The 141,055-nt window shown below is 42.6% G+C and overlaps 4 protein-coding genes, 2 long non-coding RNA genes and 1 other non-coding gene across 23 annotated transcripts; all 7 read left to right on the plus strand.

Annotated features, from left to right (window-relative positions):
* The first annotated feature begins 248 nt into the window (after window positions 1-248).
* On the plus strand, window positions 249-8,975 carry PUS1 (pseudouridine synthase 1). 2 transcript variants are annotated; one of them, XM_072880265.1, is made up of 6 exons: window positions 249-318; window positions 924-1,148; window positions 2,660-2,797; window positions 3,513-3,615; window positions 3,885-4,582; window positions 6,995-8,975. In XM_072880265.1, the coding sequence occupies exons 2-6, from the start codon at window positions 933-935 to the stop codon at window positions 7,043-7,045; spliced, it is 1,206 nt and encodes a 401-aa protein (XP_072736366.1). In that variant the 5' UTR covers window positions 249-318; window positions 924-932; the 3' UTR covers window positions 7,046-8,975. The 2 variants fall into 2 exon arrangements, with proteins under 2 accessions (XP_072736366.1, XP_072736365.1); XM_072880264.1 differs by lacking the exon at window positions 249-318 and adding an exon at window positions 325-557.
* A 10,734-nt stretch (window positions 8,976-19,709) lies between these two features.
* LOC140659754 (uncharacterized) lies at window positions 19,710-22,438 on the plus strand. The gene is made up of 3 exons (XR_012045208.1): window positions 19,710-19,843; window positions 21,148-21,317; window positions 22,417-22,438. It is a non-coding gene; the product is annotated as an uncharacterized lncRNA (long non-coding RNA).
* A 128-nt stretch (window positions 22,439-22,566) lies between these two features.
* Window positions 22,567-33,926, plus strand: LOC140659719 (E1A-binding protein p400-like). The gene is made up of 18 exons (XM_072879670.1): window positions 22,567-22,578; window positions 23,458-23,595; window positions 24,144-24,346; window positions 24,448-24,620; window positions 25,631-25,827; window positions 26,658-26,769; window positions 27,201-27,353; window positions 28,123-28,206; window positions 28,578-28,706; window positions 29,158-29,202; window positions 29,328-29,481; window positions 29,997-30,238; window positions 30,401-30,571; window positions 31,033-31,169; window positions 31,646-31,724; window positions 32,240-32,359; window positions 32,897-33,072; window positions 33,388-33,926. Exons 3-18 carry the CDS (start codon window positions 24,226-24,228, stop codon window positions 33,455-33,457), a joined length of 2,163 nt encoding a protein of 720 aa, XP_072735771.1. The 5' UTR covers window positions 22,567-22,578; window positions 23,458-23,595; window positions 24,144-24,225; the 3' UTR covers window positions 33,458-33,926.
* LOC140660141 (small nucleolar RNA SNORA49) lies at window positions 25,016-25,154 on the plus strand. The gene has a single exon (XR_012045348.1). It is a non-coding gene; the product is annotated as a small nucleolar RNA SNORA49 (small nucleolar RNA).
* A 269-nt stretch (window positions 33,927-34,195) lies between the features above and the next one.
* Window positions 34,196-86,953, plus strand: LOC140659716 (E1A-binding protein p400-like). Of its 16 annotated transcripts, none has more exons than XM_072879652.1 (55): window positions 34,196-34,345; window positions 36,423-37,776; window positions 39,980-40,090; window positions 44,438-44,525; window positions 44,943-45,050; window positions 45,757-46,136; window positions 46,393-46,695; window positions 47,455-47,640; window positions 49,057-49,197; window positions 49,304-49,382; window positions 49,665-49,717; window positions 50,841-50,898; window positions 51,586-51,675; window positions 52,896-53,003; window positions 53,766-53,959; window positions 54,152-54,329; window positions 55,000-55,136; window positions 55,520-55,689; window positions 56,164-56,338; window positions 56,751-56,887; window positions 57,536-57,722; window positions 58,703-58,869; window positions 59,712-59,866; window positions 60,389-60,625; window positions 61,688-61,852; window positions 62,695-62,862; window positions 64,862-64,953; window positions 65,751-66,049; window positions 66,801-67,003; window positions 67,105-67,274; window positions 67,492-67,688; window positions 68,186-68,297; window positions 69,007-69,150; window positions 69,459-69,617; window positions 69,888-69,971; window positions 70,557-70,688; window positions 70,809-70,853; window positions 70,962-71,115; window positions 71,591-71,832; window positions 72,395-72,568; window positions 72,810-72,857; window positions 73,868-74,004; window positions 74,597-74,653; window positions 74,780-74,858; window positions 75,446-75,646; window positions 76,691-76,736; window positions 76,832-76,941; window positions 77,569-77,773; window positions 78,860-79,023; window positions 79,398-79,604; window positions 79,908-80,103; window positions 80,729-80,859; window positions 81,530-81,697; window positions 82,445-82,522; window positions 84,430-86,953. In XM_072879652.1, exons 2-55 carry the CDS (start codon window positions 36,454-36,456, stop codon window positions 84,700-84,702), a joined length of 9,405 nt encoding a protein of 3,134 aa, XP_072735753.1. In that variant the 5' UTR covers window positions 34,196-34,345; window positions 36,423-36,453; the 3' UTR covers window positions 84,703-86,953. The 16 variants fall into 16 exon arrangements, with proteins under 16 accessions (XP_072735753.1, XP_072735755.1, XP_072735757.1 ...); XM_072879654.1 differs by having other exon boundaries at window positions 81,530-81,691; XM_072879656.1 differs by having other exon boundaries at window positions 79,929-80,103.
* Window positions 86,954-87,150: 197 nt separating this feature from the next.
* NOC4L (nucleolar complex associated 4 homolog) lies at window positions 87,151-97,440 on the plus strand. Its single transcript, XM_072880330.1, has 15 exons — window positions 87,151-87,269; window positions 87,417-87,540; window positions 87,674-87,780; window positions 88,064-88,171; window positions 88,705-88,854; window positions 89,466-89,565; window positions 89,868-89,902; window positions 90,006-90,056; window positions 90,765-90,876; window positions 91,511-91,571; window positions 92,113-92,223; window positions 93,545-93,708; window positions 94,487-94,569; window positions 95,506-95,619; window positions 95,935-97,440. The coding sequence occupies exons 1-15, from the start codon at window positions 87,174-87,176 to the stop codon at window positions 96,049-96,051; spliced, it is 1,533 nt and encodes a 510-aa protein (XP_072736431.1). The 5' UTR covers window positions 87,151-87,173; the 3' UTR covers window positions 96,052-97,440.
* Window positions 97,441-101,051: 3,611 nt separating this feature from the next.
* On the plus strand, window positions 101,052-102,444 carry LOC140659973 (uncharacterized). The gene is made up of 3 exons (XR_012045288.1): window positions 101,052-101,416; window positions 101,761-101,934; window positions 102,008-102,444. It is a non-coding gene; the product is annotated as an uncharacterized lncRNA (long non-coding RNA).
* Window positions 102,445-141,055: the final 38,611 nt, after the last annotated feature.

The following is a 141,055-nucleotide window of genomic DNA, read 5'->3' on the forward strand; positions in this document are numbered from 1 at the left end:
CACCTGGCCATCCGTTTGTACAGCCCAGAGAGCGACCTGCTCCCCAGCCACACGCTCCGGGAAGGAGCAGCCTTGCTGTAAGCAGCCAGCAGGACCGGGCTGTGACCTGGTGGGGACGGCCTTGGTCCTGCCGTGACACGAATGGGCCGCCCCAAGGGCGGGAACCTCGGCCCCGCGCCCGGCCCGGCCCGCGCCGCCCCGCTCCCCTCAGCGCCGCCCCGCCCCTCAGCGCCTCCCTGTCCCCTCGCGGCCGCCGTAGGGCAGCACGTGGCTTTCTCGCGCCGCGGCCGCGCGGTGGCGTCGCTCCGCAGCGCCCGCGTAAGTGGCGGCGGCGGCGGCGGGAGGCGGCGGCGGGAGGCGGGGGGCCGGGGGCCGGGGCCGGGACAGAGGCCGGGGCCGAGGCCGAGGGCGGTCGCCCGCCCGCCCGCCTCTCCCGCCCGTCGCGGCCTGCGCCGGGGACGATGCTGCGGCTGCGGTGGGGGCTGAGGGTTGTGAGCTGCGGCCTTTCCGCCCCGGCGAGCACGGCGTGCGGCGGGCCCTGGCGCCGGCTGGGCAGCGTACGTACCCGCCGGGCCGCCGCGCTCTGCCGCTCGCGTTGGGGAGGTGGGAGAGGCCGGGTGGGCCGCGGGGGAACCGCCTGGGTTCGCTCTCTTCTCACCCAGCCGATCTTCCCAGCAGGCCCGCCGGGCTGCGGGCTGCCGTGTGGGCCAGGCTGTGCGGGCCCTGCTTCCCTTCTCCTTCAGCGAACGGTGGCAGCCTCGGGGGGGTGACACGGCCTGGGAGGGAGCAGGGGGTGGGCGCCATTCCTGCCTCCAGCTTGTTAAACAGCTCTGGGTGCCCCCCTCTGCTGCGCCGGGGGATGGAGCTGCCGCTTTTTGCCTCAGTTCCTTGCTGAGTCCTGTCTGCTGCTCTGTCCCTTGCAGGTTCTCACAATGGCCGAGGAGTTGAGAGCAGCGGTCGCCAGCCAGATGAAGAGGCTGAACAGCAGCAGTGAGGTGGTTGAAAGGCTAGAAGGAAATGGACATCAAAATAAAAGGTTGAAGAGAGATGCGGATGAGGACGATGCAGAGGATCAGAATAAAAAGTCACCCAAAAGGAAGATTGTGTTGTTGATGGCATATTCAGGGAAAGGCTACCATGGGATGCAAGTATGTGGCTTGGCAAAACAACGTGGCCTGCTTTTTTTTGAAGTCTGTTGGGTTTATAACTGTAGTCATAGTGACTGCGCAGGGAAGCAGTTGCAGCTTGAAAAGCTGAGGCAGGAACAGTGCATGCCTGGATTCAAATGGCTTGGTAGTAACTTGAATAAAAAAAGTCAGTGGTACCTCTCTGATATTTGGTGATTCTAGTGAGTCTGCCTTTAGTATAGAGCATCAGCAGAAGATCTTTCAAAAACTGCTGCAGACAAGGTTCTTGAGGAGGCTGAAAGCACGGGCACTGCAGTTCTGTCAAAACCTGAAGTGCTGTGTAGCGATCCTCTTCTGACCAGTGCTCCAGCTTCTGGCTGAAGCTTTACATTTCAAAACAGTTGGGCTACGTTTCTTTTAGGTTGGGCCTCAAGTTGTCTCACTACGTGCAGATTCCAGAGAACTGAGCTGCGTATTTGAATGAAACAAATTTGCCTCTATGTTGCCGCCTCCTGTACTTTTGAAAAGATTATCTGACTTGAAGATATTTTAAATTTTCCTTTTTTGATGCACTCTTAATGGGGCAGCTTGTAGCAGTTTAGAAACAGGAAAACTGTCGCAAGACTTCTGTGTTTGCGTGTGGAAGAAAAGGGATGTTGCTTTGTGATGGCACCAGCACTGGAGCAGGGCCCCAGCACCAGACCCGCCGGTGCAGGGGTGGTCTTGTGGCACACAGTATTGGCAGCAAGAGGATGATCTTGCTCCATCTGCTGCTCCTCTCAGCGTACTGCAAGCTCCATACGCACTATCGAGGCGTACTTTAAAAGCTCCACGGGATAATTGATAAGATTGCACATGGACAGGAAAGGGAGTCTCTCATGCTTATGCAACAAAGTAGATTTGTTCAACAGCAGTAAACCTTCTGCTTGTGGGCACATCCGTGTAAGCACCTGTTAGCTTTACTGCTCGCGTAATTGAATGGTACGTATCGAGGGTGCGTGCTTTGAAGCCTCACGCACAAGTGGAGTTGTGCATTTCTGTTATAGTCCATCTGTGTGTTGAGCGCAGAAGTCACTGGAGAAAACCATAGGCTGTGTTACACAACAGCTCAGGTGAACGGAGCAGAAGAACCCAATCTAATTTCGAGAAGCAGAATTTGCAGAGGGCAGGTTTGGAGCAGCAGCTGTTAACTTGTAGGCACTGGAACAGTGTGTCACTGGTGCTGTTTCATGCAGTTGAAGGAATCATCAGAAAACTCCATTGCAGAAGTATTGCACAGTGAAATTAGAAGTTACCCTTCACTGGCAATAACAGTAAAAGGTAAATCAGAATGTAGGTGTTTTATTAACATTGTCTGTATAAAATATAGTTAGTTTTTTTAGAGAATGGCAGTGCTTTTAGGGCTGTGAAGGGAAGGCTTTTAAAGAATTTCACGACAATGTTTGATTAACAAAATTTTTCAGTTACCAGCTTCAATTATCCAATTATTACTATTTGTTCTGTACTTATTTTTACTATATATCCTCTTGTAGAGAAACGTGGGATCTTCACAGTTCAAGACGATTGAAGATGACTTAGTATCTGCCCTTGTTCAGTCAGGCTGCATCCCAGAAAACCATGGGGAAGATATGAAGAAAATGTCTTTTCAGCGGTGTGCTCGAACAGATAAGGTACGTTGGTTAGGGCCTGTGCTCTCATAAACTCTGGCGTACCCCCACCAGTGCTACTGGGATTGACTGGAAAAGCGTTGTCTAGAGTGAGATCCAGTAGCACAGTGACTGTTGCTTGAAATTTCTCCTTTCATCCACTACAGAGCTTAAGTACAAGCAAACATTTAGAAAGCGCAGGATATTGATTAGATGGTGTTTGTAAAGCTGGTGCTTCCTACCTAAACTTTGTCTGTATTTCTGTCACATTCATCTGCTTCAGCCTCCCAACCTGCTGCTGCTGCTCCTCCTCGTTGCTGCTGCCTGGTTGATGCGGCGCTTGAGAGTTTAGCTGCATCTCGGTTGATTTTAAGCCTGCCACAGTGGGGTTCTAAGTCTGAACTGGAGTTCATGGCTGATCTTATGTATAAGTAATTTCTTTTCAGTTGATGCTTTACTTAATAGCAGTCAAATACAGTGAGATGTCATGGAAGGGAGTGCAATATTCTGCTATCTAAGATTGCGAAGGTGCTGTATGGCTATACAGCACCAGGAGGTCTTCCAGGAGTACTCTGACTTGGATTTCTGCTTGTGGCCTTGCCTTTGCCTCGCTTCAGCCTGGAATGACCAGTGAGAAAACTGAATAAACTTGTTCTTCAGCTATTTCAATTCTGCAAGTGCTATCCCAGAGCTTCCAAGGTACATAATTATGTGTTTGTGTGTTTTATGGTTTTTATAGGGTGTGTCTGCAGCTGGACAGATTGTGTCGCTAAAAGTCAGGCTAATAGATGACATCTTAGAAAAGATCAATAACCATCTTCCTTCTCACATCAGAATTCTGGGTAAGGATACTGGAATGGGCAGAGAAAATGTTTTCGAAGAGGAGCTTTCTCCTGCAGAAGGTCTCTCCCTTACCATTAGAATTTTACTCATAAGCAGTTTAGTTTTAACATGAATTCCTATGTTTCTGTTAGTTTGAAATTAGGGTTGTATAAAATAAGCCTATCTTTTGACTGTATTTTATTTTAAAAATATTCTTGTTGGTAGGAGGGAGATCACAATCAGGTTGTAACCTACTGATTCAAAAACCTCATGTCACTTTTAAAATAAGGTCTGAAGAGAGTCACTGGGGGATTCAACTCCAAGAACAAATGTGATGCCAGAACCTACTCTTACATGCTGCCGACATTTGCCTTTGCCCATAAAGATCATGATGTGCAAGAAGAGGTTTATCGACTGGACAAAGAGACCCTTGAAAAAGTCAATAAACTGCTTGCATGCTATAAAGGAACACACAACTTCCACAACTTCACATCTCAGAAGGGACCCAGGGACCCCAGTGCCAAGCGGTACATAATGGAGATGTACTGTGGAGAGCCATTTGTGAGGGAAAACATAGAATTTGCAGTGATCAAAGTGAAAGGTCAGAGTTTCATGATGCACCAAATAAGGAAGATGATTGGGCTGGTGATAGCTATTGTGAAAGGTTATGCTGCCGAGTCTATCATAGAGCGCAGCTGGGGAGAGGAGAAAGTAGATGTCCCCAAAGCTCCAGGACTTGGGCTGGTCTTGGAAAGAGTACACTTTGAAAAATACAACAGACGTTTTGGAAATGATGGGCTGCATGAGCCACTGGAGTGGACAGAGGAGGAGGAGAAGATTGCTCTTTTCAAAGAGCAGTATATCTATCCTACCATTATCAACACGGAAAAGGAAGAGAAATCCATGGTGAACTGGCTAAACACCCTCTCCATTCATGACTTCAACTCTTCTGTTGTTGGGATGCAAGCTAACAACAAAAATTCAAAGGTAACGATTGAAGCCATTATTTTATCAAATGGAAGCTGTCAAGTTGAAGTAGCTCTTCCCTTACTAACATTTTTGTTTTCCATGAATATGCCGTGGAAGACGACAGTCATCTGGAGTATGAAATGTTTGTTATCTTTTCCATCTTTGTGTACTTGATGATAGTGGAATGAACTACACAAAATGTTATTTTTGCAGGGTTTTGCATGGAGCAGTTGAGGCAGGGAGGAAGGAATGCTTTAAAGCAGAGGCCAATTTGCAGACTCATAAACTGGCAACAGAAATTGTGGACACATCACCAGCCTTTGCTATTGTGAAGCTGTTTGAGACACTAGTTTTCAGGTTGACAATTTCCCTTTAAATACCTGCTGGCTCTTTGTATTCACTGATTTTGGGCTAATTCTCATTTTGTGTAATGCCCTTTTCATGAGATAAGGTTTGGAATCGGGGAAATTTAGGACCAGCTTTTTTAAGTAAATCTACCATGAGCTCAGAATGGGTCATCAGACCAACTCCTACTGAGTAAAATGACACACTGTGAAATCTGATTTCTGACAACAGGAACTGCTGTCAGTTGGCAATAAAACAAAAGTGTAGAATACATTTTTAACCAAAATAAAATTTCAGTTTTAAGTTAAAGAATTTTTTTTTCTGGTTGAGATGTAGAATAGCCTCATAAGAAAAGAGTGGAAAGATGTTTGGGACGTGCTAGAAGTAGGTTGGAAACCGCATGAGGAATCTTGAGTCATGCTCACAAAGTATTTCTTTAAATTGACAACCACTGGAGTGACCTAAAATACAACAGTGCTTGATTGGACAAGTCCCTGATCAACCTGATCTAACTTTGAAGCAAGCCTTGCTTGAGTGGGACGTTGGACTTGATGACCTAAAGATATCTTACAGTTCTGTATGTAATTCAAGTTTTCTTGGTCACAGGGCTGGCAAATCCTTGAAGGACGAATGATGGGCAGGGCTAAAAATTCTGTGTAGTGCAACTTGGAAGAAAATAATTATCTTTTTTCATTTAATGGAGTCTTTAAAATTAGCTTTAGTTTGTGTAGATAATAATCCTGCTCTAAAGAATGTTAGGCTTAATCCTGTCTCTGCTATTTTTTGTTTGAGTAGGAGAAAGAGTTTCACCATATAAAATAAAATTTACGGCCTCGTTGAATAGTGCAAGCAAGATACCAGAAATTTCTCAGGGTTATTTTTGTACTTGTGGTAATTGTTTTTCTGAAGTGTCGTGCTGTGTGAGGACATTTGTGACAGGAGGTTATGACAAATGCCACATTAGTTTGGTTAAATGGGACCCAAAGAGACCGTGTGGTGCAGAGAGTCTCACCTAGCTCAGGGGTCTTGATGATAATGCTGATGGGACGTACTGCTGACAGGTTCAAAATCACTGACGTATTGCTAGCAGGAGGCAGGTCTGCTTGCTTTAGATAAACTCCACCAAATACAGCTTTGGCATCGTAGTTAGCACAAAGCTGTCTGGAGAAGGATAAATAAGGGATGATATGACAGACTCCTTTGAGATTTTGCAGGCTGTTTGCACTTCAGTGAGCTGCGGTTGCTGTTACGAAGGCAACCGTCTAAGTCTCTCAGAATTTGTTTTGTAGTAGGATATTAAATTGTCAATGTAAAATTCATAGGATTTGGGGGTTTATATGTTTTCAGCAAGTGGTGGTGAGGAAAAAAAGGAGTAACTACAGGCATATTGTCATGTTAGCCTTTCTTTATAAAATCCTTTGATGCCAATCATAGCAGTCAAAATACTTGCTTCAAAAAATTATGTAATCCCCCCAAATTTACCGCACCGTATTGACTTACTCCTGAAGGAGTGGCTTCCAGTTAAGAACTCAGACTTCAGTTTCCTTCTAAGTTGCTAACATTTGTAGTATTTCCCTAATACTGACTTTGTTTTTAAACAAGTATTAGTGAGCCCTTGCATATCTCTAATACAGTTTGGACATAAATTCTCTGCAGCAGACAAAACAAAATTCTCACATCTGGCTTTAGACAATGTAACAAACTTAACTTTTGAGGGACTGGCATGAAAAAAGCACTTGTTAACTTGTCTCCCTTGCATTTATTTTAAACATCAACATTTCATGCTATTTCCCCACTTTAAGTTTCCCACATACTGCAGGTTGTAATCATGCAGTTGTAGATATAAATGAGAAGAGATTTCTTCTGCTGGTGAGTGTAACACAATGTACAATTTATTTTGCTACAAGAAAAGAATCATTTACCATCACAGAAGTTTGTTACAATAGATGGGTCTAAGGCATGAAGTTGGGATCTAGCCCTGTTTTCTTAGACTTTTGGAGAAGTTTAAAATCAATGTCTTTGATTTAGGTCAGTCTCTAGATGTGAATGAAATACTGACAAACCATTTTCTATTTTACTTTATAGAACAGCAGCGATCTTGAAGGCAGTGATGGTTGTGATGATGATTCTGACTGAGCCAGTAAGTGGCTGGACGTGGGACCCTTACTGCTTGGAATTCCCTTTGTCTACAAAAAAGTGGCCTTTCTAAATCCAAGAATCCAGTAAAGCAGGGGTTTGTGTGCTTGCAGAACAAGAACCGGATGCCCAGGAGAAACTGGGTGGGGAAAACAGTGCAGTAGAAAAAGTGAAAGAGGCTTTTTATACCACTGACTGATTAGCCTGACTGATATACTTGAAAATAGTGTAACGTAAAAGAAGCTTTCTAAAAGAATCTTGTCATGCAGGATATCTTAATTGCTATTTGAATCATGTTTTTTATTATATGTTTACCTGGAAAATGGTATTTGAATATGTATAATCTCTACATAAAGATGGGGCAAACATTTTAATATACTCTCTTTTTGGTTATTATATCATGAAGTTATGACTCCATGACTTTTGATTTTTTTTTTTTAATTTATTATTTTCTTCACCTTTACTTAACCTGATCTCTAAACACCATTAAACTTTTATTTTCCATGTCATCCGTGCCTTTCCTGTGGAATAACATTGCATTGGTTAGGAACTCATTATCATGCTGAATGCTGTGAATTCTTTTGGTATTGAAACAAATTTTCTGTCTTTTCTAAAGCTTTGCAAGTCTAAAAGAAATTATTCCTTACTCAGTGAGAGGTCTTAATTTTGGAACATGGACTGAACTGTGTATTTCAAGACGAGACCTTTTCTTTGGGAGATGTCATCCTCCCAGTATTGCCCGTGTGCTTGGGCAGACTCAGGAACATAGATCCGCAGCTACGTGTGTAGTTGAGCCTTTACTGCCTGAGGTGTCGTTTCACAGACCTGTAGTTGAGACGTGAGGAGAAGATGTGAATCAGTTGTTAGGACTGCAATTCAAGGTGTGCAGCCATGAACATTCTAGCGTTGCCTGTGGTGCATCATGAAATGTGTTGCTGCTGGTTTAGTATTTCTGGTCTTAGTGGAAACTGTCTAGACATTTGCTAGATTTGGGGTTGAATCAATTTAGCATGCGTGAAAGGCATGGTGCTGACTTCCTCTGGGCTTTAATCAAGTCTGCCTTCACTCTGTGTGTGAACTCGTAATTCCCATCAAGCTGCTCAGAACAGAGGAATGTGTGCAATGATACAGGAAGCACATCTGAGGACTGTCTTCCTTTGGGAATCAGTTTTAATTTTCTGTGTTTTGGGGATCTGCATACTCTGGAGTTCTTGCTCTCCTTTCCCCAACTGTGGTTTGACTTCTGGTTCTTGTTTCCAACTCTCCACGGAGGTGGTGGAAGAAAAAACAAGTAAAGGCAGCAGCCTTCCTGCCCTTCCTGCTTGTAGAACACTTTTGGAAGGAGTGGAACAAGACTCTCCAAGCATTCGGGTGTTGGTACGAGTGCTTGATACGCTTCCCTAGCTGGGTCTGTAGGGAGACTTGCTTTGTAATACGGTGGTTACTGAGTATGAGGAGGCAGCTCTTTGCTCCTTCATTCAGTGGTTTCTGGCCAAAGCCTCTGATTTTATGGCTCCTTCTGGAATTAGTTGGGGGTTTTTTTGTTTGTTTGTTTGGTTTTTTTCCCCAGAGCGCAGGTGTCCCTTAAAAAAGGGATTTGCTTTGTTTATTTCGTCTGGGTTTTAATTAGTGCTTTCGATTTTATTGTGAAGGCGTTGCTCTATTTTATCAGAGCGAGTGTGTAAAAGTGTTCTGGAGAGGGACTCTACCTAGGTAATTTTCATTTATATCCCTTGCTTTTGTTCATACTATTGACCTAATCTGCATTAGTCTTCTATCCAAAGCTCTATCTTTCTATCCCTTTCAATCTGAAAAAAAACCCCCTTTATTTGCTTATAATAAAGGCCCCAAAACTGACATGCATCTCAGTTGAAATCAACGAGAATTTCTATTTATAGCTTTCAGAGAAAACAAAATAATAATAATAATAAAAAAGGGTATTTCTTACTTCTTGGTATGTGTGCTGTTTTATTTCATGGGGATTATTAATTTGGTATTTCAGCCCCCGTTTCAGTGCAGGAGCTGAATAAAAAAAAAAAATACAGAGGTAGTTTAAATTCTAAAACGGACTCTTTGAAAGGGCGCAACACTAAGGTGCGTTACGGGGAAGAAAATACTCGGCCGGAGCGCGGGGCTGGATGCGAAGGCCGCTGTGGAGGGCACGGACAGCCCGGCCGCGGAAGGCCCGCAGCGGCCCTCGGACGCCTCAGCCCGGACGGCCCTGGCAGGTGCCTGCACTGGGGCGCGGTGCCCCGCTGGTGGCCCTTCGTGGCGCCCTGGCATGGGGCCTGCCGGCCGCCCGAGGGGAAGCGCTGTATTTCCAGGGAAAAGGAGATCCCTTGCCGCTGCCTGAGCTCCACTTGCCGCTGCGCTGCAGGAGCCGGCCTGCCCGCCCCAGCGCCACCCGGGCTTCGCGCATGCGCGCAGCTCACCCCCTCTCTTTGCGGGTGGGGGGTGCTCCCCCTCCCCCCAGGTGAGAGGGGAACGGTATCGCTTAGCGCCCGGCGGGGCGGGGCCGGCTGAGGGGGCGGGGCCGGCTGAGGGGGCGGGGCGAGGGGCGGCTGCCGGCGTGGCCGCGGCCGCGAGGGGGCGCTGCGGTCGCTGTGCCTCGCGGAGCGCTGCGCGGCGGGGCGGGCCCGGCGGGGCCCGGCGGCCCAGGTGTGTGCGGGGCGGCGGCGGTGCGGGGGAACGGGGCACCGAGTGGGGTCAGAGGCGGGCGCCCGGCGGGGCCCGGCGGCCCAGGTGTGTGGCGGTGCCGTGGCGGTGCGGGGGAACGGGGCACCGAGTGGGGTCAGAGGTGGGCGAGGGCTGGGGGCGGCGGAGAGGTCGGGGTCGCGCGGGCGCTCTGAGGCAGCTGAGGGCGGGCTCTCCCGCCTCGGTGTGCGCACCCAGATGCCGCGCCAGGGCTGCTGAGCTGGGCGTTAGAGTCTGTTTTTCTCTTTCGTGGAAGATGGAGGGCGTGAAGTAAACTGCCTCCTTCCTCCCTCGGGTACCGCAGCCCCTCCGTGGCCGTCAGTCAGGAGCCGTGCAGCGGCGGGCGCTGCATTGCAGCCGGTTGGAAAGTTCCTGACAGGAGAGCTGCAGGTGACGCTACCCGCCCCGCCCGGCACCGACGGGTTTCAGGTGCATCTTGCAGCAGAGGGGGTTTAATAATGCATTGCCCTTGTACCTTCAGATAACTTTATCTTTGCATTCAAGCTTCTTCACAGCCTGGCCAGTAGTGCTGCAGACGTTATCCCATTTTGAAGGCAGCATTCAAACCCCGCTTGGGTTTGTATTAATGCCATATGTGGCTGTAATGTACTTGTAGGATAAATCATTCTGCCCCTCAAACAGCAGCGCTTTATGAAATGAGAGGTCTGGGAATTGCATGAGTGACGCCAGGCATCACCCTGTTGTTACAGCTTCCATCGTCTCCAGTGCGTGACCGTGTACGAGAGCACCAGCCTCGCTCAGTCTCCACGCTGTAGTGCTGGTCATCGTGAGTCCGTGTGTTGGGGAAAGCCTGAAGCGCCTGTTGACTATCCTGTGTCGTCGTGCTGCAGGAATTGTCTGTGTCTGACTGCTAGAAATAAAGTAACTGGATAAATCTACTGTAATGATAAAGAATTCAAGTGGTTAAATTGAGCTAAAAGGTCAATGACCATTGAGATGAACTCTCTTATAAAAGTTGGGCAGGAAGCAATTCTGTGACCATAAAAATAATGTCATAGCAAAAAAAGGAGGATGTAAAAGTGAAATCAAAGGTAAATGTGAATAGGGCTTTGGAGGTGGTAGACCAATGCACCATTTTATTGATAATGAGATACTTTATTAGGTTAGCTTCATTTTAGTTCCAAAATAGTACTTCACATAGAGACTCATAATTAGTTTTTATAACAGTTTAAAAAAAATGTCGCAACCTTTAAAATAACGCTGGTACCTCTCATACGTATATTAATGATTTGTGATAAAGTATTTATGACCAAATGTAAGTTTTAAGCTTTGTAATTAAAGATAATTGCTTTAATGAGATTTTCTGTAATTGTAACATTATATCGAATACCAATTATCATACGATTTAAAAACCCTCTGGAGAAAATCTTAGAAATCTTAGTGAGCGCTGCACATCTCATTTTCCATGCATTGGGCTTAAATTTGTACCCTCTGTGCCTAATTTGTTGTTTTCTTTAATTGATGTTGTTGCATGAAATTTTTCCTTTTTGGTCATTTGATACCCTGATAGAGATTGGTTGCCTAGCTATCACCTCTCTGTAGGATGTTGTTAAAAAAAGATCTTCATGTTGTCAGGTTAAAGAGCAGATAAGTACCTTCTAGACTAGCATGCTGATTGATTTGCATCTTCATAGCTTTTAGGTATGCAGTTGTATGTAGTATCGTAGAAAGTTGATTTGACCAACTACGTAACAGTCTGTATTGCCACTTTCTTTGGCTTTTTTTGATATTCCACTATTTTAACTACTGAAATTGCAATTTTTAAAAGTTTCTCTGCAGGTGGAATGCCTCCTGTTCCTCAAGTGGCTCAACAGATTAGCCAGGAGCAAAGCCAACAGCAAAATGGACCAAACTGGTCAAGTTTGCATAGTTCCTTACCTGCTCCACACGGCAGGAACCCGGCTTTTCTTCAGCAGGTACAACCAGCAGGCTGTGATAAGAAGCACATGCTTTTGGTCCCAACTCCAGTTCCTGTACAGCAACAGGTATCAGATTTGCATAGTATATTGTATGTGGCTTTGAACGGCTGGTTTTTGTCTTTGTTTGTATTGTAATTGCTGTTGTCGTCTATTCTCCACCATTAAATAGTCTGCCTGAATACTGGGAAGAGAGTATCCTCAGAGCGGTAACATCTGTCTTGTTAAGAAAGTCTAGACGAGATTAATTTTTGGCACTTTACCGCTATTTTCTCTGGAAATTTTACTTCTGTGAAGAACATATCTGTTCATTTATGTCATTTGTGATGGCTACCCAACTCTCAGTTTAAATATTCTTGTGCTGGATTTTCGCTTTCATTGAATCAAATTAATTTCATGCTTCAAAGTAAATTTCAAACGTGTGTGGAAGGTTGCAGGTAAGTAAGTTACAAGGTGCAGCAAGAGGGAACAGCGTGCTGACCTCTCACTGTGTTCTGGCAGTGTTGTCCTTTGTGTTTTGTATTGAGACTTCGTGGATGACAGAATTTATTACTCCAGCCTGGGGAGAAAGGAGCGAATAGTTTCAGTAGATTTTGCAAAAGACTTTACCAAGCACTAATAATTTGCTTTAGAGAGCTGCTGTATAGCACAGCTGGGTATAAATCTTTCTTTACAGTAAAACTTTGTCTTAATTTAAATTTAGAATGCTCTGTGGATAGCTGTGTCTCTCTTTTGGTTTTAATTGGTGGTGTAGATATGCCATATGATTTTTCTTGCATAAAGAAAAGGAATGAGGAGGAATCAGGCAGATTCTCTAGCAAAGTAGAATTTGTTCTCGTAATGAAATCCTAAAAGGAGATGTAATTAAGCAGAATCAACTATTTTAACATTTTATGCAGCATATTTAGAACAAGAGGGGAAAAAATCACAATGAGAATTTGTGCTGCTTGTGCTTACTTGCCAGCAGTTGCAGGACACTTAACGTGTTAATAAAAATGCCATAAACTAAATGTATTTTTATATGAACTTTTTAGGGAATTCTGTCCATCTGCCATTTGGCAGGGCATTTCAATTCTGTGAAAATTCTCACTGAATCAGCCCTGCTCTTCTGATGAGACATAGAGGTACTATATTTTAGGAGGAAAAAATGAAATTCTAAAGACTGAGTACCACTGCATCCCAAATTTCTCTACTGATTTTACATAATACCGCTGCATCACAAAGTCCTTCAGAGACTTTACATAAATCTGCACAAGATGTGTTATTCATTATCTTTTAATAAAGTGCAACTTCAAACAGCGTAGAATGTTTCCAAGGACTGAATAATCATTTTGATTGGTTATTCATGTAACATTTTTCACAGCGTCTCTGTCTTGTTTTTGTGTTGTGCAGTAGGAAACATAAGTTTAATTATGTTTACTTGAAGGAAAATGAGATTCTGCAGCAGATAACAGCACTGAGGAAAGAAGGTTTATGGTCTCTGAAGCGTCTACCCAAACTCCAAGAGGCCCCACGGCACAAATCACACCATGATTACCTTTTGGAAGAAATGCAGTGGATGGCAACTGATTTTGTTCAAGAAAGAAGATGGAAGATGATAACTGCCAAGAGAGTAATGTGAATTTGATATTTTCAACCTGAGAAGGGGGGAAGAATAGGCAGCATTTTCATGGTTAGGACGTGATCGCTGAGGGTGTGTGAGTTTTGGTTTGCCTCTCCACTGTGTTTTTAAAGTTTGGGCAGTACTCCTAAAGGGATTGCATTTTTTTTTTTCTTTAGAAATATGCTTGTTAGATGGAACATGGTGAAAACTTAAAATAATTTTACGGTTTTATTCAGCTGATTTTAAGTGTGGCTCGTCATCACGAGGATGTGATACTTCATAAGGAAACATGCAAGAAAAGAGAAGAGAAGCATCTGAGGGCTGTTGCTGCTTTTACTGCTAGAGAAATTGAACGTTTCTGGTCCACCATTAAACAGGTAAATGTAAAAAAATGAAAAAAAAAAATCTAAAGACGTACTGAATAAAAACCTATTGGACCATAACAGTGAGAATCTTACAACTGAGCTTTGCTCAGCCCAAGTGGTGAATATTATCTGTTGGTAAAGATAGCTTCATGTTATGGTTGCATGAGTAATTTCAGGCCTTATATGTCACGAAGGAGAGTGCTTCACTAATCCTGGTCAGTGCAGTTGGCTCGCTGCAGACTTTTAAGTTTTGATGTAAGTTATTCTTGGGTAGCTCTCGCTTATTATGTGGATGACTTCTATGCATGGTCAGTTTTGTACACACTGTTTTTTTCTCTGAGGGCTCTGCATTGTAGCCATGTCTGATGCCTGTCTTACTGTTGAAGAAATGTGAAGTAATTCGTAGCTGTATTTGAGGCTAAGTGCGTTCATGTTTGTCATTTCCTTCTGCTCTTTTTCCCTCCACTCTCTCTCGATTTTAGGTGGTAGATTTAAAACTGCAAGTGGAGTTAGAAGAGAGGAGGAAGAAAGCATTAAACTCACAGAACATCTCAAAAAAAGGTAATAAGAACCTAGGACTTTTTTTTTTTTATGACCTTTTTTTTTCTTTTGCATACTAGTAGTAGCAGTAGTATAAAATAAAAATAAATGTTTACGAGCTAGTATTTTGGTCTTAGTTTTGAGTCATAAATATCTCCTTTCTCTGGCTCGCTAACTTCCTGTAGCTTACTAAAGCTTTGATAAATGCCCTGTAAAGGCTTTTTGTTGCTGAGCTCTTGTTTGTATTAGGGTTTAGTTTTATGTCCCTTGGGGGCCATGCATGAGACTGAATTCACTAAAACTATCATGTGTGCACCTGGGTCCCACTGCCGTCTGCCCTTGTTTATGTAGTCAAGTTTGACAAACTTACAGTATTCTTCTAGTGTAGAATTATTGTGTTCTTTAGACCCTGGATTAGCTGCAAATGGCATCAAATCTGCTAATGAATTATTCATCTCAGATATGGCAGCACCATGATTTTTATTATTTTGTGCAGAAATAAGAGACTCTTTGAATAAGAAAGAGAGCCTTCAGAAGGAAGTGGTACTTCCAGATCTTCTCACATCTACTGTAAAGAAATACATGGGAGATTTAGCAGATGCAGCTGCTGCTGCAGAAGCGTTGTTACCCAAAGGCAGTGCTCAAATCACAAGAGCAGTAAAAAGTGATACTCCGTCTTTGTGGTGCGGCACTCTTAGGGAGTATCAGAAGACTGGACTAGAGTGGTTGGCAAAGCTGTATCAGATGAATCTCAATGGCATTCTGGCTGATGAAGCTGGACTTGGAAAAACAGTGCAAGTTGTTGCTTTTTTTGCACACCTGGCATGTAATGAAGGTATGAAATATTCTAGATCTTTTATTTTGTAAATCTATATTTTTAACAGTTCATTAGTGAATGTGTTTTCAGTAAAAGAAAAAAAAAGAATTGCTTTTAATATGTATAATTTAAAGAAATGTACCTGGAATAAATTTTATAAAAAAGGATACACAACTCCTTTCATTGTTAGTGCATGTGTATGTTGTTTGTATATACACAATTGCCTTTTCTTGTAAGTTCTGAAGTGGTATGCAGTCATTTCCAGTCACGCTGTACCTTTTATCTCTATAGGTAATTGGGGTCCTATTCTTGTTGTTTCACCAAACTTAAATGTGTTGAAGTGGGAGATTGAACTGAAACGCTGGTGTCCTGCTTTGAAAGTTCGTCTGTATCTTGGGAACCCAGGAGAACTTCTTTTAAAAAGACAGGTATTGTGGAACGTTGTTTCATCTACATGTGTGCTGGGTAACATAAGCATTACACAGAAAGAAAGTATCAGCCTGAGTCCTGGTTACACCATTGTGGTTAAAAACTTTAGTATAGTGATATCACAACCTAGTTCTTTTCTCTTTTGTTATGTAGCATATTGGAAGAATGAAGATATTTCCTCTTTTCATGAATTCTAGTTCATAAGCAGAGTTTGGTATTTACCAATAAAATCTGCTTTGATGACCAGCAATGTCTGGCTAGCCTTCTTGTGTATGTACTTACTGGCATGATGTCCCTTTGAATGGATATTTTTGACTAGTACCTAATCTCTGTATGGAGAAACTCACCTCTTTGCTCCAGTGACTTGTACCTCACTATTTGCAGAAGTTTATTAAGAAAATGTGTTGAATTTAGCCATTTTTTGGATGAGAAATTGATGCGTAATCCAGAAGAAGCAACAGGAAGTTTGGTGTGTATTTTGTAGCTTAGAAGCCATGTATGTGTTTTCAGCCTTCAAAACTTCACTAAACTTATTTGCAAAATATGCTGCTGCTTTTTTTTTTCCCCTCTAATTTTTGTATTTTCAACTTCCATAGTTACAAGGAACTTCTTGGGTTCCTCCATTAATGCTTTTACAACATACAACTTTTATCCCTCCTTTTGGGATGATGTGTCTTTTCCAGTTACTTTTCAATTTCTTTCCTTATTGGAGTCCTTCATATAATCTTAGATTTACTAGCAATTTTTCACTTCTCTCTCAAGTTTGTAGAATTGGGCCATATAAATCATGTAGTAACTGTTTCTTGCCTTGTGATCTGAGCAGGGCAGAAGAAAATTAACGAAATTGCCATAGCTTTGAGCATATTTATTCCTTTAGTTCTGTGAATTTTCCTTTAGTTCTTGCAATTTTGTTTCTTGTGTTTCTGATTTTTTATTTGCCTTTGAAAGTAAATATTAGGATGTTAATTCACACATTTGACAGCTTCTGCAATCAAGTCCATAATAATTTTGATACTTCCGGGTAGAATTTACCTAAAGATTGACACATACGAATCTTAGAGATTAGAATTTATCCATTAAGTATGAAGACTATTGATAACCTGTAACAACAAGTATAAGTATTCTGAAACATGTCCAAACTCTTCAAGGAACAATTTAAAAATGTCTAAGGAAAGATGGCTTTTCATTGCCACTTGTTTTTGGATTGCTGGGAAACTTGGCCTACTGTGTTTTGTAGGAAAAGTTTTTTCTTCTTTAAAAACCCAGTTTCTGTTAAGGACATTTTACATAATGTTTCAGACATCACAACCAGAGAGTTAAACTGAGCATTCTCTTCCCTTTTTGGATTTTGAAAGCTTTGAAGAACTGCACTGAGATAAAGTGCAAGATAATCTATTTTAATCCCAGAAGAGGAAACACTTAATAATCTTTGCTCTGAAAGCCATCCAAAAAGCCTTTGGGATTTTTGTGGTTTTATGTTGCAGGAATGGACTGACCCCAACAACTTTAATGTATGTATTGCCTCCTGCAAGCAATTATTTGAAGACTGTGAAGCATTCATGAGCGTACAATGGAGGTACCTAGTTTTGGATGAGAGGCAGAATGGTAATAATCTGACAGAGAAGCACTGGGATGCAATATTCAATCTCCAGAGGTCTGAAGCATTCATTCAAATTTTTCTTTTTGCTTTTGTCTGTCAGTTACTTTCTGAAATAACTTCAGCGCTTATAACTGCAGGTTTTAAAAATTTTCTTGCTGTGATGTAATTTAAGTTATGAAATAGATCTTACCTTAATTGTTATCTGCATTGTTCACAGTCATCATCGTTTACTCTTGATGGATACGCTTCTGCCTACTGCCTTAAAAGATCTGTGGGCCATTGCCTGTTTCCTGATTCCAGGGATTTCCCAATCCTATCTGGATTTTACGAAGGTAGCATCTGTGGAGGGGAATGAAGATCATTACCAGAGAGTTGCAGTGAGAGTGCAGAGAGTACGTCTCCCTTGAGGATAGTGTCTTAATACTAGTATCTCTTTCTCTGAGGAAATACAATTAGGAAATTATTGTTTTGTATTCTTTTAGGCAGTGCAGTCATTTATTTTGCGGAGGTCCAAAATTCATGTTGAGAAGCAGTTACCAAGGAAATATGAGCATGTGATTACATGTACTCTTTCTAATCGGCAGAAGTCAATGTATAAGGACATCTTGTCTCAACCAAGGTACATCTGTCAAGTAGTCCTTAATTGTTCATTCATCATTAAAGTTAGGAACCATTCCAGTTACAATAAGAGAGCTTGTTTGCTAGTGTGTTATTTCTAAGTGAGTCATGAGCAAACCTAAAGATTAAAGCACATTGGCATAATCATAGTGCTGTGCAGGCTAATCATGTTCTACACTTAGTGGTAATTGCATTCAACCATTTCTTCATTCTGTGTTTGTTTATTTAGATCTAGTTGTTTTATGAGGTGAAAAGAAGCGTAAATAAACAGTATTTGCAGATTATGGGACAAACTGTATACAAGACAAAATACTTATGTTAGACAATTGACCATGTGTCACAGTTTTTATCTAAATTTAGGAACTGAATATCCTAGGTTATATGTTACATTGCTTTTCTGATATGTCTAGTTTGTGTTTTCCAGTGAATTTGATAATTTAAAGTGATATTTATTCAGGTGTTAAAGAAAAAGGCCTTAATATTGACAATATGTGTTTCATATATTATCTGATGTCATTCATATATTATCTGACATCATTTCCATTTGAAATAGAGTGGTTTGAGAAATTCAGGGTTATGATAATTCGAGTTTTAAAATCAGAATATATTCTATGAATTATTAAAAGTTTGTGTGAAAGTGAGAGAAGCTGGAGGAATGGAAAACTGCATTTTTAAACTCATACTTTGCTAGGTTTGATAACTTGGTATTATCAGATCTATTCAGAAAAACAATTTGAGTGTGCAGAAAGACCTAAGCTCCTAAAAAGCACTGTTTCTTAAAGATAATTTAAATTATATTTTCATTTTAAATAACAGAACTCAAGAATGTCTTAGAAGTGGGCACTTTGTCAGTATCCTCCATATTCTGATGCAGCTGCTAAGGGTGTGTAACCATCCTGATCTGATAAGTTCCCGGCTTCCAAGTTCTTCCTTTGTATTAGACACGCTGGAGTTTACAACTGCTTCTCTAGTGCTGAATGCATTAGGATGGGATCTTTGGAAGGTGAGTAGGGAAGTAATTCTCTTGTGCTTGACTTGATTTGACTGGGAGAGCAGGTGGCTTAGGACATAAAATTTCTTACACATAATTCAAATTCCAATTAAATTTCAGAATCTGAATTGCTAATTCATTTATTTTTAGAAGCAACTGCTAAGACTATAAATAATAACTGCTGACTTTATGGTAGCACTGAATTTAGTAGGTATGCTGTGAATTTGCTGTCCTTGTCAAAGAAGGTCAGACTATTTTGCAACATTATTTGGTTTTGCTTAAAGTTCCCAATTAACCGAAACTGATGGGCCTTGGAATCAAGGGAAAGGTGCTGCTCTTGTCCTGTCCTGAGGAGCAGTAAGGGCATAGTTAAGCTGTGTACAGCTCTGGAGATGAGAAGCTGTCTCAGATTCCACAGTTTAGTTTTAACTATAGTCTGTTTGTTAAAGTTATATTACAAGGGATTTCATCCTTTTTTTTTCCTAGTGATTTCAGCAAGACTAGAGGCTTAAGAAAGACTGGACAAAGCTAAAACAGTAGCATTATGCATCCTGGGGAATTCAAATAGTTACTCCTTTAAGGCTGTTGGAAAAATGATTTTGGGGTGGGGGGACAGGGTGAGTGTCAAAGGCTTGTGAAGGAAGTAGGGTTACTGTATCAAGGTGGGAATGAATGAGTCTGGAATGACAGTTCTGCAAAGACAAATGTTTTAATTACAAGCATGGAATTAACTGCAGAGCTTGTAATTTGAGGATGCTGTCCTGTGTTTGACTCTTGGTAACATGAGCGTAATGCTCTATTTTCTTGGCGTAGGTTGCTCAAACCTTTTAAAGTAACGGCAGCTGCTCTCTGCAAAATCACGTGACGCTTGGCTCCTCCACGTTTTGGTTTAATTCTGGCATCAGCTGTGAGCTTTTTAATCATTCTCAGATAATGTGGTATTATTACTAGTATTATTTTTTTTACTGCAACTGAATGGTAGTAGAATATTTCTTTAGGGTTTTCTTTTTCTTTTTTGGTTTTTTTTTTAATAACTTAAGCATGCAGACTGGTCTCTCTTTGATGTGATTGGGATGGAAAACCAAATGACTTGCTATGAAGCACAAATACTGCCAAAACTGAAGGTAACTAGGAAGCTTATTGAAGAGATCTACTGTTCTGGTTCGTCACCCAGACTTGAGCCGATAAAGCTCAAACCAAATAGGTATGCAGTGTTTTGTTTATTTATTTATTTATTTTAAGTAACAGGTGAAAATGAGTGATATTTGTGAGGGCCGAGAGGGTTCATTCAGAAGCATTTGGTTTTCTTGCTATCTTCTGTTTCCAAACTGATCACTGCTGAAGACTGTCTGCCAGTCTTCTGAGGGAAAGCAGGCTGCTTTTCACCACTTAACAGTTCTTTTCATTTATGAAGGCTCAGTTGTGATCTTTCCTGCCAAACTCAATAGAGTTGAAGTCTGTTGTGTTTTTGATCAAAGAGTGGAAGTGACTTCTGCAGTAGAGTTTCCTAAGCAGAATAATTAAATCTTGTCCTTCTAGTTAATTTTAAGTCTAAGATGTGCTTGCAAAGCACTTAAAGAAATCTTGGGGGCAGGGGGGGGAAGAAGGGAAGAAAAAAAGGTGTTCTGTTAAATTTTGACCTTTCATTTTTGCTATTGACTCTTCTCTCTGAAGAGCAGTTGGGAGGGTTCATTTCTGAGTCTTGGAGCAAATGTAATTCTGCTGTAGAGCAATGTAGACTTAAACATTTTACAATAAATTAACCTGATAAGAGCAGAGTATGGTTACTGAAGCCCAAGACAGCTTGTGTAACACGCGGCTGTAACAGGTGACAAGGAGGATGTCCTGCACTAGATCTATTAGGCAGTTCTGCCAGAAGGGAGCTTTGTCAGCTAATGAAATCTAAGAATTGGAAGCAATAGCTAAAATATATATGTAAAGCAGAAAAAGAACTAATTCTTTTACTGTTTAGACATCTTTTAGTTTCCCTGAAGTAGTATACACGAAACAGTTATTGTGAAGTCAGCTTTTACAATTGCAGTATGTTTTTAAAACCAGACTGCCTGATGATGCACGGAAGTAGAGATCCCCTGCTTTTTGGACTTACATTGCACCTAGCCGTAGTTAAGACTTTGCTCCATTAAGAAGTTGGGTCCTTATTAGCAACTTTTGGGAAGTTTTCTTGCTGTCTCCGGACTCCAAAGATGATTAAGGAATATGGGAGATCTGTCATGCTTGTACCCCTCCACGTAATCTTTCAGAGAAGACTGGAGCCTCAGAGTATTTGGTGTACTTGCATTTTACAGTGTATTGTGTTTCTTCTGCATGTTGAGAGAAGCAGGATCCTTCTTGCTGTATGCTCTGCAGCTGGGTACCTCTTCTAGCTCAGATTATTGACTAAAAACAACTATTTGCTTTTTAACTTGATTTTGTACTAGGAAGAAGGGATTAACAACTTCCTCATGTATGTTTTTTATATGTGCAGAAAGACGATTTGTTAATTTTTAGGTTATTTACACCAGCGCAGTATGGACAGAAGCCCGAAGGTAGGACTAGAGACTTCTCAAGGTCTCAGTTGCAGCAGACAGTGGACACAGCAACAGTTATGGCAGATCATCATGAGAAAATACAAAGACGACAACCCCTTGCCATGTTTTCAGAAAATCGGTGTAGGAAAGGTGTGTTGTACATATAATAATCCATTGCTTTCTGGTTTGCTGTCTTTTTTTAAAATATTGCTTGAATTTGGGGGAGAAACGGGATTGTACTGAATGCATTTGTGCATTACATATTTGAATATCAAGTTCCATTAGCAGTTTTCTAACAGGAATTCCCTCACAAAATCAAAACAAAATTCCTTATTATCTATCTGTCTGTCTTTTATAAACAGAGTGATACTGTTGTGCAAACACTGGACATTTTGCTGGCAGTTGTGTTGGTCTCCAGGTATATCATCTTAATGAAACTCTCTCTTCAGACCTGACCTGCAGTGTGTGAGGCAGCTTTTCACACATGTCATTCTTAACTGACTGAGCAGATTTAGTCATCGTCACTGTCCCATTCTCTGGGTCTCTGCTGAGCCACTACTAAAGGTCATTATTAACTAGGTCTTTTTTATGTGATACAGCCCTTTGGAACAGACCATTTTCAGATGGTTGGGAATGTAGTGCAGTATTTCAAGCACCCTCTTTTTCAGGCCTTTTCTAAATTCTCTACGTAGTGATTTCAGCTGGGTACAGTATAAGTTTTTGCATGGTTGAATGGGAAGCATTCAGTATGAAGGGAGACTGAAAATTATATCTGATAATTATTCTTTTGTGGTCTTAACTGTTCTAAGAACTTCTTTCATTGCTACAAATGAATTGTGCAGGAAAAGACCTCTGATTCTGTGGTTGTCTTCCCCCAAAACTGTGCTTAAAATATACCTGTGCAGACTCCTGAAGCCCTTGCAAAGTTTGTACATTGTGAAATCAAATCAGTACCCATGTGAAATACCAGTCAAACTGTATCTAGGAAATAATCCTTTTTTTTTTTATAGGTCTACCAGTGGTACTGAGGGGAAGAATATTTCATGTGTAGTTTAAGAACACACAGTATTAGAGGCAGACCTAGTCCATTTGCAGTTAAGTGCAACCCAAGAGTTATGCCTGGAGTAAAACTGCCCTTCATTGGAAATAGGACACACTATATGCATGGGATAAGCATTCAAATTCTGCAGTGTACAGTGAGGAAATTCTTATTTTTAAACCTTGTACCTTTTTTGTCTTCTCTTAACAGCCAGCAAGATAGTACTTGGCCCAGTGGCTTCCACAGCTGGAGCACAAGAGAGAATTGCTCAGTCAGAGAAGCCTGTAACATTACAGTTTAGAGGGAAAACATTTACTTTGTCTTACAGGCAATTCTGTCAGCTTATTGGTAGACAGTCTCTGAAGCATCAAGGTAAGGTGCTACATGATTCAATTCACATCTTTCTCTTTTTTTTTCTCTCTCTTTTTCTTTTTAACTTTTTAACTATTCAGAAATCAAAATTCTAGAAGCTACAATATCCTCATATTGTAATATCATGTGTCTGTGAAATTAAATTATTTTTCTTCATTAAAATATTTTTCTTGTCTTGCTGCTTTCCTGGAAAAATGAATTTATTAATGCGACAGTGGATGACTTGAGTACTAAATCTAAATCAGTATCTACACTTCTGTGTCCAACTCAGGTACTATGCTAACTCTTTATATGATAGAGTATATACTTGATCATGAACAATGTCTAGTTGCCAAGATTCATGTGTGCATATCTATTCACTGAAATAGTCAAAGCTTTAATATTTAAAGCATGTAGAATATTGTAATTGACTAGTCTCATCCATCTGTACTAGTGGACTCTCCAATGGTGGTTTGAAAGTCCCATTATATTTTTGCTAGTAGGCATAGAGTAGGAAAGCAGATTTTTCATTAAAATACCAAACCTAACATCTGTCCTTGTATCACAAATACTATTCTAATCGTCAGCTTTTCTCCTGCTCACATCTCCTTTCATAGGCATTCATAGAACTCTCGCATTACCTAAATTATCTTTTATTTTCAACTTTCTTTTGCATAAATTTCTTTTTTGCATAAGCTTTATCTGGTCAAAATACATTCAGAGAAGAATTTTGAATTTAAAGGGTATCATAGAAGGAAAAAGACAACTAAAGGAACACCTGGACAAAATATATTTTGGGAATGAGCGCCGTTGTTCCAGAACCCCCCTGTATGGCAGAGACTTGTTGGAAATTTGCTCTTGGATCAGTGAAAGAAAAATCTCTCATCATTGTTCTGCCAGGATTAACAAATGGTGCTGGGCTGGCTTTGCAAATTGCCTTCCATATTCAAGTACTTCAGAGGGTTTAAAGGATCCATTGCAAGAACTCATTCTGACATTGAAGCAGCAACAGATCGCCCAGAAGGATGTTGTTACCAGGTAATTGAGAGAAATCCATTTGCAGTTTTTGCACAAATTTGGTGGGTGTATACTACCATCCAAAACAGGGTATTTGTGTAAAGTACTGTAAAATCCTAAAAGTGATAAATGAGTTGCCTTGTTTTATCCTTATTGCAGGCTAAATTCCTTTATGCAGAGCCTGTTTGCATCCCTGATGTATAATTTTAGATCATTCTAAGATTTTAAAACTCTTAATAGTTCCATGGCAATTGTTATTAGTTATATAACAACTCTATTTTGACATATATTGTATTTTTTGTGTGAATACTTACAAAAAAGTAGGAGTTGTAAATGAGCTTATCTTGGTAACTTTACGGATAGTGGTAATTACCTCTTGTCTTGTTCTGATCTTGAGTGTTTTTGCATTTACTTGATGTTAACATAAAACTTCATCTACTGATTTACTTTCAATTACCTTTAGCCAGGTCCCTTATGCTTCCATGCAGACATCTTTATTACTGTTTTTGAGTAGTTAATAGCCCAAGCTGTTAAAAATTAGTATATTAAAGCTTTGGTTTGTTTTACAGAGATCTGTGCGTATTGCCAGCTGTTGCTGTTGCTACTCCGCGTTTGTACGTAGCAAATCCTCCTCATACATATACCCATGAAATGAAGGTCTTGAAGTTTAATCTAAAGGAACAGATGCTTCCCTACTTCCATTCAATGCAACAGATAGCAAGGCCTCGTTTTCTACAGTTTCCAGATCCCCGACTGGTGCAGCGTGATTCAGGTATTAAAAAACCACCACCACCTGTTAGAACTGTGTGAATGTGCTTTCCCTAATTTTTGAATGCTACCTGCAGAACCTTCAAGTTCTTATTTCATAAACAGGCAAGATGGAAGCTCTGGCTGTCTTGCTTCGGAAGCTGAAAGCAAGAGGACATCGTGTGTTGATTTTGACGCAGATGATTCCAGTGCTTGATATACTGGAGCTTTTCTTGAACTTCCATTTTCTCACACACATAAGAGTTAAAGAGAGTGGTGCTCACAGTTGGCATTATCTGGTAAGAGGACCTCTTACTGATGGTAATAGTGAATAGATGCTCACAGTGGGAGGGAAAATGCTAAAGGGAAGTCTAATACATTTGCAAAATTAATTTGTGTAATTTCATTAGTTATTTAAGCAATTATGTGTGTAGCTGTAGCACAAAATATGTAATTATATATGAAATATGTCAGTCATATTACTATTTGATGAGGCATCCAAGGTATTTCCAAGAGGTATGTCACTAGTTGTCCTACATTTATGAGTAATTTGTGCTTGAAATACAGACGTTTTATTTCACAATAGTGTTTCGAATAATTGCTTTTGCTTTCATTATCTGTAGCTATCTACACTGTTAGTACTTTAAGTGTAGTTGTTAGTACTTTAAGTGTAGTTGCTGTTTTTCTGTTGGCGCTTCCTCAGCCTTACTCCAGGGGCTTTTGTTTTTTGTAGAGTGCCCTGGCATTGCCTGAGGATAGATTGAAAGTATGCTCATTTCCCTCCCCAGTAAGATTCTCAGTATCCTCTGGGGCCTACAATTTGAGCAAACATTAACAATATAGTTAAGTTATTCTTTTCTTATTTTTTATTTCAAATTGCATTGTTATGCTTTCTGTCAGATGCAGGGTAAAACATAAGGGAATACTTTGCCTTAAAGCAACACAAGGCAGCACAATAGAAGGGATTCAATTTAGTCAATAGACAAGAAAAATGATGAAGCATGCTCAGAATGTGATAACCCACTCAGGTGTGCTTAGTCATAGGACATAATGCGACTACTGTAATACATCTTCAGATTTTTATCTGGTTAACTGCACCATAAATTAATAGTTTTAATGGTACACAAATTAATTTTGAACGGTGTAGATCTGTAATGTGGGCAGTCAAATAGCTTAAAATGTTAGCAAGCTTAATGTAGGTTGGGGAAGTAATAAGAAAGCAATTTTTTTGATCTTCTGTAAAAATGTTTAGAGATTTATGCTTTATTAATGTGAATTTGTAATTAAGTTGCTTGTCTCCCCATTTTAGGAATCCATAAAAAACTTCAATGAAGACAAGCGATTCTTCTGTGCTATTCTTTCTTCCCACACTCCTTCCACAGGTGTCAGCCATGTAGATGCTGACACTGTTGTCTTCTATGACACTAATTTAGATCCGGTGATGGATACAAAAGCCAAAGAATGGTGTCATAAAATTGCAAGAGACAGAGATATTCACGTATACAGGTGACTTTTATGCTAAGAAATAGTGTAGGTGTTTTAAAATCACAAATAGAGGGAAGATGTTTTTAGGTGAAACTAGAATTTTTGGTTGAAGTTGTCCTTTAGTTTGTCATTTGGTCTTTTAAGATCCCTTTAAAGATTGGATCAGTCAGACATACTTCTTCCCTTCAGACTAAAGGGAAAATGGAAACCCTGTCCTGTCCTTTCCCTTACTGTATCCTCTCTTCCTGTCTTTCCCTCCCACTTTCATCTTGTAAGCCATCTGGATTTCTGTGTTGGGACAGTCAAAACGAACTTTAATATCTGTAGGTGTTTCCTGCTCTTGATAAACAATAAATGTCTTTCTTGATGGTCTATCCTTGGATTTCAAATCCACTAGATGTTCATGTAGTTCTAAGATGTATTTGAAAGCTTCTGTCAAGTGACTGTTTCTTTTTCTGGAAGGATGTGCTGAGAGCAGGGGGAGCTCTTGCCCACTTTACACCACTGGCCAAGTACGCATGGGTGGTGTCTGTTAGCAAATACCCTGCTATGGTAAGGATTTTTTAAAAATCCAGTTGTATAGAAGGCAATACTGTTTATTGTTCATTTGGTAAATAAGAACTTAAAAGAACCTGGTGTTTTGAAAACATGAAATCAGATGTAAAAAGAAAGCTTTCCTCTTAGAAACTAAAAAAGAATACAAAACTTCCTATGAAAATACCCGATGGACTCTAAACGAGTGTTGGTGCTCACTGCCATAGGCAAGGAATGTTAGACATGAAACAGTTGAGTTTCAGGAAGTGTCACTGTTTTCTAGGGAAGAGTATTTAATGAGTTTCTTTGTTTTACAGGCTTGTAAGTGGTAATTCTGTTGAAGAGAGGCTGTTGAAAAAAGGTATTAAACATTTGATTCAAGAAGTGGCTGCTCAAGGAGATGATTGTTCAACAGACTTTTTAACTCAGGTACTGTAATGTTAAAAATGTGAGCAGTTCTTCAATGATATGTAAAAAAATAAGTGCTTTACTAGATCAAAGTCAGAATTTTAAACATCATCTAGTTTTGTATTTCTTGTTTGGGGGCCAGTGGTTGTAAAGAGACTTGTCTGGGGGCCAGTGGTATGTGATCACAGTTAAAATCAGTAAAAATCCTGAATTGTTAGCTCGTATAGAAAACGAGAAGATAAAAATATCTAGAAAGAAAACTGTGTTTGTTCCAGTAATAATTTTACACTATTTTTGCTATTGTTTTAATAAAATGAAAACAACTTCTTCTGCAGCAAAAGGTGTCAGATATGTCTGTAATCTGACTTTTCTAAACTCAATTTTAGGATGATTAAATAACTTTTGACATCATACATTGTCTTATCGAATACTTGAAAACATGTTTCCATAAGGTTCTTTGCTCTGAATATGGAAAAGAGGATTCCAGAAAGTTTACAGAAGAGACACGATCCGAGATAAGAGATGGCATAGATTCAGAGTTGTATGATTCAAGAAATACCATGGTTCCTTCACAGTTAGAACAGCTGGTTAACTTTGTGGATGAGGTATGACGATTTATCTTGTTTTATGTAAAACTTCAGAAATATTTGCAATTTACTTTCCTGTGCAACAATCAAATGGCTTTCATAAAGTACCTTATTTCCACTCCATTTACATGAAACTCTTCTGTGCAAACTTAAATATTGAAACAATCCTGGGAGGTAATCTGAGCTTGTTGATAGATCTGTTCATGTAGTGAAACATTTAAGTCACCAATTGTTCTCCTGAGGATTGTGAAGCCATTGGACTAAATTGTATCTTGTGATACAAAACTGTTTTTTACAGTCCTGTGCTTTGCCAGATACTTGTGTTTTTTCCTAAAGTCTTTGGATCTCTTTCTTCTTAACCATGAAATGACTATTCTTAGCATTCCCTAAGTTCTGTCAGATTCTGATTGTCTCCTTTTCCCTTTGGCGACTTGTGCAGAACCCAAGTAGCAGCCTGCTTACTAATAACCAGTCAAGAGTGTGCATAGTAACTCGGATGGTTTGGTTTGTTTTTTTTTTTTCAGTTAGGAAAATGGGAGCCAGTAGTTGGAGCCTATTCTCAGTGATACTGGTGGGACGTGAGCAGACTAGCGAGGGACCAGAATATCAGATTTTTGGTCCTTAGGTCTTTTTTCTCCCTTAATTATGGTGCCATTATTTGCAACTGAAATAAATACATTTATTGGTGGGGGTGTTTTTCTGCTTGTTTTTAAATCACTGGTTGATTCTGTGTTTCTAATTCAAGAGCTAAATAACTAGCAATGTGTCAAAATGTTTTTCTGAACAGCTTAAGCCAATTGAAAAGTATGCGTTGAATTTCTTGGAATTGTTTCATACTTTGAATGATCAAAAAAGCCAGAGAGTCACCAAGGTAAGCAACTATATTTCATTTTCTGAGTAATTAATGAAAGCAAAATAGAAAACCCCAACTGTTGTCAGATTTTATTTTTTGTTTGTTTATTTGCATTTTTGTTTGTTTTTTTGTTTATGAGCACTGAAATTTTGCTCGAAATGATGGTGGTCTAAGAACACATTGGTTCCTAATTAACAGGTAGACATATTTCCCTTTCTCTTTACTGGTATGAGGGCCTCACCCAAGAATGAAAACTCAGTTTAACTAACTTTGCTATGACTGTTAGCCTATAAAAGGTGAGACTCAAATCAGTGGCAATTTACTGCTGTTAGCATATTTATTGTGAAAAGTGGTAATATTTTGAATTGTACAAATTTTCTTCCTAAAAGGAGTTAAAAACTGCAAATATAAAATGGGAATATCAGCATGCCAAGGAGCTGGAAAAGGCAGAAGACAAGTTTCAGCAGGAAGTGAAAGAGGAACTTTTAACCTATACCAGACAAGATGCTTATAACACGGTAACATCAAGGGATCTCCAAGTCCCTGCTTTTCGAAGAATTTGCATATTGGACTATGAACCATATATTTAAGTATGTCTGTTGGGTTTGTATTGCACTGGGCTTGTGCCCTTGCACAAGTATTGTACTCTTGAAATTGAAGCTGTCACTCTGTGGACAGTTTTAATTCTGTAGAGTAGCAAGTTGCTGTTTTAGCAGGACTGTCAGTGTGTAGGTTGACTTGGAATCGCACAGTTATGTATCAAGGCAATAATAACTGATGGAAGAGACTGAGAAAAATATGCTGCCTTTTGAAAATTAAGATTAATTCCTTAAAATATATTTTTTTTATAACTTTTTAACTATAGTTATTGCAATCATGCTTATGTTTCTAAATGCCAGGTAACCTAAATGCTGGGTTTTGGGCTGGATGATGTATTGAGGTATCAAAAATTTCTTGTTTCTCACACAGGAATTTGTCTGTGAAGGCCCAGATGGAGAAATAGAAATAATGCCTGTAAGTCAGTAGCCCTTATTTCATCTGAAGGAAACCTTACCTAAAATACTTTAATTAGTGGCAAACTATGGATTGTTTGTTGTTGTTCCTGATGTTTTGTGGTTTGTGGTTTTTTTTTTTTTAAGCTTTGGACTCCCCCTGTTGTACCTGAGAATCATGATGATGTCTACACTGATTCTGTTATGTGTCTGATGTATAGTAGTACCCCGATTCCAGAGTCTGAGCTTCCACCTCTGTTTGTCAGGAACGCGCGTAAGCGGCAGAGAACAGATCTGTCTTGTAAGTTGGATTCAAAATTGCATGGGAAGGTGCGGTAGTGTTTTTGTGTGAAACAATATGAAAACTCTTTTGCAAGAATATCTTTAAGTTCGTGCTTACAAATTTAGACAAGCATGTACCATTATCTCTGTTAAGCTTCATATCACTCAGACAAATGATTGAATGTAGAGTGAGAGCAGAGGGAGCGCACTCTGAAAACTTGCTGTTGTCCTTATGAATTAGAAATAGAAATACGGGTGATTTAAAAGAGCGTAAGTAAAGCAATGAGACTCCTGTGCGTGCATTTGATCTGTTTTTAAGCTTATTTTCTTAGTGAAGCGAGCAGCTATTTAAAAATGACTGACCAAGTTAAATACTGTACTAGGGGACCATAGGTTGAAGGTACCTGCATTCAGAAAAGTACTGCAAAAGACTTATCATTAGTCAGATGATTTGCAGCAATCAGTTTTCTCTCATGATCTTGTTGCACAAAGTTCCTTTCTCACTGGAGATAACAACTTTGTCCTGTCAATTAGCTTCAGGTGAGAGAAAGAAGCATTGCCGTAGAAGGATGGTTGTTCCTCCGCCTTCACTTTTCAATCAAGTGACTCCAAGAATACTGAAAACACGACAGAAGAGCAAAGCTCAGAAGAGCCTCCTCTTGGTAAAACAGCAAACCTATTTTGCAAGACCTTTGTCAGCTCTCATCAAGTCAGCGGCTGACACTGGGCAAGATAGTCCTGCATGGCTAATTGTTGAAGACTTGGCACTGTTAAAAGTAAGTTGGTACTTTGTTTTTATTGACTTCAAAAACTCTTTACTTGGAAGTTTATTACAGCATCCATAGACCTTGATTAATAAAGGATTATACCTGCTCGTGCACACAAGAAAAGCATTTAATTGAAACATTACACTGGTTTGATTTCTCTCTGCCTCCTAGGCGGTGAAACAGTTACGGGCACTTCCTTTAAACCCTGCTATTGTGTCACCAGCACAGCCAGCAAACTGGGACTTTGTCAGCGATGTCGTTAACTCTTGTAACTATGTTTATCGCTCCCCAAAGCAATGCCAAAATCATTACATAAAAGCATTTGCAGGTCCAGAAGGACAGGTGAGTTTAAGTTGAAATGTGCATTACATTGTGAAGACTTGGGGTTTTTTTGTTTTTTGTTTTTTTTTAAAATCCTCATTGCTGTTAGTGGACTACACGAGTGTTTAGTAAGCAGAATCATAACCATATTTTAGAATTTTGAATAGCTTGGTATAAAGCAAATGCTAGTAAATACCTTCCCCTGTCAGTATGACTACTATACGTTATATTTATTATCGTTTCCATACACTTAAGAATATGAATTTCCCCAGTGCTGTGACAATGATATGACCTTGGATGTATCACTTGGCACTATCAGTATATTAAAAATAAGGAAGGGGAGCTATTTATTTTAACTTTTATTTAAGTGGCAGGATATGAATAGTCTTCAGTCAAGGCTATTGTAAACGATGATTTTTGAGACAGGGCACTTGTGAATACTTATTTTTGGTACCTAAGCCTTCAATTTCTATTTATTCCAGAATATAGGTGGTTATCCTCTTCGTGTTAGACAAGCCTATGCTAAGGACCAGAATTCTGAGCGTACTCAAATCTACATGAATCACTTTGAGTTGATGATAATGACTGCTAGAAAAAGAAGTTCCTCAAATAGGTTTCTGTAAGTTTACTTCTACTGTCAATGATGTTTCTCAGATCTAGCATTTAAACAGTTTGGGGGCCTGATTGGTGAAATTTTCTTCTCTTCAGCACAAATGTATTTCACAGTGGCATTTCTCATCAGAGGTGCTGTGATGGCTTTCAGCCTTAAGTTAAAATAGTGCATATACCATCAAAGAATCAAACCGGTGCTTGGGCTGATGTAAAGAAAAGCTTGAAGTGCTTCAGTATTGCTCCATGTGATGTACCAGGAGGGTCAGCCCAGGCTTTCCTCAGCTCTTTCCTCAGGTCTAACAATGTAGCTGTCATATTTCTAGGTAAAGAAGTGGCTGGAGTTCCCTGCTAATCCTTAGCTTTGTCAAACCTTAATTGCAAAGTCCTCTCACAGAATTTTAGAATTCTTTCTGTTAAAATGTCATTAATATTAAAATAGATGCATAAAATTAAGTTAGCTTAAGCTATTTCATTTACTTCCAGTGCAGATGACTATGACAATTTACTACCGATGTCTGAAGTTGTTTCCATCTGTGCAGAGCCTGTGACGATGCAGGAAAAGGTCCGTTCAGTTTTTCCACGTGAATTCCATTCTGTACATTCTTTTCAATAACTTTTCAATTCTTTTCAGTTTCAAATACTTTTTAATTACCTTTTCCTGTAAAAACAATGGGAAAGGCTGGGAATAAGGAAAAATTACCAGGGTTTTTGGAAGACTGAAAATTGTTCAGTATGGGTTTTGACTGCCTAATCCCCTTTATCAGTGCATCAAAGCTATCAGCTATCAGTTGTCCATTCCAGATCTATTCCCTTACTGTATTGTGGTTGTCTCATCTTTTGGCATTTTAGCCATGTCAGAAGCAGGCAACCATGATACAGAACAACTTTTTGTCAAGTCAGAATTTTCTGTCGCAATTATTGGTATAGACAACTAGGAATTCACTTCAGGATAAATCTTTACATGACTTCATGGCAACGGTCATGCTTTTGTTCTGTTCAGAATTAAAACAATTAAAAGGAAACCTCCTGCTGTGATTTCTGCCCCCCCCCGCCCTTCCTCTACTTCTGCTGTCATAGGCATTGACTGAAGAACAAATAGCTCCACGACTGCAGGAGCAACAGCCTAGGCAGAAGCAAGGAGAGGAACAAACAGTGGAGCAAATCCAAATCCAGCGTCAACCACAGGGGGAAACGCAGGTGAGAAACAAAAAACACGATTGCCACGTGGTATGTGAATTCACTTCACGCCAGCAGTTGCAGGCAGAGAAATACGTCCCTCCCGGCTAAATGAATCTGTGAGCCCAGATTCATGTGCACTTATGGCATCTGTTTTGACTTCGCTGAGGCTGTGTGTAGGACTCTCAGGAAATCTGGAGAATTGGGACGTTGAGTAGCAGGAGCATTTCGTTTTATCTGAGCTCAGGTGAATGGACTTAAATGTTACCAAAAATACAGTCTTGTTGTTCAAGGATGTATTCAAAGAATCATTGTAGACAAGCTCCTTCTTAAAGATACAGAATTTTGGGCTCCATCCCAGATTTTATGATGCTGAAAAAGGAATTCCATATATAGAGAGGAACAAATGTCATTTCATGGTACTGACATAATTGGACTTGTCCAATGTATTTATCTCCCTCATTGGAAGAATTTCTTAAAACTTCACACCCCCTTTTGTGATCACTTTAGAACACCTGTAAATGTTAAAACCACAAGTTCATTTTGTGACACTTTCAGGCTTCGGGACGTACGCTCACTCCAGCCGTGGTGTCCGTGGTACCCGCCATCCCAGCGCAGCTGGAGCCCACGACACCCCGCCAGTTTTTTCAAGCAGAAGCATTTGACAGCATCAGTTGGAACCATCGCTCTGATGACAACTGTGCAGATGCTTTTGGTGGCTCCGCTTATATCAGGTAGCCTTCTACTTTTTATTTTCAGTTCGCATTTTGCTATTGAAAATAAATCCTCAAATCTTTATTAAATAGCATTGCTCACTTTAAAATTTATTCACAATAAGTGAAAATAATGGGAGGATAGTCTTTCAGTAACTCTTTAGAAAACAGTATATCCCTAGATGCTGTACTACTTAAGTGTAATTAATTTTAATTACATAGAATTTTAAACACTGTCATCTTTGTATACTGTCACTTATTTTCAGCTTTAGCTTAGACAGTTTTCTCGCTATACTTTTAGCTAGTAACCAATATTCATCTAATATTTAATTTTAGATTTCATCACAAAAAGTTCCAGGAACCAGGTCCCGCTCATCAGACCACAGTGACTTCTTTGCACAGATGAAGTCAGTGTAGAAGTCACCCCGATGGCGGACCGCAGGCCCCTGCCAACCTCCGGAAAGCAAAGTGCGTGCAGCCTGGACTCGGCGTACGCGACATCCTCGGTAGCTGATGTTAAAGTAGCGAAACGTCTGCTTTGTAGATGAGAAGGGGATGTCATTCTTTAGCAGGTAGAAGTTGTATCTTCTTTATTGCTAAACTATTGCCCTGTGTTTTTGGGCAGTACTTTATTGTAATCTAGAGCAGCGCTAGGTTACTACTTTTTTTTTCTTCTTCTTCCCTTTGCATCGCACGATTTTATTGCCCCTGCTCCAGGTACGCGGTGTCCAGTTCGTCCTGTAGGTAGGCAAGTTTTCCTTGTGGGTTTTTACACTACATCTTGAAGAAAACCCTCGGCACCGTTACCTGCCCAGACTGAACTTACTCTTTGACCGGCTGTTGCACCCCCGCGCCTGCGCTACAATAAAAGTCAATTTTCCGTCCTGTCCCCGAGTCTGGTTCCTGCGCGCCCCGTGCCCGCGCTCCCGCCCGGGGCAGGGCTCCCCGTCCCGACGCGCAGCCAGGGCCGCAGGAGCCCGCGGGCGCCGGCCTCGCCGCCTCCCGCCCTCCCGGCGGCCTCCGCCCTCCCGCCCTGCCCGGCGGCGAGCGCGGCGCGGGGCCCGGCCGGCCGCTCGGGCGGCGGGACGGCGGCGCGCAGGCGCAGGCGCTGGCGGCGGCGCAGGCGCAGAGCGCGCTCCGGACGGCGGGGCGGCGGCGCAGGCGCCGGGAGCGGAGCGAGGCGCAGGAGGCGCGGTTTGTCTCCTGCCGGCGCTGGTAGCGGCTGCCGCTCCGGCCGCCCCCCGCCCCCGCTTCCTGTGAGGAGCGAATGGAAAGTCTGGCCCCGGCGCCCGCGGTAAGTGGGGCCCGCGGGGCCCGGGGGGGCCCTGGGGGGGGGGCGCCCGGGCCCCGCTCCTCCCCGCCTCGCCGGCCCCGCAGGCCTCGGGCCCGAGGCCCGGCGGCACCGGTCCTGGCGGCGGGGGCGGCCGCGGAGGAACGGGCCTTCCCCGCGCCGCCGCACGGCTCTGGGGCGGGGGGGCGCCGGGGGCGGGCAGGGCCGGCCGCGTCCCGCCGAGGTGGGGGGGGGAGGGGGGGAGTGGCGGCGGCGCTTCTCGGGGCGCTGCCCCTGCGGGGGGGCGCCCGCGCGGGCCTCGGCGGGGAAGCCCCGCGCGAACTTCGGGCGCCGGCCCGCGGCGGGGCTGGGCGCTCGCCCTGGGCCCGGGCCGCCGCCTGGGCCGTTCGCGTACTTCAGTGTTCGCACACAAAAGGCGATCCCCGCTCCCCGGGCGGGCAGAGGCCGGCGGCGGCGGCAGCAGCGTGCTGGTGACGCTTCCTTATCAGCGTGTAATTAATTAAGTGTTTTCACTTGGGCCGTAAATGTTAGCGAGGTATCGGTAATTAGAATAATAAGACCTTGTTACTGGCGATAGGTGATATCATTTGCATCTTAATTATTTGGTATCCGTGCTATGAAAGAGTCACAATACCACGAAGTGTTGCAGTATTACTAAATCTTTTGGAAAAGGTGCCTGTAAGGAGTGGAATGTTTTTTTCCCTTCCCGCTCTGCTGAGGGATTTCCCTCAGATTTGAGCTTCGCGGAGCGGGAGGGAGGAAACCTGCCGAGAGCTGTGTTTTAGTCCCCGGGCAGGCTGCGCTCCGCCGTGCCTCCCCGCCGTGTGCGGTCCGGTACTCCGGAGCAGCCCCTCTCCTCTTCTGCAGCCTCCTGTCGCTAGCACGCCTCTGACCTGACACCGCTCCTCGGCTTCCTCGCCTTCCCGGGAAGCCCTCTCTTTCCCGGGGGCGAGGAAGGGAATATCTCCGTCCCCAGGGCTTGAGCGGGTTGGTGCAGATAGCCCAGCACAGGGCAGCGGATGAGCTGCGTTGTGTTTCCCTGCCCGAGCAACAGACGCCGAGCGGGGCGGTCAGTCAGCCGCTGCATCGCCTACCTTTCCAGTAGTGCTGCTGCCTGTCGCCACTTGTAACCGACTTGAGAGTTAGGAGCGAAGACGAATGGCAGCACACTTGTCTGTGTGTGTGGCCTGAGATACCAAAACCGAAGCTGTTGTTTTCAAAATATGAGAGAGATTTTTTTTTGGGGGGGGGGGAAGATCAGGTTTCATTTTCCTTTTGCTCCTACTACTATGTGACACCCAGCACTGAACCTACCTGTCAGTGCATGTCAGTGGAATTTTTTTTTTGTCAATGATTGAAATACAAAACCAGAATGTTTTTGGATTTCGGGATAGCTTGGCTCAATAGACAGCATTTTAAATGAAAAGCAGATTTGGATTCATTTTCATCTCTTTAAGGGGTTAGTGTTGTGAAGGAAAGAGAAGGCAGAGTTAAGTATCAGGTACAATACTTTTTCAAACATCTAGATGATTTGACAGGGAGATTTTTCATGACACGTTTTTTCTTCAGGAGCTAGAACAATAAAGTTGAATAGCCTGTGTCCATTTTTGTTTAGTTATTGTCGAGGAAACATACCGTAGATTTTAAGCAACTGTTATGTTATCGACAACATCGTATTAAGTGTTAAAAGCACTGAAGCATTGGGAATAACCATGTTTCAAAAAAGAGTAGATACTTTTGATATTGGAGACTGTTGATTCTTTAAGTTCCACAGAAAGGAAAAAAATATTTTTTAAAAACTATTTGAAGTTATTCTAACTAGCTGAGAGGAACGTATCATTTGTAAAACTATTCAATAGCACTTTGTTAGCTAGAGAAATGTACGAGGGATTTAAGCGAGCTTTTGTGGTGATGAAAATTTTAGATAATTTGACTGATGACATAAAACATTTTAAGTAACTGCAAAGACAGGGTAACAGAGTTCTTACTGTAAGGTAGTCTTTCGAATAGTCACAAAATAGTTTCAGTGACAGAAATATTTTTACCTTCCCTGAATTTCTGTTTTTGTGTATTTCTTTAGAGTAAACTGTAAAAAACCTAGAACAGTGAGAATGCACCATGGTAATGGTCCTCAGAATGCTCAGCGCCAGCTCCAGAGGTCCAGGTCCTTCACGGGCAGTGAGGGAGAAGAGCAACAGGCAAATTTACCCCAGTCCCCTGCAGCTTCTTTTGCACCTTCTGCAAGTCCATCTGCACCCCAGTCCCCCAGTTACCAAATACAGCAATTTATAATGAGTCGAAGTCCAGTAGCTGGGCAGAATGTGAACATCACGCTGCAAAACGTTGGACCGGTGGCTTCAGGAAACCAGCAGATAACGCTTACCCCATTGCCAATTCCAAACCCAACATCACCGAGTTTTCAGTTCAGTCCTCAGCAGAGGCGGTTTGAGCATGGATCCCCATCGTATATTCAAGTTACGTCACCGCTGCCTCAACAAGTTCAGTCTCAAAGCCCTACACAGCCTAACCCTGTGCCGGTGCAAACGTTACCGAATGTTCGGGCAGGCACTCCAGGCCCTGGCTTGGGTATGTGCAGCCAGAGCCCTACTAGAGGATTTGTAGATGCTAGCGTGCTTGTGAGACAAATCAGCTTGAGTCCTTCAAATGGTGGACACTTTGTGTATCAAGAAGGACCGGGAATTGCACAAATTGCTCAAGGAGCTGCCGCACAAGTACAGCTTCCGTCCTCCGGGACCCCTGCTACGGTAAGGGAACGCAGGCTTTCACAACCTCATTCTCAGTCTGGTGGCACCATTCATCATCTCGGTCCTCAAAGTCCTGTAGCTAGCGGAGCAAATATGCAGTCTTTGACTAGCCCAGGCCATATTACGACGACCAGCTTGCCACCCCAAATCAGCAATATTATCCAAGGGCAACTTATGCAACAGCAGCAGCAAGTGCTTCAGGGACAGCAGCTGGGTAGACCCATCGGATATGACAGGACTTCTGGTGGATTGATAGCAGGAGTTGGAGGACCTAGTGCATTTGGAATGACATCACCACCTCCTCCCACAAGTCCTTCACGGGCCACTGTACCACAGGGGCTGTCGAGTCTTCCTCTTACTCCTACAGTTAATACAGCAGTGAAAAAACAACCCAAAAAATTGGAGGAGATTCCTCCTGCCAACCAAGAGACTGCTCAAATGAGAAAACAATGTTTGGATCATCACCACAAGCAGATGGAAATTCTTAAGGAAACTTTTAAGGAATGTTTGATTGAACTGTTTTTCCTGCAACATCTTCAAGGGAATATGATGGACTTCTTAGCTTTTAAGAAGAAACATTGTGTTCCACTGCAAGCATACCTGAGGCAAAATGACTTGGATCTGGAGGAGGAAGAAGAGGAAGAACAATCTGAGGTCATCAATGATGAGGTAAGAAATCTGTTGGTTAATGGCTTGGAACAAAATCCTAGATGAAGTTGTGGCACCTGGATTGTGAAGTATTAGAGAATGTGACAGTACCTGAAAAATCATTTTTACTTGATGAAGTACGGCATTTTTTCTTTAAATAGTTGGTCTGAGAGAATGCAGTTCTGCTGGGTAGTGTGATTCGACAGGTTGGTTTGAGCGTGCCGTTAGATGTATGTATTTAAAAGAAAAGAACAGAGAGGTAAAAGGAGCTTTCACTGTCCTAGTTAGTATGTAAGCCAACACGCAAATAAAGATGGCATTGGTGTGGAAGCTGTTTTAAGCTATCAGAATGAGTATGAGTAGGAATCATAGATTAAATTTCACTTATGCAAACCAAAAAAGAATAAGCAAAATGTCTTGTAAGAGGTTAACCTTTATTTGATTCGTGTGACTTCTAACCATAGGTGGCACTGAAGTTCAGCGTTGCTGTGGCCAACAAAAAATCTGAAGTTATTTCATTACTCAGAGAGAACATGTGAATCGTAATGTGTGTGGGTCCATAGTAATGAATCAGGTTACTTAAGCTATCTTAGAGCCCCGTGCATGTATTGCTCTCTAAATGATTAAAAAATAGCACTTACGGACTGGACAGTAACAAGTTAACTTTGTTACTTACGCAAAGGTTTAAAATTACTAACTTGAATTCACTGTTTCTTGATGGCAAAGGACTTGAAATAAGCTTGCCGCAGACAGATGCTGTGCGACTTTTCCTGCACGTCTGTGCCCATTTGTGTGGCTCTGGACCGGCAGCACTCCCGCGGGTGCTGGAGCAGTGCCTGTCTTGTGCGGCACCTACCTGCAAGCCTACATGGCAAGTGCTTGCAACAGGGTAGATATAACCGATGCCACTGCATCGCCTGGCACTCACAAATACCTTTTAAAATTTGTAAAAATATATACGGGTATATAGTTGCCAGTTTGTAAAGAACCAACCCAAACCTGTTATGTAAAGAAACTCATATTGCTTTGCAATAGATGTTAGAAATGAGTGTCTTCAGTGAAAATTAGTGACTCTCTTAGGTGTGAATCATTAGTGATCATATCTTCAGTTGGAATTTGTGGGAAATTTTAACAGTATAACAGCTGAAGTTAAATTTGTTTATTGTTTTGTGGTCTAAACTTCTTGACTAGGAAGAATATATTTCTGCTTGTGATAGTTATTGATAATTTTGAAGGAATCATTTCTTTCTAAATATAGTAACATAAAAGCTAGCCTGTTATTGTAATTTATTGACAAGGGATATTCAGTATTTTTTTTCGCCTGGTTTGTATTTTGTCAGACTGTTTAGGTGTTCTTGTTGGGTTGTGTGTTTGTCAGCTGGAGTACCAGGTATTTTTAACTGCAATACGTGCATTTTGAGAGCTCTTTGGCGGCTGTGAATTGTATAGGTTCATTGAAGTCAGTGGAGCTACTACAATTTACGTCCGTTGAGGCTCTACCCCTCGGTCTTTCGGGTTTGGAGTTTGCTGTACTTCACTGCCTTCTTGTGTTGGATGTCTTTTGTTTGTGAAAGCTGCTTGTCCCTTTAACTGCTGGAGAATTTTGCAAAGTGCAACAGCAAAAGTCTTTACGTGTTTTCAAATGATGAATCCTTTTGAAAGATTAAGACATCTTTTGAGTATGTTCTTTCTTTGTATTTTTTTGTCTTCTTCTCTTTTATTTCCCCCTCCCCCCTCTTTATCACTTTCTGCTAAAGCAACGCACTTCATCCCTTGCCTGGAAAGGTTGATCACTTTGGGAATTCAAGGGGAGAGCGAATGGTGGCTGTGCTCATTGCTTAAATAAATGTTGGAGCTCTCTTAAGTTCAAACTGTCTGTCATGCTAATTTGTTGTCTGTTAGGAGCAGCAATCATTAAATTTAAAACACACTTTTATGTTAGCTGGATTTAAGAAAAGGTTTCCAGTGATGAGAAGTCACTATAAATAGTCAAGGCCATACTCTGTTCCGCTATTAAAAGCGAGACAGAACTCTTCAAAAACAGCCTGCATTCAAACCTAGCCATGCTGATGGTCGTTTAGTTATAATCCCCTCTTCAGTGAGGTACCATCAGTACAAAATGAGTGTGTTGAACAGTACAAAAAAAAAAAAAAAAAAGAAGAAAAACTTTTAAAAAGAAAATGATTCTCCCTTCTTTTTTTTTTTCCCAAAATATTTCTCTCAGGTAAAGGTTGTGACAGGAAAGGATGGGCAGACTGGTACTCCTGTCGCTATAGCAACCCAGCTTCCTCCAAATGTTTCTGCTGCTTTTTCATCCCAGCAGCAACCATTTCAGGTACTTTTCAATGGTTCTAAAATGTAGTTTCATCCCAGATTTTTTTTCTTCATTCAGATTTGATATTTCTTAGATGAATTAGAATTTTCCCAAGAGCCCATCCCTTATCATCTAAATGAAACAAAAAAACCCCTTTGCAATCTTCAGATGCATCAGTATTAATGAAGCCTTGAGGAAGTTAAATCTTTGTCTCCAGGTTGCTGGCTTATTTCATTAACTTTCAGCTTGAATGTTTTCACTTTGGTTTGTTTGTCTTTTGTTTCCCTAATGCATTTGGTTCATTTGTGCATTCTGCATAGTGATAATATGGATTCTTTTGTCTGTGGCACTGTAATTGTGGATTTCTCCTAAATTTCTTTTCTTTTTTTCCTTATCTATTAAGGTTTTGAGTATGGCTACAGAAGGTTTTGGATTTGCCTCCCCTGAAATGTTTTAAACAGCAATAATAACCCTCTGACACATTTTTTTAAAACAACTAACCACTTTCCGTTAGCTCTACCATAAATGTTGGGAAGAAGAAACTGAAGTGCCTATTTTTTATTATATAAGTCCTTTTTTACGTTTTTTTTTTCCTTTTTTTTGTACAAGGAATACAAATGTGATAATCAGTTAAAATTTTTGTGGATCAGTAATGGTGCAACTTTTAAATTCAGGCTAGTACGGGTTTATGCAGCTGCCTTCAAATCTGTGCTACCCAGTCATCATTGCTTGTACCTGAGAAGTAATATACCCTAATTCCTTTCCAACTACAATATTTGCCTTTTAGCTCAATTATATACACTTGAATAGCAGGTGTTAGAGGGTGAATTACTCTGCTGTACCATGGAAGCTGTACAGTCTGCACTGCCTTCATCTAGGTTTTGGAAAAAGGAGAGTTAAATGAATTGTAAAATGGGTTGTATTCCTCTGTCTGAGAAATGGGATGTTCACTGTGGTATTTTACAAATGAGTTGCATAGTTAAGGGGCTTGCACTGAGAGCTCTGTGTTATGGCCAATACTGACATGTCTTGGAAGTCTCCTTAGGTAGTCAGGCTTCATCTAAGCTGTTTAAAATATGTAATACTGTATTAGGTTATTTATTACAGTGATTAGGGTTATCCTCAAGCTATAGCTACAGCAGTCATGAAGTACTTTTGAAAGTATTACACCATTTCAGACCTGTTTCAGAGAAACTAGCAGGTACATGCTAAAAGCATACAAAACTCTCTGTGTAATTGCCATAATACCTTTTAGCACAAACTGTTAACAGAGAGTATCATCTCTTCCCATCTGTCTTTCTCTTTGTAACTGTTTATAGAGAAATAATGTGTCCCGATCAGCATCATCATTCAAATTTGCGTGCATAAGTGCACCACTCAGAATGATTATTGTGGGCGTGCCGCATAATCATGACCTCTGGAGAACTACATTATTTTAATTAAAGTTAGGACAGTTTTAGTCTAATATTAGTGGTATGTGACTGCAATTTATAAAGATGTAACATCTTTGCTCTTTGAAGCGTCTGGCCTAAATTACGTGGTGATAATGCAGACAGCTGGGAGGCGTACTCTTAAGAAAATGTCAGTCAAAAATCCTAAAGTAGAGATGCGGCCTGAAACTGAGTATGCAATCATCCAGAGTAAGAGTAGGTGAAATAAAGGGCATCTGAAGGAGAGTTTGGAGAACATACTTTCTTAAACTGATGTCCCAGAAAGCATTTGATGCAAACAGGACATAAGCTGAATGTGTTAATTAATCCGGTAGCACTGTAGAAAGTAAGTTCTTGTGACTTATTTTGAAAATTTTGTAAATGCCGAAGTGCACGATGCTCTGCCAGACACTGGCCGTTGGACTTGAAATATGCTGCATGTCTGCCTTGTGAGAAGACAAACGTTTGAAAACTTAATCCATATTGAGTGTGATACGACAGTGAACCATGACCATTAGGGATGAATATGAGTCAGAGATTCTTAAAACCAAAATTCACATCTTAAGGCTATAGCTGTAGTGCTAGAGTGGCCACAAATGCCGTCACAGCAGCAAAGAGATTAAACGTTATTAATTCATAGCTATTGGTAGAATCTGAGTGGCAGGAGATATATTCAGCTCAAAAAGGAGTATTTGAAAGCATTGAAGATGTAGGGTTGTGACGGCTATGGTTTATTTCAATATAGACTGGTGTTTACTTCCTTAGGCTTAATTTATATTGGTAGAATTTCTATTAAAAAACAGAGAAGAAAAGACCTGTGAATAAACTAGAAGATTCTTTTTGGGAAATTACTGTCTTTGCTATGTTGTCATAATAAATTTTCACAATATTTGCAAACCCTTGCTGTACATCGATATGGCAGAGGCTCTCACCAATAGCAAATTACACTTAGAGAACTTTAATGTTAAATTAGCTCATTTTCCAGGACATAGAGGCATACATAAAGTCCATCTTTGTATTTTCTGATAGAATCTCTTAAGCCCTTTCTTTGGACCCTTATTTTTTTCTTATAATAAGTTTCATAGTAGAATGTTGGGTATAGCATGGGTATAGTCATATAGCACTGGTGGACATTAATAAATAGTTGCCAGTCATGGTGAGGGCCCAAAGAGCATGGAAATGCTCACATACCTAAACTTGTTGGTTTCAATAATCCTGTATGTAAGTCTGGGTTGTGGTTTAGCCCCAGTCGGCAACTAAACCCCACCCAGCCTCTCGTTCACCCTCCCCCCCCGCCCCGGTGGGATAGGGGAGAGAATCAGAAGAGCATAAGTAAGAAAACTCGTTGGTTGAGATAAGAACAGTTTAATAATTGGGGGAAAAAAATAGTAATAATAAATTGTAAGGAAAAGGAAAACAACAAGAGAGCGCGAGAGGAACAAGACTCAGGAAAAAAAAAGTGATGCAACCGCTCACCACCCGCTGACCGATGCCCAGCCAGTCCCTGAGCAGCCATCGCTGCCCCGGCCAACTCCCCCCAGTTTCTATACTGGGCATGACGCCCTATGGTATGGAATAGCCCTGTGGCCAGCTGGGGTCAGCTCTCCTGGCTGTGCCCCCTCCCAACTTGTGCACCCAGCAGAGCAGGGGAAGCTGAAAAGCCCTTGACCAGTGTCAGCACTGCTCAGCAACAGCTAAACCATCAGCGTGTTATCAGCTTTATTCTCATGCTAAATCCAAACCACAGCACCATGCCAGCTACTAGGAAGAAAATTAACTCTATCCCAGCTGAAACCAGGACAGTCTGCCATCTGAGTTTGGTGCTGAAAGGATTATCTAGGATATATTCTCTGCCATCATTGCCAATATTAATTGTAGTAATTTTAAAATAAAGTTTTCATGCACTGTCTAATCCTACTGAATCGAACCCTTGTGATTTCTTTTCCATCTCAATATCAATAGTGCTCTTCCAGGCTTGTTAATTCATAGTTGTGTGGTGCTTATCTTCAGAGAAAATGTCTAGTAATTTCTGATGAGCTCCGATGTCACATTAGCCTTATGGCAACTCTCCTCATCGAGTTTCTTCATGGTACTCATTTTGCCAGCTGTGCAAACGAGTACAAGTCTGGCATCTGGAAAACTGGAATTGGAACTTGTGTAGCTTGGCTGAGATTCTTTTATTCCATCTTCTGAGTCTTAGCAGTTTTCCTGACATATTTCAAGGCTAACTCTCATGGAGCTCTGTCCTGAGTGTGACAGTGGTGAAGACTCAAGTAAGCTTAAACTGCCTTCAGGATGAGAGTTAATTTGTGTGTTACTGATGTTTCACACGGAGTGAAAAGGGTTAGTTTTCACAAATGTATTGACTCTTATTTCTTAGTTTTGTGTCTTGTTAGTTATGATACAGTTTATGCATACATTCTCTTTCCTCATCTAATTTCCCTTCTAATTAATCCTGTAATGAAGTCACAATGTTTACTTTTTGTCATGTCAGCTTTTTATTGCAGCTATATACTATATGAATATGTCATTTTGACTTCGTTGCAGCATTATGCAAATGATGAAGGGTAATACATTAATGAAAATTTCCATTTATTTTAAAAAAAAGAAATAAAAAATACTGGGCAAGTTTGTTTTTTACATATCCCATTTTCCTGGGTTTGGTATCACTTTTTAAAAAATGTAGACGTGTATTATATATAACCAACTTCATCAGTTTAGTTACAGTTTTAAAATTTAAACTCAATGAAGAATATCTGTGCATTATGGACATGTAAAGCGTTATAGCAGATATTGAACGAGTCGTGTTTTCTTTGTTGTACAACTGTTCTGAAGGATTTGTTCTGTGCTAGCCTCTTTAGATCTGTTTGTCAGTTACCTCTTGGTGTTAGACTATCTACAGATTGAACTTTTGTGATTTGTTTTCTTTTTCCAATAGCAAACGCATACAGGGACTCCAGTAACAGCGACTGTGAACACCATAGAAATTGAAGCTTTTAAGAGACAGCAGGCACTTGCACCAGCAGGTATGTTCCACAGACAGAATATCACTTTGGTTCTTTTTTTTTTCCAAACAGTTGATGGAGCCCACTGTTCTGTAACTCTTGAAATACAGTTTTGCCTCACCTTGGGAATTGCCAGATCCTTAGGACTATCTATTGTGAATGGTGTTGTGTGAAGAGTGTGCTCCACTCACAATATATAGGACTGGATTTGGCAGGCATGGAGACATTGTTAGGTTGATTGTTCTGGCTAAGAAGATTGGAGATGGCCAACTTGAAGTTAGAGGGACTCTGCCCTTGGAGCATGTTTTTCATAAATGCTACACATGTATAGTAGCCGTACCTTTCTGAGCTGATGTTGGAATCATGTGTAGTAGTTTGCTTTGTAAAACTGAACCCATTCCATTATACCATGCCATAAATGGAATTTGAATATCACAGATTCGTCTAAGAGACCACGAATTGAAGTGGGCCGTCATGGGATGGTTTTTCAGCACCCGGGTGTGGCTTCAGGAGTTCCTCTTCAACAGCTAATGCCAACGGCACAAGGTACTGTGTCACCACATGCCAATTGCACATTAATTTAACAAGGAGATGTTAGTGATGGGACTAGAAACTTGGGCTTCCGGCCTTCCAAGATCCTAGTCCCACCACACACTTCTCCATGTAAATTAATACTTGGTATGCAATGCCTGGTTTGTTTAAGGAGCTGAGTGACGGGCTCCAAAGGTGCATGTTGGCATGGAAATACGTCACAGGTGCTGATGCAAAACGGTTAATCTGAGAATTCTGGAACTGAGCCAATGATTTATGAAAAGGAAACCTCCTAATTTGCAACATCATCACAAATTTTTATTCATTAGTCATGCCAAGCTTTAGGATATGTGTTAAGGTGAATGTGTTAAGAACTAAATATTATTTAGACTTGACACTGTTATTTTAGGTTAAATTCCATTAGCTCACCAGTCCATTTTTTTTTTAAGTATAAGAAATTCAGAAGACATATAATTACATGTTTTTTTTATAGTTGCTGTGCTCCAAATTTTAGTTGCAGTCCTGTGCATGAAATACTTTGTTGTTTATTGTAATGGTGATTTTTTTTTTTTGTGATTGTGATGTGGTATTTTCAAGTGATGGTGTCTTGTGGCAAAGTAAGTAACAAATTAGTCTATTTGCAGTTGATTTCCTCTTTATATCAGTAAAGAGCATTGGATGTTTTAATTTCATCTGTGTTGTGTTTCCTCTTGCTTTGTAGGTGGAATGCCTCCCACTCCTCAAACCGTACAGCTGACTGGACAGAAACAGAGTCAACAACAGTACGACCCATCTAAAGGCCCTCCTGTGCAGAACGCAGCAAGTCTGCATACACCTCCGCCGCAGCTGCCAGGGAGACTGCAACCTGCGAATGTCCCCATGACGTCTCTCCCAGCTGCGCTGCAGCTTTCACAGCAGCAACCACAGATAGTGGAATCTCCAGCTCAGCCTCAGATTCAGGTGAAGATCCAGCCTCAAAGCGTACCCCTGACTTCCGCTCCACTTCCAGCACCGCTTCAACAGCAGGTGCCACCAGCAATCCATGTGCAAGGACAGACACCAAACCAAGTGTCACAGCCACAAACTACAATACAGCAGCAGGTATGTGAATTTTATTGGGGTGAAAATATGTTTGTTTCAATGCCCAGTAAAATCTAAGAACATTATCTTCTTGAAAATATATGAAATATGTTGATGTTTTTTAATTCCACTGGACACTTAAATCCTTTCCTTATAAAAATGCAGGTGTAAATTTTTTATGAAATTAAATTTAAGTCTGCATTATGTTCTGCTGTAGTGTAGACTAAGACGGTATTGAATGCTAAACTCATCACTAACAAATGTGTTTCTTGGGCAGACTGTGACTCTGACACGATCATCTGCAGATCCTGCGCAGACTTCTCAGCGTCTTACGGCCAATACACTACCGCCTACCTCATCTGTTGTGCCAGCAACTATCTCAGGCTCAACACCGCCTTCTACGTATCCCGTACAAACAAACAGGACCTCCCCAGCAACTAACAAGTCCCTGTCTCCAATTGCATCAAAACCCCCAGGCTTAGCAGTAGCAGCAGCACCTAAAACACAAAGTCCAGCTCAGAATGCAGCAGTATTACCCCAGGACAACTCTCAAGACAAGCTTGCTGAGCAAGTAAAGCTGGTAAGATATTCTGTTCTTCCGCAAAACTTACGAACAGTTAACACACAAATAACAATTAACACGAGTGATGTGTTTGACTTATGAAAATGGGCTATTTTTCGGGGGAGTGGGGTGTTTTTTATTTTATTTTTCTTTGAGTCTGCTTTACATACTGAGTTTTGCTTTTATGGGCATTCAGAGAAGGTGAAGAAGACTTACTGGTCTTCATACTGTTGTTGCGTTCTTTCTCTTTCTATTAAATTGATTGTATCTACTCATTCAGGGTGACTGCAACCTCACTTATTTTTACAGCTAACTGGAGATGTTGTTTTGCTTATTTAACAGGAACATCACAGAGAGCTTGTTTTTTCACCAAATCAAGCAATATTAATAATGAAGTTATATTTATCTTCTTTGGATAAATACATCTGCCATTTCAATTTATTAAAAAAAAAAAAAAAGTATTATTTGATTGCAGTTTGCAATCAAACTTGTTTTTTGTGCTGCCCAGCAAACCTTCTTTGTCCTGTTATTTAACAAAGTACCTGTTGTAATACAGGTTGAAGTACTGAGTCTCTTCATGCATAAGTTGAATTTAGTCCGGTAATTTTTTCACTGATGCAGTGTTCAGACTTGGTTTTTGTAATGCACGTGTCATGCTGTTACACCTTTTTTTTGCCTTCGGTTATTTTGATGGAGTGGGAGTAATTATTTTTCTATTTGGCTATGGCTTAGGTGCATTCTGCAGCTTCATTGTAACTGTATGTACTTCTTTTTAAGGAAAATCAAATCCATCAGCGAATAGCAGAACTGAGAAAGGAAGGTTTATGGTCCCTGAGGCGACTGCCTAAACTCCAAGAGGCTCCAAGACCAAAATCTCACTGGGATTATTTGCTGGAAGAAATGCAGTGGATGGCAACTGATTTTGCCCAAGAGAGAAAGTGGAAGATGGCAACTGCTAAGAAGGTACTTGAAAAACATTTTTTTGACTCAGAACAATCAGTCTTGTATCACTGAGCTTGGTACCAAAGCTATTTAAAGGTTCTTTTTCTATAGACAGAAGTGATGGGAATATAAGGCACCGATTTTTACTTAAATGAGAAGCCATGCTGTCAGCTTTGGATATTCTAGCATTTGAAACAGACTAGATAATTGTATTGATTGTGGATGCAAATAATAGTTTTGGATTTTGTGGATTTTATTCCTCTGGAAATCAAATAGCTTGTTTAGGGGACCCAGTCAATATGTTGACTGTGTCATATTTAAAAAGTACGGTTATTGTGCCTATCTCACAAACCAGTTATTCCCTCTCAATGAAGAGTAAATATAGAATTTTGTAAATAACTTCCATTGGGTGTGGTTGTCTGTCTAATTCTTCTTTCTTAATCTCAGAAAAAGATGAAGGAGAAACCATGGAGTTCTAAGGACAGCAGTGGAAACATGGTAGAGAACTGTTTCCATAGGGGACGAGAGCAGCACAGTGGGAATAACTAAGTCAGTGATGGAATGAAAATTGGGGTGGTGTGAGATACAATATGTAAAATCTGTTTATTTACAATAAGCAAGAGTTTTCTATGGATTTTAGCAATGTAGCACCTTCTTTTGATACATTTATGACCAGTTTGGGATAATGAAGAGAGCAACTGAAGGCCATTAGTTTAAGTTGCCATGTTGTTTTCTATTGTATATTCTGAAATGATGGAAACCCAGAACTCTTCCTTACAAGCAAAGTATTGAAATAGGTGTATCATTTTGTAAAATGAAGATCTACATTTTGAATATAATTTAAATCTGGATTTGAAGCACTTGCTCCATTTGTGGCCAATGGTAGGTTTTTAAGAATAGGAGAAACAGGAAGGGCAAATATGAAATGATCCTTCCCCTGGCAGTATGCTTCAAACTTCTGGAAATCAACGTTTTAGGGACCTTCTGAGCTAAAGGTCGCAGTCAAGTCAGTCTTTAACAGCCACTGACTGATCTTTCACTCATGTATGTACACTCTTTTTGAACTCATTTTACCTTTGGTCTCTGACGTTTTGTGGTGTGATTTCTATGAGTTCATATGTGCTGTCTGAAAACAAGTCATCTTTTGTGTGTTTGCTGCTAATTTCAGTAGATTTTTTCCTAATTTTTGTGTTGAGAGAGAGTAGTGAATGCAGACTTTTCTACTTGATTGCTTGGTTATCGTTCTTGTATTTTCTTTTTTCCTTTGAGTTTCGTATCTGTTGTTTTACTGGCATGGTAAGAATTAGAAATATTGGAGGTAAGTGCTATGTGTGTAAAGCTATGGTCAACGTCTGGCTGCTGATAACCACTATAATCTTAAGAAACATGATGTGTATTTTGAGGTAACCTCATTCAGGATCTCTCATGGTATTTTAGATGGTAAGAACTGTGGCTCGTTATCATGAAGAAAAGAAACTTAATGAAGAGCGAGCTAAAAGGGAAGAACAAAACAAACTAAGGCGAATTGCTGCATCAATTGCTAGAGAAATAGAATACTTCTGGTCTAACATTGAACAGGTAAGATACCGACTTATTAATACTTGTGCAAGTCATACTGTTTTTTTCATCTCAGTAACTTATTTATAAAATTTAAGTGCTTTATTAGACTTCACTTACATTTCAGGTTGTTGAAATAAAACTACAAATTGAATTTCAAGAGAAAAGGAAAAAAGCTTTGAATTTAAAGAGAATTTCAAGGAAAGGTAATTGTATTGCATTTCATAAGAAATCCAGTATAAATTCTGATGCTACTGTTTTACATCCTTTCACTCAGTGAGGTTTAATCTTGTTGGTGATAGAGTTGTAAGATGCTAACAATAGGTTGTGAACAGATCTGAACTATGAGTTACGGGGTTTTTTTATGCTTTTGTGCTAGATTTCGTTAATATTTCTTGTGTTTTATGTTGGATGCATTTAAAAGTTCATGTAAGAAACATAAAATTACTAAGTGACTAATGCATACATGAAGTATAATAATTTTCCAGGTAAGGATACAAAACCTGCAGAAGACCTTTTGTTGGAAAAAGGAAGTGAAATGGTAAGTCTTTCTGTTTCTTAAAACCCGTCAAATTAGTTTAAATATGACTACCTGTGTGAAAAAGTTTTGATAAATGTGAAATGTTTTCCTTAAATACACGGCGATGATAAACACATTTCTGTGTAGTTACTGACAACTGAACATATTGTCATAAGCACAAATACCATTTTTTCTGGTTATGAACGACAACTTTTAACGGGGAAGTGGATTGTGGTTGATGCATGTCTTTTAAAGGAAGAATTCATACTTACTCAATGGCTTTGGATCAGTCATTCTAAGATTGCAAGACCAAAAAAATGTACAAATTAATTGCCAGACTTTGTTTTGGGCAGGAGTTTCATCTGCTGTAACCAGGGGTAAACTTTGTGGGGCATGAAAGCATGTTTTCAGCTGTTCAGCTGTGGTTTATCGGCTGAGAGATGTAGGTATATGTTACAGAATGGATCAAACTGAATGAAAAATATCTTTTGCCCTAGACAAAATGTATACTAGGACTCCTTGGCTACATCTGTGCCATTGGAAAAAAAATGAGCGAGGCCCTGTTCTGAGGCCCTGAGCCATCTGGCATGGCACAGCTGATGCCCACTTGCTGAAATGCTCCCCTTTCACCAAGCAGAATGCCTGCATCTGAATTTCCTGTTAGGAACAAGCTTTAGCATGTGTTTGCAGCCAAACTGTGGCCTAGCACTGTCTGTGGGTGTTAATTTGCACAGGCTAAACCATGCTACAGAGTATGCTGGACAGCTGAGAGTGAGCAATTGTAGGCCTGTGCGATATCCCTTTTTTATTGACTAGTGAAAACTTAGTCCTTGATCCCAACCTGGGTAAAAGTTTTGTGCCTCAATAATGTTTTTAAGGGAAAGAGTACTATGGCTCTGTGCCACAACTGGACCTGAGTCATTTGAACCACAAACACTTGAAGTGGCTGATTGCACACTACCTTCAATACAGAAGCAGAGTATCTGTGTTTGTGTGACCAAGAAAGTGCTAATAGGTGTTAGGTGTCTATTAGTGAATGCTGTTGTGATTGCAAGGCACTTGTTGCTTTCTTTAAAAAAACAAACAAAAAACCTCCCTAACTTTGTTTTCTATGATTTTACATATTTTAATTATTTAATGCTAGGGTTCTTCATCATCTGGAAGGAAAAGAAAGGCAAGCACATCTTTGACTGATGAGGAAGGTAAGTCACTTTTCAAAATTGCGCATCTATACTGTAGTACATAAGTTGTATGTTAAAACCCTGGAACCACAGGTTTTCAGTCTGTTACTGCATGGATGCAATGCTTTTCACAAACCAAATACCAGCCCTCATCTGTTTCTTAGAGAGATTAGATAGTCAATTAGATAGTAAATTTTCCTTAAAAGAGCTTCTGTGAAAATTTGAAAATAAAATTTTCCCTGAAAACACACTGCTATCATTGTTGGTAGATTTTAATTCTTTCTGTCCTCATTCCTTCGTTTCTTAAACCTTACTAGTGGTCTTAAACCTCTTTTGAGGATTTCAGACTGAATAACCCATCTACTGTAGTTCCTTTCTTGTGATGACATCTGTGTCATGTTTCTGACAAAGAAAATCCTCAGTTTAAAGCTACAGAATAACCTGTCTCTGGTGACCATTGTCAACCAACACTTAAGAGTTCAAGACTGCCTTTTGTCCTGAGGCAGAAGTGCTTCTCTCCTTTTCACTTATCTTTTAAGTTCTATGTGTAGTTGCTCTCAGATTTTCTTGTTTTCCATACATCTCATTCTTTTTGAATCCTGCTAACTTATATTATTCTATGCTAGTACACTTCAGAGGATATAATTACAAGCTTCGTGAATTATTGCATAATTTGAATGCCAAGATTAACATTTGGTTTTATTGTAGTTGAAGATGAAGAAGAAACTATTGAAGAACAAGAAGCTAAAGAAGGAAACATAAACCATCAAACTGAATTGTCTAATCTAGCCAAAGAAGGTAGGCGTCTGGCTTGATTCCTGTCTGTGGTGGGCTCTCAAACAACAGGTGACAACATGCAGCAGTTACTGTATTTGTAGGTAGGGTTATAGATGAGAAGTTGAATGCATTCAGATGTTTAGTCATGTAACCCGTATTTATTTTTTTCTGTTTGGAAAGTTGTAGCGGTTAGTTTATGGGATGATGATGGACATCTGCACTTTATAAAGCAGTCCATATACTTAACTAGTTATCACACAAGGTAGCCTGAGAAAAAGTATTTCTCTACTGAAGTACTGCATTTCTTTAAAGCCTCACACCAAAAGACTCTCAACCTAAGTACTAGGAATGCGTGATATATACTTAAAACCAGAAGTGTATCAGATTGAGCATGAACATTTTATCAGCTGTCTTGAGTATCTCAGAAGGGTTTTGTGACCCACCTGATAAGTCGAAAGGGCCCTGAAGTGCTGATCTTGGGGGGTATAAATACTTGAAGACAAGGGGCTTTTAGGGACAATGCTCTGGCTAGCAGCTCTCTTTTGTTAGCAACATAACAATAACTGCTATGCTGAGCTTGATGTATGCAAAGTATCCCATAGGGATCACTTATCATGGTAAAAACCTTGCTGATTTTGAGAGGCAAGCTTCCCGTTAAGCTAAACCTGCCTAGCAATTAATATGCAGTTTCCAAATCCGTTTGTTTGGTCTGTTTGGCAGCTTAGTAGCTGCAGCCAGCTGGCCAGTTGGAGGGATTATAACTCTTGGCCAGTTAGCCAAGTTCCTAATGAGGATGTTTCCTGATTGATTGGCCACCACCAGCATGCACGTTCCTGCTTCAACAGATCAGACAAGGGATCATGGAGATACTGTTTAGCAGGGTTGAGGTACAGCTCAGTTTTGAAACTCTGAAGTCTTGAATTGTCTTTCGACCACTCGCCTGGATTTGATGCCCCTACCTCCCCAACCGGTGGTTTACTGTCAGGTTGTATGGTGGGTTTGTAACATAGTAAAAAGCCAGCTGGGTGAACAAACTGTTTGGTGTAATGCCAAGTGTTCTCCGTAATTGAGGTTACTAAATAAATATTGCCATCATCGCCCTAATAATTACCTCTTCAGTTAACTTCTGATTAGAGAACTGGCTTTATAGAATTGTGAAGAATGTAATGAGATTAAAACCAATGGTGTTGATTGTTGTAAGTTTTGATATTTTTAAACTTACATCCTTTAATGCCCTTCAGCTGAATTGCCTCTGGAAGATTTACTAAAGATGTATGAAGGTGCCTTTGCAGAAAATTTTCACTGGCCCCAGCCGAAGCCTGACAGTGAAGAGGATAGCAGTGAGGAAGGTAAATTACTTTTTGTAAACAAAAAGTTGTACTGACTTACAAGGTGAAGTAAATTCATTGCCTCTTCAGGTCTCTGTTAAAAGATATTTTATACTAGGGGAAAACAAATACTGAGTGAATTACATTTAAAATGTTTTTTATTTTGTAACTGAAGAAGAATGTTATATACAAGAATGCATGGAAAGTACAGTCACTTTCTTGCTAAGCATTTGGAATGATCATTAGAAAAATTAAATTTATTCCTGTAATTACTAAATTTTTTTGGATAATGGTCTGTGAAGAATTTATTCCTTTTTTTTTTTTTATTTCTCAGTTTATGAAAAGAGGGTAGTGTTTGCCTATCTTAAAGTCAAGATGTGTGAGATTCTCAGGAACAGTAGTGAGCCATAGAAGAGCCTCTCTACACTGAATTAAACAGCACTCTTCATAGCTAGCTATTATTACACAGTTGCCATCTGGTCTGTATTGGAGTGATGATAGAATTACGTATTTGAGGATAGGTAGTATGAGAGGACCTCCCTAGAAGTTGTGAAAAGCTAATGGTCATGTTAGCCTAGCTAGTGTGAACATCCAGAACACGTACGTGATCCTGAGCTTAGGCTATTTTCATTTTAGCTTGCCTAGCTTGAAAATCATAGAATTGTTTTGAAAAGTTAGCTGCCTCCTTTTAGACCCCTGTCTGAATTCTAGCCATCTCAATTCCTTTGTGTAACTGATACTTAAGTTAATTTTAAATGCCAATGTAATTTTTCTCTCTCATAGAAATGGAAGACCATATCTCTGATAGGGAAAGTCCTCAGAAAGAAGTTGTCCTCATAGACTCCCTTCTCAGCATTGACCAGTACAAGGGTATAGACAGATCAAGTCCTCCAAAGAAGCATATGCGAGACATATCAGAAGTTGCTGCAGCAGCAGAAATGCTGTTACCTAAAGGCAGCTCTAGGATAACAACAGCGGTAAGCCTTTCTATTTTCTGATACTGTGTGTGCTTGCTTTTACATAAAGAATGCTTTTTTCATGATTTCACAGATTTTAGCAACAAATTACAATAAATATTTTCTAGTTCTTGAACTACAGAATGGTTATTCTTTATGACATGCTCTGTGAATTTAACTCAGAAAAAAAGTATCAAATCATTCCCATTACAGGTAAAATACAATACTCCATCGCTACTGTATGGGCCTCTCAGAGAATATCAAAAGATTGGGCTGGATTGGTTGGCAAAGCTGTACAGGAAGAATCTCAACGGCATTCTGGCAGATGAGGCTGGGCTTGGAAAAACAGTACAAATTATTGCCTTTTTTGCCCACTTGGCTTGTAATGAAGGTAAGTTCATTTGCCTAACAGTTTTGGACAGGTACTGGGCCAGCATTATCCTTGTGAATTGTAGCCTAGGGTCACATTTTTTTCTGCTGAACTGTATCAGACTTTAGTTAATGCACAGAGTAAGATTATGTCAGAAAAACTTTCTTAGATTGTGTGACATAGGGGTGCCTTCATATCAAGTATACTGTTTGATCCATCTGCTGTTACCTTCTAGGTGATAGAATTCTTCTAAAGCCTAGTATGTTAGGATAAAAAAGCCTTACAAATTGTTTAATGAGCAGATGGCCACAGATAGTTAAATTCAAGGAGTAAATATGAACAGTTGGACAAGTGTGTCTTGTATATAATCTCAGATATTACTAATAGTGTTGCTGTGGTCAGGATCATTTAGGAATGTAAGTAAGGCAAAGCTTGTTGTGGAGGTAGTATCTCTTATTCAAGCAGTTGATGTAGCTGAGGGAAAAGTAGATATTAGGTGCACAAGGGGTACTTGAGGTCTGAAAGATAATAAATAGATTAGGCATTAAAATACCTCTGTTTGTTGTTATTGGATCTCACTTTTAATGATGAATTTAGTGCACTGCACTTAAAAAATCAAGGGAGAATATAAACCACATGAATTGTCAGTGGTCTCTTTCTACTGTTAATTGCTATGTTTCCCCCTCTGTAGGTAATTGGGGCCCTCACCTTGTTGTTGTACGGAGCTGTAACATACTGAAATGGGAGCTGGAATTGAAACGCTGGTGCCCAGGGTTGAAAATACTTCTCTACTTTGGCAGCCAAAGGGAACTTAGGGCAAAAAGACAGGTACTGTATTTTGCAACTCTTACACTGTTGTATTTAGCATTTTAGATGGCAAAACTTTTCCTTTAGCGTGCATTTATCTGTATGTTCCTTCCATCCTAATGCGCTATGAGAAGTTTTTAACACTACAAGTTGGTTTACAAAGAGTTTCACACCTAACAGTGCTAGATTTTCAAAGGCATTTTTGGAACTTCCTTGGGATTGAGCAGTACATGCAATACTTAACATGCTTTCTGAACTGCCTATAACTCAAAGACCAAGACTGTCTTTTAGAATGCTTTGGGTCATAGCATCTTTCTGCTCTTAGTGAAGAAATAGCTGGTTGTAAGATACTTGAGGGTTCTGCCATAACTTTTCTGTCTCATCCTCTCTTTCCTTTTCCGTAGGAATGGACAGAACCCAACAGCTTCAATGTGTGTATCACTTCCTACAAACAGCTGTTCAAAGGCCACCCAGCATTTATGAAAATGCGATGGAAATACTTAATAGTAGATGAGATGCAACAAATAAAGAACATGACTGAGAAACACTGGGAGGCACTTTTCAATCTCCGCAGGTATGGAGCAGAGAATTGTTCTCCTGTTGGCAGTGGGTTTTTTTCTTCTTCATGTCACACAGTTCTCTCTTTAACAGAAAACTGATAAAAAATCTCTGGATTTGGTCTGCCCAAATTCCTGCGCAGCCTGCGCCTACAGACATGCTTTTAGGTGAAACAATCAGGATTCAGAGACATGCTCAGGATCTTTTTGTTGCCACTGTCATAACACTAATTCTTCTTTGCTGATACCTGTGCTCCCAAACAGATCTCCTTGTATGTTCTGGTACTTTGCAACGAGGAAGCTAGTTTGGTGGTATATTCAAGATTAAAGAGATAATTTATCCTAGATTTAATTTTATTAATGCTACTATTTCTTCAGTGTATCTGACGAGCCTAAAGCTACAGTAAACAGTGTTTGAATATCGGTGTCATTTTCATAATGATGCTAGCTAAATGCTGTATCAGTTAAAAATCTTCTTTCATTATTCACAGCCAGCATCGTTTGCTTCTGATAGACACTCCTTTGCATAACACATTGATGGAGTTGTGGACCATGGTACATTTTCTGATTCCGGGAATTTCCAGACCTTATCTAGATTTTCCAGTAAAAGCAGCTAATGAGGAGAACCAGGATTATTGCCATAAACTGGTCATCAGGTTACACAGAGTATGTTGTCATTTTTTCCTATCTGTCCTACTACAGTAGTTAAGCTGTTGGGGGGCAAAAAAAAAAAAAGGAAGAAAGGAAAAGATATGGTTCACCTCAAAATTTCTGGCCTTTCTTAACACTTTGTTCAGCTCAGACAGAAAGTCCTGCTGAAAGCAGGGGTTTCTGCTACCAGAGTAGTATGGAGATTTCTTTTAAAAAATAATACGAGGCTCAGATTTTGAAGCGTGACATGCAGAAATTAAAGAACAAATGAATGCCTATACAAGTGTGTGCATAGCAATATGATTATATATGGCATATGAGGTTTATCACATCAAATGTGTTAGGTGCGAATAGGTTCAGCTTTCTGTTGTAAAACTGCGTCTTTGAAGTGAGAATTTTTTTTTCCCTCAATTATGAAATGTTTCAGATGATTCAGCCATTTATTTTGCGAAGATCAAAGAGAGATGTTGAAAAGCAGCTAACAAAGAAATATGAACACGTGCTAAAGTGTCGTCTTTCTAGTCGACAAAAGGCTATGTATGAAGATGTCATATTACAACCAGGGTAAGGAGTTAAAACAGTAAATAAAAAAGACTGTCATTTTTGGTGCTTAAGCACGATGATAAATGATTGTCATGGTTGGAAGTGTTTTAGTTTTTTCCTGAAATTGAATTCTGAATTGAATTTTCTGAAATTTTGAATTCTGAATAGAATGTGATTACATTGTAAACTAAAATTACAGGCAAGTGATGCTATGGGCCTAATGAAAAACATGCATTTACCTCTGGAACCTAAGAATCAAGTTGTAATGGTCAGGTTTGCTGCTGTTTTGTCTTTAATGAGTGGTTCTTTATTTCTTAAAGCCCAAAGCTTTAAGTTTCTCCTCCCACTCACCCATTTACCTGTGCTGTGATATCAAGTGGTTATTGATAGGTGCAGGGATGAAACAGAAACAAAGCAGGTAGAGGATAGGGAGCTGGTTCGGTCGTAGTTGACTGTAAGATAGCACTGGTCTTTTAAGTTTTCTGTTTCCAAATTTACATTTGGTACAGTGCTACTTAAAATGCTCTAGAAAGAGCTAGGTAAAATCTAAGCTTGTTTTAAGACTTCTGCATAACATACTGCATTGCACATTCTCATCTTGCTGATTTAGGGCCATCTCCATAAAAGCTGTACTTAAATTAATGTATTCCTGTATAAATTATTTGGTAGAACCCAAGAAGCCCTCAAAAGTGGACACTTCATCAGTGTCCTGCATGTCCTGATGCAGCTGCAACGGATTTGTAATCACCCTGATCTGATAAACCCCCGGCTTTCAAGTACCTCTTATGTATCAGAAACACTGGAATACAGAACTGCATCTCTTGTACTGAGTGCCCTAGAAAGGGATATTTGGAAGGTGAGTAGAAAAGTAAACTGTTTTTTTCTCTCTTTGTGCCGTTGTGGAATTTCACTACTTAATATTGTTTTCTTATACATCATGAGTCTACCTGAAGTTTATAAATAGAAGGAATTCACTATTCCATAGCTGTGCCCACCAAGCGCGTACTTGCTGCATCTCTTTTTTGTAAAAGTAGTTTGAGCTTTTCAAGTGGTTTGTAGTCAGTACTTTTTCATGAGCTACTTGGTCAAAGAGAAATTAGCTTTGCTTTCATCATACTCATGTTTGCAGGAATTTTCTGACACTGAAAACACTCTGGGTAGCACAATGCTTATTTACGGCATTCTGTAATTTTCTTTCTGCTTTCAAGTAGCTAAAGGAGAGCAAGACTTACTCTCTTTCACGTGAGAGTAAACACTCTGATTCAGATTCAATGACTAAATTAGTACGCTTCTTTCAATCCATTTGAAGTACCACTATTTGTGTTATCATTAAAGAAATGAGCCCCTCTTTGAGATAATCAAAGGAAATAATTGCATTAGAAGTATAAGTAATGGAGCAGATGAGATGATCTTTTTGGTCGATCTTACTTCCACCCTTTGTATTTTCCTACTCCTAAATTATATGGATGCCTTTATAGTTTGGCTTTGAGCTCGACAGTTAACAAACACCTTCTAGGAGTTCTACTTAATTCTTTGGAAATTATGGTATATGAATATGGTATATTGTTAAATGTGACTTGCTTTGATTTCCGTAACTGGCTAATTAAATTCTTTTTCTACCGATGCTGATGTTTAAAATGGGACTATCAGCTTAAGGTATATTTCCAAGGTTTCTAGACCGTTTTGGCTAATAATTAATAGTTTACTTTTTAAACTTACAGCATTTATTTCAAGTTAAAAAGTAAAATATAGAAAGTGAATTCAGCATAGAACATAGAGAGGACTTAACTGTTCGGGTCATCACATAAAATAAACCTTATTTTACAATGTCTCTAGGAATCAGACCTGTCTCTCTTTGATCTCATTGGAATGGAAAACAAAATGACTCATTATGAAGCGCAAATGTTGCCGAAACAAAAGGTTACTAGAAAGTTGATTGAAGAAATCTACAGCTCCCCTCCACCACCGGCTAGGCCCAACCCAGTGAAGCTCAAACCAAGCAGGTATGTACAACTGCCCTCCTTTTAAGCTAGATTTACAGGAGGAAAATGTAGTTCTGTTGCTATGTTTACAGAGTTCTGTCTGCATCTCTGGTAACGTGATTCACACAAAACCTCAGACTTGACTTTGCATTTTATTATTCTGTTGCTTTCTTGTTTACCCTTGAAATCAGGGATTCTATTTTAATAGTTTTTTGAGGTGTACAATTCCATTTGAAGTTTGTTTATGGGTTTCCCATAGTTTTTACTTCACCAGTAGATGAATTTTAGTCTTGGGGTCCTCGTTTATGGCAAGGGGGTGTTGTTTTGCAGAATTAGCAGGGAAATAATTCTTCAAGACTAAGCTGGGCCTACAGTGTTAGCTGTGCTTGCAGTGTTATAAAAGACGTATGAAGTTTTATAGCAGTAAATTTTTTAAGAGTATTTGTCTCCTAGTGAAGTAGTGATCTCAAAGTAATGTGGAACTGTTTTTCTGATGCAAAGGAGCTGCCTGATGACCTGCCGGCATGTTGATGTCTCTCTGGAAATGATACAAGAGCCCCATTCTTTTTTCAGATATTGGGCTAGACTGTTTAAGCTGTTTGCTGTAATTCTGATGCATCCTGCTTTAAACTGAATGCATGGCAATGCAAGTTTTCTTCTTTCTTGGACTTAGCAAAATGACCTTATAGAATGTCCACACGTGAAGTTCGCTGAAGTGATGAGTCTTGCCAGCTTCAGCCATCTGCGAGAAAGAGATTAGCATCTGATGTGATCAGTTTATACTTTCCTTGGGTGATAGAGTTTATTTTTAAAGGCCAAACTGTGGTCTTCCTATAGACTCTGACTTTTCATGTTCTTTTCAGGTTGTTTCAGCCCGTTCAGTACGGTCAGAAACCTGAGGGCAGGACTGTAGTTTTCCCAAGCACTCAAGTACAGCGCACGGTGACCACAGCGACGGTAACTCAACAGGGACAAGTACGAGGAAGATCACCCATAGCTACGGTGTCTTCAAATCAAGGTAAGAGAGTTAGCGCTAGGCTGGTTACCCTGAACCTATGCATAGACGATACAAGTTAGTCTGTTAATAGAACTCCTTTTCCCTCTAGTTTAATGGTCTAGAATACTAATGGCTTAAAAATACCAACAGACTAATTGCCAGTAAATTTCCCCACTAGTTTCTACAGTACGATCTGCCAGTATAATGCAAAACTAAGCTTTGTGTAACCTAACTGTTAGCGTATGGAGTAAATATGGCACAGTTGGTATTTAGACCCTGATCACGTGTAATGTTCTGTCAAAGACGGGAATTTACAGTGCTTTTGTGTATTTATTTAACCTTTAAACGATGCTTTCCAAATATATAATGTTGTAAAAATAGGCTGGAGTAATAGGTGTAGATAGATATCCCAGTCTGTAAGGACAAGCCGTTCCTGTAGCCGTTTTAATATCCTGTTGGAAGGTTTCTTTTTAATGCAGGTTGTTTAAAAGAGTGGAGTTAAAACCTCTAACAGCTTGCACAAACAACCCTTATTGATTGCAGCCGCAGCAGCACAGTTTCAGACAACTCAGGCTTCCACCAGTGCTCCAAGACACCAGCCCGCAGCGACCTTCACCACAGCAACTAGCACAGCCAACCCTGTGAAACCGCGGGGCCAGACCTCTGCGCAGGCCTCTCAGCTAGGCCAGGCCCAGCCACAGGCCCCCTCGCACACCATCCAACAGAGTGTGCTGCCTCAGAGGCTGGTACTGACCTCTCAGGCCCAGGCACGGTTGCCTAGTAAGTGGCCTCCCCTTTCAAGGTTTCTCCCACCTTTGTACTACAATGAGGTTAAGTTACTAGGCACCCTAAAATGTGTACAGAATCGTTGTTTTTTTTTCACTCTTCTGATTAGCCTTGCTCAGTACGTTGCTTATGACCAAGGAAAATCGAAAATTGGATAAGAAACAATAGAATTGCTGTGGACATACATTAGCGGTGTCAACTTAATCTCCTATTTCTGCATGTTTCTTCTGCTGGCAAGACTTCCTTCAGACCAAATGTTTTAGCTCTATCCTAATTATTCCTTTCATATTAAACACTAATCCATCTGCTAAAGGCCTCTCTCGCAGAGAGGAACGTCGCAACTGTTAGGCAGAGAAAAGCGATGAGGCTTTGCTTTAAGGTTGTATGTGCACTGCCTATTAGCATGTGTATAGAGTACTGAGCACTGATGTATTAATTTTGTCTCTGGGGTAATGCACTGCCTTTACAAAAGCTGAATTTTCACACCAATATTTTCTCAATATCATAAAACTTAATGCTTAAATGCCTCTAACCTTTCTGCATTTAAATCACAAAAAGCTTGGTCCTTGTCACTTTAAGCTTTTTGGTTTGTCTAAGTGCAGATTGCTTATTATAAATCATGTTTCATCAGCAAATTTCAGGGCATTTCAAATGTGCATTTACAGGGCCACATGTGTGAATATTTTTGCCTCTTCCTTAAACCTTCGTTTGTGCTCTTGAAAAGGCAGTGAATATCACTTTAATGTCTATACTCGTTCTGTTACAAAGTGTCACATGAGTTTTCAGGTAGCTCTTCATTTTTTTTGCTAATGAAAGTGATAACTTCTAAAATGTTATGTTCTTACCCTTTAAACAATCCGCTTTTTTCCAGTTTGTCCAACAAATATAGAAAGCAATACCTGCTTAACTTTTATATGACACTTTTGATGCACTAAGTATAATTATGCATGGAAGGCGCTTCAGCACCAGTTTACTAACCAAAACTTAGAATTGTGAATATTGAACAACCCGCCTCCTGCTTTGGTTTTTTTTAATGCCTGTTTCCCTCCTTAACAGGTGGTGAGGTAGTAAAAATAGCCCAGCTGGCTTCTATAGCAGGAGCACAAGGCAGAATCGCCCAGCCAGAGACCCCTGTAACACTGCAGTTCCAAGGGAACAAGTTCACTTTATCACATAGTCAACTTCGCCAGCTCACTGCAGGGCAACCCTTGCAGTTACAAGGTACTTACTTCAAAACAGGGAGTTTTCCATTATTTAGAATGCTCGTTTTTTGATATGGACAGCACGTTCCTTGTTGCTATATGGTAAGGAGATTTTTCCATCCCTATAGCTTGTACTGTTCTGCTTTACCTTTTTTCTGTGTGAGACAGGGATAACAAGGTAGCTCCGTTTTGAAAAATAAATGCCTATCAAAGGAAAGACATGGTTACTTTCTTTTTCTGTGTTGTATTTCAAGATTTTATTATCGAATTTGTTTTCACATGTATGGAATACAGCTAAAGTAAGGTGAGGCATTATTTCAGATAAACTCCCCGATGAGCAGAAACAGACAAAACTGAGGATGTTCTTTGTTTGTTCTGAAGTGGTGTAAATAATACTTCAAGATTGGTGTGCCTCTGAATTTTGACCCAACTGTTACCCTGGCCTGAATGCTACAATATATTTTGCCCTCAAAATTCCCTTGCTGGTGGTATGTGTGTTGCCAAATTCAGGAGAACCTGGAAATCTTGATTCTCTGTGGCCAACAAAAAAATAGAGGGAACGCTAAGTGAGGATTTTTTTGGTTGATTGGATTTCATCCGAATTCCATATAAAATACCTAGATTTAAAATGATACCCCAGCAACATGGATCGCCTCGTTAACTATGAAGACTTAAGTGTTTTTCTCCTATTGGATATTACGGAACTTTAAATCAGATTGGTGTAATGAACTTGTCTGGGAAAATTTAACATAGTTTAAAACAGTAATGATCAGTTTGTAACAGTAATATCTTTTGCTAGAGAACACTCTCTATTCTTTTCCGCTCTATCCAGCCTAATTTTTTAAAAATCTTCCATTGCAGGAAGTGTTCTTCAGATTGTTTCAGCACCCGGTCAGCAGTATTTGAGACCTCAGGGTCCGGTTGTCATGCAGACGGTTTCACAAGCAGGGACTGTTCAGAATGCTCTGAACGCTTTAGGAAACCAGCATCAAGCAGGTGTCCCAACTTCCACAGCAGTGACACAGCAAGGTAGGTTTTCTAGCCTGAAGAAATGTCTCTGTCTAAACATTCAATTTCTAAAATCACATTGCTATATAACTCGAAATTGTTAGCGATCATAATTCTTTAAGTTGAGTTCAGAAGCAGGTAAACTATGAGGCAAATTCTTCTGATTTGTGTGTGATGTGTACTGGAGTTTTACATAATTTTTTAGTACAAACTTGGGAGAGCTTGAAACTGTATTAAATATATAGATTTTTTTTTTACCAGTTGTGTCTTAGGTCAGATTTTTGTGGGAAGAAGTGAGTTTGAAATACTTTGTTACTTTTTTTCAAAGAAAGATCAGGTTGATTATTTTTTTATACTGACAGAGAATGTCCAGCAATTCTCTCCATTTTTCCACATTGATTTTTGCTTTTATCTAATTTTCTTTGCTTCTCTATCTAATCAAGCTACTGTTTTCCCTTTCCCTCTGCAAATACTACTTCAGTGTTTGGTGCCTTGCTGCAAATGTGATCAGTTCCTTGCTTAAAAACACAACCAAGATGTTGATCAAAAAACAATAGAGAAATTGGTGTCTAGGATGCATTTACAACAAAACAGCAGGTTTGTTAAATGTTGATAAATGCAACGTTAGGAGTTTGTTCCCTGGAAATGGCCATCTGCTGTAATTTTCTCTGGATATAAACCAATCCCTCAAAACAGACTGTTTACTGCTCCTTTTTGATGTATTAATGTGCCCTTGAAGTTCATATTTTGACTTTCTGAAGAGTAAACATCTCGTCATAAAAAGGGGAGAGGAAGCTTCAACAGCCTCCCAGTTGTTGGGAGGTAAAGGATTTCTGTCATAGTTTGCAAGATCTGTGGCTCAAATGTTTCACCCTCCAGCTCTGATTACATTACAGGTACTCCTAATATGGCCACAGTTCAGAATGAAAATTTAATGTAAGATTTCTACAAAAACTCGTGCATCTTACTACTCTCATGATGGTAAAAAGAGAGCTCCGTTAAAAGCAATAATAACTAAAGTACTGTTTCCAACTGATAAAAGAAAACATTATTTTTGTTGTTCATCTTTGGAGGAAGATGTAAAGCATATTGAAAATACTTATTTTGACTTTCTGAATTTTGGATAAAATGCCAAATAAATTCCATTGCGTGGGTGATTGGAAATTATAATTGCTGGGCTCATGTGTAGCTGTGTAGTAAAATCAGATTTATACTGGCTATCTGTATTAGCTTGTTTGTAATAAAAATGTGGAAAGGCAAAGCTTAAACCTCTGCATACTCCTTGGAGTCTGTTATTCTTAATGTAAGGGCTAGCACCTGCTTATTAACTTGAATGCAATTCTTCATGGGTGTATTGACTCGCCACTAAATACAGTTTCACAGGGACTAGTGGAGGGTTGTGGTGCTTTTCTAGTACAAATAATCAGTGCTGACGAGCAATGCATTCTGGCTGAGATAGAAACCTATATATCCTATCAAGAAAATAACTGCTACGCAGTGTCTGTAGTCTGCTAGTACATGAAGGGTAGTATGGTAGTTTTGATTAGTTTACTTGTATGTAATGTTCTCATAGTTTAGTTAGCTGTCTGGGAAAACATCTGCTAGCAGTTGAATTCACACGAATGCTACTGTGAGATTCCATCATATAGCTTTATCAATTTGTAGATACACTGAATTCATATGTTTCCTGAAAAATCTTAGATGATTAGTTTAAGATAAATTAGAACAATCTTTTCCTGATTTAGAGTATAACTAAAATTCCATTTTAGTTATTATTCATTGTTTCTAGAGTAAAATTCCATTGATCTATCTTGGACTTTTGTGAAAACAGTTGGTGTAAACATCTGTCAGATACGTGATGTGTAACAAAGTACAAATTTGGTATACCTGATGGACATTTAGACTAAAAATTTGTCTGCAATTATGATGTGTTACAGCTATGAAATGTCTGCTTATTGAAAATAATAAATGAAACCAATCTTCAGAAGAATAAATATATAAACACAAGGTTTATCCTCAGTTTGTATTCCAGGTAGAACTGCAGTTACTAATTTGTCATCTGGTGACATGGGAGCAGCGTTAAAACCAGCACCTACACATGGACAATTGCAGGTACTTAATTTTTATTTTCTTATGGGAACACAACTTTTCAGGATTGATACTAAGTCCATGTAATAGTTGGAAGCTATAATTTACAAAGCTGGAATTAATTAGGAACTTTGACGATTACAGATTAGGTAAAAACCCCAACTTTTGTCAGTGTTTCAGGTTGACAGATATGATGCATTTTCATCTATAATCCATAGTTTAAAATAAATTCTGGTTATCAAAGCAGCTGACAGCTTTCTTGTGCTGTGATAGCAGACAGGTTCTTACAACTGTAATATATCGTAATTATGTAGTAATGCATAAATAAAGGAATCATAAGATTTTCTGTGTGTTTTAAACACAAAGGCAATTGGGCAAATTTTTATAGATTTCTAATCTTAACAAGTTTTTAGAAAGGGCACTCAAGCAACCTATAAAGCATAGGGAAACATCAAGTGTGTGTTAACATGTGGAAGAACCTGCACCTTATCAATATTAACGTGTTAAATGAAATGTCCCAAATATGAATGATTAATTTTGTTTTATTTCCAAAACTATGAAAATGTACTTTAAAAAGCCAAGAGGATACTAAACTAAGATAGAATTGACTCTTTATTATGAATTGAATTTAGCTGTAGTCTTCAAATTTTGTCTGAAATTTATAACTTTTGTGATTGGTCTAAGTAGTTGTTATAATCTAGGATGTTGGTGGTATAAAGCACACAGTACTCTGATCCTGATAGCTTCATTCTAAAGAAACTCAAATTCCTAAGTGATTGTGATGAGCAGCAAATGTTTTTTTCCAACTTTTCTTGGCAAAGGAAACATATGAAGAAAAGAACCGGCTTTTGAAGGAGCGCCTGGACAGAATATTTTCTGGCAATGAGCGCCGTTGCTCACGGGCCCCAATGTATGGCAGAGACTTGCTGAGTGTCTGTTCTTTGACTGGTGAAAGAAAGCCCTCTCAGCTGCCTTCCAGTGAAGACAACAGTTGGAGGTGGGCTGGCTTTGTGAACTGTTGCCTTTCTTCAAGTGCCTCGGGAGGCCCAAGTAACCCTTTGCAAGAAATGATCCTGACTTTGGTTCAGCAACAAGAGTCTCTAAAGGATGTTGTTAACAGGTAATGTGTGATTCTGCCTTGTAAGCCTTTACCACATTTAGTTATTTCTTAAACACTCCTTTTCAAAAAAGCTTTAAAACCTTGTTTCTGTTCTTGAGCTTGTTTGGTTTAGACTGATTTATTTAGCAGTAAATGATGTGCAGTATGAACATAAAAATAACAGTTGCGTCTGTTTCTCTTAGGATCTTTATAGTAAGAGTTTTCAGTGCCTCATTCCTATTTGCAAGCCTAAATTCAGCTGACCATACTTCAGCTTACATTCTTATGCTTTGGATTTACTTCTGATTAAGTACCTCTTGGAGCCAACCAGCAAAAGTTGAGACAGAGACGCAGGCAGAAGATAGTTTAGCTAAAGCTGACATTTAGTGGATTGTGCGCAGAGCAGTAGCTGCAGTTTTCTAGAAACGTGAAATGCAACTAGAAGAACTCAGACTTTTTTGAATTGCTTTTAGTAAGTTTGGTATGATGGGTGTGTCTGTGTTTGAGCTCCAGTGACTGAATACAGCGGTCACAGTGCAAACACCTTAGCAGAAGCTATCATCAAAGCAGACGAAACAAAACAAAAAGATAAAAGGAGATAGAGAATATTAACACTTTGAAGGTATGCAGCCCTTACTAAGTCACTTTAACAAAGTGGTTAGATAATAGTGTAAAATTCCATGGTTGTCAGGCTGAAAATTATTGCTGCAGGTGATCGTTTTGTATGTAACCTTTTAAACTGGTATATCCCTTGTTTTGATGCTTTTCACAGGGCTCTCTTCGTATTGCCAGCTGCCGTTGCTGCTCCCCCATGTTTGTATGTGGCAAATCCTCCCCCTTCATATAGTCACAGATTGAAACTCCTTAAGCACAGTCTTAAGCAGAAGGCAGCTCCACACTTGCATCAGTTGCAACAGATTACAACTCCTCACTTGCTACAGTTCCCTGACCTCCGGCTAGTGCAGTATGACTCAGGTAAAGGAAGACATTTGGTGATAATATTTCAGTAATTTCCTGTTTCACAGGAATGGAATTTCTATATAAAACCATTATTGGTTTTCTTGTTTGAAATACAGGAAAATTAGAAGCTCTTGCTGTCTTGCTTCAAAAGTTGAAATCCGAAGGGCGCCGTGTGCTGATTTTGTCGCAGATGATTCTGATGTTGGACATACTGGAATTGTTCCTGAATTTCCATTTCCTCACATTTGTGAGGATTGATGAATATGCTAACCATGAACAACGGCAGGTAAGTTTGCCCTAACTGTTGTCCACTGGTACAGCAATATGTGGTGCTCGGGCTTTTATATGCTACGGCAGGGGAAGGAAATTTGCCTTGTTTCTTACTAATTTTGAAACACTGGACTTGTTTTTGTCTGTTTTTTATTAGGCTCTAGTGAATTCAGTTTGTTATTTTATTTTGGTGTATGGTTTATTTACTCCTTGCTTTTATTCCGTTTATGTAGGAGCTGATGAAAATTTTCAACAGAGACAAGCGCATTTTCTGTGCCATCCTTTCCTCTCACAGTCGTTCCACTGGAGTCAATCTTGTTGAGGCAGACACCGTTGTGTTCTATGACAATGATCTAAACCCAGTGATGGATGCAAAAGCTCAGGAATGGTGTGACAGAATTGGGAGATGTAAAGACATCCATATATACAGGTGATGGTTACAGATCAATGACCGCTCTTTAACATGCTTTAATGTAAGGTTAATGCAGATAGTGCTACTCTGTATGATCTGAAATAAAGTGGAAACAGTGTTGAAAACTTCGTCTCACTTCAATAAAAAAGATGCCAGGTTATCACATGAAAATGTGGTCTTTCTTAAGACCAAATGTAATGAATGAATCGTACCTGCATGGTTTTTGTCTGTGAGTTTACATGGAATTTTTAAAGTGAGGCCTTTCTTGATTTTTTTTTTTTTTTAAAGTACACTGATTGTTAAAAGGAAGCTTTAAAGTAGAGATAGTAGTATGTGTGTTTTTCTGGGCCTGTAACCAGAACTAAAAAAGAAAACCCACAAATCACCACATTTTAAGAGTTCAGTGTTATTCTCTAAGGGCAATTTCTCTTTCTGTTTTTGAAAGCTGTTTTGGAAATGACTTACCAGATTTCTATTATTTTCTTTTTCTTTTTTCTTTTTTTCTTTTTTTTTAGGCTTGTCAGTGGTAATTCTGTGGAAGAGAAGCTTTTGAAAAATGGCACAAAGGACTTGATCAGAGAAGTAGCTGCTCAGGGAAATGACTATTCAATGGCCTTTTTAACACAGGTAATTTAATATTCAAAATACATTCAAACACCTGTGTTGCAGTGTTTAGTAAGTTCAAACATCTGTGTTGGAGTGTTTAATAACAGTTTAGTAGAAATGTGTTTGGGCTAGAATTGATAGGTAAGCATATTAGATTTCATGATTGTTTGAACTCTAGGTGTTAGGGCCCCATTCTCTCAAATACTGTCCATCTGCTTTTATTCCGTTACTTGCATAATGATGCAGAGGCATCACCTATGTGACTTAATATATTCTGGTTTCTTGCACCCTTCTGCAAAATTCTGCAGAGCTTGTAAGGATGAAGGTTTCAACAACTTTAAAAATGTGAAATACAGCGTTTGGGTATCTAGTGAGATAGGGTCTCAATTGCTGCTCTGAAGATGCAGAAGACAGTGCTGCATTGATGAAGCTAGTCCACCCCCTTCTGGCACTCCCAGTGTGGTGGTGCAGGATGAGACTGTGTATTTCTGACTTTCCTATGACTGAGCTGTTAACACTTTATTCTACTCTGTAGTCCTACAGGAGAAAGTTACAGAAGAGAAAATGGGTGATTTTCCAGAAAGAATAGATAGAGGTTTATTTTTTCTTTAGTCAGTCCATAGTTTATAAGGTCACTTGAACCTGAGCTAATTCAAAGTTACATAAAAAAAATAGAATGGTCCCAAAAGCTGAATGTACTTCTCTTTTTGTTTTTCTTCTACTTACCAAGCAAACGATTCAGGAATTGTTTGAGGTTCATTCTCCCATGGAGGATTCTGGATTTAGAGTGAAAGCAGAAGAGTTTGTAGTACTTTCTCAAGAGCCATCTCCGGCAGAAAATATTTCACCTAAAGTGGCAAGACCGTTCATAGAGGTAATAATTAAGACATACATTAAAAATACAGCTGTGCAACATTAGTATTAAACAGCTGCCTTATCTTTTTTTATTTGGGTAAATTCTGTCAATCTTTTTTCCTGGTAGTTTTATGTTGTTTTGTCATTTTCCTTGTAACAAAACTTCCAAAAGCCCACAGTTGAGTTGTATACTTTCTGGGGACTGTTTCTCTTGCCTCAGCAGAGACTTATTCCAGAAATTTGTGTTGGATTTCAGTGAACTTCTTACGGGGTTTCTTTCCATATTTTTGAAGTCTTCATTATTTTTAAAATATGTCTTTCTGAAAGGCCCTCAACAGTATTGAGCAAGAGGATGAGGAGTCAAATGATCATGTACAAGAAATAGGACCCGAGTCAAGCATTGAACCTTTAATCTCGGAGCTCTGCGAGACAAAATACAATGAAGAGCCCTCACAGCTGCAGGAGTTAGTTGCTGTTGTGGATCAGGTACCATGACTTGCCATGAATATTTGGTTAAAAAGTAATGTTTAGTTCAAATATTTAAATTTCTTTGCAGTCTGGCCTTAAAGCAACTTTGTTGTCTATGGGATTGATACTCCCATTAAATGGATGGGAGATCTCCTACTGACTTAAGATGTTAAGCCATCAGAGAGGGAGATTAGTTTTAAGGAGAGCTTTGATACACTCTCCTTCAGTTAACATTTCTTTTATTATCCTCAATACTAACTTTTTTTTTCCTTTGATACGTTGTCTCAGCTGACTCCAATTGAGAAGTATGCTTTGAATTATTTAGAGCTCTTCCATGTTTCAGTTGATGAGAATGAGCCACGGCTGAATGAGGTAAAAAACCAGATCTTTCTTTTCTATGTTGTTCTGTCACAGTCTGTACAAGCAGGGTTATATTTTCAATGTGAAGTGGAAGTTTCTCCAAGGACATGGAATATAGCGTAGGCACTTCTGTGATCTTCTCTTGTTATACTTTATGAACACCGGAATGCCTTACAGAGAGCTTATTATTTTGGGATTCTCTTGGTTTAAGCAGTTCTTAATTTCTTTTTTATAAAATGGGAATGACATTCTTCAGCACAGCTCAGCAAATATTTGTTGTACTCCATTGATAGTGGGGGAAAAAATTTCATTAATTTCAGTGAGCCTGCTTATTTGGGTAAAGGAGCTGTGTTCTGGTTGTCTTGGTTGTTTAGCTGAAATTTGGAGTTTGCTTTATGTTGGTTTAAAGACCCTCATCAGAGACCAAAAAATCTCTTCTAAATGATGGTGCAAGTATCTGTTAAGAAATTCCTGTAAGCTTTCTGTGCCTGAAAATGTCAAAGTTCAAGGAGTTTGTCCATAAAAGTACAAATTGGTAACTTTTAATCCAGTGTCTGTTACTGCATAAAGTTTATAAGGAGTCTGACTTTCATTTAGATGGAATTGAAAACTGCAAAGAAAGCATGGGAAGTCCAGCATATGAAGGAGTTAAAGGAGAAAGAGCAAAAAATGCTTTGGGAGGATGAAGAGGAACTTCTAACTTACACTCGGGAGGATGCATACAACAAAGTAATTCCTGATTAGTCTTGTTTTTCTTAATAGTGTATTTCTTAACAGTTACTCTGAGAATACCTTTTCCCTCAGGGTTCAGTTGAATCATTTGAATTGCGTTCTCTTTTTGCTGTGTAGGAATATGTCTATGAAGGTCCAGATGGACAAACCGAAATAATGCCAGTAAGTGAAAGTAACACCAGGCAGCCTAAACAGGCTTTTTATTTTTTTGAAACATAAAGATCAGCGGAGAGTTAATACTGTAGTAACTACACATTTTGTTCTGTGCAGCTTTGGACTCCTCCCACTCCACCTCAGGATGACAATGATATCTACATAGATTCTGTTATGTGCCTGATGTATGATACCACTCCTATTCCAGAATCAAAGTTGCCTCCAGTGTATGTCAGGAAGGAACGTAAACGACACAAAACAGATCCATCTGGTAAGTGTTTGTTCAAAACTGTTCTGAGATTTATTCCAGAAGTTAAAAAAAAAAATCAGGGGATTTTTCATACCTCCTACATGTCTGGTCCAGTAAAGATCAAATTTGCAGGTTTGAAGAAATGAAAATTCTTGTCTCATTGTGGTCTTGAAGTAATAGAATCACTGGAAGCCCCAGTTCTTACAGTGTGTCTTTCTATTTAGACATACAGGTGTTCTTAAAGGACAATTTTAGAAAACAGGCATTTTACTATGTGAGTTAGGAGAAGGCTGATCTTAGTTTATACCAGGCTCTGATTAGTTACTGACAGTACGCTTTTAAGAGGCAGTGGGGAGTACTCTGTACACATGTAGGAGCATTTTGCGGCTATAAGTAGCAGAGAAGTCAAAGAATGGTAGTAACTATTTACCAATAATGTTTTTGGGTTTTTTTTTGTTTGTTTGTTTGTTTGTTTGTTTGTTTTTTTTTCCCTTAGCTGCAGGTAGGAAGAAAAAGCAACGTCATGGAGAGACAGTTATTCCACCTCGTTCACTTTTTGATCGAGCAACTCCAGGAATGTTGAAAATGCGCCGAGAGGGCAAAGAGCAAAAGAAAAACATCTTGTTGAAACAACAAACACAGTTTGCAAAGCCTTTGCCAACTCTTGTCAAACCAGCTGCTGAGGCTGGACAGGATAATCCAGAGTGGTTGATCAGTGAAGACTGGGCACTTCTGCAGGTCAGATCATACCTGCGCTTTCTGCTGTTATTATTTATTGTGGTTTTGCTTCTGATTTCCGAAATGACTCTTTCTGCGCTTTATCGCTTCAAGGTCGTTTCTAATTCTTAATGGCTAGTTTGGCATTTTGCTGACATAACTCAGAACAGATCGCCTATCATTTCTGTTCCTCTAAGGGGAAATTAAAGGTTAAACTACAAAATGCATGATTAAGTCCTATTTTTGTTGTAGAGACCACTTACTATTACATTCCAGATTAGTTGTGCTGGCTGGACATAGGGTAATGCAGCTAAGGTTCTCCCCACATTTGAGAAGAGAGCAGCACTTGAACGGCAGCTCTCTCTTCGTCTTATACCAATCTCCAAGTGTTTTCTTGCACATCAGTCTGCATAATAGCAATTTATGCTTATTTATTCTCTGTGAACGTAGGTGAACCCATAGCCTGAGCCCTAAGCTATCTGTATCCTTGTAGTAATGGTGTGTGGACACATGCAGATAAGGGTAGGTTTGGAAGATTGGAATGATTTGTCATCTGAAGCTTTTGTACCTTTATCTGTTGTAGGCAGTGAAGCAGCTGCTGGAGCTTCCTTTAAATCTTGCTGTTGTATCGCCAGCACACACTCCCAATTGGGACCTTGTTAGTGATGTTGTTAACTCATGCAGCAGAGTCTATCGCTCACCAAAACAATGCCGAAACAGATACGAAAATGTCATTATTCCAAGGGAAGAAGGAAAGGTGAGTTTACATAGAATGATGCGTCTTTTTTACCTTAAGTTTGTAGAGCTTTTTTTCCTTATCTCCGTAAACACTTGTTTTTTGTTAAATGTTTCAACAGTGTAAATAAATAACTTTTAAAAGATTATAAAGTTATCCTCATCAGGATTTCCACTTATTTTATGTGATTTCTTTGAAAAGAAAAAGCACCTGAACAAAATCTTCCACAAAAGATCATCTAACTTTCCTTCTTATTTTACAGCTAATGTACGAAGCTAATCCTAAAAAGAAGACAAAAAGTATTTATAAGGTGTGCATTGGTATTCTTTCAAAATCAAATCTAGACACTGTGGTATTTAGCAGCAATGGAGGTGGGCAGATAATTCATATGAGATCCATGTTGAGTGTTACTTGAGTTCTGAAACATCAATTAAAATTCCAAATTTATTTTTCCTTTCTTTGTTGATACAGTGGATTGACACCAGACTTCAGCTTTTGGATTTGATAGATAAATTTTAAATCATGCAAGAAGTTTGTGATTTCACTTAAACTGTAGTGGCTATTTTTCCATCTAACAACCACCACATAACTTATCCTGATTATTATGATGGTACTTAAGATCTGTAAGAATGTACTTCGTGCTAGAGTCTAAGTGGATTACAAATATATAGTGAATTTAATGCTTGAAGCACCTTTTAGTAAATGAGGATGATAGTACGCTACAGAAACAAAAATAAATTCCATGATTATAAACAACTTCTTCCAAACCATACAGCAATTTAGTGACAGAACTGGGTGGAGAATCTAGAACTTCTGACTAGTCCCATTCTCTGACTAATAAGCAGGTTTGTCCCTGACTGGCAGCTTCTACTTAGGAGAAGCCAAATGTTAGAATGGCATGGTGTGTTGGATGTTAACATAGCTTTGTTGGGAGAGCAGTGCAGTGATGGTTTTGTTATGTGTGCGCTATGCATAACTATAAACTAATGGGCTCTTGGTTTGGGTACTGAATTAAACTTGCAAAATCTAAACTAAAGCAAAGATTCTTTTTCAAATTAGAGTTTGCCATTTTGTATGTCCCCAAGTGCTGATGCCAGTGTGACCGTGAGAACTGCTCCTTATTTTGTTCTTTCTTTATATATTTCCCATAGAGTTTTGTGTAACAGTAGGTTATCAGTGACACGAGGCAGAAACCAGTCTGTGATAGATATGTTGGAGTACGTTTTTAAGTAATCTACAAGCGCACCATGTGTTTATACATAGACAAAACGCCACGTGGCTGTGTTCGCAATTGAAAGTTGGTTTGTTTTCATTTTTTAGACTAAAAACAGTCGTCCACTTCGTACCAATCAGATCTATGCTCAAGATGAGGGTGCAACCCACACGCAACTTTATACTAATCATTTTGAGATGATGAAAATGATTGCAGGGAAAAGAAGTCCACCTATCAAACCTCTGTAAGTTTAACTGGGATCATTCGATCTCCCCGTCACCACAGATCTCCTAGAGACTGTGTTCTGAATTGCTCTTGCAACTGAGAGTTGTTTTACACTCTGTTTCAAACTGCTGTTTTGTTTCTCTGTTCTTGATCTCTTTCCTTGCATCCTGACCTTCTGTTACTGGAATACCTTCATATTTCATGTGTTTGGGTTAGCTTTTACTCACTGCATGAATTTGTTTTGCATGATTAAAATTATGATTAAAATTAAAATCTCATGCAACTGAGAGCAGAAGAGCACTCAGTTGGTTTTTTTTTACCCTCCTTTATAAACTGCACTTTCTATTTGCCTGAACTGGAAACATTTTGATGTCTGTGCTGTTTAGTAGTACATCGTTTTCTATGTGTATTTCTGCAGTAACTTTTTCTGTATTCATTTAATATTTACTCTGAGTCTTTCTTAGAATGTCTATCTGTATGCAGGCTCCAGTACTGGTGGGAATATCATGAAAACTTCACCAAACCTGCGGTGTCATCCACTAAAACGTGAAATTAAATATTGTTTTTAAGTTTTTTTCTGTCTCCAGTAATACAGTTTTGCTCAATTTCAGACTTGGCATGAATCCTTTCCAGAAGAATCCAAAGCATGCATCAGTGCTTGCAGAAAGGTGAGCACTCTCTGTCTTAAAGGAGTTATGAATTACATAAAAGTGCTTTTTTTCTCTTCTTTTTTAACTTTCAGTTATTGATTTTTCAGTTATTGATTGTGTGCTTTGTTTTATCATTGTTTCTAGTGGAATCAACTATGATAAGCCACTTCCTCCAATTCAAGTTGCCTCCCTCCGAGCAGAACGTATTGCAAAAGAGAAAAAGGTACGGTCTCCATCTCAGCTTTATGTATGACTACAGTAATTAAAAAAATTAGACAACAGAGGAAGTATGAGAAAAGCTGCCTCCTGGGAGAAGTTTGGCGGTACAGTAGATGTGATGGGCAGCTGCAAATTGTTCATGTACTAGGGTTTAGATATCCAGGGTCCAAAGTGGGACCTTTGCTTGGGCCTGTATGTCTCACTCATACTCATTGTTTAGCAGCATCTTCTTGCAAAACATACTAAAAACATGTAAAAATCTTGTTTTATTCTTGACCATTCTGTAGCCTCCTTTCTTATATTATTCAGAAAGAGATACTTGTCCTTGCTTGTCAATGGTAAATTGCTTGTTGTGCTATGCTCTAAGCCATATAACCATGAATACAGCTTGTAGTTTGAAACTAGTTAGGTCATGTAACTTGGAGTTAGAGAGTTACAGTGAAGACAGATCTGTATGCTCTCTCTGCACACACATATATATTACATGCTTAGAATTAAAGGGGTTTTGTTTTGTTTTGTTTTTTAAAAATACATCCTGATTGTTACGTGCACTGTTTTGAAGACTATCAAGCTCACGCTTTGATTTCCTAGGCTTTGGCTGAACAGCAGAGGGCACAGCAACAGACAGGTCCACAGCCTCAGCAGCAGCAAGCTGGCCAGCAGCAAGCTCAGCAACCAGCTGTACAGCAAGCACAAGCCCAACCTCAGCCGCAGGCTCAGGCACAGGTAGTTCAGCAGCCACAGGCAGTAGTGCAGACTGCAGTAACTACTGTGGCCAACACAGCAGTATTGGTAAGAAAGGGAGGGCTTGGTGCTTCTGATGTAGTAACTTCAGTTCTTCTGTGTGTACCATATTTGCGTGTTCTATTTTCTCTGGAAAGTGAGAATTTTAGGTCAGTGTAGTGAGATGAAAACTCTTTCTTTCTTTCCTTTTTTCCCCCTGAGTATGCTGGGTATCTTCTTTTTTGCTCATTTATTAAGACTGTGTTCGTACCATTATAGCAATAGGTCTTGGCATTCTGAGGTGGAAAAACACCATATCCTTTGCAAAGATTTTTTGCCTTTTTCAGTTTAGACTTTACTTTAATCAAAGTCTGAGCAATACATTTACACAGTCATCGAACAGGGTTATACAGAGAACTCGGACAATAAAGAGAATGTAGCTGTAAGAGCTACTCTGTTAAGGTAGCTTTAAAACCAAACCTTTATTAACCTTTGCAAGGCAAGTGGAATGTTGCATCCTGCAGGACCTATCATGGTTGGTTTATTGCAAATCTGTGCAAAGTTTTCATGGCTTCCTTAAATCTAGAGTCTGTTTTAATGAGCCTGATGACAGGTCTGGGGCTTTTGTTTTTAGAGCTAATCCAGTTTGCATACTAATGTGTGCAGGCAGTGGTGATTTTGTTTTGCTTGTTGAAGGGTAAGAATACTACAGCTTTTAGAGAAAGAGACAGAGGATGGGTTCTGACCCATAAGTATTGCTGTGTATCTACTGCTCAGTGATGTTTATGTGTAAGTGGTTGTCTGTGGCGTGCCAGAGTAATGTATTGCTCCTTTCTTCTGCGAACAAGGATGTCAAATGACCAGTATTTACCGAACATTTGACTGGTCTCCAGTTGCTCATTAGTGTGGCAGAATCCTAATACATACATCAGTTGTTGTTGATATGTAAAATGAATGAACAACTGCAGAAGTAGCTGTGTATTTTGTTGCATTTTTCATATTTTGTCACTTCTGGAATACAGCATTGTGTTAAACAGCATAGTAGCGTAAGAGCTATATTCAGTTTTCTTTTATTGTTTTTCTGAACTGTTACCTCAATTGTCTTCTAAATAGGCGGGCACCATCAAAACAGCAGTTACGGGGACAAGTATACAAACCGGTAAGAAGACTTTATAATTAGAGATGCATTGGAGATGATAGGACATTTGGATTTTCATTTTTAGAATCTTACATTTAATCCTGGCTTACTTTCAGCTACGGTGAGTGGAAATGTCATAGTGAATACTGTTGCTGGAGTCCCTGCTGCTACCTTTCAGCCCATCAATAAACGTCTGGCTTCACCTGTTATACCTGGAACATTGACTGTGAGTAGATCGCATCAGTAGTTGTGTCCCTGGACTGATCTTGGTTGCATGTTTTATCAGCATATGTGTTTTCTTCTTTAGCTTTCCATGTTATCAGAACTTCTGCTTCTTGCAAATTCCATGTGCATCATGTGCTTCTGTATCAAACCCCTCTCCCTTACCAAAATATCAGAACACACTGGAACAGTTTTATCAGAAAAAAGCGCCTAATAGGTACTACTGTTAAAAATAGTTCGTAAACAAGTGCTGTCGTAGGCAACGTATTATGTCATTATCATTTCCAGCCTGTAACTGTTTTGTGCTTTGTTAATGATGATCTTTATTTTAATGGTTTAAGACTATGGAAGATAAAGCAAAAAATTGAAAGGTAGTAAAATCAAATTTCTGTAATGTAGTTAAGGGTTTGGTGATCAGCCTGGGTGAAAAAGATTTAACCAGATGCTAATTATGAGACATATCCAAATAGCAGATGTGTTAGATTTGGAAGATTTGGACCTTCTTTGCTTTTGCAGTGCTTTTGCATTTTTGATGTTTGTTTCTAGAATTGTATAGTCCATTTCCATAAGGTTCCATAGCTTTATATGAGGTATGGAAACTGTGAGAAATAATGACTGTGTTCCTTTTCAGACTTCGGGAGGCACTGCAACTGCACAAGTGGTACATACCCAGCAGCGAACTGCGGCAGCACCTGCTGCTTCCACAGAACTGGTGACCATAGCATCTACCCAGGGAGTTCGTGCAGTGACATCAGTGACAGCATCAGCAGTAGTAACTACAAACTTAACACCCGTGCAGACCCAGACAAGATCTTTGGTGACTCAAGTTACACCAGGTAATAATTGTGTGTTTAGGGATTTTTTCCAAGGGTACATAAAGGGCCCCAGAATTTCCGTAGGTTGCTTGACCACCATAGCCCCACAATATTGAAAGTCTGGATTTGTTGGCAGCACAATTAAACGGTGCTATGATTTTTAACTTGCTTTATTGTTGGTGCTCAGATTACATTTTTCTCCAGTATTTCTGGATAAAGTGTTGCAGTAGAGAGCTGCTTGGCCCCTAGGCATTATGATTAAAAAAGATTATTAATAATCTAGCAGTAAAATTGTCCTGGTTTTGGCTGGCATAGAGTTGATTTTCTTCCTAGTAGCTGGTACAGTGCTGTGTTTTGGATTTAGGATGAGAATAACGTTGATAACACGCTGATGGTTTAGTTGTTGCTGAGCAGTGCTGACACTGGTCAAGGGCTTTTCAGCTTCCCCTGCTCTGCCGGGTGCACAAGCAGCTGGGAGGGGGCACAGCCAGGAGAGCTGACCCCAGCTGGCCACAGGGCTATTCCATACCATAGGGCGTCATGCCCAGTATAGAAACTGGGGGGAGTTGGCCAGGGCAGCGATCACTGCTCGGGGTTGGGCTGGGCATCAGTCGGCGGGTGGTGAGTGGTTGCATCCCTTGGATTTTTTTTCCCTGGGTTTTGTTTCTCTCTCTCTTATTGTTTTCCTTTTCATTACAATTTATTATTATTTTTTGTTGTGGTTGTTCCAATTATTAAACTGTTCTTATCTCAGCCCACGAGTTTTCTTACTTTTGCTCTTCCGATTCTCTCCCCCATCCCACCGGCGGGAGGGTGACCAGGCGGCTATGTGGTACTTAATTGCCAACTGGGGCTAAACCACAACAAAAATATTGGAACTGACTATCTTGACTAAAAACCATTGTGAAGAAAGGAGCATAATTTTATTATTTACTCTGCTTTTACATCATGTTTATGCTAATGTCTTGTTATTTGTAGTTAGTCCACAAACTGTGCTGGAGCAGAAAAATATGCATTTAACAGCTTGGCTTTTCAGGTGAAATCAATCAATTAAACTGAATGTTGAAAATCTTTCTTCAGAGCATTTTGTTTTTTCTTTATTCACAGCTACACCAACAGTCCAGCTGTCTGGCAAAACAATCACCCCTGCTCACTTTCAGCTTCTGAGGCAACAGCAGCAGCAGGCTGCTCAGGTGCAGGTCCCACAGATTCAGGCTCAGGCACAAGCCCAGTCTCCAGCTCAAATAAAAACTGTAGGGAAATTGTCACAGGTGAGGAAATGCTTCTGAAGTAACGTGGCATGTTACTCTCGTTGTTATTGTAAGCATCATTAGCAGTGCGTGTTGTATCCTGTCTTCTTGGGCTAAAGTGAAATGCAGCTCTTTCTTAAATTTGATCCTACTAAAATGTCATTAAGGCAGTGAGTCTGATAGCCATTTCAAATGCTACCACTGTCACAGTAGGTCAGGATGTAAAGCACTTAATGTTACTTATTCACTGGCAACCCATTGCGTAAAGGAGTTGCATTCATCTTAACTAAAGTCTGGCATAGAATGTTTCTCCTTTAAAGCTCCAGATTCATTGCCATTTTTTTCCTGTAGTCATGTAAAAGATTGGAAATGATGGAAGTGTTTGATTTTTGCAGGAGCAGCTGATCAAGTTGCAGAAGCAGAAACTGCAGCTTCCCCAGCAGCAGGCAGCGCAGCAGACACAACAAGGGGCACAACAACAAACAGCCCAAGTACAAGTGCAACAGCAACAGCAAACTCAACAACTCACTGCTGTTACAGCACCTCGTCCTGGCGCAGTTCTCACAGGCACTACTGTGACAAACCTGCAAGTTGCTCGTCTTGTAAGTTGTCTTTGACTTTGCAAAAACAGTCTTAAACACCTTATTTTCTTTGCTGGTTTAAATGAACTGGATACTGGTCATTCATGCACACAAGTGCCCTTTGCATTACTTAGGCAGTACAAAAGATACAGCTGTAACATAAATAGTTTTAAATTGCACTTACCCACTGATACCATCTCTGAAGTGTATTACTGTAAAGGAGCAATTATATTTAGAAACATTTACTATCACTTTATAATGACCTGTTATATGCAGCAAATATTTTTTGTGCCAGTACAATAATCTTCATTCCTTACTGCTTAGACTCGTGTTCCTGCTTCCCAGCTTCAAGCACAAGGACAGATCCAGGCCCAAACTCCGCAAGCAGCACAGGTTGCTTTGGCAAAGCCTCCGGTAGTGTCTGTTCCAGCTGCTGTTGTGTCATCTGCAGGAGTCACTACACTCCCCGTTACTGTTGCAGGCATTAGTGTTGCCATTGGGCAGCCACAGAAAGCAGCAGGTATGTCAACAGACTTGCTAAAACGTAATAAAATTTTAAATCCCACTTTTAAAAAAGTAGGATGTTTCAAGTAATGTCTTCTGTGGGACACTCATGCTTTTTAAAAACTAAAGTGATAGAGGTTGCATTCCCGTTTGTTTCAAAAATGAGGTTAGAGAATTACACTTATTCCATTTAATCTAGAGGTTAGCATGATTCTTTAGCCAGATGTGGTTGGGGGTTTTTTTTTGTTTGTTTGTTTTAATCTGTGCATGAGAGTAGGTGAGCAGATATAGTTTTAAAAATAAAGACATAGCAATTTGATACTTTTTTTAAAAATGCAAAATGGCAATAGGAAGATTTGTATTTCATAACGGTCTCCTGTAGTACGGACAGAATTTTTCCTGTAGGAGGATTATTGTTAGAACACAAAGTTTAGTCATGCTCTTAGAGAACAGAATGTTGTTTTCTCCACTATCAAAATCATATGTCTTATTCCCATTAAAATCAGTGGGTTATTAGTGCTCAAAGCTATGCAGATGTATAAGTCTATAAAAAGCACGATCTGTGTTTGCAAGCTGTGATTACTGGGACAAAGCAATAAAATGAGGACTCTTACAGTTCTAATTATTTTTGTAATTTTCAGGAGGCCAGACGGTAGTTGCACAGCCACTGCATGTCCAGCAGCTTCTAAAGCTCAAGCATCATCAAGCAGCACAGCAACAGAAAGCTATCCAGCCTCAAGTTGCACAGGGTCAAGCTACTGTGCAGCAAAAGGTATTTGTTGTTTGCTCTCCCACTGAGTTACGTAATGCTTCTGTGGTTGTAAAGCTTCAGCTCTGAATTATGAGGACACTCCTAGAGAGTCAGTCTATGCCTAGGGGTGAATCTTAAGTATATCTGGAGAGAACGGTTTCTCATGTGCCTTGTCAGGTGCTTAATAATTTTTTCAATAAGGCAGCTATTTGGTGTGATTTCTCATGCCCCAAACTGAGTTTTCTTTTTTAAGTAACAAAGATTAAGATTCTCTTTAGTCACTTCTAATATAACCAAATGTGGAAAATTCCCCAGGATTGTCACTGTGTACAATATAATTTGTGCAAAATATACTTTTTCCTGAAATGTCATGTTCTCATGGGCTTTGCTGTCAGTCAGCCACCAATGTGGTTTTTTGGAAGTGCATTATCGTATTAAGTGTGTGTATGTGTGCATGTGTGTAAGAGAGAACCTTTTCAGTAAGTACTTTGAGTGATTCAGAGTATTTGTATAAGGGCATGGAAGCTTTTGCCTAGTGCTCATTTCGCTATTACTAAGCCTTTTGGCTTAGGATTTGACTAAGGATTTTGTTTCAATAATTAAATGCAATTAATCCTGTTAGCTACATACCTATTCTTTAAAATACACATGTATTTTGTAGTCATTAATGCCTTTTTTTTCTCTTCTGCAGATAAATGCTCAACAGGTTACGGTCCAAACCCAACAGCAGACTTCACAGCAACAAAAAGTAACTTACACTACACAGCCTGCCATTAAAACACAGTTCTTAACAACTCCAATTTCCCAAACCCAGAAACCAGGTGGAACCCAACAAGTGCAGGCCCAGATTCAGGTACAGGTAACACAGGTTTACACATTTAAACTCTACTGTGACTGGAGAATTGTAAAGGTGACAGGTGATGTAGCATTTTAGCATGCAGCCATATTAGTTCTAGTCACACATTTGTTTGAATTGGCTTTATAATAAAATTCATTGGTGCTGAATATATGTGGCCATATAGCAGGTCAGAGGAACTCTCTGAGCTGTAAGTTCACCTTTCCTCTTTGAAATAAATAAATAGTCACTCCTTTTTATTAAGCAAGGGATTCCATACTGTGTTTACTATGGAAAATTCAGCCAGAGTTCTTCCGTTTTCTGGTGCTGCCTCCCAGCCTACTCTGTGGCAGAACAGTAGGTGACAGTTCAGTTATCTTCTTTTCTGCATAACTGGATCAGTCTAACCAAGGAAAAAGGGGGTTAGGAATTGGAAGCTTTAGTCTTTCAAAAGTATATCTGAGATAATGTAGCCCATTAGAACTTCTGTGCTTCCTTCAATTTTATGTATAGTTAGGAGGAAATGAGTATGTTGCAGTTAAAATTGAAAACACAACTTTTCCTCTTCCTCTCCTAGCTAAGTTCTTCAATACACTGATCTAAAAACTTTTACAAAAGTTCAGTATCACTGAGAATGCCAAGCTGCAACTTACCATGAACAGGACTTTGGAAGGGTTTTCACTTGGTAGCAGTTTTGGTAGGTATGGTGTTTTGCTGCTATTAGCAATTTTTTATTTTGACCAAATCTTTCTTTATTTCATGTCACTACAGGTTGCAAAACTTCCACAAGTGGTCCAGCAACAGGCTACTGTTGCCAACATTCAACAGATGGTTTCGGTTTCCCAACAGGTAGGTTTTGCGCTTGTCAAATACAGCACCAGAAATACGATCCTACTGAAAGCTCATTTGTTTGGAATATGTGTATTTTTTGCCTTATGTGTGGCATAGGCAGTATTTTTGAAGGATATAGCAAGTGCCCTTCTATAAAAATGAGTCATGTGAATACCGAGTCAGCTGCTGTGTATTCTCTAGCCTAAAACTTTGGTAGATGGAGCAATGTTTGTTCATCACTGTAGATAAGCTGAAAAACAGATTTTAAAAAATATTTTCTAGAGCTGAAAGAATTTTTTAAAATTGGTTTCTTGTGTAGTCAAGATAGCAAATAATTGAACTAATGAGCGCCATCTGAGTTTGTTCTACAAAAATTGGGACAAATTGAAGGTTACAAGTTGTTTTGTTCCAGTTCATAAAGCTGTGCCAAGTGCTTTGTAAAAGTCAGAATGATGTGGTATCTGTTCTAAATGTGGTGTGCTAACGGACGGGACTAGGGCAAGAGAAGGTCAGACAGTTTGGTTTCCCCTCCCCTAACTACCAGGCCGTTTATTTAACACTGTTTTAGGCCACATATTCAGCACTAATGAATTTTATTATAAAGTCAATTTAAACAAATGTGTTTATTTAACAATGTTATTCAGACCATTAGCAACAGGCGTATGTTACGCAGTTGATTGGCAGGAATGATTTAACTTTGGACGGTGGATGAAGTTACTGCCTTCAGTCCACAAAAATCTGAGCCGATCAGCTCTTAATCTGTCACAGTTTATAGTGCGGTGTTTAGTGCAGAATAAAATCTGTGACTGTTTATCTTAAAATGATGATAAAGTGATGTAAGCGGACTGATAACCACCTCAGATGTGAATGCTTCCAGGGCAAGGTGGACAGCAGGGAGTAGAAACCTCATCAGTCAACACAAGTCGAGTTGTCCTCTATAGTCAGTAGGAGCTCCTAGATAATTTTTCAAGGGACATTAAAAGCTAGATTTTCAAAAGTCATTGATGTTGGCATAACTCTGGGACTGTTGAAGTCTGTGGTAAAAAGACAAATAAACAGCTCCCCTCCCACACGTGCCAGTGGCATCAAAGGCAGTAGGATTAGGCCATGCTAAGTATGTTTAAAACTGCGGTCTTGGTGTGTATGTGGCATTCTTTTTACCTGCATTTTTAGTGCTTCCCAGTGGATTCCTCTTGTATCGGTCAAGAGTTAACTTTCCCCTGGAGAAGCCCTTGCAGCTTCATTTGGCTTCTGTGTCTGACAAAGGCAGCTGAAGCTGCTTCATTTTCATTACCTTGTTCTCTGAACAAGGAGACGTTGAATTTTTTTCTCCCTTGCTCTGGGTAGAGCTATGAAAATTAGATTTCTGGATGGAGTTCAAACTGTTCTACCCTAAATTGGCAAGAGAGACTGGCAGCTGTAGTCTGAAAGGGTAATGTCAGAGACTGGTAGGAAGCCTCAGTGGTGGTATTTATTGTCACAATATGGGTGCAGAGTGGGCGTTTTAACCTCTTTGATCCTCCATCTATCCTTCTGCTCTTTTCCTATTCCTTCACTTCTGCTTCTGCAGTACAGGAATTTTCCTGTTTATCCAGTGGGGTTTTACCTTCCATTTATCTTCTGTAAGAGATCTGGGGGAATATCCTTTGATTTGCACTGCAGAGATCCAAGTTACAGGCATCTTGGCTCTTAGTTATGATTTATAAGGCTCTAGAAAATGTGACAGAATGTTGTTTCTCACTGAAACCACAGAGCCTATGTTCCCAGAATCCTTCTCAGCCTTCCTACTTTGCCCAAGATGCTTGTCAGTCAAGAGAGCAAATGCCTGTATAAGTAAGATGCCTTCTGTAGAGTGGAAATTTAATGACTGCTCAGTTTAATGCCAAACCGTTTGTTCGTAATTGGCCTGTCATCCTCATGTCTAGGTACAAGCTCAACCCCAAACTGTGACACTTTCTCAGACGACAGCAGGTCAACAGCAGGTTCAGGTGATTCCTGCAACAACTGCTACTGCTCAGGTCGTCCAGCAGAAACTGATACAACAGCAAGTCGTGACAACAGCATCTCCCCAGATTCAGGCTCCAGGTGTACAGAATCCAGCCCAGACACCAGCAACACCTGAAGCCCAGAATCAGCAAGCAAAAGTACAAATGAGGACGCCTACTGTCAGATTAAAGGCACCTACTAAACCAAGTTGAACTAATGATTAAAATGCAATAACAGGGAAACACAGCATTTCTTGTTTGCTAAGCCAAGTGAGAAGCTACTCCAAACATCCAAATGAAGACAAACCACCTCTTTTTTTTTTTTTTTTTAGCAGAAGGTTTTTTGCTGGTGAACATTTAAACATGGAAACTCTCATGTAACTTCAGCATATTAGCAACTGTTTAGCACTCAAAATCTGTACAAGGTGCATACTGCCAGTGTTCTCTGTGCTCATTCAAACCAGATAAAGCAAACATCACTTATGTTTAAATTCTGCCCAGCTTCACAAAAGTAAAATGGTAAAATGCCATAAATGTCAGTAAAATTCATCTGTGTTAGCATACCATAAACTGCCCGGGGCAATATGCAGTTCTTTGCTATAGTTTGGATGTGTGCTCAGTATCCACGGTGAAGCCATTCAAAGAAGCAAGTGTGGCTAATACAGCAAAGTATTTTTCCATCTCTATAAAAGCTGCGTGTTGTTCTCGCTTGAGGTAAATACCTCTGGAAGATCTAACTTGTATTTGAAGTGCTCCCTGCAAAGTTTAGCCAATAAATGTGAAAACCTGTAAGTATATGTAATTAAAAAGGAAAAAAAGTTTCATTCTCCATTTTTGTAAGTCTTTTAAAATGTTTGTTAGTAGTTTTGTGTACAGTTTACTGAATCACCCAACCTGTGCGCTCATTCTCATATTTCACTTTAAGATAATGGATATTTTAGGCATGAACTGAGTAAATACTGTGTTGATAGTAGATGTGTATTAAAGTGTAGCCCATTTTTTTTTGTAAAAGAATTGTTCGGTGGATACAGCTAAACAAATGATCCGTAGCTGTTTCTCACGGGAATTCCGTCAAGGAAACTCTCCAACTGTTAAAATTTAATCTCTCAGTTTCATTCTGCTCTTGCAACATGTTTAAATGTGCAGTACTTTCTACTCAGCTTTCAGCTCGGGGGGCGGGGGGATGGAGGGCTGGGGGAAGGGGAGAATAGTGAAATTAAATCTAAGACTTAATTCTTCAACTGTGTAAAGAATAAGATCTAACTTTTGTACTATTCTTTTACTAAAGCTAATGATGAATGTATCTTCAGGTGGGTATTTTGGATGTGAATAGAGCGTGGCCTCTTCCTCCCAATCAGTTTGCCTTATTGTTATGAAAAAAAAAACAAGCAAAAAGCTGCATAGAACTGTGAGGGTTTTCTTTACTTTTCTTGCATAAAATGAAAAACAGACTCTGTTTGCAAACAGCACTGCGTGAGGAATCAAAAAGCTCTTGGTGGCTTGAATGGGTTTATTTTACTTTGGCCATAAAACTGCACCACGTGTAAAATTCAGACAAAATTACAACATTCCTTTTCTGAGATGGTTTTAAAATTATTTTTCCATTCTGTGATCTTTGTACTGTTTTAGGAAGGGAGCCTATTTAAAGGCAAGGAGAGCATATCTTTTGTTCTGATCTCTGTATGTACACACCCATTGGTACCTAGCAGTCCAAATGGCTTAAACAAGAAAGAATACCCGCTCAGCTCCTCTGTTTTAAGTAGGATAGGTCCAGCCCGTTCTGTTAAGATCACGAATGTAAACTCTGGGTCAGGCAGCCTTCCTGATTTTTTTTTTTTTTTTTTTTTAATACCCCTTTTCTCCTGCATCCTCTTTTTCTCAGACCCTCAGGTCTGCAAATACGGGGGCATTGTTGGGTTTTTTTACAGTTTGTGCATGCAGTAGTATTCTCCTGACCCTGCTGAACCGCGGGCTTGTGCCATGGCCTGAACTTCATTACTAGCCGCGAAGCTGGTAGCGTGGGCAGCGGAATAGTTTAAAATGCAAAGCAAATGCAATGGTAACAGATAACTGACGCTGTGTATAGTGTTGCTCATCCAAAAATATTGCTTAGTTAGCCCCAGTTTTACTTTTAAATGTTTAGCTCTTATTATGTGCATGAAAGTCGGGGGGGGGGAGGGGGGGAAACACTTCCAGCAGTGGGAAAGCTGTTGACAGCATCATTGTGCTGGTCTGATTTGGTGTCTAAAGAGGCAATTGTTTCTTGTTTAGGTCAGTTAATGAGGATAAAAATCACCTTTTTGTTTTTTTCCTTCTTTTTTTTCCTTTCGATGTGTCTTTCTCCCAGGAGTGTGTTAGGAAGTCAACCTGTAAATAACTTATGAACATAAGCATTTGTACTTGATCCAGTAGGATTGTAAGGAATAGTGATGTATCCTACCTGAAGGTGTAATAAAGTGTACATTTTTATAACACCGCCTTGCCCTGGCTTCTGTAACGCGCGGGGGAGGACGCTGCCGGCAGCGGCCTGCGGCGGGGGTCGCCGCCCCACGGACGGGGCCCTCGGGCCGTGTCTCCCCAGGGTGCGGCCTCCGGGCGGGAGCGGGCGGCGGGCTCCGGGCTCCCGGCCCCGGCCCCGCCTGCGGGCGGAGCGGCCGCCGGCTCCTCCTCCTTCCGCCGGCAGCATGGCGCGGGCCGCCGCGCTCGCCTCCTGCCTGGAAGCCGTGCTGGGCAGCCGCAGCAATGCCAACCGCGTCTTCGAGATCCTGGAGCTGCTGGCGGTGCGGGCCGGGCCGGGGCGCGGGGCGGGAGGGGGGCCGAGGCCGGGCGGCCTGTGGGGCGGCGCTGGGGGCTGAGGGCCGCGGCTCGGAGCGGGGCCGCGCCGGGCCGCCCTGCCTCCCTCTCCTCAGAGACGCGCTCTTCCCCAGGGCCGGGAGGAGGCGGAGGACGTCCTCTGCGCCGCCAGGACCTGCAGCCGGCTCTTCGGGGCGCTGCTGGAGCGGAGGGAGCTGTTCGTGGGCCAGCTGCCCGCCGAGGAGGCCTCTCTCGCCGGTGAGTCGAGAGCCGGGGGGGCTCCTGTGGCGGTGCCCCGGGCGAGGCAGGGCCTTGCGCCTGGGCCGCGTCTCCCCGGGGCTCGTCCCGGCCGGTCTGAGCTTTCAAGACTTGTCTGTGTCTCACCCTTCAGATAACTACAGCGCTGAGGACAAGTACAAGATCTGGATGAGGCACCGCTACAATGACTGCGTGGATTGCTTGGCTGAGCTGATGGGACACGATGCCTTCCAGGTCAAGGTAGGTCCTGAGCCTGCTGCTGAGACACGAGTTCACCTGGGGGTCCCTTGCGGTGCAGAAGCAATTATCACTCTAATATTTCAGCGTGGGAGGGCAGGCAGTGCTTTAAGACATTGCTGGTGCTCTGGCTCACCTCTGCTCACCAGCCTGCCAGAAGCAGGCACGCAGCTTTCTCGGTGAAGAACATCTTACTTCATTCTTCCTCCTTTAGAAGTTGCCTCCTTTGAGTCTGACCGCTGGTGTCCTTGTTGAGGTGGGGTTTTTTCTGTTTTTTTTTTAAAAGGAATTGTCACTCTGCACCCTCATGAAGTTTGTTGAGTTGGAGGCACAATATCCATTGATCAAAGTAGAGTGGAAGGGGAGTTTAACTTTTCCTCAGAAACTTCTTAAGGTAAGCTGCAGAACTGAAAAGTTCCTCCTGTCAGTTACCCAATGGCACGCACAACCTCACGTACTCACCTTCTCCAGGACTAAAATTTCAAGCTAGGAGGTTTTCAGTGCGAGGGGAGGGTGGTGGTCTAGAGAGAGCACCGAGACCTAGAGCTTCTGTCCCTGGTGAGGTGACACCTGCAGGTGTGGGAGCAGCTGCCTTGTACAGGTTCGAGCTGATTCCTGAGTGTTTATGAGGTACCAGTTCTGGGGGGGTTTTTGGAGCCCCTGGCCTCACTTGCAAGGATTGGGAGATGAGAGGGAAGCTACTGCCCCAGGTTCAGCCACAGTGTCATTTCTAAATGACATTGTCTTTGATAGAAGGGGCCCATCTTGGAGATCAGGAGGGCTTGTCAAAATGGCTTGTGAACGTTGCTCTGGGGCAAGCAGCACACAGCCATGCTAGCTGCCTTTCAGAAGACATCACAGCTCGCTGTCTGCTCCAGTACTGTAAGAGACTGACTTGTTGCTTTCCTTTACAAACCTCTCGTTTAGGTAGTTGTTGATGGCTTACTTCCCTTAAATGAGGACGCTTCACTCCTCATCTCTCGCTTTCAAGAATACATGGAGTATGATGATATTCGGTACTTTGTCATAAAGGCGGTCACTGAGAGTATTGGACAAGTCATGCAGAAGACAAAAGAGGTAACAAATTGTTAGTGTTGAGGTGGGTCTGGATAACTGCTCTGAAACGTGTATCTTGCGCGTGAAGCAGGGAGGGACTAGTGGTATATGGAAAGACTTTGGAAGCAAGAGAAATGGGTGGGCTCACTTGAAGGCATTGATTTTTTTTTTTTTTTTTGTGCTCACAGTTTATGACAATTATGCTAAGACTGTCTTCAGTTTGAAATTGGAAGGAGTCAAGACACACATACTGCTTTTCTTGCAAAACCTGGTCTGGGCTCTAGCTTCTGTTTTACCCAAACCTCTGCAGCTCAGATGGCACACACAGAACTTTTAATTCTGTTCTTTCTCTGGTGCAGAAAAGGAGTCTCTTTTCTTTAATTGGATCCACCAGTTTTGTTAAACCAGAATTAGTTCAGAGATAGGTTTTGTGTGAGGCAAACAAGCAATACTCCAGGATGAGGCAGCAACAGAGAGTATACCAGTATGTAGTTCAGCCATCGCCATTTTTCCTTTCCTTTTTCTTTCCTAAATATATTCAGTGCTCGGGAAATAGGGCAGTACTGAAGTCCAGCATCTTACCATCTCTTGTGGAACTTGCTTCATGTTTGATTATATGCTTTTTTTCTCAGAGGCCGCTGCCATTTTACCAGCAGAACGTATTTTCCCTCATTTCACCCATTAACATGCCGAGCAAGGAGTGTGACATGGTCAAATTTATGGTCAAGCAAGGTTAGTGAGCTCCGCGTGATGAACTGTGTATGAAAAGGAAAATCAGGTTTAAGATTTTTATCGTGTAAAGACTCTATGATTGTTTGCTAATGAAAAACGTCTGCTTCTGTGAGCACAGTGATTCTAAACAGTATTACAAAATCCACGTTCCTCAGTCTGCAGTGGGGTCTGTCATGGCCTTGTGTCAAGACAAGGACTTCAGCCCAAATTTTTAGAGTATCAAAGGACTAAGTAAAAAAGGGTTATCTTAACGTTTTAAACATCCATTTCAAGTTCAACACCTGTTTTCCCTTTATTTTTAGATAACTGGGAGGAATTGAAAGTGTCAAAGCTGCAGGTAACTGTTCATTTGGTGCTTCAGGGTTGAAATTTTATCTACTTAAATTAGAGCTTTATCTACACCAGTGTGTTTAACTCACTGCTTGCAATTCTGTTTTAAGGCACACAAGCAGGCGTTTGAAAAAATGTGGCTCGTTTTTTTGAAGCACAAGGTGAGTGTTACTTCTGCCACTGATCTGCATTGTTTTCCAGTTGCTAATCGTTAGAGGCTGTGGCTGTCCTTGCGTGGAGCTCCTGGTAGGACCCCATGATGCTTTTAGTGTCAGATGAGAACAGCCCAGTCACCATTGCTGCTGGATTGTTCTCCTGCCAAGAAACACGACCTCATGTATGGTCTGCTGCTTCTCCTTACCCTCAGCCTTTTTTTCCCCACCTTAAAGAAGCCTGCCTGTAAGGAATGATCTGCAGCAGTCTGTTCTGCATTCTGCAGCATCCTGCAACCTCTGTTCACAAGTTGAAGGTTCTCAAGCCTTTTTGCTGGTGACTTTCTCCTCTGAGCTGTGATGACACTTCTAGTTGTGAGCACCTGCTTTTTTGAATGAACTTAATTGTCAGGTGACACTTGTAAACTCTCCCTGGAAGTGTTCAAAGCCAGGTTGGATGGGGCTTTGAGCAACCTGGTCTAGTGGAAGGTGTCCCTGTCCATGGCAGGGGGGTTGGAACTAGGTGATCCTTAAGGTCCTTTCCAACCCAAACCATTCTGTGATTCTATAATTTGGGAACTGTTGCTGCAAGCTGTTCTGTATTGTCCAGGCACATTCCCTTTCGTTTGTGCATTGCCTTTTTGAGCCATGGGTTGCTGTTGCTTTCCGAGTTCTCCCTGCAATGATTGTTTCACTGTATCGTTTTGTCCTTCACAGCTACCCACTGGCCTTTACAAAAAAGTTCTTGTCATTCTGCATGACTCCATCCTGCCTTACATGAATGAGCCCACTCTCATGATAGACTTCTTGACAGTGGCCTATGGCATAGGTGAGTGAAAACAGGCTTTTTGTCCTTTGTGAGGCTCTGCAGCATGGAACGTATGGACTTGGAAGGGCTGCTGGATGCCATACCATGGCCTGGGTGATGAAATAGATGTACTTTTGGCTGGGATGAAGCTAAGGAACTAGTGTGAACTCCGTTGTCCCTGAAAGTGAGATGTTTTTACCTGTGTTTGTCAGTGCTGTTGCTCCTTGTATATAAGGAAGATCATATTTAAGGCTTTGGGAAGAGCAGAATACTGGAGCGATTTCTTTTAAATACAGAGTTCAGCCAGCAATGCTGATACCTGGCCTGCATCCGGACACAGGATGTGCAGAATCCTACAGAAATGTCCTTTCTGAGATCTTTCCCCCCTCAGTGTGGCTTTCTTGGGGGATTAGAGCAGCATGTTTGTGTCTCTCAGTCCTTCAGAACCTGTTGTTCTAAACTACAGCTTAATTTTTGTAAGTAACTTATGACCCTCTGGATGGTTTTAGATGAAATTGTGTTACCTTACATCCATCGTGCTGGCTCTAATTTCAGGTACTCTTAGTTTTGTCTTCCTTGTGGGAAGGCTTTATAATAGAAACAAGTTGAAGCTGATATTTTCTTATTGTGTTGATAGCTGCCTGCTTTCTTACAGGTGGAGCAATCAGTCTTCTAGCCTTAAATGGATTATTTATTCTGATTCATCAGCATAATCTGTAAGTGAAAAGAGCATCTTGTTTAAGGAACACGGGTTTTGCATTTATATCTTTATAGAAAGGAACTGAAATGGATTCTACACATCTTCAGGCTTTAAAATTCCCCCATGAGAAAGCCAAACTCTGCACAAGAGGCTCAGCTGTTTGGATGCTAAGCTCTTTTGATTGTCTGACCTTTTTTTCAGCTGAGCCTAAATACCCTCTTCTCCAGACTGTGGTTGCTCAGCACTTGAAAATAGATTTCCATTGATCTGATTACATAGTGAAGCTGTAGTCTTTGGTATGCCTTTCACTGGATCCTGTACCATTCGCCATCAATGGACATAGCTTCACATCCTGAAAATGGTTGGGCACTGCAGGAGCCACAGATTCACCTTACAGCTTGTTTTCAAGTGGTGGCTGTGGAGAGAAGCCTAAGCAAGCTAAACAGAGCACAGCAGTGGTCTGGGGTAGTCTGTAATGAAAGCACAGAGACATTTAGACACAGTGTAGTCCCATTGTACGTCACTAATGGATGTTGTCTTTTTCCTTTTTTTAACAGGGAATATCCTGACTTTTACAAAAAGCTGTACAGTCTTTTAGACCCTTCTATATATCACGTGAAGTACCGAGCCCGCTTCTTCCATTTGGCTGATCTGTTTTTGTCTTCATCGTAAGTAGCATCTTTATTATGTATGTTCACATATTTTCCTCCTGCTTTTCTGTTGGCCAGAGACTGTTCTTGAACAGTCCCCCACATGTCTCGATATAATGTATTCAGTGTGCCTACTGGATTAGATTCATTTTTACTGAGAAAACTGAATCCAAGAGTGTTATTGTAGTGTTGTGTAGTTTTTCATGTGCTATTTTTGAAGATTTGCCACACAGCTATCTAGTTTCAGAAAGGAAAAATGCAGTTAGTTATCTGAGTTTGATCTGCAAGTGATTATGGATGTATTTTGATCTGTATTCCACTTTGGCTGAAAGTGATGATTTTTCTGTTTGTCTTTATGACTATGAAAAAGTAACATTTGCAGGCTTTTTATAGATCATAAAGCTGTTTTTAAATTGATGACCTTTTGCAGACATATAACATTGAAATATAAGGTGTTTGACAGTCTGTCTTGATGCTGTCAATTCATTGTACACAGGGAAGAAAGTAGGTAAGTAGCTGGTCATATAGTTGCCATCATATGTTATACAATAAACCAAGAGTAGCGCTTTACAGTTCAGCACTAGGCACTTAATATCAAACCCCTTGTATTCATAGAGTACTTGGGAGAGAGTAACAAGATCTGACAGATGGTGTCCTGTGGGGTGGCTTTGCTGAGCCTTGCAGGTGTAGCAAGCCCTAGGGCTGAAGGCTGAGTGGCTGAAAATTGTCATCTTTCATCCCGGCCCTTCTGACCGGAAGAAAGTGCCTAGATGAGCTGATTGCTGTTAGAAATTTGCATGTTTACCATAAAAAAAGAACTGTCCTGCACATTTACATTACAGCAGCGTTATGTTCCCATTAACAGCTGCACTGCCTACTTTAGTCCTGGAAGTATTATGTAAATTTAACACCATGGCCTGTGTATTAATTAAACCCACAAAACGACATTAGAAGAATATGATTAAGGTTGCCTGGCCAAGCACTCAGAAGTTTATAAAATGACTGAATAAAGACTGCCATGTGAATGACCGTGTACAAGAGCTGTGCTTGGCTACGGCGAGTGTCTGGAGTGGTGCCATGCATCTGGATTGAATCACAGAGTGATTTGAGATTATTCATGCATTGAGTGGAAATGCCCCCACATTTGTTCCAGAGAACGCACAAGACCCTATTATTACTGCTTGAAACCAGGATTCTTACAGCTTCTCTTTAATCCATAGCCCAAAAAATCTGAAGAGCCCCACTATCTTTAACCTGACATGCTGTTTGGATTGGTGAGACTGCTGGCTCACTTGCTAGGACTTTTACATGCCGGTTTCCTCCGTCTCCTTTCCAACAGTCACTTGCCAGCGTACCTGGTGGCAGCATTTATAAAGCGCCTCTCCCGGCTGGCCCTCACTGCTCCTCCCGAGGCTCTACTCATGGTCCTTCCCTTCATCTGTAATCTCTTTCGGAGGCACCCCGCGTGCAAAGTGCTAGTACATAGGCCTAATGGGCCAGAAGGTAAGAGGGAAAGTGGGCAGGGGAGTTTTGTATTATGCCTTTAGACATCATAAAGAGCAGCATTCCTGTAGAGGAGGAGCGGAGATCCCAGCCCCAGTTCTGAGGTTTAGGAGGATCCCTCTGTCCCTTGAGTTTGTGGAAAGCCAGTAGGCTGCTCCTGCAAGTTCTCTTGACTGTGAAGACCCATCTGCATTGCTCCTCTCTGACCTTAAGCCTTGCAGTTGGCTCCCCTGCCTCTCTGATTCCTTGGGAGAAGGCCGCTTTGAGCATGGCACACTGACCCAGGCTTACTTAAAAATGCTAAAGGGCTGGGGGGGACCTGTACCAGACATGGAGCTTGTCTTCTTCACCTCAAGAAATGAGAAGAAAATTAATGCAGAAACCAGAGACATCTTTGATTTCAGTCTGTAGTGGTTTTGTGTAGGTGGTCCCGCTGGGGCCTCAGCAGTCTCCTGAGTTTTTACTTCATCTCTCTGTGATGTATCTGATCAGTGTTGAACATCAGTAGTGACTGTTCAAAGTTGCCTGAGATGTCCTTTGCATGAGACTATTCCAGTTCTTTCTGCCCTACTTCCTGTGCTCTTTAAAAGTAACATGATTCTGTAGTGCTGCAAACAGTGATTCTTGGGTCGTGCTGGGATGTGTCAGCTTGTTCCTGGTCCGTAAATGTCTTGGGAAGGAGCAACTCTGGCTGCAGCACTGCTCTGGGTCTCTGTGTTCCCTTTGGGACTATGTACATCACGCAGAAGGTATTAGCTCTGTATCTCTATTTCCTTAGATGTGTCAGAAGATCCATATATTATGGAGGAGGAGGAGCCATCTGAAAGCAGGGCTTTGGAGAGCTCTCTCTGGGAGATTCAGGTATGTCAGCTAAAAAGGAACATCTGCATCTGGTATGGGCTTCTTCCACCCTTGCCGCTTCCTCGACACACGTTGGCAGTGGGCAGTCCCACTTCCAAGAACCTGCTGACATACCTCTTGCAAATGAGATGAGTTTCTGGCTGATCATTTATTCTGCATCCTTTTCTATCCTAGCATAAGAGGCAAAGGATTCCACACACTGGAGAAATCGTACATGCTAATTAGTAGGTGACCAGTGAGCGCACATCTGACTGTGCAGCTGAAAAGTGTGCAGTTAACAGCTGAAACAGACTAAATAGCTGCAAATGTGTGAGGCTTTTTACTTGCTTTGGAGGGGAGAGAGGAACTTGCTGGGCACTGATGGAAATTAATTGGGTACAGCTAGGTCATCCTGTAGAAATGGGTTTAAAAATGCTAGAGGAGATTGTAACGTTCACCTTTCACCTGGATCGTTTGTAGGATGGTGTATGAGGGTTGAAATTGGTTAAATTACTCCGGATGGTTCTAAAACCTTAGTGCCAGGATTAGCACTTTCCATTTAAATGCTACAAGTGTTTTGTGTAAGGGGCTGAAGCGGCAACAAGAACGTTGTGCGGGAGCAGGAAGTCCAGAGAGCAGGAGCTCGGATGCAGTGTCAGGGCTACGGGAGGTAGCAGAGTTAGATTATGCATTGTAGGCATGGCCTGTGGAGGAGTCCATCTGTCTTGAGCTGGATGTGAACCAGGTGAGAGGGGCCTGTGACATGTTAGAAAGATGGCTGAAATCAGGATTTCTTGAAGCTCTGTAGTAGCACAGTACAGCAAACTTGCTTCTGCCGGAATTTGATGTTCACCGAAGGTCTGACCAGCAAAGGGGCAGATACCTGTGTGGGAATCCAGATGGGTGTGTGCTACCCTGTACTTATTAGACCATCTTCTGTTTGTCTTGCTTTTGCAGTCTCTACAAAACCATTATCACCCAGATGTGGCCAAGGCAGCTGCTGTTCTGAACCAGTCGCTGTCTGAAATGGAGGATGACATATCAGGGCTCCTGGAGCTCTCAGCTTATGAGGTAGTGTTGCTGTGCCTTTGTAAAGGATTGGACCCAGAGGAAAGGAGACTGGTTCCTGGGCGCAATAGCTGTGTCCTGTTCATCAACCTTGCTGCTGGGGAGGGAGCTAGACTGACTTCTGGTTACCCAGAGCCAGGGAAAATGGGAAAATGTCTGTTAAATAATGGAGCCTGAGGCAGCAGTGGTGACGGGGATGGCTTTTATACAAAAGGTTTATTGCTGGATCTTTTAAGAGGTTAGAGTGAGCAGTGGTATCAGCCAGGGTGAAGAGCTTGTACTGAGTTTTGCCAGTATCTTCTATTTTTTTCTTTGCAGCTTTTTGATAAAGAAGTAAAGAAAAAGGCTGTTGATGTGCCCCTGGAGTTTGAGCCCGTACGAGGTTTGTTTGGGAAGAAAAATGATATTTTTGCAGAGCACTTCACTTTAGATTGATGTGATCTCTTATAAACACATCTGCACAACTGACTGATCTTAGGGACATGCACAGAGCTCACGTGTTGTGCTTGGCAGTTCTGCCTTTGAAGTATCTCCATGTGATGAGAGCTGGACTGCTTGAGAAGGGTGCAGCCTTCTTCAGTGACCTTTGCCTCTACCCATGGACGGACTTTCCTTTGTCGTTCCTTGTTTCTCACACTTGCATGTTGCCACCTGATATTTGGGAGGGATTTTCCATCAGAGCAAATTTTCCTGGACTTGTTCATTGCTGGGATTCCAGCCCTTTTCTCCAAAGCTGCTGGTGGCGGCTGTGATCGGTGACTGCGTCGACAAACCATCTTGCTGCCCTTTGATGGGACTGAGGGGAAGTGCGGTCTGTGACTACTGCTCTTATTTTTCAGATGTGTTGCTTTCATACTAGAGCTGATAACCACTTTGTAGCAAGTGACACACAGCTGTGTATTGACATACGTAGCTGTAAACACCTGATAATGTTCTAATTATATTTTTAATATACACTTTTGAACTCATGTCTTCAGGGGGATGTTTAGCTTCTATGTACTCATCTTAACACTCTCACGTTCAAGGCATTGAAAGCTCAGGTTTGTCCAAAACAACTCGTAGATGATGCTCAGTAATTCCATCTAGGAAATATTGCTGATGTCCTTTATGTACATCCATCTCACGCTGTAAGGTTGCTTAATTCAAAATGCTCATGAGCTTTGGAAATGAGCGTAATCCTGGTGACTGCTGTAGCTAGGGAGGCCAGCTGATGTGCAGTGGGAGGTATGTCTAATCCTTGATTTTTGCTTCAGAATGATAAGCAGCTTAATGTAGCTTTGCTTGCCGCCTGCAAGCGTTGTAGGAGCTCTGGCCAGTGTGTATCCGGGTGGTAATCAAGTTTTAACTAGTCCACTGATACTAGGTGGTTTTGTTAGTTTGTTTTGCAAAAGTCATGCAGAAATTCCTTCTGGTGGGTTTTGGGTTTTTTTCCCCCCAAGGTTTTACGTTTGAGATCAACTCCTTATTAAGAACACAGATAAACTCACTCAGGACTTTTTTTTTTGTAATAATTTTCAACAACTTATTGTCTCATTAGACTTTAATGCTGCTTGCATATTTTGAAATCATATTTTTGGAGAGAAAAATATAGTCAAGAAAGTGGAGGCCAAGAAATCTAATTTCTGGCAGACAGGTCTAAGTCAAGGAAAACTGCAGCTGTCTTGGAGACACAAAGTGTTACCTTTTCTTCATCCAGTTTTCTTCATGCTTTCCAAACAATGGACAAGCCCTCAGAGTATAGAGCGTGCTCTGTTTTTTTTTTTTCCTGATGCTTTTGAATTCAGGTGGCGTGTTTTTCAGGATTCTTTTTTTTTTTTTTTTTTTTTAAGAAACAAGTCTCACACTATGTTTTTCTCTGGTGAAAAAGCAATCCTGTCTCCTCCCTAGCCAGCCTGCTTTTCTTTCTTTCTTTGACTTCTGGTATCTGGTAGGAAGGCAGAATGGCTGAGATGATAACTTACAACTTGAGAGACCTCAGTTCAGGTTCACCCAAGCCTTGTATTTCAGCTGTAAAATGTATTTCCCTATATCATATGTATGTTGTATGTATGTGTTTGGTAAACATTTTGAAGTGCTCTGATGCCATAGTAACGAGGACCACATAGCTGCCTTTGAAAGAAGTATGTAAGTGTATCATACTTAAGTATGTAAGTGTATCATACTTAAGTAGGTATGTAATATATTCATTCAGATGAATGAATATATTGAATATTGAAATGAATGAATATATATATTGAATACCTTTCTCTGCATCTTTTTGTTTTACTCAGGTTGGCCCGGTTATATCTGTCTGAAATTACTGATGGGCAGTGTCATTCATATCTTTCATAATGTTGACACTCCAGGATTCTTTTTTTAATACACAAATATTAAACCATTTGGGCATGGGGCAAGTCCAGATCTCATGGTGTTGCAAATGAGGGACTTTGGTTGGGTTCTTATATCTGGACAGAGGGTAAGCAGAGTCTTTCTCTCAACACAGCATCTGAAGGGCTGTGTAAGCTGTCGTCCTGGGGTCTCCCGGCACCAAACAAGGATAGCCTGCACATGGGGCAGATTGAGCTGGTGGGGAGTGGAGGAAAGTAGCAGCTTCTGCCTTCTGATAGGGCCTGCTGCTGCCTGTGGGCAGAGCCTTGTACCTCTGAGACCAAAGGGCCACAGGCTAAAATACTATCAATGCACTTGGAAAAGGGATGCTACTGGAAGTAGGGGGTTTTGTTTTTTCCCAGGAGGAAGACTGCAAAGGCACCAGCATCTTCAATATTTCACCGGCCGTGGATCCTAAGTACTGTACTGCAATTAATGGTGTCTTGATTGGAGCAAGATGCAATTTATTTTTCAAGTGCATTTCCAGTGCCCCGTGTGCTGACCACTGCAGCTCCCACTGACGTTGAGACAGAGGGTTAGGCTGACGGTGCGTGTTTTCACATCTCTTGGCATATTTCAGTGCTGAGCTGAAAATGCTGTTAGCACTTTACTTAAAGTATGTGCAGCTGACGTGGTGTGACTATTATTTTGTGGTGATGCCTAGCAGTCCCAGGCACAGCCCTGCTGTGCTTGGTGCAGACAAGACAAACCGCAGACAGCTCAGAGGAGCTTACAGCTTAAAGTAACTGGGTGCGCTTTAGACAAGCCTTGAAGGTCTTCCAGAGACTTCATCTCCCATCTCTGATGCTGCACTTGCCTAAGCAGCGTTCTTAAACCAGCTCTTAGGTGAAGATAGCTTTAAGCCCCTGCCTGTCCTTGGAAAAACGTTCCACCTGGTCTTTCATCAAGCTTTTATCTTTAAGCTTTCACCCCTCTCCCCTCAATAGGAGGCATCAGGAAAAAAAATCAGCAGTTATAAATATTAAAAGTTTCATCTGCACTAAGTGAACAACCCTTATCAGGCTGAACACCCGCTGCTGCTACTGCTCTACAGGTCTCCACAGAGTGCAGATTATAGATGCTTTAATCATAGTGTGTGTTAACTGGAAGGCCAGATTGAAGTACCAGGCAGAGAGCGCATAAGTCACTCCTGTTATTATTTGATTTTTATCAGATGTGGGGAGGGGGGAGGGGGCTGTTCTGGGGGTTTTTTGTTGTTGTTGGGTTATTTCAGTGAGCGTAAAAGATAGTTTTATGAAAACATTGACATAGTCCCCCACCCTTCCCACCCATCACTGCCTCATTCCCCCACCAGAGGACAGTGATACGGCCTCTCTGTTGCAATGGGCTGCCCTTGGTTTATTTGCCTGAGCTTTCATTCATTTAAAGGCCATTCAAAGGCATCCTAGCCTGAAGGTAGAGCGGCTTATCAAGAGCTCGATGAGATTTGTCTCGGGAGTCAAAGGTCCAGGTGACCATGGTGTTTGTGTTAATCAGCTTAGAATTTTACTTTTAAGATATTCCTTGGGGGATAGAGGGAAGTGTACATTTACATCTGTAAATAGGTGGAAAAGTGCAAATGCCAGCCGGAGGCCTGGGGCAGGCTTGCCCCAAGTAGAGGGATCTCTGCTCTGGGGCAGAGTCAGTGCCTGGCCTCTTCCAGCACAGTGGGACGTAAGCACGCTTGGTTGCAGGCTGGCAGAGGTCCTCCAAGAAATTAGGCTTCTGCGTGTCAAATAACTGGCTTTTCACACCGTATGTTCAGGCATCTCAAGTGGGTATTAGGAACTGCCTAACCGGCATCCCCTGCCTGTCGTCTTAACCACCTGGGAGTCCACCTCTGCCCCTCTGGATTGCATGTAAGCTCCTCTCAGCGTACGGGAGCTGGACATGGAGTGGGTTGATAAATCCTGTCTTAGCTCCAAAGGGGCCACATCCACAAGCTCCCAAGTGCTTAAAAAACCAGTAAGAAATGCCTAGCCCCACTGATGAGCTGTTGTTAGCGTTAAGGTGGTTTCCCAGCCCTGAGATAGTGAAAGCTGCACTGCAGCCATAAGCCCTCTGTTTTCCACTACCTAGTTTTGAAAAACAAATGAGCTCTCGGGTTATTTACAGCCCTGCTCAGGCAAAGAGGGCTACAGGATCTTGGTTCGACTGACACCAGCCTTCTCCAGCACTATCATAATCAATATTCATTAACTGAAGTCTATTGGACTTGGAGATTTACTGCTATTAATAAGCCAGGAAGTCTGTCTTAGTGTAGTTTATGAAGGAAATTTTAGGTCTGTTAAAAAAAAGAATTGCTTTTCTGCAGCTTCTTAGCCCTGTCCTTGGGCCATGCTTGCATCTCTAAAAAGAGAGAAGTGGAGCGAGCGGGTAGAGCCAAAAGAGATAAAAACAGAGGGAAAATTCTCTTCAGAGCTGGTGGAAGTCACCTGCAGCTGGGTTAGTGTATGGCCAGCTTCAGAGAGAACTGTCTTGGTCTCCTGTAATTTTCTAAGCTGCCATCCTGCATGCACGTGAGAGGAGCAAAACTTGGGCTGTTTGGGAACATCGCCCGCTCGGCAGCAAGGCTGAGCTCTCTGGCCGCTTTGCTTGGGTACCTGGATCGTCAGGCGTAAGCACATCGCTGGGACCCAGGGAACTCACCCTGTGTTTTACAGCTGGAGGATATCTGCCAGCAATGACCACTGGTTCCTCAGGGGCTGTAGAGCCAACCTTCCTCTTCCCGAGAAATGAACCCCAACGACCAGGACAACCAGGATGCTCTCGTTGACGGTGCATGCACAGCGGATGTGAATGTCGGCTCCGTCCGAACAGAGTTAAAACCTGTAGACTCCGTGGCCTGCTGGTATCCCCATTTTGTTGATAAATGAACAGAGCAAACCTTATCAAAATGAGCAGGCTGCAGTCCTGCTAATGTAGCTCCGCCTGTGCTAAAGATAATTGATGCTTTAATAATGCTACGCATTATCCAGATTGCGGCTGGAGTGCTTATGTGAGGAGAAGCATCAATCACAGGTGGTTGTATTTAGCTTTTATCAAACATTTAGGTGGGTGGCAAGGTGCATTCTTGTGCTGCTCTTGGGGAAAGGGTGTTGGGCTCCGAGATACAAAGTGAATGAATCATCACATCCCTTTTGCCTACATCAGTTTCCTGCAGACTGGGAGAGTGAGGATTTACATTTTAGTTATCTCAGCTGGAGACGGGAGATACCACATGCTGTGGTATTGGGAACAGAGGCTGAATGACCAAGAAGTGCAGTTCCCAAGTGGAAGGCCTTCAGTCTCATCTGCTGGTGAAGAGATGGGTCTCTCTGCTGGGTGTGCTGCTCTGCCCAGATAAGGTCCTCCTGCAACCTGGGCCATGGCTCCTGGAGTCGAGTAAGCCTTGAGAGAAGCTGTGGGTGAAATTTGCTGCTGTGTCACACAGGTAGACTTCCAGGGAGAGGCCAGGGTGAGGGATGCAGGCACTAAGTGAAGTCCCACCACCGTGCCAGCCCGGGGGGCTGTGGGCAGGCAGCGGGGATGTCTGCAGTGACCGTCACCGCTGCTGACCCAGCGTGTGCCACGGGGCTCTGCTGTAGAGCCCAGCAGAGCAGCTCCAATTAGCCGTGTGCTTGGCTGGATCTGTGGGCCAGCATGCGGTGATCTTGTTTGGAACGTGCCTGAAGGGTGTCTGACCGCTCAGCAGCCTCATGCGCTCCGCGGGATGGCTCCAAGCCTCGGTGGAGCCAAAGGGAGCTGGAACAGATCCACTTTTGCATCCTGTCCCAGGGCTTGGCTTCCTGCGCTCGGTGCGTCATGTCTAAAGCTATAGTGTGTGGCTCCTCCCAGAGATACAGTTCCCTCCTGTGAAGCTTTTCCTTGTTAAGATGACTCCTGAAGCATCCTGCCTGGCTGAAATGTTTCCTCTGGACCACGTCTGCCCGAAGGCTCAGTTTTTCAAAGGTACTTAGTAAATGAACTGTTATCTTTGAGGAGCCGAGTATAAATATTGATAGGAGCTTTTATTCTCTTTCAGCTTATCAAAAGATTTATGGCCTGATTTACTTCAAACTTTATTTCATACTCGGCAGCAGAGATTGTTTTCCCACAAAAATCCTCGCCATTCTCTGTGCCCAAGAGCGGAAGGCTGCAGCCGCCCGTTCTTCCTCCTGGGGGCTGTTGCTGTCGCTGGCAACCTTTGCCTGGGGGCTTTGGTCCTGGTAGTCTGAGCTGCTGATGTGGAGCCTGCCAGGCTGTGCCCCACAGGCCAGCGAAGCTGGGAGCCATCCTGCGTGGTCCTCTGCAGCACCCAGGCCCTGGGGAGCAGCTGGGGGGGTCCCATCGCCTTGCTTGGAGGGAAATGCCGCCCTGGGCGTTCTGTACGGAGCTGGGCAGCAGGCGATTGCTATTCGGGAGTTTCATCCACTGCCGGTCTCCTATCTCCTTGTTACAAGACTGTGGAAAAGCCTCTGCATGCGCTATCATGGAGAAAAACGGATTAAAAAACTCTGGTTTGAAACTACAAGACGGTGAAAAGTGGAGTCTGTCTGTAACATCAGTTTAGTGTCCCACCATTTCGATGTAGAACTCGTGAGGTCATTTGGTCTCAGAGGATGTCTGATGTGTGAAGAGGGATGGGGGAACTGGCTCTTTGGAAACTTGCAGGTGTAGGATGACCCTGCTGGGTTATTTGTCCTAGAGCCACGCTGAAGCCAGCGTGGAGCCAGGGGGGTGAGAGAGCTGTCGTGGGAAGGAACTTCAGATGTTGTCAGGTTAGCAGGTCGCAAAGACCAGAGCAGCGTGCTCAGGACTGGCGCAGGACCTGCGTTGCCATCACAGTGGCCTTTCCCATCCAGGTCCCCCCGAGATCTGAGCACCCTGTTCCTGCTTTGCAGGGCTGGCTGCCTGCTGGGCTGGAGCTCAGCCTGGGAGAGGGTGGAAGAAATGGTGGCGACTGCCCTCCCCATCTCTGCTCTCCGGGAGGCGGGTAAAAGCAGAGCCTCGCTGCTGATGAGCACGATCCTGCAGCAGTGTCCTTGCAAGGATGACAGTCCCAGGCTCAACGGAATGGGGGAAGGCGGGGGAAAAGAGGGGACCCCGGTGCGGGGGGGGACACAGCGCCATGGAGAAAGCGAGGGCTGCAGGCAGGGCACTGCAGGCAGGGCGCTGCAGGCAGGGCTGGCCCAGCGCTGCCCGGGGGCTTTGCCTGCTCCCCTGCCCTGGGGGACGAGAGCTGGGCCAGCGAATCGGGGCTGGTGGCCACTAGAGGACGGTGCAGACCGGGCCAGGCGGCTCTGCTCAGTGTGCTGCCAAGGCACGGCTCCTGCAGGGCACTTGGATCTGTGCAGGGAAGGGAGCACGCAGCCCATTTGCTACCAGATTAAACCGAGGCCTCCGGTTCCTACATGTGCCCACCCGGGCTGGAGCATCCCCGCCGGCGTGGGCGATGTGTGACCACATGGGAGAGTAAATCCCCCAGCAAACCCAAGAGCCGTGGGGTAACGGGCCCTGGGGTGGATCGGCTTAAGGATCTGCCCCGCCGAGACCCCGTTGTGCCGTCGGGGGGATGGCTTCGCAGGACTGGGGACGCTGAAAAGGGAGGGGGAGAAATAAAAGTGTCGTGGTTTAGCCCCAGTTGGCAACTAAACCCCACCCAGCCGCTCGCTCACTCTCCCACCGGTGGGACGGGGGAGAGAATCGGGAGAGCAAAAGTGAGAAAACTCGTGGGTTGAGATAAGAACAGTTTAATAATTGGAACAACCACAACAAAAAATAATAATAAATTGTAATGAGAAGGAAAACAACAAGAGAGCGAGAGAGGAACAAAACCCAGGGGAAAAAAAAAACAGTGATACAACCGCTCACCACCCACTGACCGACGCCCAGCCAGTCCCCGAGCAGCCATCAGTTGGCCACCCGGCCAACTCCCCCCAGTTTCTATACTGGGCATGACGCCCTATGGTATGGAATAGCCCTGTGGCCAGCTGGGGTCAGCTCTCCTGGCTGTGCCCCCTCCCAGCTGCTTGTGCACCCGGCAGAGCAGGGGAAGCTGAAAAGCCCTTGCCCAGTGTCAGCACTGCTCAGCAACAACTAAACCATCAGCGTGTTATCAACATTATTCTCATGCTAAATCCAAACCACAGCACTGTACCAGCTACTAGGAAGAAAATTAACTCTACCCCAGCCGAAACCAGGACAGGTCAGAGTGCCAGGCTGCGTTTTGGTGCGAGATGATTGCAGGGAGAGGCATCTGGGTGGCCTGGGCCAGTGTCCTCCCTTTCCCTTGCCAGGGCTGTCCCACAGGTGTCTCGGCAGGTGTTGCGAGGTAGGGGAAGGAGATGGTCATGCTTTGAATGAACAGTGCTGATTTTTCCTCCCAGCGTTGCGCTTACAGGCTGTGATAGGGTGGGCTCCAGCCCTCCTGTGATGCGGGTGACTCGTGTGTCACTGGTTGCAATGACTGAGCCCGTGTCAGGGAACACTTTGCTTGCTGATGCGGCAAACAGCCTTCTTCTGGTTCTTCCCAAAGCAGCCACGTGTGGCATTTTGTCTTTATGTTTTTAAAGCACGTCCTAAAAATTTTTAGTCCCAATTTAGGAAAAGATTTTGATAATATATTTGATTAAATATATGCTTAAACTGTCTTGGCAGGTGAGATGTAAATTTGTGCTTTAGAGCACTTGTTTGTCTTTAACGCTCCCCTGAATTCCTTCCTGAGGAACTGGGGTGGCAAAGCACCCACCAAAGGATGTCTGAATAAAACACCAAGAGGGCAAAGACTGCGGCCCCAAGTGCCAGGCTTGCTCTCAGAGATCCCCTCAGCCTAAGAGCAACTCCATCTCCAAAACCCCTATGGCAAGACCCAGCACTTAGTGCGGGAAGCCTGCAGGAGAGGCTCTGCTTGCTGGCAGGGAGGGTGTGCTTGACCAGCTCTTCTGTCCCCAGAGCTGCCCCTGGGGACAGGGCTGCTTTTGGCGTGCTGGGACCCTGCCTACATGGTCAGCTCTGAGCCCGGGTATGGTTAGTCCGCTACCAATATCATAGCTTTTGTGAAAGTCACGTTCTCATGACGAATGGGAGAGTCACTGGCTGCAATTGAAGAGTCCCAGCCCTACTTCAGTGCTACGGAGAAAATGAGGGGAGAAGGATCTTCTGGGGCGGGTTTGTCCTTCTGCTGCACAAGTGCTTTCTCTCAGCACAACGTGTTGTAAGAGTGTGTAAAAATCAGGCTGGTGCCTGGTATTCCACCATGGGCTCAGAGAAGATAGTCTCATGGTCTCTTCTGGCTTTCAATCTGATGGTGGGTGAGAGATACTCATACAGATAAGTAACGAGGAGAGGGAACATCCAATTAAACACTCATCCCAGCCACCCCGTCGGAACTACGCCTTTCTCACTCTATAATGCATCGTAAAGGCTCTCTTGATGGCTTTCTACTGTGTAGAGCAAAACAGAGCTGGATTCTGTTTCTGTTTTCGCTGTTTCTAACACTATTCATCATTGCTATATCTAAACATGATCTTACTTTGATAATAGGACTCCAAGCAGTGATAAAACAAAGTGAGATTAAAATAACTACATAATAAAATTCCAGATTAAGCTGAAACTATGGTAAATCTTTCAGAGCTGTAGAAAGGTAATAGCTAAACTGCATGGACTCAGTATTTTGTTGAATGGCTGTGATAAAATGTGTTGATCCACATTATAGTTTTATGTCTGTTTCTGTATAATAACCATAACTACAGTTCAGCTGCAGTTTGGCACTTAAAAAAGATCTCCTTTGAATGTGTAACTTGTTGCATGTCTTTTGTTTGGCTTTTATAATCTCCAAATATTTAAAAAAAAAAAGAAGACCTGTGCAATGGTGGTGGGTATTGACTCATCCCTGGGCACAGGGGCTGTTAAGAAAACGGGAAGGACAGATCCCCGCTCCCCGGCTAGGAGCTCTTTGGTTTTCCTGATTCAGCATGGTACCCTGCAAGTCCTGAGTTAAGACTGCAGCTGTAAAGGAGAGGGACGGGGAGGGTCACGGGTGCCCCTGCACTTTGTGAGCGGCTGGGACTCCCCTTTGCCTCGTCTCTGACACGTGGAGCTGCGTGTTGCAGGTTTCACAGCCCGGCAGCTGGTCACCTGTCCCCTAATGGAAGCTGCCTAATGGCCCAATCAACCTCCTGGCCACCGGTTGCCATCTGCCAGCAACGAAGATGTGACCCTTGGCTTTTGGTTGAGGCCTTGTCATGGCTCTGACGGCACCTGAGAGCTGTGAATCGCCTCAGCCCTGGTTGCTAATTGCCAGAGAAGCTGCTGCGCGTCTGATGGCAAACGCCGCTTCCTGCAGAAGCTATGGAGCTGCCTTTGAAGTGACGCACCAGTCAGCTGCAGGGACCTTGGGCTGCTGCTGGCACCCAGCACTTCTCACGTAACATCATACGTAAGAGCGGAGTCGGGCCGGGGAGGGCGAACGCAGCGTCGGGAGCCGGGCTGGGGCGAGCTGCCGGAGCCCCGCGCTCGGCTCGGGCTGCCCGTCTTCAGCCTTACGCTGAGCCGCGTACGAGGAGCCGGGGCTGTGATCGCCCCAGCAGCAATCAGGGCTGCGGTTCCTCCTGGGGCACAGCAGCTGGGGCAGGGACAGAACTGCCGCCTCCGTTTATCATGCTGAGCTCGCAGTACGGGCTTGCAAATCTGGGAACGGAATTGCTCGCAGAACAAGTTACAGATCTTCTTGCTTTACAGGATTGATGCTACTTCTGTATTCTTTTGATTTACTGTTTATTCTTTCAGTTCAGATCAGTGATCCGGCACTTGGCTCTGCTTAGTGTATTGATTAGTCCAAAATCCCATCTGCCACTGCTGCAAGATATTGTAAAACTATTGTAAAGCCCTGAAACATTTCCAAAATAATATCAGAGCCTCGTGCTCTCCTTGCCATGGACCAGCTTTGAAGGTAGGCAGGGAGGAAGATTACTGGAGCAGGCTTTTAAAAGGAAAATTAGAAATTATTTAGCAGCGTGATCCGGCCAGGGACCCCCCTCAGCCTGGGTCCGTGGCAGCCCACTTGTTGCTGGAGTTTTGCTCTACAAGCTGAGCCCAGATGAAGGCCCTGCAATGGCAGCGTGCCACAGCACACTGTGGGGCTCTGCCGCCCGAGAGCGGGGCTGGCGGTGCTGGCAGCGTGGCCACGGTGCTAAGCCCGATCTCTTTCCCCTCCCTTGGCCGTGCCGTATAGCAGCTATACACCGAGGGGACAGCGGGGACCATCCGCTGTGTGTTCCTTGACCCCATCAGGAAAACCTGAGCATTGCCAAAAAGAGAGCGAGAGCCTTTTGCAGGCTTTGAGCAGGGACGGGGGAAGGAAGATCAGACTGCAGTGCGGGCTCACAAAGGGGTTTTCCTCCACCCAGGTAGGAGTGGGAGTAAGTGCCACGAGAAAAGGCTCTGTAGACACGTCAGATGCAGAGCTTTGAGTTCCTTGAGTGACATTTTCCTTTCAATTAACAGAGCGGAGCTTTTCCCCCCGCTCCGGACCACTGCAGAGCGCTGATCCTGATCCTCTGGGATGGACCTGCTGGGCGTTCAGGCTGCTCCTAAAAGCCCTTGCACCAGTGATGGATGGACTGACTGACAGAGCTGTCTGTCCTCCAGTCTCACGGGTCAGGTACGTGGGGGTAAGGCACAGCGGTCGAATGCTTCTCCCCAGCAGAGCATCCCTCTCCAAGGACCCCCTTCACTCCGACCTCAGAGCTGGATTTCAGCCCTTCCGAACTGGCTGATGTTAGAGAAGGAGACTTTGAATTTTGAACATGCAAGAACTTGCCTCTGTAGGCTTGAATCACTTATGGAGTATAAATGATGCCTGCATGTTAATGTGCATTTCAGTATGAACGTTACGGAGGGGATGATAACTTCACTAAGCGCAGTGACGTTGCATCAAAGATGAATTCAGCCTGGGGTGTTTGCTAGCAAACACACCACCATCAATCCCTGCTTATGGCCCTGAAACACTCCGATTTGTGTTGACTCGTGAGCCAGGAGGACCCCAGAAGAGAGGCGGGGAGTGGGAAATAACAAAGATATGTCTCTACATTGGAAAGGTAAATTGCTCCCTCGGAAAAAATGATCCCTAGGGTTAGCGAGTCACCAGTAAATACAGCAGCAGGCTAGAGCTGGAGAGAGTCCCTGGTAGATGAGAAGCTCAAGCCTGGAAGGCTGCTGTCAGAGAAATCAGCAGAACCGAAGTCTCCGGTGGTCTGGGACTAATTCTGACCCTGCCCTTAACAGGCAAGAGCAGTAGTGGGTACAGCGTGCCTGGGAAGGGGAGGTTGATTTGCCTGGCAGAATGTGCATTTTAATTGCTCATTTTCTTTCCTTTTTTATGTGATTTGATTGTGAATTATGTTTTCTGCATTTGTAATTAGAGGGTAGAGCAGATGGTGAGGCTTTGTCTGAAGTAATGTAGCCATTGAAATAACTCATGCTACTGGCTGACACTTTGCTGGGAAAGGGCGTGTTACGCCGTGAAGATACCCTGGCAGTATCTCTAACAGAGACCCGCTTTCTAAATAGTCCGAGACAGAGCTTCAAATGATAGAAATCAGCATCGCCCCACTGAAATCAGCACCCAGGCTGGTTCACACCACCTAGAAATCTGTTCGCCGGGGAGAAACCGTTTTGTCCTTTCACCTAGAAATGCCTGCTCTTACACCGTGTTTGCAGTCAGCTGTGCTGTATTTATTTCCAGGTAACATGCCACAGCCAGCCCACAACACGCTAGCTGGGTTTCGTTGCTTGTGAGTTTGAAAGGGACAGCTCTTCGCATCCTTGGGAGATGCCCAGCTCTGCTTCGGCCCCGTATCCTGCACTGAGAAGCAGGATTTTGTAATTCAAAAGTTTCCGCAGAAGTTACAAAGCTGGACTTCGAGAGAGAGAGACCTTGGAAGTTGCAAGAGTTGAATGAAGGGTGAAATCACTTTGCCTCTCTCTCTGTCAACCGGACGATCCCATTCATCAGCTTCCCCCTTGGTTAGTGATTTGCAGAGAAAATGTTGGACTAGAGTCTCAAAACAGTAGTGAATCCTAATCATATTTTTGAAAAAGAGAGAAAACCCTTCCTAGAAAGTTGGTTAAGTATGTTTTAGACTTTCATGTGTGTCTTCTTTTATCAATCAGACGCAAGCTTTTGGTGATACGCCAGGATGCAGAGCAGGGAGCTGAGCTAGTAAGTCTTTTTCTTGGACCTGTCATGGAACGGGCCTTTTCCATTTCTAATTTCTATACCTCTCCAACAGACCTTGGACAGCTCTGTGATACTTTTGATATAGTATTTCAGTGACAACAATTGTAGTGAAAATAATTGTAGTGAAAACCTGTGTAGTTCATGGGCATCATTTTCCGTAGTTTACTTTTATTATTAGGAAAGCAAGTATCTGCTGCAAGTGCTGAGCAAAGTGCTGTATGCTGGGTTGAGACCGCTGGAGGAGGAGGAGGAGGAGGAGGAGGAGGAGGAGGGAGCGTGACCTGATCTGTGTTTGCAGAAAGCAGAGGAGCAAGGCTTTGAGAGGGGGCTGAGGAAAACTCGATTCTTAACGCTGCTGGGGATTTGGTGCCTTGGGGACCGTACCTTGGAGGGCTGAGTTTCCCGGGCAGAGGCAACATCACCCAGAGGACACATACGCTGTTGGGGGCAGTCAGTCGTGCACTGGTGATTTTGCCTCTGTTGAGAGTCTCCTTAATCTCATGCCTATGTAGACACACCTAGAGCAGATTAAAGGAAAAAAAGAAAACAAGATTTAAGTGTAAATCTTGCCTACGTGACTGAACTCTTTCTGAAGTACATATATTGTGATTTTTTTTTGGCAAAGTGCAGACTGCATTGGGTTATGCTGGGGATAAATAGCTGCGTGGGCACCTTCCCGCTCTGCTTGCTCACCGAAAGGTAACTTTCACTTACAGGTATTTATCCTTTGGCGCTTAGCTTAAATTGGGCCTGGCCTGCAACTTGTTCTAATCTGAGCCAAGTGAAAGACGCGGCGGTTTGAATCTACAAGAAGACGTCTTACAGTGCAGGGTTGTCCGTCTGTGAGCAGGAGAGCGCGTTCTTCTCGTGTTCTGCCCTGTTGGGACCTGAAGCAGTCGGGGATCGCATGAGCTGCTCCCGGCCTGGGGCCGCTCGCTCCCAGGGGATAACCTGCAGGTGGTTTAGAAAGGCATGTTTAGAAAATGAGGGAAAAGATGGAAAATCCTCAGCCCAGTATTTCAGGTTTTTAGGTCCTTGTTCCCAAGTCTGTGCGAGCCTGTGGGAGCTTTTCTGTTAACTTCAAACGAGCTTTGAACTGAACCTGGGAAGCAGTGCCGAAAAAGCTGTCCTGGGTGCTCCCCGGCAAGGGCTAATTAATGGCTCCTCAGAAGTGCTAAAAGCTGTGAAAAATGCTGCGTTACCACGATGTTACTGGCACAGAGCCTCCCGCGATGCTGACAGTCCCACAGTCACCTTTTTTCACCCGTATCAGGTAATGCCAAAGGGCAGCTCCGCCTGCTTGAAATGGGGAGGTGTGGAGGAAGGGCATCCCCACCCATGGGTCTTACCATAAACCTGACAGGAATGATCAGCCCCCTACAAATGAGTAAGAAACAGCTCAAACCAGGCCCTTAAACCCACTTGTGCGGGTATGCGGCTCCCAAAATGAGCTGTTCTGCCACCTTCCAGCCCCCCACCGCAGAAAGATGAGGTGGTGCCCACTGCCTTTCGCCGTGCAGTTAGACCTTCTGCTTTCCTTCAGGAGTCCTTGATGCAGCGTGAGGGTCTGGTTAACGAGGCTCGGGAAACGCTGACGGTTTAGCTCCTTTCCCAGGCTGGCTGGAGGACACTTGTTTATGACATTCAATTATGATAAGTGGAAGACATACGGAGTTTAACCCGCGTCAGCTCTGTGGAGCACGCGGCTGCCTCCATGCTGAAATGCACGTGGATGAACGTTTTACGGCCCTGGTTATTGCCGTCTGCCGCTTCCGCGTTCTAGGAAAACTGATCCGAGAAGGAGGTACGGGCAGGGCTGTGTTAGAGCAAAGGCTCAGCCCCGCGTGGGGTGACACCGGGCAGTGCAACTTAAGGTGAACTTCAAGCTGCTCCTACATACATCCCGAGGACGTTGGTTGCTCCACAGAGGCAGCAGAAGGCCACCACGCTGGTGCATCCTCCTGAGCTCCCCGCACGCCCGTGGCCATAACCAGGCACCGGCACCTCACTCTTGGGGCTGCACCGATGCAGCTTCTGTATGTTTTGATGCGTAAAGGACCACTGAGAAGAGCCCCAAAGAAATCAAACCTACTTACGGGGGCGCGTGCCTGCTCTGGCAGGGCTCTGGTGGCTTCTGAAACACAAGGGAGGAGGGGTGGGAGGTTTTCAAAGGGAATTTTGCTGACCCGGGTGGCTGCAGCCAGACGGAGGGGCTGCTGTGTGGTAGCATCCTTCGTCTCCTATAGGGATGCAGGTACTTACCTGTAGTCTCCGGCTGGTGCTTGTAAACACTCACAGATTTTTTTTTTTTACTGTTTAATACAGCAACACTGAGCTCTTCCATTTGTAAAATCTATCTAAAAAGAATTTTAAAAAACATATTTACAAATGCACGCACAGGCACACACATATCATTTAAGACAACAAATAACTAGGGAAGGTGAGAAAGTAGTAATTCACTCTCATTTTTCCTCTGATGTTTTTAAATGCCTCAAGTTTTCCTCTTATGGTTTATGATGTTATCATGCTCCTGTCTAAACTACTACCTTAAAATACATTCTACGGGGTTATTTTCTCCATAAAACCCTGACAATAATAATTTCTCCTGTAAAACCTTCAGTTCCTACTTGCACTGTAATTTGGGATTGCCAAGCCATCCACGTCTATTTGATGGCTAGCAAATTGCAGGCTTGCAGGTACCTGCTATCCCCGCTGACGACCCGGAGGTCACATTACGCCACTCTGATGACTAATTCCGAGCTGGCAGAGGTGGGCTCGGATCACCAGCAAGGATGAGAGGACATCAAGAGGCACATTTAATGGATTGTTTCCTTTTAATATCGGGAGTGCTGTCCTGGGCCAGCTCGTGCTGTGTCTGAACACGACGCTGGTGACCTTGAAAAGGGACTCACTAAAGGCGATGCGTTGGGACGCGTGCCTGCTGTCCGGTCTGATCCGATTTCTCCCTTTGTGTGTTTTTTGCAGCCTGCACCGCTGTGACCTGTGTCGTGCTGGAGCTGCAGCAGGAGGTTGTGCCCGGCCAGGCTGGTCCTCGCCCTGCTCCCTCTTCCAGATGCCGCCGCGTTAGTGCGCAAGGCAGGGATTTCGGCACCGGCAGGGATTTCGGCACCAGCAAGGATTTCGGCACCGGCAAGGATTTCGGCACCAGCAGGGATTTCGGCACCGGCAAGGATCTCAGCTGAGAGCTTCCCAGCCTGGAGCTACGCGGGGGCTGCCTTTCACACGGAAACAGAAACACCCCATTTAATGGGACGGTGCTTTTCTGGGAGCCGTTGCCTCTGCTCGTGCTCCGACGGTAGCCGCCGGCTCCTCAGGCTTTCTCTGAGCAGCAGCTCCTTCCCGTCCCAGGCGGGCGAGAGGATGGCCTGTCGCGCTGGAGGAGGAGGAGCAGGGGAGCACCCCACATGCAGCGCCAGCCACGCGCTCGTTCACAGCCGCGGAGATGCTGCCTTTATTGCCTGGTGTGCTTTGTTGAGCTGACAGTTTAATTTCTGGTTGCAGTCCTCCCTCCCTGCTCCAGCATCTCCCCTCTGTCACCTCTCATGTCTTGTAATTTGTGCTTAGCCAAACCAGAGGCTTCTTGGAGAAATATTTATCATCTCTTGTAACCTGGTGGGTTTTTCTTCCGTTACTGTTGGAAAGCATTCCCACATGAACTCTGTCCTGGTTAGGTTTGAAGCAAAGGCTTTGCTCGCAGATTACAGCTCTTGCCAACTCATTTATAGCAAGGAAAGAAAAACGTGGGGGATTGCCAAACCACGAGCACATCCTCACAGTGCCCGACACTGTGCTTCTCTATGGTATTCTTTTTTCCTCTAGGTTGTTTCAGATCATCTGAGAAAAGGGCAAGATTATTTTTTAGGGTTCATTGTTTGTTTAAGTCCCAGTTTAATTTTTATTTTGAACTTTCAGCTTACTTTATGGAACATTTTTGGATCATCTGAGGTACTATCTGCTCTTATCTTCAAAGTATACCGCTGAAGAGCCGTCAGGGTCTGGCTTAAGCAAGAAAAAGTGGCTCTCTGGGTTTCAGGATGGAAAAAATGTGGCCTCCTGTTGCTTGCAGGTACCATTTGTTTTGTCCAAAAGTTGCTTCAATCTAGTCCAATGCAAGCAGCAATTCATCTGCTGGGACTAGTTCAAAAGTTTTCCACGTATCTCAATCTGTAACCAGCACGTTCGCCTGCGTGCAATGACACCGTGCTGAAACGCGTCGATCCACCGTGATAGCTAATGCCTTTTCCAGCAGGTAATAATTATGGTTATGCCAACCTTTAGAGAAAAAGGTCATCAGCTGTGGGTAAACAGGTGAAATGCAGAGACGCTGCTCGTGCATTTGCCCAGCTCTAGGACTCTCACCGCTTCTTGCTCGTTGGTGGAAATCAGGAGTAGTTCATATTGCTCCTCCCTTGCTGCCTCGCGGCTGAGGCATTTATTCTTGCGCAAAGAGAGGAGAGGGCCAGCAGCCGGCACCCTGTTTGCCCCATTTTTAAGGACCGTAACAGCAAATCAGACCCTGCTTGCACAAAGGAGCTCAGGAAACATGGGCTGTGGGGTTCCTAACGCCCGTCCCTTTACTGCGCTGACCTACCTGCGCTAGGAAAGACGACATCAGCAGCGCATGCAGGACTGCTCTCCACCCAGCAAGCAGAGGGGTACAAGTTAATTAATGCGGACCCTGGTTCCCTGGAGTTATGCTAATGCTGCTGGTGCTGGTGGTGGTGCAGATAACTCAAACAACAAACTCTTGGCCTTTGGAAAGGCATGGAGGGGGATGAGGAAAAGGAGCTGGGGGTGCTGGCTGACGGATGCCTGAACATGAGCCGGCAGCGTGCCCAGGTGGCCAAGAAAGCCAACAGCATCCTGGCTTGTATCAGGAATAGCGTGGCCAGCAGGAGTAGGGCAGTGATCGTGCCCCTGTACTCGGCTCTGGTGAGGCCGCACCAGTTGCGACCAGTTGCGCCAGGGGAGGTTTAGACTGGATATGAGGAAAACTTTCTTTACTGAAAGGGTGGTCAAGCACTGGAACAGGCTGCCCAGAGAGGTGGTGGAGTCACCATCCCTGGAGGAGTTCAAAAAACGTGTAGATGTGGCACTTCAGGACATGGTTTAGTAGGTGCGGAGGTGTTGGGGTCACAGTTGGACTAGATGATCTTAGAGGTCTTTTCCAACCGTAATGATTCTATGATTCTGTGAAAAATGGATGTGAAATGACAGTAGGGGTTGGGAAAGAGATTTGATGGGGGACAAGGGAGCCTAAACAAATTTAGTGTTAAAAATAGTTAAAACTATTAGAAGAAGAAATGATTTGGCATTAGCCTTAGGAAGAAAAATACTTGTCTATAAGTACCTGAGACAGGTTAACGGGGGCCTGTTTGTTCCTTTCCATAAGGAGCTCAGTAGCCCCCACATGCTGTCACCGACTGCCAGGACTTGGGGAGGCATCGCCTCTATGCCCCGTTTGGCCTCATTAAATAATTGGTGAGGAACCTGCTTCAGTGGTAATAATCCAAGCGCCAGCGTATCAAGAGCAGTATCAAAAGGAAGATCTTTTTTCTTCTAGGTAGCTGAATATGGTGAAAATCAGATGGTAACTCTCTCTTCTCCAAGGCGATTCAGCGATAGCTTTTGTAACCAGACCGGCAGACGGCAGGACCGTGTGCCTGCCGCCCCAGCATCCCTTCCCCACCGCGTGGCCAGTGGCAACTGGCTTCCCATCTCTGTGCATGAGTAAGCGCAGAATCCCAGGATAAAGTGTTTCCAGAGAGCTGCTGAGGAGCTAAAGCTGCCTGAACCGAGCCTCAGAGCGAGACCTTTCTTCTGGTGCGTGGTACCTGCCGCCCAGCCCTGCATTCAGGGGTGAGCAGCCCTGAAGCCCTGGTGATGGGCACACGGGGGTTTGTCCAGCGGAGCGATGCCTGGTGACGACAGGGTGATTCAGCTGCTGCCCTGAGGTCAGCCTGAAACTCTGTCACGCACACACACGTGCAAATAAAATAGCATTTGTGTAGCGCAGCCCCTATCACAGCTAACAGGCTTCCTGCTTTACCACGCAAACAGCCCGTGCTTTCTTCAGGCTCCGTTGTACGCGGCCTCTGCCGAAAGCTGTCTCCGCTGTCTGTCGCGAAGCCGCCCGGCGGAGCAGAAGGCAGCGCCGTCTGCAGAGGCGCGAGGGCGAGCCCGTCAAACCCGGGGCGCACGGGCTGCGCCAGGACCCGGCGGGCACCAGCGGGTCAAGCGGGAATTCAAATGCAAGCCCGCTCTTTCCTAAAGCAATTTGCTTGTTTGCTAGATGAGGTTACGGCGGGAAAGGTGACCTCTGGGCTGAGCGGCTGTAAAGCAGCTCATAAAAGCGAGGGGAAGGGACGAGGGCACCTACTGCAAAGGATAATGGACTGTTTTGAGCACGATTTGGGGATCCATATGTTAAAGCTGCTGCTTTGCCTCAGATTAACTTGAATTGTGCTTGCAGAATTGAACTGAGCGAGGCTTTCTGCCTCATTTTGCCCTTGAAACAAGGAGATAACGTGCCTGTTTTTACACACTTTGGGCCAACACCGCTCTCGGCAGCTCCTCATTCCCGTTCGTCTTTCTGGGGCAAACTCTGTCCACCGCTCAGCAGGGCCCTTTCTCATGCTTCGGGTTTACTTTTTTCCTCTCTTTCCCTCCCTCCAGTTGTTTTCACAAATAAAGATACTAGCAATAGCTAAATCACACCCCAGTGGAAAGTAACATTTATCAGTATTTTTGGAAGAGGTATTAGTAACATATTTGCTACGACGTCAATGAGGGGAAGTAAATCAGCAGGACATCCCATGGATGAAAGTGTATACTTTTTTTCCCTTGCTGCCCAGTTAGCTCTTAAATTTCTCTAAAATAAAGCTGATGCTGAGCAGCAGAGACACCCAGTTTCTTTCTTCTCCCCCTTCCCTTTATTATATATATATAATATATATTATATACATTTTTTATAAATATATAAAATACAAGTTTTAGGAATAAGGCCAACACTATTGTCCTATTCTAATCACAGTTTATATTCCAAGGAATATGTTGCATTTTCATCCTAGAAGTGTAATTAATTCATAAGACCAGCACAGAAGTAGTGATAACAGAAAACAATGATACAGTAGGGCGGGTTTTTTGGTTTGGTTTTTTTTGTTTGTTTGTTTTGGTTTGGTTTGGTTTTCTGGTTTTTTTTTTAGCACGGCAATAGCATTTGCATTTCATTTTTCTGCTATAAACATTTGTACTTGTCGCTATTTAACAAGCATATTAGCAATGAAAAATGTGAGTAAAAAAGCAATACAATGTGACCATGTTGCAATTAGCCCAGTATATGTATCATGCTATAGCTTGAGGAGTTCCCGATGCAGGGCTAGTTTCAAAAACTAATTATAGCAACTGCATTATAAACTGCACCATCGCTGTCTGCTGCCTTCGCATCCAGCAGCTGAGTTAATTGTTCGGTCCTGGAACTGATCTGAAAGAAAGTGCTGCATTAATGGGGGAAAGACGAGCAGAAACGTGCACGCTCTACTCATACGGAGGCAGTGAGGGTTTATCCTATGGCAGAGATTTTTCAAGAGTATTGTCATGACAACTGAGTCAAGGAATTCCATTTCCTGCCCTTGTTACAGCCGTTGTTAGGTGAGAATTGAATCATGGTATTCAATTTGCTGTTTAATTTTTGTCTGTGCTATGGATGTGCTCGATTTCATGCCCTACATGTGATACAATCGCTGTAAACATGAATTCTTGGCATCTTATTGTACCTTTTCAGTTTTTTTCCAAAGATCTCAGAGGGACTCTGTTTTGTTTTGCCTTTTTTTTTGTTTGGTTAGTTTTGTTGTTTGTGGTGTCCCATTCCCCCCCCCCGCTGGATTTAGTGGCATTACTGTGATGGCAAAGTGAACAACTGGAGAATTCAGGTACTTCATTTTGAGAACTGTAAATGAGCTTTTAATGCACTACCTTACACCACCAGCTGCAAAACAGCAGCATGCCTGACTCACGCAGCAACCTGAGCCAGTTCTGTCTGTCTGGGGCTGAAGGCCTGGGAGCACTGGGAGCACTGGGAGCACTGGGAGGGCTCAGGGTACAGCATGCACTGCGTGACTTGCCCCCCAAAATGTGTGTGTGCTATACAGCATCCAGCAGCCTCCGTGCACCCCTGATATATGGCTCATCCAGCTTGCAGGCGGAGCAGAAAGCCTGTGAAAGGTTTTTACAAACTGCTCAGGCGTTGACTTGTTTATTGGCAGCTTGTATTAATTGGGCTTAAATACTCCAGCACGGCTTTATTTTATGTTTATGACATGCAAGAGGCAGAGGGAAGCTTTGAGGGGTGAGGCCATCACTCCGTTGCTGTAGCATCAGTAGCCCCGCAATGTGCCCACCTGATGTGCCAACTCAGCACCATCCCACCTGCTCCCACAGCACGAGACCGCAGGCTTTGGCTACGGAAAGGCAAATAAATGCAGACAGGAGTTATCACGCGAGGCATTCGCTGAGCCTGGGGGCCTGTCTGGCTCAGCTCTTGGCCAAAGCGTGGGACGGGCCGGGGGTTGCGATGAAGGTGGATGCTGCCAGCAGCGCGGATGCTGCGGGAGCGGGTCACACCACGCAGTGGTGCAGCCCCGGGAAGGATTATTGATTTCAGCATCTCAGTCAGCTGGTGCAGCCAGAGGTGTCGGCTTCTGTCCAGGAGCTAGAAATAAGCACAGACTGTGCCTGCCATTTAAGAGGGGCTGAAGGGGTGCCGCAGTGCCGGTAACGTAACCCTGATCCCCCCAGCAGGCACTCAGCCGGGGTAAAACGTGCAGGCGTTGCTGGAGCGGGAGCGTGGCCGCAGCCCAAAGCCAACGTGACCTCACGGTGCTCCCCAGCGGGGCTTTGCTCCTAGGTCGTGATGCTGTAACCGTGCTAACTAACCCTGGAAAGCACAATGTCCGAGGGGACTTGGAAGGTGGGAAGGAACGGGCAAAGACCTTTGGGTTGTGCCCACACACCTGTGAGTCAGCACTAACGCTCTGTAGCATCATCCTTGCCCACAGGCAACCGCTGTTCTCATCTCCTTTTTAAAAGTGTTTGCTTATTTATGTATTTAAATTGTGTCTGAGGCTGCGTTCTGAATAGCTGACAGGGCAGCGGCAGCCTTTGCTTCCCTGCGAGCTTGCTGACGAGTGCTGGGGCTATTCTTGGCTCACAAGCATCCAAGTGACCATGACAAATGCCAGAGCATCTGGAGCACCAGCTGCACTGCCAGCTCTGCCTGACACCTACGCTGCCGCCTGGCAAGCCTGGGCTTTGCTATACAATAACAAAGGGTCATTTACCGAAATCGTGTTTGTTTCTAAAAAAAAATAAGGTGGGGGCAGTAGTTTGTGTCAATCCACCCAAACTTGGAATTCAGAAGCCAGGAGCAGGACGTTCGTTTGCAGCTCACGTTGCTTTGGTCATTGAGGAGCCCTTTCTTGCGAGCTCTGCTCTGTGCTGCTGCATCCCCGGCTTTGCCATCAGGATGCGGCTTTTGCTCATTTCCTTAAGCTCCCCTGCCCACTACGGCATGGGCTACAGTGTTGGTTAGAAAGCTAAAAGGCGATCGTGATGTGGTATTTTATCCCTTTGGTTCAAGAAACTTCATTTTGCGTGCAGTTGCCACTTTAATTTGCCTTTTTTTTTTTTTTTTTTATTGCTGGCTATGTACAGTGACCCCATCAACTAGCAAAAGCCCAGCTGATGAGATTTTTTTTCTCTGTATTGACTCTTAATGTAGGAGATGATAGATAGAATCCATGGCTGCCTTCTCCCCTCCCCAGGCAGCCCAGGCAAGGGCTGGGCGTTGGGGCAGGCAGGGCTGGCGTCAAACAGAGGGCAGCCGGGTGCTCTGCAGATCCTTGTGCGGGTCTGCAACGCCCCATTCGCTTCTCATTTGTACATGAGAGCACCACTAGTGTAGGGCAACACGATACAGCGGTGGGAGCATCAGTCCTACCGCACAGCGAACCCCTCGGCACCTCCAGAGCAAAGCCACCCGTCACTGTGAATAAAACAGTACCGAAGGCAAAACAATAAGGAAATAAGCAAAAGGGAGCTAACGGCCAGGGAAGTGCTGCCTGTCTTCACGCAACCCAGAAAGCCAGACCCAAGGCAGCAGCCTGGGGAAGCTGCCTGCAGCACGGGTTGGAGCAGGACTAGGTGGCAATGCTATTTCTTCCCTGGGCTCGCCTGGGTTTCTTTGCCATTATCATGGTAGCTACAGCAACCGACTTGCATCCTATTATCTTTGGGAACAGCAGGACCTGCATATTAAAGCGGCATATTTATTTTTATTGGATTTGTACATTTAATTAGCTGCCTTTGTACAGGGGCCACATCCTTGACCTATTTGCAGCACCTCAATAAACAAGCTCTGTGCAGCAGTTCCCCGGGGACCCTGCCTTTCGCAGGCACGCAGCATTCGCAAGTTCACCGTTGCAGGGCTGTTTCGAGCTAGGAAAGATTTCTGGCCAATAACTCGGTTGTTTGCCAGCCGGTGAGAGCACCCAGCTGAACGTGGGCTGTGGAGCAGGCTCGGGCTGTGCACTTGCAGCCCAAGAGCTCATTCAGAAGAGCTGGCACACAAAAATCCACACCTCCTCCTGGCTGCACGCTACCGAAATTTCTGAATTCATGAGATGTGTGAGCAGAACTGGAGGAAAGTCATCATTCCCACAATCCTGACCCGGGCAGTAGCTGCTCTGATTGCAGACCACGTGTAGGACTGTATGACTGGTGACAGTGGGGTGGCCCCTGAGCACTGCTGGGCAACGTGGTGCATCATTTGGTGCACCAGGACGAGAGGAAATGGCCTCCAGTTGCGCCAGGGGAGGTTTAGACTGGATATTAGGAAATTTTACTTCACCGAAAGGGTTGTCCAGCATTGGAACAGGCTGCCCAGGGAAGGGGTTGAGTCGCCATCCCTGGGGGTATTTAAAAGCCGTTTGGATGAGGTGCTTAGGGCCATGGTGTAGTGGTGGGCTTGGCAGTGTTAGGCTTACCGTTGGACTCGATGATCTTAAAGGTCTTTTCCAACCTATACGATTCTGTGGTTCTGTGATTTAGTGACTGCTAGAGAGGGCTGCAGTGTCCCGTATGGCTTGCAGCTGGGATACCCTACACTGTGATTAACTTCCACGTGGGCTCATTGGTGGCTTTAAATGCCAAATCTGTGTATTCTTATAGGCTCTCCTCCTGCTTCATGCTATGTTATGTGGATGAAGAATGAGTTAAATTCCAGCGTGAACCGTAACCTTGATGTCCTGTACATCAGGAATAATAAATTTCAGTTCTCATGCCCAGTTTAAAAGATATTCCTCAACTTAATTAAAATGAATTATTTTTCCTAAAGATGAGCTGTCTTCTAGAGGAGGAGGAAAGAGAGGCTTGTGTGGTACCAGCCTTAGGGTTTCTAATAAAGGCTTTTTCCTGTCGTGTGGCAGCTGAGGTTTATTTATGGAAAACAATAAAGTTTTGAATCAAACTCTTAAATCTTGATATCGTGCGTAAAATATCTAATGAAATCTCCTTCAGCTCCCTGTAGATAAAGGCAATGATTGTTCATGACAAAGCAGCCTTTTCTGCTCCCTGGAGTTGGAGAAGTTTGAATCTAAAGGTCAGGCAGGTGATGGAAGCGACACAGGTTTGTGATGGTGGGTGGCGGGTGCTGAGAGACACATGGCAAAGAAACTGGGCAGCAATTTAATCTTCCTTTTTGGTGGTGGAGAGGTATGGCAATGACTGGTCCGAAGTGAGGTTAGGAGGTGGAAAAGCTTGCTGGTCTGTTACCATTCAGTCCGACATCCTCAATACCTCAGTGCACCCAAGATCTAAGTGCAGGAGGAGACCAGAAGACGGCGGGGAAAAAAGTATTCAAGTTCCTAGGCAAAGCTCCACTGGCATCAAGAGTATTTTTAAGGGTGATGTGGCTGAGAGAGGAAAAAAGTATTTCCACAAATAGTCATTTGATGATCATTATGTGATGACAACGCGGCAGGTCTGGAAATCCATGCGCATGGGCGCTTTCGAGGGTGAGAGCTGCTGGATTTGCTGCTTCCACTCAAGGAGTTTGCTGTAGGGGCACAACCAACAAGCCTGCAATCCCGGTGGGGCAAACCACAGGGGAAATTGGCTCCAGCATCGCGTGGAAGATACGGAGCTCTCCCCGCTGCTCCGCACTCACACACCGATGCATTAAGGCTTATGCTTTTGGCAGGAGGCAGGGTCCGAGCTGTTCCCCAGATGTAATGCAGCTCTCAAGAGTTTGTTTGCGCTGAGCACTATTGCTCCAGCCTGCAGAGGGATCAGGAACTTTGTACGTCTGCAGGTACTGACGGTGCTCAGCACTTTTTATCGCATCCATGCCTTGGAAAGGCAAGGAAAAATGAGGCAGAAAAGGGTTTTCATAGCCTGGGAAAAATGATTGGATTACTTAAAGGGTACAGCACAAGCCCTAGACGCAAAGCGGAGGTGCGACAGACGCAGCAGCAGCAGCCTGTGAACGCGTTTGTTGTCTGAAGTGACTGAGATGCTGTCCTGGGAGCACGCTTGATCCAGCAGCCTTACGCCAAACAGCCCCGTAGGCACCACGGCATCCTTAGTTTTGGGGCAGATTTGTTGAAACTAATGTATATAGCCCCATTCAGGGTAACTCCAAAGAAGCAGGCGACAGAAGCACAGTGCATTAGCTCTTGCACTTGTAGCACGTACTTCAGGGTGGGCTTTCATCCCCCTGTAAATAACCTCGAGCCTCTTTCCAGGCTGTAGCCCACCTTGGGCAACATTCCCCCCCCCAGGAACACCGGAATTACTGCAGATCCTCTTTCCATGGAATGTATGCGTGCTCCCAGTCTGATACGCCGGTCTGTTTTTCTTCTTTTAAAACTTATCTTTCTTCTTCGTTTTTAAAATAAAAATTAACTTGCTGTTCATCTTTTATTTCCTTTTCATGCTCTGAGCACTGAGTAATTAGAGCTGCATCACACTGGAGAAATTACAACAATATAATATTTCTACAGTTAGATCTGCATAAGTATAATATCTTTGAAAAATAACAAGCTGCTCTAAGGGAAATTAATTATCCCATTGGGACAGTCATTATTCTGAAACAAAAGCTCTCAGTTTTCTTTGCCCGCTTTAATTTTGAGCATTTCTTTCATTTTAAGTACTGGCCACATATTCCAGCCCTTTTCTCTGTGGTTGGAACATAAATAATAATATGTTTTAAAAGTCTGTCTTGGAACCTTTTACAGATATCATGAGAATATTAAGCAACTTTAAAATTAAGTCAAAGTGCATTTCGCGAAACTGTCTTGGTGGCTATATATCATTACTGTTCATCAAGCCAGTTCAGCCCGTCAAGTCTCATCTTCCTTGGCTCTTTTTTTGTGAGTTGTTTCTTCTTTGAGGAACATGGCTCCATTTATCATAATAAGCATTTATTATCTGGGCTATCATCATATTCTCTACCGAGGCTCAAGCCATTGCATTTAAGACGAGATTTCTTTTTTCAAAAGGGAATGGCACTGCTGTGCACGGTGTCTTCCAGTATTTAACATCTGCACACAAGCCTTGGAATTCAGACTCTGGAGCTGATAGCCACAGGCTTTGAATACAGCAACGCCTAACGTCTATGGCTTAACTCATAAGCTAACTTCTCCAGTTGTATGAAGGTACAGAGGAACAAGCCGTGACATTGCAGGGCTGGCCTGGTAGAAGGAAAATCAGTGTGCTGTGAGGACCACGCGTTGTACACGGTGGTCTCCTGCGTGGCCCTGAATCCAGCCCGCGCTCCTATAAGCCAAATATTGTGCAGGATGCAGACCGACTCGCAGCAACTGCTTGAGGCTTTGGCCATCTCAGCATCCGGTGGGACGCCAGCCTCGAAGTGAGCAAACTCCGTGGCAACTGGCCTAAACGGTCCCAATTTTTCAGGGTGCTGAAAAGCTGCAGAGCCATATTTGTACTCGCTCGAGCAACTCAGGAGGCATTTCTGCTTCAGCAGCAGCAGCTCCTGGGCACCAGACTTAGTGCTACTCCGCATCCCTGGCCAGGACCGCATTACCATACTTTAAAGCAGGGCAAGGTCTTCCGTGCCATCGGCCGTCTATCAGCCAGCTCTTTTTTTAATTTTTTGGTCATTACTTGACATTAGCACAAGGTGGCCTGCTGGCTTTGTATCGTGGGAGCAAAGACCGAGTCCTTGAGCTCAGCAGTCAGCTGTGCTGCTGTATGGCAAGGAGAGCATCACGGTCCTCCGACAGCCTTTCCCTGGCGGGTAACAGCTCTCTAGGCGACCCTGTGAATGATGGGCATCACTTAGACTGCTTTTGCTTTAATGCACTGATGTTGGGCTGCCATTATTATTTTTAGAACGACACTTTCATTTTACAGATCACAAACTTTGGGTGGGATATTAATATTTCTGTATTTCCTACAATGTACTAGGGAAAATCGAAAAAGGCTTTGTCACTACACAGGTAAGTTTCCAGCAGTACAAATGTGGAGACTCAGAGAAACTCAGAGAAACCCCCCCCCAACCCTATTATCAAGTCTCACGTGCGTTTGTAAGAGCTTTTGCAGTCAAGGTGAATTACAAGGATTCTTGCTGAATCCCTGACAGATACAAATACTTAGTTATCCTTGGCTTTTCTGCTGAACCTAATCAAAGATAGTGTTTATTAAAATCCTATTGTCTCTGCAGTGAAGAACAAGGACAAGCTTCTCTGTAGTGATTTAATACTTCCGACAGTTCAGTGTAAAGATTTATTATGGCCAGCTGAAAGTGCAAACACGCAATGCCCAAGTCATTATTTTTAATTTGCCACTTCTTTAAAAAAATGTATACACAAGGCTAAAGCCCAAGTCCGTCCTTACAGTTCAGTATGATCTCTTCTCAGCTGGGGAACAAAACAAAGCGTGAACCATCGCCCTTCCCTTCAAACAGAGGAAGGACATTAAGATTTAGCCTTGCATTTAAAGGCAGACCACCATGCTCCTGCAACACAAGTGGTTTTAGACTTGAAACTGGTCTAAAAAAAAAAAAATTAATCAGACTTAATGGTTTGAATTACCACGTTATACCTGTGATCCTCTCTGAGAGGATACGTCAGAGTGGACAAGGTGGGTCTGCTTCGTGCAGAGGGCTCAGCCCTGCAGTCGTCAGCGCACACAGGCAGCTCCCAGCCTCTGTGCCACACCTGGGTTACAGCAAGAGCCCTCCGTGCAGGGTCACAAACCAAAGTAATGAAAAGTGATGCACTTTTTTTTTTTTTTTCCCCCAAGTAATGAGCTTTTCTTTGTGAATCAATTTTATTAAGGTTTCAGGGACTGTATCATAATAAATAAAGCACAAAGATAAATGAGTGAGCACAATTAATAAATGCAATGATTCAGCCCTCTGAGCTTTTAAACTGCTTATCTAATCATATGTAATCTTTATTCACAGTGTTAAAACTCCTACATTACAACAGTTGTAAGGCAATTAGGAAAATGGCTTTAACGGTTTAAAGAAGGTAAAGGCAATGTCTGCTTTTCCAGGTGAACGGAGCTGTGGCTTAGCAGGCCTGCTAAGCACCCCATCCAGATCTCAAAGGTGACCCACAAAGCAGAGCTGCTGCCCTCCCTGCCCTGCGATACGGGACCCCAAACCTGGGAGACCGATGGAGCTGGGAGCACCATCACCATCTTCCATGGCGACTGTTCCTCCAGCCTGTTAAATCACACCGGTCAGACACTCAGCCCAAAACCTTCTTATCCTTATCTCAGAAGCCCTAGTTATAACAGCTTCTTACTACGCGAAAGGAGTTTTCTCTCTCTTTCGCATTTTAATATTTCTAAATTTCTACCTGAAAGGAGGGTGTAGAGAGGTGGGGTCGGTCTCTTCTCCCAGGTAACAAGTGACAGGACGAGAGGAAATGGCCTCCAGTTGCGCCAGGGGAGGTTTAGACTGGATATTAGGAAATTTTACTTCACCGAAAGGGTTGTCCAGCATTGGAACAGGCTGCCCAGGGAAGGGGTTGAGTCGCCATCCCTGGGGGTATTTAAAAGCCGTTTGGATGAGGTGCTTAGGGACATGGTGTAGTGGTGGGCTTGGCAGTGTTAGGTTTATGGTTGGACTCGATGATCTTAAAGGTCTTTTCCAACCTATACGATTCTGTGATTCTGTGATTCTGTGATTCTGTGTTGCTAGCTACTTTCTTTCTAAAGCCACTTTCTAAAGCTACTTTCTTTCTACTGCTAAAGCCACAAAATTTACAATTTTGGGAAAAAAAAAAAGCCAACCACATAATCAAACACGTCTTGGCAGGTTTGGTCACACACTCCTCTGAGGTGCCAAGGCAGGACGGTGTTTATCTGAACCAAAAGCCAAGCCCGCCCTCGCAGCAGTAGCCCAGCGATCCCGGCTCCGGCTGTGCCGTGGCAGTGGGCCATTCCTGACGGTGTCTCTTGACTCTTTGAGTACAAAGTTCCCTCTCTTCGCTATCATTTAATTTGCACATAACTCTTACGGTGAGATACTTCTAGCTTAGATCTCATGTGTATGCTGCTTGGATTTAACACACTGTTTCCCCAGCTAATTTTCACTGGCAGCCTGTATAGGGCTGGCTTTTCCTTGCCTCATTTCCAGCTGCTAACCCCCCCGCTCCAGGCCTCCTGCATAAGTAGTAAAAATGAAAGCAATAGTCCCAAAGCCCATGTTTTCTCTGCCTTCCTGCTGCTGCTTTTTTTCATTTAACAACTCACAGGTTTCTCTCAGGACATGCACGTTCATTTGCCCCAGACTTTCTGCTCCAAGAGAGGTCATATCTTGCAGCACGGAAAAACAAAAAGACAGGTCTAAATTTTTGTGGTGGCTGCTGACCTATGTAGGATGGGCTCCCTGAGGGATTTCATTAAAAAAAAAAAATGTCCAAATGTAGCGAATAATAAACTCGCTCTCCCGAGGTGCACCGCTCCGACGGCAGAGGCCAGGAGTCTGTTGCAGACAGCTGAGGAGCGATGCTCTGCCGGGCCTAAGAGGTTGTGTCTCCCTCCGTCCTTCTCAAGGCTGAAATTTGACATGGCCTTTCAGGTAGAAGGAAAAAAAGGTGGTGTCTTTGATTATGTTTTATCTTTTTGTCGGAAAAGTTGCTTTGAAAGCAGCTTGTAAGGCTGAGCTACGGCCACCTTTCTCCTGTAATTCAGCTGCGACCTTTTCACCATCCTTCCAGAAGTAATTCTTAAAAAAAAAAAAAGAAGAAAAAACTCAAAGCCAAACAAAAAAGTTATAAACAGATATTTTTTTTTCTTCTGCCTTCAGAGAGTGGGGTTTTTTTCCCGCAAAAGCACATGCCTGCTTTACAGGCTTCAAATCCAGCTGCAGAATCAGAACAAAATGGTCAAAGCCATTGGCAGCAGACAGCTTTGGACAGAGCATCGGGGGGGTACGGGCTCAAAACAGTTTGCACTAGTGAGCAATAAGATTTTTACCTGTAGAAAAGGTCACATTTGAATTTCTATTCGGAGTTAATACTTCCCTGGAGAAGTGACAGATATTTGTTGGGACAGAAATTGAAGAGAGAATATGAATATGAAGAGGAAAAATGAAAAAAAAAAAAACAACAACAAACCCTCAACCCTGAAAATGAAGTGGAAGGTTTGGCCAAATATGAGTGCATTAAAATCTTCAGTACTGATGAAATTTTGAACACAAGCTTACAGGAGATTTAAGGACACTTTCCAGGTGTTATTGCACTATATACTGGGGTTTTTTGGCCAGATCTGGAAACTTTGAAATATCTTGGAAAAGGAAAGCTTTTGAATGGTATTGCATTCTCCTGAAAAAATGAAAAAGCTTCATATAAAAGCTTCATAAGATCACCTGCTTTATAACAACACTTCTTCCCACAGGCTCTGTTTTCACATGCCATGTAAGAGCATTCCAGTTCTGAGATTTTCTCTGAACCCTTGGCTTTTTCTTATCACTGGCTGAATCTCAGGGCCCGTTTCCATCCAAACGCGGATGAAAGACTTACCTGGCCGCTTTGTTCCAGCAGCGGGGAAGGAGCAACCCCCCCAGCCCAGCCCATTACACGCGTCCCAACAGAGGCCACTGCAGCACACGCGAGTCAGTTCAGCCGCTCTCCCCCACGTTAACAAAGACACTGTCACAAAACCCACTGAGCCGTAAAATAGTGAAACCACTACCTCCTTGGCAAGAGACCTTATGTTTGGTATTTATTGTGGTTTTAGCCTTTTAAGATGCTTCTTCAGCTAAGCTGCATGCCATCAAGTTTAAAATAGCACCGTGGCTGCAGCTCTGACTGACACCGAAGCGACCGACAGTGCTGCCGCTGTGTAGCTACCAATTTCTGACTGGGGCGGTGGTTTCTTTTCCCCCTCCTCTCTCCAGATTTTGAGCCCGTTCTGGAGGTCATTGCAAAGACGGTGAAGTTGGCAGAAACACAAACCTGACCACTATCCCGCGCTTTCTGAAAGTTCACTGTCCCAAAACTGTTAGGTGCCTCTAAGCCCGACTCCAAGCTCTGGTGATGACATGGTCACTGGTATAGATAATTTGGCTCCTAAATGTTTTCTTTGTGCTTTGAAAAAACATCTTTGAGCAGTTTCTTAAATGTCATTCCTTGCAGTATACAGAGCAGGCAATAAACAATAAAATTATTCACCTTGAAGAAACCATCTGCTGTCTTTAAGGACATCACCAGGTTTTTTGTTGCTTTGAATGGTCCTCTGGGATGCTGTAAGTGTCATTAAAGCACCGTGTTTCCGTCGTCTGCATGCCAGACTCATTTTGCTTTAGAAACAAAAATGATGATGGGTAAAATAAGCAGAAATTTCATTCTCTACTAGTTTCTATATTTCATTTATTTTGTATTTTGTCTTATGTAATGCTTGGTATTTGGAATTACTCGTTGAAGGCTGCATCAGAACGATTTAGCCCTTGGACGTGTGACGCTCGGGTGCAGCAGTCTGACCCGCTTGCAGGCTCTGCTGCGCCTTGACGATCGCTTCTCTGCCGCCTCAGCACCTCGCTGCGCACGCAATCGCTCAGCGCCCAGAGACGTGACCCACGCAACGCGCTTTGCAGAGAAGCCTGTGATCCTGAACTGCAGCAAAGCAAGGTTACAGTTAACCCAGGGACATCTGTCTCCATTTTTCTCATCTACTCAATCATGGATGGAGAGGACGTTGCCATTTTCAATGAAAGTTCAACTCCCTTCCTCCTCCCATGCCTGCAATATATACGCTGCCTGCTTTTCTTTGGTCTGTTCCTTTATAACGGTGACACGCCTGACAACGGCAGCATGTCCCTGTGCATGGGGAGATCCATCACGGCCTAAAGAGGACTTGTCTCTTGCTCCCTAGGACAGCAGTGCCGCCATCCTTAGGAAAAGGCAGGCAGAGCTGTGCCCGCTCCCCTTTCCTGCCTGCCCCTGCTCTCCTCGCAGCCTTCCTTGGTTCTTTTACTAAGCTTAAAACAAAAAGCCCGGCAACACCCCTGAAACTACACCCCCACTCCATAGGAAGAACCTGAGGCTCGAGACAGAAATTACAGAAAATATTGCAGGAATGTCCATCTCAAAACTACCTCTCGCTGTCCAGGACATCAGTTTACGGGCGATGAAAGCCATGTGCATCTACCCCCGAAACTCGGCGGCAGCAGAAACCCCTCCCCGCACAGTCCTTGGCACGGGCAGGCTCTGAATGTGGAGCTACGGCTGGGCTGGGGGATGGAGCCGAATAAAAGGTCAAATACGAGGCTGTTCTAGCAAAAGAACAAAGGTTGAGAGCTGCATTTGGGCTGGGAAAAGTAATGGGTTTAAAAAATAAAGCTCCATTGCTTTAAATGCTGTATTGTTTGGGATACGTTAGCTTCCTCCTAATGAAAGCCTGCAAGAGCAGATCGTTGATGCAATAGGCTGTGCCTTGCAGGGTTCAACCTTAGTTTCAAGGTTGTGAGGTTTATTTCTGGAGGCTAAATTTACTATAAAAAACTTTCCAAAACCTAGCTAATGTAATGAAAAAGCAATCAAACGTTAAGAAAGGGCCATCGCATCAGAGACAACCCACCATTATTAATCTAGCTGAAACCAAAGGCTAAGGTCTGTCAGCCTTAAAAAATAAAATTAATTCTTTTTTAGCTCTACAGCCTTTAATTGTTCCTTTCACCAATCGATATTTATAAAAATATAAAGAAAAATTTCAAGCTAAACCAAAGCTCCTTTTAAAATGAAATGAAATAAAAGCACGATAAAAGCAGCTGAAGGTTCTAGTGACATCAGTTTTGCTGTTGTGGTTTCTGATGTCAGGGCATCCTTTGATGGGATTATTTCTCCATGCCTCACGATCCATTCATTATTGTACCCGTATTGTAGATTTCATGTTACAGTCAACAATAAAAAATACCCTTGGCAACCTCCATTACATCCTGCAGTTAATTTGCATTCTCGCAAAGTGCTTATATTTACTATGAGTGATAATCATACATATGCATGAGACCTTAAGTGAGGGAGAATGCGCTTAGGAGCTAATACAGCAGGAGGTTTGCCTAGAAGAGATGTCAAAATCAGTTCACTTTTGTTATATATGAGTAATTTAATTTCCTCTACAGTGTTATTAGGGCAAGAATGAAGTAACATTCTTTGGCATAATTGAAGCAAATCCCGGCAAGACAAGAGGATAACAAAGCCTTCCCACCTTGTCATGTCAAATTCTTACCTACTATTTGGTGCACACAAATGCATTCTTGGTGTTGAATTAAATTATCCAGTTGAGTTTATTAACTTGTTATGTCCCGTGACTTTCAGCATATTTACTGTTAGATCTTTAAACTTCTGTCTTTCTTTAATTTACTCCTTCACAACTGACCTCATTTTTGCATCAGACCAGAAACTCCGGTGGCATTCAAACCTTTTTCAGGTCTCAATTTTCATCAGCGGCTCCTCTCGTTAAACCCTGAAACAACGCTCCCTAACAGATTATAAACCAAACAGCCAAGGGCTCCTGGGACTGGGAAGGAGATGTGGGAGGCTGCTCTTTCCTTTCCCCATGATCCTGATGTAGCAGAAAATGATGCTCAAAGCCATCACGGGTCGCGGCATCACGGGATACGAGCCCAGCAGCCAGGGAGACCAAAGCCACTGAGAGCAGCTTCTGTGAGCGGTGGAACTACCCTGCTGCTGGTGCCTCTCAGGGGTAGGTTACTTACGTCTAAGTTAATTGAGTTAAAGCTGTAATATCCTCCAAAGGAGAAACTAGAGCTTTTTCAATGTAACAGGTGAATCACAGGAAAATCAGTTAGTTGTAGGTTAGCCAGGCCACGATGGCTAAGCGACTTGACACTTATTTTTACTTCCAACCCGGCAGCCTCTGCAATGAAACTCAGAGCAAAACTTTTGTTGACTCAGGAGCTTCGTTGTCTTGTAAAAGAGCCTGAGTTTCACAGCTCGGTTCTGCCGGTCCTGGCAGATGGCCACCTAGCAGGGTTTCTCAGTGAGGAGAACTGAGAACTTGTAAACCCCACGGGTCCAAGCTCACTTGGCTGCAACTCACCATCATTTACAGCTCTGAATTTACCGTATTTGGCCCAAATGGGAACTGGAGTTGAGCAACAACCAGCTCATAGCTCCACCCAAGAACGGAAACTTGGTATATGAACATCGGTTCATTCTGGGCACGAGGGACAGACGAGCGCCCATGTTTACCGCTCCTGCTTGCTCTCTAAGCAAATCCCTTGGTAGGAGAGGGTGTGAGTTCCCATGCTGGGTGACTGTGTGCTCCCCAGATTTCAAGCCAGGAAGAAATGAGGGAAAAAACAGGAGAACACAGTGCTGAGGAAAACGATAGACTCTTCATCTCCCAAGGCCTTTCTGAAAGATGCTTTAGCCCTTTTATAGTGGGAGAGCAGCATAGGTAGGGAACAAAATTTCTCCCTTGCTCTCTAGCTCGAGGAATACAGCTGTTCTCTACCTGCCTCTGGGTCAGTCCAAAGGGGTGGACATACATGTCCAGACAGACAATCTGATGCCAGAACTGCCTTTGATATTTATTTGATACTTACCAAAGTCTAAGAAAGTACTGCTTGGTATGGTCCAGCATGGCAAAGGCATATCTAACTCTTGCTACCCCTGCCTGAGACTCAGCTGTGCTCTTCTGTTACTGCCATTCCTCTTCCCTCAATCTGTAAAACAGGAAGGAATACTATTTATGCACCTGTGTAAAGCTTTTGAGAGCATCATAGGAAAGGTACTGTGCATGTGGATATATTATTAGGTCTATTCATACAAAGAAAAGTAAAATGACAACACATAAGCAATTTGCAACAACTCATTTTAGCACTGTTTAGCCTGGGAAGGTCATTATGCACAGTGGCTCCAGAGAGAGAAAGCTTCAATGCTCCCAGCAGAGCATGCCCAAAGGAAGAATACTGCACACACCAGGCTCAGGGAAGCCTCAGCTTACAAATCAGCTTATCTTGGCCATGCACAAGTTAGCCTTTTTTTCACATGGTATTTAAACACTCTTCAACTTGTGAATTCCTGAATATGTGAGATAAAAACAAGTCATTGTAGGATGAACCTCAGCTCCCTAAAGCTGCTGAACAGGAATGGAATGGATAGAAGCAAAAATGAGGGGATACTTCCCAGGTGTATCAGGTGGAGCCACAGATTTCTTGCAGATGCTGTGTGTCTCATTTATCATATTCTTCCGTTCTTGACTTGTTTTTAATTGTTCTCTTGAAATGTTACTCCTACATATCTGAATTGTGTGGCTGTTTAATTCAGAAAGGTGGTAAATAACAGTCATTCATAGAAGAAAGTAGCAAATAAATAGCAGCAAAAAATAAAATAAAATTGACTATCAGTAAGTGAAGTGAGTTTTGCTGAAATTTCTACAGTGATAAATCAATGACAAAGTCCTCCATATCCAAAGACGGGTAGTCATGAAAATCAGTAGTAGCCTGTTACCCTTTCTTGGACTTAATGGATGCTCCACCTTTAGGTATTAGACGTTATCCAGGTGTTCAGGATCATTCAATCCTTTAGCCTTGCTGCAGAGACAGTCTGCTGGCCCCTCTCTGCCAAGCACAGCGATAGGTACCACTCACCTACGGGATACTGACCTGAGCCAGGGAGCTCCTTCCACATTTACCAAAGGACAGTCATGAGATGCTTGGAGCCACCTGGGTCCATCAATAACATCTCGGTTTGAAACATACTACTTGGCAAGTTAAAAAAAAAAAAAAAACAAGACAAATTCTACCCACTCTGCTGTGCCCTCCATCAGTGCCAGCACTGCTGTGTCCTCACTGTGCTCCACGCATCCAAACCAAGCACAGCTCCATCAAAACGAAGGGCATATGTTTACAGCACAGTCGGATCTTCTGGGTGGACTTAAACACTGCACTGTGCTTTTATTACTTGCATATAAGTTGATGCAGTGATTCTGGGATTTTTTAAGGCTAGAAGAAAATTTAATCATCTCATCTGACCTCCTGAATCACATTAGATCAACCACGGGTAATGGGTGCTGTCTGATGTTGGAGGAACACAGCAAAGGCATCATCTGTGATTTTTACACTGTGGTAGACCACTGTTGGTGAAACTGAAATGGGAACTCTTGAACTCTCTCTCTGCCAGATACAGGATAGAAAATTGCCTTCTGGTTGGTCTAGGCAAAGCTGCATTAAGCTAAGCTGTAGACGAAATTATTGTTATATTCATTGCAAGGGCTGCTATGACAACAGATGAATGCTGCAGGTAATTTGATTACATTTCTGTCAGCCCCTGTGCCTTTCAAGAGACAATGCAGAAGCCAACAGCATTTTCTTTTAATCTTGCAGGTGGCATGGAAAATGTCAAATTCTCTTCCAGAGGGCCTAACGAGAGCATTTCACTTGAGTCATTAAACATTATTTAAGTATCTTGAAGGATCACTCATGGCTTTTTCCCAGCACCTCTGATTCTGTGCATGCTCCCTGCATTGTTTCAGGACCCGTGCTGCACAGCGGCACCTTCCGCCCCTCTTGGTGCTCGCTGGCTGTACAACACACCTGTAGGCTGTAGCCTGACAAAAGCTTCCGACTCCACCGGGAGAGGAGGAGATAAGAAACGTGTGAAAGTTGGAGTTGTTCGTCTAGCAGGCGAGCGCGCCGAGAAAGCTGCAGTGTCCCCCTCCTGCACTCGTCTGTCCTGGCTCAGGTGTGGTTTGGAAATCAGCGCTCACTTGATCGTATTAACGGGAAAAAGCATTGGGAGATGGAGGCGAGAAAAGTTCCTTTTTCCCCGCGATCGTGAACTGTGCAGCAGGGAGAGGAAAACAACTGCTTTAAGGACAAAGTATTGACTGATATAAGAGAGAGAAGTTAATAGATATTGACTCCCACTTGCTTTAAGTAGGTCACACAGTGCAAGAACATGATGCACATCCTTCTCTGAGGCGTGGGGATAGGCAATTCTTGCCACAATGAGCAAAACTGTATATGTTGTTATTCCCTCATTATATATATCATTCCCTCATACTAAGGGATAGTATTTCCATATGCAAAAGTCCTAATTTCGGTACAGCTGGATGAAAGCCTGTACTGATGGACAGTGCTGACTTCAGTGGGCGCTGTGGGAGCTCAGCATGACTTGAGAAGTGATCTGTGCCTCACCAAGGCTGGACCCAAGATCTTTCAAATAATCTTATAGTTTACATTAATTAAAGTAGGAACATGGCAATTATCTATTGTTTATCCGAGGAAACCGTCTGAGGAGCAATACTTCCATACCAGGGTATAAACTCAGTTGCCATGTAATTAAGTCATAGTTACATAAGCACCGAACAAATGTGCAACAAGATTCGGATAATACATTAAGGCGATAAGAAATACCCAGGCATTTAGCTGGCATTGAGGAAATTAGCCACACCAAATTAGATATCAATGAACACATTTACTACCATGTCAGTTATTATTCTGAATATAAATGGAAACTTAATCAATTATCTCTACAGAGTTCTAACATAAACTCGTATTAGGAATTTTAAAAAACAGTGTTATTTTATAATGTTAGGTCTGCTATGTGTTTTATGACACTGATGAAGAAGATGAGACATCGTTGTCCTCTCCTCAATACCTCCCTAGACTGAAGAGAGAAAGGTGGAATAACAGCAAGACACAGGTTAAGGTCAGCAGTGAAGACAGTTGACAAAGCACCGAAGGGAAGTCTTGGGAGACCTGGATGCTTTTTCTGAACTTTCCTGAAGAGCTTTGTGCCTGGATTTGTCCCTTGGTATATGGAGATAATGATACTCCCATCGTGAGGGGCTTTGAAATGTCTCTGATTAAAAGCTCTACAAAAGGACAAGTTATTACTCATGCTCATCCATCAGGTTTGGTGAAGTCCCTTGCAGCCAGCGAGGGAGCTTTGTAACATGGATCTCAGACGAGCTGCAAAAGAAACATTTCTGGATATTCTGCCTGAAAAAAAAAGCAAGTTCTGATCACTAGATCAAGATCAAACTGCAGAAAATAGTTAAATGCGTTCACACCTAGAACATTCAGTCAGCATGGGAGACACTGATTGTACATAAATTCAAATTCACGCTGGATTCTTCTCAAAAGAGTAACAAAATAGAGGGTGATCTGAGGAACAGATAAATAAAGGTTGAATGTAATTTATGAATTCAATAAAGGAGACATATCTGAGCAAATATCTGACAAAATTCATAAAGTGAGAAGAAAAGCGTGAAGAACAAAGAGTTATTGCACCTTTTACATATACCAACCCCAGAGCTCCAAGAGGGAATAAAAACTGGGATGGAGTCCTCAGTTTGGGAGACAAAGGAACAATGCTGTTTGCTAAAAGGCAGCATTAACCAAGGATAAAATCATGTGTGTACAAATATATAGAGAAATGTGGATATATATACACCTAGAAGGAGAAAGAGAAGATAGGTACATGATAAAGCTGTGAGAATAACACAAGTTTTGGATGGAGGCACTGCAAGTTATGCAGGTTGTTCCAAGTGAATTCCAATAACAACTTGCATGTCCACCACATCGTCCCCCTAGTCTGAATACTTTAGAAGTAAATTGGGGTTCAATGGCACTATTTTTCATATCTTTCCACTGATACAACCAAGTTCCCTTGGCAAGACAAGTCAAAATGCACAGACCTAGCAAAAGAAAAATATAATTAATGCATTTTAGGAACTACTAAAATTGACCTAAAATAGCTTTATTTTATGTTTGCAATTTGAGGCTTTAACAGCCTTGGACTTTTAGAAGCTGCAGCCAGTTCTCTACATCTCATTGAAAGGCTTGGCCTTGTTCTCAGTGGTATTCAATTCCCAGTCTGATCCTCCGATGAAATAAAATGGCTTTGCTTTATTGTCAGCAGAGGTATGATTGGCATAAGCTCTTCCCGTTGTTATAGATAATGAGGTTGATTGTACTTCGGACTCCAACTATGTCTTCAAATCTCCATTCTCCACTAGCTACCTTGCCTGCCTGGCTCAGCCCTTGAGCTATCAGCTCTCTCCATGTGGAACCACAAAATTCTGCCACTTGCAACCATGCACAGGCTGAAAGTCCTTGTAGATCAGCCATGACTACATCAGGGTCTGACCAACCTCTTGTGATGTCCCTCCCACCTCAAGAAGCAGCAGCAGTGGTTACAAGAAAGCCATGGTATTACAGCAAAAAGGTATTACAGCAAAAAGGTATTACAGCAAAAGCAGCTCAGGTATTGCTGCTCCTGGCTGCGGGAAGCCTCACCTGTCTCAGATGCACATGCTAAGTGTCTTTCTGTACGACTCTACCCTGCCACAAAAGCTTCCGAGCCCTGACCCCCCTCCCTCTCCCAGAGCTTTTTTCCCTCTTTAGAATTATTTAAGATCCCCACAGTAGCGGATGTGGCAAAATGGGACTTGTAAATCGTGTTAGAAAGGCGACAAGAGCCTTCAAGCTAACAGGTCATCCCATTATCTTTCAAGGATGTACCCAAACCTGTTACCCAAGGTCTGCCCGGAGGCTTTCCTTGTTACCTTCCTCTCAAAATACTTAAGGAAGAATTTCCTGGAAATGCTAGTGGTCACTCTTGTTGTCCAGCATCTCTCTCCCTCCCGAGGCAATGAGAGGACTCTCCTAAGGGAGGTACTTCAGTATCAGTAAATGAGTTTCTGTGTGTGTTGCAGTCCTTCACAATTATACAACAAGCATCTAAAAACCTAGATTTTTTCCATATGTGTTTTTCCCCAAACACGGTATACTCCACTGAGTGGAGTATACTCCATATACTCCTAGCATCCCTACAAGATCAGGACCCATTTTCAGGCAAGTTTCTAAAAAATGCAAAAAATGCCTTTTTTAACATCCTACCACCACCTGCCTCTCTGTGAGCTCTGTGGAGGAAGCACAGCCTCTCCCTCTGCCATCCCTCTCGACTGTCAGTTCTTACATGATTATTCAGAGTGCTTTTGTTCATCCTTCAGACCTAGTTGTCTGGCATCCTCCAACCACCAATTTCTTTAAGGGTCTGTCTTTTTCTCCAATGAAAAGGAAACATTTTGGTATGTGCATCCAGCCTCGCTGTTTGGACAGTTTAATGAAAACATCAATAAGGCACAGACCGGAGAAAGAGAGGGAGGTGCACAGTCATTAGGATCTGTTATTAGCATTTTACACAACACCACAAGCTTTTGTAGATGAGCAATTAATATGGCAATAAATACCACAATGAGCTGGAGAAACCTCATTGAGGCTGGGAAGTGTAAACACTGCCTTCCACTTAAAATAATTGTCAGAAGCAGTTAAGAACCTTCATGGAAAGGAATAGCTGAAGCTCCTGCCGCAGACACAAAAATCCACCCCCAGCCATGATAGAGAAACCTTCCACCATCTTAAAAAGAAGTCATCCGAGGGAGTCAGAGCAAATGCTAGCCCAATCATACTTCCAGACCCGTATGCTACCAGCCCACCTAGATGTAAATACTAGGTTTAGAGAAGGGTAAGACGGAGTTTACTCCTGTTGATTTAGCCAGCAGGCACGATATAGAGCATCGATCCGCTTTATTCTGGCTGCGTAAAGGAGCACAGGCAATACCTGATCTGGTGGTACACAACTAACTCATCAAGAATTCTTGAGCACGCTTGAATGACGGACTTTATACAAGAAACACATTTCTCTTTGTATTTTTGACTTGGCATTACAAACCCTAGTGTGGGATTTACTGTACTGCAAGACCATGGCTGGAGATAAGTGTTGATAGAAACATGGGAATGCTCTCTACGGCCAGAGACAGAGCCTGGCTCTGCAGACTCTATCTGACGTGGGGTCAGATTCCTTGAACCTGTTTTCAACCTTTGCCCCCAGATACAATTCTTCACCCACCCGTTTAAAACATCTCACAAAGTCGAGTTTCCCCAAGGAAAGCACAGATTGCAAAGTCTTCTCCCGCAATTTGCTTGTACATGCTAGTTACCAGCAACTTTGCTAATAACCCATTGCTCATGCAAATTAATTCAGCTTAGAGAAACAAGTCTTGATGATTATAAAATACTGCAATCACAGTATTGCTTCCGGCCAGCTGAGAGTAAATTCATCAAGCATTTGATATTTAAAGCTGCTGTGGTGATAAATGCTTGCCTTCATTTATGACTGTACACCAAGAGAGAGAGAAAATGGAGTACAGAAAAATGACTGCATGATGGGAATCCCAACAGAAACCACCAGAGACAAAGGCGGAGATGCAAAATCTCTTTCACAATCAGCTGAATATATCTGATATGCAGCAACTCATCCTCTCTTATTTAAGGCTATTAGAACAAAGGCAACAACAAATACCAGTTTTACTCAGCCAGAAGCACTGACTGGTGTTCTTGTTGACTCTGTCTGATAAGTCTTATTATGGCAAGGTCAAGGACAGCCGTACGGTAGTAGCTGTCTCTTCTGCCCGGCAGTACACACGCAGCCAACCGTTATGATTATGGATGCTCGCTCTATGTGTGCAGAGCATATAAAGGGGAGGATGAACTCCTCTGAGGTTTTGATAACAACCCTGCTGCTGCTGTGTACCTTTGCTCTGTATATGACATTACAGTAAAAACAAAAGGAAAATAAATTCAACGATAAATACCCACAATTACGCTGCACTAATTGTTTTCATGGTTTTATGTGGAGTCAACGTTTTGGGCAATGCTGTCCAATACAGAGGAAATATTTAATTCCATTGGTATTCAGAGTAATAGCATTAATTGCAATGAACTCTTCTGCTAATGAATGTGGCAAGAGAAGTGCAACTCAGGGAGAGTTAGTTCTAACTTTTCGTTCAACTGGAGCTCTGCCCAGCCACTTCCCGGCAAACAGCTGATGGGTCCTGAGACCATGGCGAGTCCCTGGCTCACCGCAAGAGCATCTGATGGCGGGGGGATTTCGAATACCCCAAGATGGTGGTCAGTGAGGATACTGGGCAGACTGGAGCAGCTTTTTTTCCCCAGTTGCTCTCAGGACTCACTTCGTCCTCGTGGTAGTCACAGGATATCTTACCGTCACGATGGTGATAGCAGCAGCACTGACCTGTGGCTGATTTGCTCTGCGGGAGTCTTTCTAATGGGTGAGACAATAAACGTGTCCTTCTGCAATGTGTGGAGGTACAGCTCCCCGAAACAGATCCCCTGTGTAATGCTTTATAAATACCATCTGCACCATCTGTGGACAGAGAGGAAGCGCTAGTCTGGAGTTGGCTGGCATGTCAGAAAGACCTGGTCCAGATGGAGGAAAAAGAAAGATCTAGGGACAAGAGGAAGCAGAAAATCCTTGGACATAAACCTCTTGGCAACCCGTGTTTGGCAGACCTCTATTGTCATTTATCCTAGGATAACATCTTAGAAAAAGGAGCTGAATTCCCATCTACTGCTCTATAAGGAAATTATAAAGCAGCTATCTATTTTTTCATTAAAATTAAATAATTGAATCTGTCCGGATTCATGTATTTTTTCCCCATGAGATATCCAGGAGAATTAAGTTTCAATTAACTTTCCAGACCTTGGTTATCATAGGAAGCTTTTCAAAAATTGGGACATTTGGCAATTTGAAATTCAAATAGGTTTCAGTCAATATGTTTACTATTGCCAGACAGGCATCTTTGTCCCCTGGGTGTTTAATGCCTCAATAACTAATTGGTCCTTTCATCTTTTATAGGCACAGAGTGAAGAGTTTATGGCTCATACAGTGAATTGTCAATACAAAGCATCTTTGTACCAGTCTTAAATAACCCAGCTCCCAGCTCCATCAAATCCCTTTAAAAATCCTCCCTCCCTCCACATGCCCACAACTAGCCTCTGAAGAATTTTTTCCCCTCCCCTGATTTTCAATGGCATCCTTAAAAGGATGATCTCTGCTTTACTCACCAAGCCTAGAGACAGATAAAGACAAGGAGGTGAACATGAGGAACAAGAATATGCCCCCAATGAACTGAAAACTCCAAGGATTTCCAGGAAAACCCTTATTATACATTTACCCATTAGGTCTGAAGTTCAAAGTAGCCAACGCATCTGTGTCCAGAGATTCAGATCTTTAGAGACAGGAATGCAACAACATCAGTTTTGCATGAGTATTCTTTCATACGAAGATATCTCCTGAAGCTAACTATTGAGGTACACGGGCAGTGCTGTCTGTAAAGCTGAACTGAAATCAGATTTTCTGTTTTACATGAAACTGCCACTTTATCATCTTCTTCTGCTTTAGGATTTTTAAAGAAATATATCTGTCACAAATACTTAAGATTTATTTTCAGACAACTGAAACATTGTTTTTCAACCAAGAAAAAATCTGTCATTGAAATTGGACAACTCCTTTGTACTTTGTGCACTATACATACACACACATACTGCATAAGTACCAATATTAAAAACAAAGAAAATGGTTTTTTCAAAGAAAAACTTGTACTGTTACTTTCCAAGAAACTCAGAATTGAAAGTTACTGCCCTGCTTCTTCAAAACTGAGGCATTTTCATAATGTGCTTTGCTTTCAATAAGTCAGAATTTTACCAGAGGAACTGCTTCTCTTGGCCAGTTTCTGATCAGCTCTAGTGATGTGCTAGAGCAGGCAGGACACCAAAAGAAGCTGGTTTGGTTTACTGAGCTGTGACTCCGTATCATCACACCGGCAGTACACACCTGAAGCAGTTAGGTTTTGCACCGAGTTTATGTCGGCTTACGCAAGTTGCAGGACAGATGCTACCTGCAGTGCCAGCAGAGCTCCACTCATCCCTTTGCAAGAAAAACCGAGCTCACAAAAACCTTTGTCCAAGACAAGACTCTAAGAAGCACAGCTAACCTTCTATATTTTCCTTTTTGAATATGGCACTGCATGCCAGTTTAGGCTGTGGAGGAAGTCCAATATCAAAACTTGCATCTGGGTTTTGGGCCATGAAGAGTTACGGGATGTGCAGACTTTGATTTAACTTTCTATAATGATGGGAATAATTTCTTTCTTTTCTTCTTTGTGTTTTTTTTCCTTAATTCAACCATCACAAAATATTTTTTTCAGGCTAAGTTTCTCATTTAATTAGATCTAGAAAGGTTTGGAAAGTCTAATTTTTGAGGACTGCAACACAAAGGGCTGCAACGTGATTCTGATCAGCCAGTGCAGCTTCTGAACGACAGAGATTTTTCCCAGACTGAGTGCCCAAGAAAATATTGAGCCTTTTCACAAGGGATCTACACGGCTACAGGGATCTCATCCTAGCATCACCAGAGATAATGATACAGCACAGAGAATGTGTAGTATTGAATGAGCACC

Source organism: Ciconia boyciana, chromosome 15 (genome assembly GCF_034638445.1).
Source record: "Ciconia boyciana chromosome 15, ASM3463844v1, whole genome shotgun sequence".
NCBI classification, from domain to species: Eukaryota; Metazoa; Chordata; class Aves; order Ciconiiformes; family Ciconiidae; genus Ciconia; species Ciconia boyciana.

What these genes read in the sequence shown, in the direction of transcription:
- PUS1 (XM_072880264.1), top strand. Translation starts at nt 462, where the DNA reads ATGCTGCGGCTGCGGTGGGGGCTGAGGGTTGTGAGCTGCGGCCTTTCC. An exon ending in AAGGCTACCATGGGATGCAA is followed by an intron (nt 1,149 to 2,659) that starts GTATGTGGCTTG and finishes ATCCTCTTGTAG; the next exon opens with AGAAACGTGGGATCTTCACA. An exon ending in CTAACAACAAAAATTCAAAG is followed by an intron (nt 4,583 to 6,994) that starts GTAACGATTGAA and finishes TTTACTTTATAG; the next exon opens with AACAGCAGCGATCTTGAAGG.
- LOC140659719 (XM_072879670.1), top strand. Translation starts at nt 24,226, where the DNA reads ATGAAGGTCTTGAAGTTTAATCTAAAGGAACAGATGCTTCCCTACTTC. An exon ending in GACAAGATGCTTATAACACG is followed by an intron (nt 28,707 to 29,157) that starts GTAACATCAAGG and finishes TTTCTCACACAG; the next exon opens with GAATTTGTCTGTGAAGGCCC. An exon ending in AGTTCCTCAAATAGGTTTCT is followed by an intron (nt 31,170 to 31,645) that starts GTAAGTTTACTT and finishes ATTTACTTCCAG; the next exon opens with TGCAGATGACTATGACAATT.
- LOC140659716 (XM_072879652.1), top strand. Translation starts at nt 36,454, where the DNA reads ATGCACCATGGTAATGGTCCTCAGAATGCTCAGCGCCAGCTCCAGAGG. An exon ending in AAACTACAATACAGCAGCAG is followed by an intron (nt 46,137 to 46,392) that starts GTATGTGAATTT and finishes TTTCTTGGGCAG; the next exon opens with ACTGTGACTCTGACACGATC. An exon ending in GCTAGTGCAGTATGACTCAG is followed by an intron (nt 67,004 to 67,104) that starts GTAAAGGAAGAC and finishes TTTGAAATACAG; the next exon opens with GAAAATTAGAAGCTCTTGCT.
- NOC4L (XM_072880330.1), top strand. Translation starts at nt 87,174, where the DNA reads ATGGCGCGGGCCGCCGCGCTCGCCTCCTGCCTGGAAGCCGTGCTGGGC. An exon ending in TCATGCAGAAGACAAAAGAG is followed by an intron (nt 88,855 to 89,465) that starts GTAACAAATTGT and finishes TTTTTTTCTCAG; the next exon opens with AGGCCGCTGCCATTTTACCA. An exon ending in TGGAGCTCTCAGCTTATGAG is followed by an intron (nt 95,620 to 95,934) that starts GTAGTGTTGCTG and finishes TTTTCTTTGCAG; the next exon opens with CTTTTTGATAAAGAAGTAAA.